We start from the raw sequence: 140,072 nt of genomic DNA, 5'->3' as shown, positions 1-140,072 counted from the left end.
ATATTAATGATTAGAATTAGATCAGCACATTAGTTTACCTGAGAAAACCCTTTTAAAGCACAATAGCCTATCCTCTTTCATTAAAACACACCTACAGACAATCTACAGAGATGTATTTTGCCGTTTGATCTCTCTGCTTCTGAACCACGAGTGTACACAGAACCTGCAAGAGCTGTATGTGTGTGTGTTTGTGTGTGTGCGTGTGTGTGTGTGGCAGATCCCTTTCTTGCGTCACGGCTGTGTTGTGAGTTAGCCGGGGGAGAAGCGCTTCTTTTTCTGGAACTACCTAAAAAGTATTTCCGCCGAGAGTGATGTAAGCTATTTGTCTCAGTGTTTAACAAATGAGTGGGTGTGAACCTATCAGTAAGATAGAGAGAGTTAGAGAGAAAGTGACAGAGAGATAGTGGAGAACAGGCAAAGGGTGAAGACACCTACCAAGCTGCATTTTTATCTTACTGTACACTGTGAAGAAGAAAAAGAAAAGGTGAAAATGTGCAGGTGTTACAATGAGGAGCCGTTTCTACCTGATCTGACTCTTAAATCAGATTTTTTTGTTGTCTACCAAATGGTTGATTCAGTGATACTAGATTATATTTTTTATAAAACCAATTTATCTAGATGTTACCTGACAAACATTTGAACAATGCACTCAGCTGTCTCATATCTGATGTATTCAGTGGTACATTTCAAGGATTTTCATCTTCGATTATTATCAAGTACTTTGTTCTCCCTCTGTCTCCACTCTTTGCCACAGCTTGTCCCTGTTTTGTCAGCCTCCTTCTCTCTTTCTCTCATTCTGGCTGATGGTGTCAGTGCTGCATGTGGATCTGCGTCATCGGTGAGTGGTGTCTGATTGACTGGGTTAAAAATAAAGAGCAGAGAGGGGTGAGTGTGTGTGTGTGTGTGTGTGTGTGTGCGTGTGTGTGTGTGTGTGTGTGTGTGTGTTTGTGTGTGAGTGTGAGTGTGTGTGAGTGCATGAGGCCGAGAGGCCAGAAACTGCGTTGGGATGCTGGGGCAAGTCTGAGGAATCTGGGGGAAGAGCCATATGTGAATACAGGGTATTTTTAGCAGGAAAAAAAATGAGTTAGTGTTAGATAGGTGTAAAAGTGGAAAGAGGAAGAAATATGATATTCAACATCTCTATTTGGAAAAATATTTATAGGAAGCTTTAATTTGTTGGAAATGAAAGCATCAGAAAACGTGGAAGGATAGATGAAATTTGTAAACATGTTGAATATGAGCAAGGTTATCATTTTACTTAGTATTATTAATATAATATTGTAGTTTTATTTTGTATTTTTTTAGTTTGACTTTGCTTGCTTTCTTTACTTTCCCTTTTTTCTTCACATGCAATCAGCGTCTAAGCTAAATAGGCAATCAGCACACTGCCTGAAACCATTTCACCACAAAAGCAAAGCTGACAGACTCTCAACAACAGCCCGGAATTGGCCGATAGCTGACCGTAGGCTTGGTGTGTCACTCACAACCTTTAGCCAGTGACTTCTCAGGCAATAAGTAGTACATTCCCTGCATTTGTACACAAGCTGAATGGCAGCTTTGTTTGAGTTATGCTCAAATGTCATTGAATTGCATTCACAGGACAGTGGATATCATAGGATACCATCTATGCTGCCTTAAAAAAAAAAAAAAGTAAAAAAAAAGAAAAAAAAAGAAACTATTAATAAGCTGCAAGTTAGGAGTTTACTGAGGGAAAACTCTTAGTTAGTGGTGAATATGTGTTCGCTAAACTAAAGTGTTACCGAAAGTATTTTAGGGTACAGGGTGTGAAATAATCATTGGAATTAGATGTGCCTTGCTGCCTTCCTTCTAACTTTTTGACACAGCCTTATACAACAGTCCAATAACCAAGAAGTTAATACCAAGTACCTTTTGTTTCAGATTAAATTTAGTCAATATTTGCATATTTTTTCTCCACCAACACAAATAGCATCAAGGTTTGTATGTCGTTGCACGGGTTTGCCATTTCTCACTTGAAGCAAGAAACAAAAACAGAGAAATTATGACTTTTAAAAAAACCTGCTCCTTTCTTCAGGCAAAACCACGTGACAGTGACAAGTTACAGACAAGGCAGTTTAACAAAACGTTATATCCCTTTATGCCAAGTCAATTGGATGCCATTTTGTTGACACCCCTGGACATCTCAGATACTTAATAATCAGGAGATCCTCAAAGGCTAAGCTTATGTTGCAATAACATATTTAGCTAATAACTGTACCTAAATGTAGCTTCTTTCTTTCAAATCATGGTATTTCCCAGTCGGCCAATCAAATCAGAAGACTGGAACAAACTGTTGTATTAAAAACAGGAAATGACACTCTGTTTGACACTGCTATGATCACATTGTCACATTAACACAGTGTAACAGTTCAAGCTGAGTATCACACAAGCACATTGCACACACAGGGTCAGAGAGCTGTGTCTGTACATGAACACACAAACATTACACGTTTTGCCCTCAGAACACTTGCCCACACGCCGATCACACACACAGAAGGCAGTGAGCAAACTAACACTTGCATCCCTCTCTTTGAGTCTGACAAAGAGTCAGCGCAGAAATGAAGGTGAGGAAGAAAAGAAGTGAGGAGTGTGTGTATGAGAGAGAGAGGAAAACAACATGGTAGAGGAGGAAAGTGAGGATGTCACCAAAAGACAAAAAAAAATAAAACACAAAAAGAGAAAAAGAAAGAGCCAGGAAGAGAGAAAGGCACATGTGAGGGAAAGCCAGAGAGAAGTAATGTGCCAGAGAGCAAAACGGAAAGAGGGAAGGGTAGAGGGGAAGACAGCCTGCTTTGGTAGATCTACTTTGCTTTGAGGGATTTATTCAGAGAAATTAAGATAGACACTCAGCAGTGATCGTGGATCATCAGTGAAAGAGGAAAGAGACAAGTGAGAAAATAACAGAAAAATGGACTGATAGATGTGGGTCAGGGTTTTGCAACAACTGCAAAAAGGAGTGAAGAGTTTACTTACTATGCATGGATGTTAGTGTAGATATAGTTGTACATACAGACGTAGACGTAGATATATATGAGTGCCTATAAATGTACATATAGTGAAATGTAGATGTGTAAATGTAGATATTAGGCGTCCATAGATAGAGTGTAGACAAGTGCACATTAGATGCCTATAGATAGAGAAATAGATGCTGATAGATGTAGATACAGATAGCTGGCTATAGATTTATATAAAGATAGATGTCTGTACAGTAATATGCATTTAGCCTATATGAAGAAGTGGTTCTCAAATGATTGGGTCACAGATGATGAAAAAAACAAAAAAACAAAAACAAAATGCAGCTAACTAAATAATTCATGATTTTTTTAAGGATGGGAAAATATTCAATATTTTAAAACAATTTTAAATATTTATTTCTTCAAAATATTAATGAAGACATTTTTGTATACTTTTCTACCATTTTGCTCCTGGGTTTGGCTGTCATACGATTTACTAGTGCAAAATTCTGGTCGTAAATCAAAACCAGTTTATAGATATAGATGTGGCCAACTGATAGATTTAGATCTAGGTTTAGAAATATAGGTGCCTACAAATATAGATAAAGATTTAAAAACACAAAGATGTCTACAGAGATATAAATAACAGAGAGTTTGAGATGAGGTCACACGATGGTTTCAGATGTCAGTGTAGATATAGATAGAAAGATGTCTGTAGGTGTGCATGTATATATATCTCTAATTCTAATAAAAATAATAATTGAATATATAATTAAATTGCAGTAAAAACACAAAGACAGATAGAACACCTTGAGTATAGAAATTATTTTGCTATGATGAAATACTAAGGATGAAAACCACAGCGCAGTGACGCAGACTTTTTTTTTACAAGAAATGCTTCACAAAAGCATCAGTGACGTTCAGCTTCTTAGAGACACTTTGCACTTTACGATGCATAATTAATAATCCGTGTCGCCCTGTACAAATATCTGAGAGAGTCAGATGAACACTTCATAGCCTCTTTAATCACACTGAATCACATGGATGTCTTTTCATGATTGTATTATTCTCAGCATGGCGTACAATGGTGACACAAACCACAGTATGCTATGTGAAATAAAAGCTTTTACACAAAGCGTCTGAATGCGCCACTGCATTTATTTATTTTTTTATGTTTTTTTTTTTGCTTGGTTGATGTCATCACGCACAACTGAAATACATTTTAGTAAGATTTTATTATTGTGACACATTCAGTGTATTGTTTACAGCCAACTTACTGTATACGTTTTTTGTTTTATTGCAGTTTTAAGGGGATATTCATTCATTCAAACATTCAAAACCCTTTTCAATAGATTAATTTTGTGCATAGTAACAGAAATAGATCAAATCAGTAAATGATGGCCGGTGCAGAGTGCATGACTACTTTTAAAGAGCGTATACATGTATGAGAAACACGGAGAGGAAGTGGGTCTGTAAGTAGGCAGAGGAGGAGAAAAAAACAGCGACTAACCAAATACAATGCTTCTGTCAAGAGACATAGGAAAAGTCTGACATGCTTGTCGTTGTCTTTTTGTCTAAAGCGTGGCTTGAAGTCGCTATCTAATTATAATCTTGTGTTGTCATTGCAGGCAGTGATGTATTAGGCTGAAGAACTTTCCAGATGCAAATAGACGCTTCTATTAAAAAAAAATTTAACTTTATTTAACATTAAAACAGTCGTGTTTTAATAAAAAGTCTTGCTTTAATGAAATCCTATTTGAAATAAAATGTATTGCACGTAGAATCAATATAATATTTACTCATTATAGCATTTATTGTATGAAAATGATTTTTTGCTTTTAGACAAAATATGAATGTCCCTCAGTTCTGGTGTGATATGACCAAGAATTTTGCTACTAATAATGGTTTTATTTGCACTTTGACCAACCAGTGCTGGTGAAGAGCAAGAAAATGATGAAATATGAGACTTGAAGTATGAGAAATATATATATATAAAAAAATTGATCTTTGAAGAGAGGAAAAACCAAGGAAAATATCACTTGGAAATATGTACTTTAAGGTTAGGCCTTAGTTATAATAGCCTTCAAGATAGAGGAGGCTGATATTTTATTCCAAAAATGTCAATGAACATTTGATATTTGATGGTGGAAAAATGTAGTTTGCTCAGGGGGAAAGAATGACAAAATATATATTACAGGACATTTCATTTCAAAGTGTCCACTTGAAGAAATACTCATTTGGGTCTTTCAGTGAATTTACTGAATAAGTGACTCACTCTATTTTAGCCCTATGATCCACCTGCGACTGTTGTAAAGCCCTGGATGACTTCTTTCTTATGCAATCAAGGCTCCATCATCATTATATTTTACAGTCTTAAAGATGAGCCACTTGAGCCGACATGAACGCTTCTAGTCAACAGAAGCATCAATTTCCTGCCAAATCTCTAGTGGACACTCGGTTTTGAGATGCCCAGCGAATGTGTCTAAGATGGATTTCATCTCATCAAAGCAATCAAAGCACATTTTCAGAGGGGCTTTTGGAGCAGATTTTCTGTAGTCATATAAGTGACGTATAATAGAGACAATTATAGAAGAGTACAAGAGACATCTAAGAGACACTTCATCCGTTATATTTGCCGCTACAGACATTCTTAAACATGGACAGCATGTTTAGAAGTTATTTACACCTATAGACTGTAATTATTCATAAATATTAATGGGATTAATTAATGAGTGTAGGTGTGATGACAGTTTATATTAACAGGATCTTGATACTACCACATTAGAATTTTACACAAATTCATATATATATAAATTAATTGAGGTCCTAAACAACACACACACACACACACACACACACACACACACACAGTAGCTGGCAAACATTCATATTCTTTCTGGTGAAGCTGTTCAACCAATCCTGATGGTTAATGTAGTTAGTAAGTCTGGTGGAAAAACTAACACACCAGTGTCTTTGAGTTCTGTCATTAGTTTCTTCTTCATAAAGTCCACTTTACTGATTTAATTTCTTAGCCAATTTCACACTTAACTGTCAAAACAAGCTAGAGTATTATGGTTCACATGAGTTGCTCAACCACCAGTCTTTAGAAAGTTCCCAGTATTATGTTAGAGAGAATATAGTATACCATGTGTCAAAAATTTGATTGATGAGGGTCATAAAAAGCCATCTGTTCTGGACACCTGTTTGTACACCCCCACCCCTCCCCTCCCCTCCCTTCCCTGTACACCCCGGTGATCTAGATATGAACTTACGACCCTAAGAAGGAATTTCGGTGAGGGAGGGTGAAAATGTGTTGGGATCTATGTGCTTTTTTTTTTTAAAACAGTGGAAAGGGTTGAAATCATGAAAATGATGGAAGTTTTTATTAAGGTTTTAAGTACACAGTGCATTTCAAGAAAAAGGTTATAACACAAACAAAATGGGAACGATGTAATGATTGTTTTCGTAGTTGGAAAAGTGTAAACGTTGTTAAAGTTGTAACAAATAAAAAAGAAAAAAAAATAGGTTACTGGTTATTTATCTAAAACAACTAAAAAAGTCAAAACTATCAGCTGTGTTTTCGTTAAGCAACACGTGAAAAAGATGTGAGAGCTTGTAAAAATGTAAAAAGGTGTTTTGTTACCAGCTAGAAAAGAAAGCATTTAGCATTTGTACCTTACCTCAAACTAAAAAAGAAATGAATGTAAAGCGGCGATACAAACCAGAAAACTTTGTGTTTGTCACAATGTTATAAAAAGTTAAAAACAAAAGAAAAAAGATGGTAGGCATTACGCGGATCAAAAATAAAATCCATCAGACAAGATACTTCAAATCAAATCTATGTTGTACTTTACCACTAACTATAACTTTAAAAATCTAGACTATTACTGACAGAGAGTTAGACGAAAGAAAAAAAGATCTCACAGCAAAGTGTCAAGGCATCTCCGTTGAGCGATACTGACATCATCGCTGACACACTTAGAATGAGGCTCGGGGAATGCTCCGGAAAAAAACCACGCCTCCGGCGCTAGAGACTGCCCCGCTGTAGGCGTGATAGCAGCGTCAAATAGATTTAAATGTTAAAATAATTAAACTAAGTATTTCTTAATAAATAGACATCAGTCCTTAATTAGTGAAAACTTTAAATCCGTTTAAACATAAGATCAATTTGTACTTTTTAAATGATGTAGCTTTATGCGATTTTTATTTACTTTTAGTCTTAAAAAAATAAAAAATAAAAAATAATAATAAAAAACAGCACTGAAAAAAAGCATTATTTGTTTTTAATGTGTTAAGTTAATTACTCTAATCTACGACTAGTCTAAATTTAGACTATTGCCGTCGATATATCTTTTATTTTTGTCAAGCTTAATTTCTCAAGCTATGACAATTAACACACACACACACACCCAGCCACCCATCCACACTTTCCTTCTGTCCAATTTGTACGTTTTTGTCGCGTTATCTAGTAAATAAAACAGACATATGTAGTTAAAAGTATCCCCATTTAACAATATGACAGGGAAGAAATATCTCGTCTCAGGTCGTGCAGCGAAACGTGACCGTGCCGTGCATCTGGTGTCTGTGCGATGTCGCCTGCATATCAGTTAGACATCAGCGGGTGTAAAAACATCTAAAGGTTTTTGGGGGTTTGCAACTCGACTGTAATCTAATTAGTTTTCCGGGGGGTTCTGGTGTTGTAGCTAAATGGTGCACTGCAGGACGGCTAAAGTTTAAAAAAAAAATTGTGTGTAATCAAGGATCAAAGGCAATTTCAAATTTATGGCTTAGGCCTGTGATCGTGAGGTTATCTGACAGTTCATTTAGTGGGTCAAATGGGTGTGAAATCTTTTAACAAGTCAGACCATATAGGAATATGTAGTTTAATTCGAGTTAATTTAGTTACATTTATAATTTTTATTAACCCTAGATCTTTCAACCTCAACATAAATGTACCGAGAATGCAAACAAGTACACAAACACTCACACACACACACACACACACACACACACACACAAACACACACACACACACACACATTTTCCTTCTGCCGAGTTTGTGTCGTGTTATCTAGTAATTAAACCATACATATGTAGTTAAAAGTATCACCCATTTAACAATATGACAGGTAAGAAATATCTCGTCTCAGATTGAAACGTGACAAACTTAGTAGTGATTCTTTAAATCCTGTTTATCAACTCTTTGAGATACTTAATCATTGAAACATTTCTATAGTCACATCTTTATTTAACATTTTCTAAAATGAGATCTGGTTTATTTCTATATTAAGTGTAAGTAAGTTGTATTCTTTCGTTGTCATATCTTTTACATTTTATTAAAATAGGTTCAACTGATTCAGGAAGATCACATTTAACACAAAGTCCAGACACATGTTTTTCCTCTTATAAATAATGACTGATTAAGTGCAATGTGTCCAATTCTATGGCGAGAGCTTCCTTTCTATCCCCAAAATTCTCCTTTCATTAAATTTGATGTCTGACATTTTAATGTTTTTATCTGATCCACTACCTTCTATTCCTATATGTGCAGGTATCTATACAAAATAAATATTTGTTTTTGGTTGTATTCTGAACAAACTCTGTAAAATGAATGACAAATTGTCTTGTTGAAAATTCGCCACACTTTAAAATTGGTAGTACTGCAAATGAATCTGAACATATGACTACTTTAGGTATATTAATGTGTTCAACCCACTGAAGAGCCAAAAATATGACAATCATTTCTGTAGTATAAACAGACGGATGATTAGATGTTCTTTCAGGTATTCTATATCTACCCACTTGGAACATATGTGTCCTGTTTCAGGATCTTTAGATACATCTATGTATATGAGTTACTTTAAAACTATATGCTCTTTATTTTTCATCTAAACAAAAGTCCTTGATGTTTTATTTTATTTTAATAAGCCACTCACACTTACTTTAGTAGCCTAAATCATTGAATATGTCTTTTATTTTGTCAATATTAACTTCTGGCACGAAATTCTACATTCATAAATGTATGTTTTTCAAAATCCTTACGTTTAGTGGCATTTAAAGAGGAATTTGTGATGTATTTGGAGACGTTAAAAGAAATGAAAAGTCTCAAAGCAAGATTTTTGTATTCTTCATTGGGGGATTTGGTTTTTCTTAATGTGAAAATCTGTTACTCCCCTACTTTTTCATTCTTTATCTTTTTCTTCAGTGTTGTTTTATTTATTTTACATTTATTTTGTTTTATGATGTACAGAGTGTGAACGAAAATTGAGTGTAATCTCAGACCATATTTGTAAATCTACCAGTAATGTACGCCTTTATATTTTTAATGTTTAAAGCATCGAATAAAAAAGAAAAAAACACCCACTAACACATCCCCCTAACACCTCCCTAATAACGTTGGTCACAAAGGTTTAAATGTATGTTAAAAGAGTTAAACAAAGTAACGTTTTTAATAAAAACACATCAGTTCTTATTTGATGAAAACATTCTACCTGGTTTTAATATTAGACCGATGTTTTTACTTTAAAATTAGGTTAACCTATACCATTTTATTTTCATCTCAACAAAAATTCCTTGTTGTAAAAAATTGTTGTTTTATTTCATTTTAATAAGTCACTCACACATACTTTAGTAGGCTAAATCCTTGAATACGTCTTTTATTTTGTCAGTATTAACTTCTATCATTGCTATATCGTTGCTATATCAATTAAAACATGCGTTTAGGCATACACAAATCTAACTGGAATGAAATGTTTTGGAATGTCTTTGATTTTCTTGCCAAAGAAACTTTAACAACGTTACAGGAGAGGCTAAATATTTCATCTCAAGTAGTGCGTAGAAACGCGTCTGGTGTCTGGAATCTGATGTCTTTGTGTTTACTGTTACGACCATGTCAGCGAAGATTGTAAAACATCTAAAGGTTTTTGGGGTTTGCAACTCAACTGTTATCTAATTAGTTTTCCGGGGGTTCTGGTGTTGTAAATGGTGTGCTGCAGGTAACCATAAAATGTTTATGGTTTAGGCCTGTGATAGCAAGGTTAGCTAAAAGTTCATTTACTGGTCAAAAGGACGTGAAATCTTTTAACAAGTCAGACCATATAGGAAGATGTAGTTTAATTCGAGTTAATTTAGTTTATTTTAGTTACATTTATAATTTTTATTAACCCCTAGATCTTTCAACCTCAACATAAATGTACTGAGAATGCAAACAAGTACACAAACACAACCATACAATCATAAACACACACACACACACACACACACACACAAATGTAAACATTACAGAAAACATGAACATGCAAACTAAATAAATACTAATATACACTCAAACAAGTAAAAAAATACACAAACAAACAAAATAGGTCACAAACACGAACATATCTATATAAGATTGAAAATGAGTTGTCCTAAGTTTTCTTTGAAACCAAAAGTGTTTGTTGGTACAAATGTCTGACAGAAATGTGTACAATAGATTAGACGTCCTTTCTCACTTTCCAAATGGTGTTGTTAACCATGATGTTTAAAATAGTTTTAAAAAAGTATTATTTTTTAGCTTTCATGCAGGATTTATGTCAGCACTCAAGTGTTTCTAGCAAGAGTCCAGAGACAGATGAAAATAGATGTGTGAAGAAAAAAAAAATGTAAGAGGTTTTTAAGGATAGACTAAATGGTTTAGATTGTTTAAAACAATTGAGTTTACGCATTTCTCTTGAATGTGTGTACGGTAACCGTTGCATACATGAAGCAGAACAAATACATAACTCATAAACGCATTGTGGTTAATAAAAAAGACTTATTTATCTAGCATAACTTACTTTCTTTTCATAACAATAAACATTCTTATGACTTTAACAACTGCAAACAGACGGTTTGGTTGAAAAATAAAAAAAAATAAAAAAAAAACATATTGTGTTTTCTTAGTTAGAATGCTTATAGTTTGTAGTAAAATCACATATATAAGCTAAAAAAAAATTTCTTCCAAACCATGCTGCTTTCACACACACACACACACCTCACAAAACTGTCAACAAGGACCTTAAGTTTTTGTTATAACGTTTTGGGGAAGTTACTATGAACGTTGTAATAGTTTATAGATCACAAATTAACCCATTTAAAATCTAAAAGTTTAAAAAGTAATGTAACTGATAACATTTGATTACATGTTTTAAGACTTGTAATGTTTTCAACCGTTAATCTTTTGAAACGTGTAAACAGGACAGGTGTTAACATTAGAGTACTCAACAACTAATGACCGTCAGACTTTTCAAATCCTTCATCATTTAAATTAGGATTGCGATCATTTCATTTTAAAGCACAACCACCACGAAATCAGATTTGCTTGGAGATTAAATACATATTTAAAAACACAACAAGAAAGTTTAACAGCTATGATACTGTTTTTTAAATCAGGTTTTTGCACATCTATGAAGGGAAATGCCATGGCATCTAACAACGGTTGGTAAATCGGTTCAATTTAACAAATAAATATACATAGGCCAAATAGAAAATAAGCATACGTCTTTAACTCATGAAACATCTGACTCATATTTTAGAGTATTTAAGGTGGTTTATGAAATATATCAATGAAATCTGTAATCTGTAAAAATATTCAGATGTAACTTTTCATAATTAACCGCAATTTAATTATTTTTCTCACTGACTGTAACTGATTACATTTATTTTAAATCAAATGATATAATTTAGCTATATGTAACTAGTTGACCCCCCCTAACACTGATTATGCGTTCTAACAACAATAGTTGGTGAAAGACTTCATTACCCTCTTTAACTTTAAAAATGCGTACAGTGTCCACAAACAAGGGTTTGCTCTTAAAACAAGCTCCAGACACCGACTTGGAAGCATCGTAACAAGTTAAACTCTGGATGCACGATTGACCGACTTACGTTTGCCATATTATTACTTTTTCTAAAGATAAAGACAATTATTTGGTTTCAGGACACACGAATCCTAAGGCCCAATGGTTCACAAGATAACATGACAACGGTTGCTCCATTACAGCATAGTCAACCCATTTTAGCCTGTTTTAGCACATGTATATCGTATTATTGTTGAATATAGTCGTTTGCTCTAAATATGTGTTAACAGTTATTTTATTGTTGTTATATGTATTATATGTTTTTGTTTTACAAATGTAATATGTTTACCTAATACCTCATTCAAGCTATGTAGATCTTCAGGTCAGGGAACTACAATACCCATCACACACCTCAGGCTTCAAACATGCCTGTCGTGAATACATACTCATATTGTATGTGGCAACGCTCTAAATCATTGGACATCTGATTAAACGCATACGCAGATAACCTAAATAAAAAGACTCATATTCTTTTCTGTGATCTGTTTTAGTGATGCAAAGTTCGATTCACTTCTGAAAAATTATTTATTTGGACAGTTTGGTTCAATGAACCGATTCATAGGATCCTTAAGTCATTTTCGCAGTTACGTAGTACACTTTTTTTTTCTTCTAACAACTGAAGAGTCATTTTTATTTCTGTGAATCATCTAAATAAATGTAATTGTGTGAACACACATTAGCGGTTATTGTCTTTTGTTCATTTAAGTTAATTCTGAATCATCTAAATAAAGTTAACTGTGTGAACACATATTAGCGGTTATTGTCTTTTGTTCATTTAAGTTAATTCTGAATCATCTAAAAAAAAAAAAAAAAAGTTAATTGTGTGAACACATATTGGTGGTTATTATCTTTTGTTCATTTAAGTTAGTGATGTTTGTGTTTGCAGTTTTATGCACAGTCTCTCTGTCGTTGTTTAGCTTAAACATCAGTTTTTAGTCAGTTACAAAAGTGTCAGGCATTAAGTTTTTGTATTTTTAATTCACCTAATTATGACAGAGTTACAGGTTTCGGGTGTTTTTGAAAGTGTAAGCGGTGAAAACTTAAATGTGACCGTCGAGTAAAGTTGGCTACTCAAACGAAGACAAATTGTGTAAGTGCTCATTAAGATGCAGAAATGAAAATAAGCGTACAAATATTCATAATGACAAGTACAATATAACCTACAAACACTATAGACCCCTGCTAAGTATACCTAAAATTTTCTAGAGCGGTGAGATATTTACATTTACTGTACATTTATTCATTTAGCAGACGCTTTTATCCAAAGTGACTTACAGATGCGGACGGTGGAAGCAATCAAAAACAACAAAAAGAACAATGATATATAAATGTTTTAACAAGTCTCAGTTAGGTTAACACAGTACACGTACCATGGGATTTTAAATAATATCATAAATAAAAAGAAAACAGATTGAATAAAAAAAGAATAGAGCAAGCTAGTGTTAGAGGTCTTTACACATACACACACACATGCACACACACACGCATAAATAGATATAAACCGCAATGTTTTTCATAGCGTTACACTTTGAACGATATGTTTCCATGACATTGTTAGCTCTTTCTGTTTGAATCTATTTACAGCAGTTTTCACCATCCTAATTGTAATGGTTTGGTCTTATGCTTAGGGCCTTATACGTTGTATTTTCTAGTTTTTGCTCTCGTGTTAGTGGGTCTCTTTGTTCATACAAATCAATATTTCTGTGGATTTGGGTATTAAAATATTGCTTTAAACATCGTCTTCATTCGAGACGTTTACTTAACATCATTATATCGTCCTAGTTTATATCAGATATAAGATATGTTGATTATTAATTATTATTGTTAATTGTTAACAAACAAAAAAGTTGCTGAACTCAGAGAACAGAATAGCGAGTGAAGTGGATCAATCTTTTATTTCAACACTATATTGTTGAATATACATTGATGTAGTGAAGAAAATTATCAAATTGTCATTAAAAACAAATAGTACTCATGACATTACAGGCAATCTAACCAGAATATAAAATCTCTGCAGATTAACATGTTTTGGTCCAATATAAAATCAACCAACGATGCAACAATTTCACAGGTCATAGAATCATAATTTTTGGCAGCCAACAGCACACATTGATCTGTTATAGATGTACACAGATAGAGAACGTCATTAACGTCCATCTCATCTTCACATTCAGACATCACTTCCAGAATTTTACGTGCAGAAACATGCACCGGGTCCCTCCCGGTTAAAAATATGCTCGTCAAATCAGGCCATGTATATTTCAGTCTTCTTACAAGTTTCATTTGGTTACTGAGATTTGTTTCCCGCTTGCTATCGCCCGTACAATCGTGATTTGGGTCGCATTCCTTCTTGAGGATCTTTTGCATCAGTCCGATCATCTGTCCTCTGCAGTGTAGTTTAAAATCAGGGTCGATAATGTCTTTGACAAAACTGGTGTTTGCCGCAGCGCACTCCAGTTTTTCGACCTCATCAGCGCCGCTCCATTTACCCTCCATGGGTCAGTTGTGCAGCGTCAGACGACTTTTTCAGAATTAGATTCTTTCCTAGGCGTAAACTTTGCCCCTAATCGATATAGAACTGTCGCCGAATGCGGTAGTCCTGTTTTAATTCACGATAAATTTCCGGTTTATTGATTTATTGTATTGTTTGTTGTTCACAGCAGGCAACTGTATCATTTATCAGCCGGCCTTTGTTGGTTTTAGTGAGCCACCCTCAACCCTTGTATGATGTACACGATGGGGGTTTGTCATCAGGAAGTCATAAACATCGGTCACGCCCAAGATGGCTCCGCCCAAGATGATCACTCAAGTCAGTCGTGATATTTTGATGATTAAAAGGTTGGATAATAATTAATAATCAACATATCTTATATCTGATATAAACTATGATGATATAATGATGTTAAGTAAACGTCTCGAATGAAGACGATGTTTAAAGCAATATTTTAAAACCCAAATCCACAGAAATATTGATTTGTATGAACAAAGAGACCCACTAACACGAGAGCAAAAACTAGAAAATACAACGTATAAGGCCCTAAGCATAAGACCAAACCATTACAATTAGGATGGTGAAAACTGCTGTAAATAGATTCAAACAGAAAGAGTTAACAATGTCATGGAAACATATCGTTCAAAGTGTAACGCTATGAAAAACATTGCGGTTTATATCTATTTATGCATGTGTGTGTGCATGTGTGTGTGTATGTGTAAAGAACTCTAACACTAGCTTGCTCTATTCTTTTTTTATTCAATCTGTTTTCTTTTTATTTATGATATTATTTAAAATCCCATGGTACGTGTACTGTGTTAACCTAACTGAGACTTGTTAAAACATTTATATATCATTGTTCTTTTTGTTGTTTTTGATTGCTTCCACCGTCCGCATCTGTAAGTCACTTTGGATAAAAGCGTCTGCTAAATGAATAAATGTACAGTAAATGTAAATATCTCACCGCTCTAGAAAATTTTAGGTATACTTAGCAGGGTTCTATAGTGTTTTTAGGTTATATTGTACTTGTAATTATGAATATTTGTACGCTTATTTTCATTTCTGCATCTTAATGAACACTTACACAATTTGTCTTCGTTTGAGTAGCCAACTTTACTCGATGGTCACATTTAAGTTTTCACCGCTTACACTTTCAAAAACACCCGAAACCTGTAACTCTGTCATAATTAGGTGAATTAAAAATACAAAAACTTAATGCCTGACACTTTTGTAACTGACTAAAAACTGATGTTTAAGCTAAACAACGACAGAGAGACTGTGCATAAAACTGCAAACACAAACATCACTAACTTAAATGAACAAAAGATAATAACCACCAATATGTGTTCACACAATTAACTTTTTTTTTTTTTTTTAGATGATTCAGAATTAACTTAAATGAACAAAAGACAATAACCGCTAATATGTGTTCACACAGTTAACTTTATTTAGATGATTCAGAATTAACTTAAATGAACAAAAGACAATAACCGCTAATGTGTGTTCACACAATTACATTTATTTAGATGATTCACAGAAATAAAAATAACTCTTCAGTTGTTAGAAGAAAAAAAAAGTGTACTACGTAACTGCGAAAATGACTTAAGGATCCTATGAATCGGTTCATTGAACCAAACTGTCCAAATAAATAATTTTTCAGAAGTGAATCGAACTTTGCATCACTAAAACAGATCACAGAAAAGAATATGAGTCTTTTTATTTAGGTTATCTGCGTATGCGTTTAATCAGATGTCCAATGATTTAGAGCGTTGCCACATACAATATGAGTATGTATTCACGACAGGCATGTTTGAAGCCTGAGGTGTGTGATGGGTATTGTAGTTCCCTGACCTGAAGATCTACATAGCTTGAATGAGGTATTAGGTAAACATATTACATTTGTAAAACAAAAACATATAATACATATAACAACAATAAAATAACTGTTAACACATATTTAGAGCAAACGACTATATTCAACAATAATACGATATACATGTGCTAAAACAGGCTAAAATGGGTTGACTATGCTGTAATGGAGCAACCGTTGTCATGTTATCTTGTGAACCATTGGGCCTTAGGATTCGTGTGTCCTGAAACCAAATAATTGTCTTTATCTTTAGAAAAAGTAATAATATGGCAAACGTAAGTCGGTCAATCGTGCATCCAGAGTTTAACTTGTTACGATGCTTCCAAGTCGGTGTCTGGAGCTTGTTTTAAGAGCAAACCCTTGTTTGTGGACACTGTACGCATTTTTAAAGTTAAAGAGGGTAATGAAGTCTTTCACCAACTATTGTTGTTAGAACGCATAATCAGTGTTAGGGGGGTCAACTAGTTACATATAGCTAAATTATATCATTTGATTTAAAATAAATGTAATCAGTTACAGTCAGTGAGAAAAATAATTAAATTGCGGTTAATTATGAAAAGTTACATCTGAATATTTTTACAGATTACAGATTTCATTGATATATTTCATAAACCACCTTAAATACTCTAAAATATGAGTCAGATGTTTCATGAGTTAAAGACGTATGCTTATTTTCTATTTGGCCTATGTATATTTATTTGTTAAATTGAACCGATTTACCAACCGTTGTTAGATGCCATGGCATTTCCCTTCATAGATGTGCAAAAACCTGATTTAAAAAACAGTATCATAGCTGTTAAACTTTCTTGTTGTGTTTTTAAATATGTATTTAATCTCCAAGCAAATCTGATTTCGTGGTGGTTGTGCTTTAAAATGAAATGATCGCAATCCTAATTTAAATGATGAAGGATTTGAAAAGTCTGACGGTCATTAGTTGTTGAGTACTCTAATGTTAACACCTGTCCTGTTTACACGTTTCAAAAGATTAACGGTTGAAAACATTACAAGTCTTAAAACATGTAATCAAATGTTATCAGTTACATTACTTTTTAAACTTTTAGATTTTAAATGGGTTAATTTGTGATCTATAAACTATTACAACGTTCATAGTAACTTCCCCAAAACGTTATAACAAAAACTTAAGGTCCTTGTTGACAGTTTTGTGAGGTGTGTGTGTGTGTGTGAAAGCAGCATGGTTTGGAAGAAATTTTTTTTTAGCTTATATATGTGATTTTACTACAAACTATAAGCATTCTAACTAAGAAAACACAATATGTTTTTTTTTATTTTTTTTTATTTTCCAACCAAACCGTCTGTTTGCAGTTGTTAAAGTCATAAGAATGTTTATTGTTATGAAAAGAAAGTAAGTTATGCTAGATAAATAAGTCTTTTTTATTAACCACAATGCGTTTATGAGTTATGTATTTGTTCTGCTTCATGTATGCAACGGTTACCGTACACACATTCAAGAGAAATGCGTAAACTCAATTGTTTTAAACAATCTAAACCATTTAGTCTATCCTTAAAAACCTCTTACATTTTTTTTTTCTTCACACATCTATTTTCATCTGTCTCTGGACTCTTGCTAGAAACACTTGAGTGCTGACATAAATCCTGCATGAAAGCTAAAAAATAATACTTTTTTAAAACTATTTTAAACATCATGGTTAACAACACCATTTGGAAAGTGAGAAAGGACGTCTAATCTATTGTACACATTTCTGTCAGACATTTGTACCAACAAACACTTTTGGTTTCAAAGAAAACTTAGGACAACTCATTTTCAATCTTATATAGATATGTTCGTGTTTGTGACCTATTTTGTTTGTTTGTGTATTTTTTTACTTGTTTGAGTGTATATTAGTATTTATTTAGTTTGCATGTTCATGTTTTCTGTAATGTTTACATTTGTGTGTGTGTGTGTGTGTGTGTGTGTGTGTGTGTTTATGATTGTATGGTTGTGTTTGTGTACTTGTTTGCATTCTCAGTACATTTATGTTGAGGTTGAAAGATCTAGGGGTTAATAAAAATTATAAATGTAACTAAAATAAACTAAATTAACTCGAATTAAACTACATCTTCCTATATGGTCTGACTTGTTAAAAGATTTCACGTCCTTTTGACCAGTAAATGAACTTTTAGCTAACCTTGCTATCACAGGCCTAAACCATAAACATTTTATGGTTACCTGCAGCACACCATTTACAACACCAGAACCCCCGGAAAACTAATTAGATAACAGTTGAGTTGCAAACCCCAAAAACCTTTAGATGTTTTACAATCTTCGCTGACATGGTCGTAACAGTAAACACAAAGACATCAGATTCCAGACACCAGACGCGTTTCTACGCACTACTTGAGATGAAATATTTAGCCTCTCCTGTAACGTTGTTAAAGTTTCTTTGGCAAGAAAATCAAAGACATTCCAAAACATTTCATTCCAGTTAGATTTGTGTATGCCTAAACGCATGTTTTAATTGATATAGCAACGATATAGCAATGATAGAAGTTAATACTGACAAAATAAAAGACGTATTCAAGGATTTAGCCTACTAAAGTATGTGTGAGTGACTTATTAAAATGAAATAAAACAACAATTTTTTACAACAAGGAATTTTTGTTGAGATGAAAATAAAATGGTATAGGTTAACCTAATTTTAAAGTAAAAACATCGGTCTAATATTAAAACCAGGTAGAATGTTTTCATCAAATAAGAACTGATGTGTTTTTATTAAAAACGTTACTTTGTTTAACTCTTTTAACATACATTTAAACCTTTGTGACCAACGTTATTAGGGAGGTGTTAGGGGGATGTGTTAGTGGGTGTTTTTTTCTTTTTTATTCGATGCTTTAAACATTAAAAATATAAAGGCGTACATTACTGGTAGATTTACAAATATGGTCTGAGATTACACTCAATTTTCGTTCACACTCTGTACATCATAAAACAAAATAAATGTAAAATAAATAAAACAACACTGAAGAAAAAGATAAAGAATGAAAAAGTAGGGGAGTAACAGATTTTCACATTAAGAAAAACCAAATCCCCCAATGAAGAATACAAAAATCTTGCTTTGAGACTTTTCATTTCTTTTAACGTCTCCAAATACATCACAAATTCCTCTTTAAATGCCACTAAACGTAAGGATTTTGAAAAACATACATTTATGAATGTAGGATTTCGTGCCAGAAGTTAATATTGACAAAATAAAAGACATATTCAATGATTTAGGCTACTAAAGTAAGTGTGAGTGGCTTATTAAAATAAAATAAAACATCAAGGACTTTTGTTTAGATGAAAAATAAAGAGCATATAGTTTTAAAGTAACTCATATACATAGATGTATCTAAAGATCCTGAAACAGGACACATATGTTCCAAGTGGGTAGATATAGAATACCTGAAAGAACATCTAATCATCCGTCTGTTTATACTACAGAAATGATTGTCATATTTTTGGCTCTTCAGTGGGTTGAACACATTAATATACCTAAAGTAGTCATATGTTCAGATTCATTTGCAGTACTACCAATTTTAAAGTGTGGCGAATTTTCAACAAGACAATTTGTCATTCATTTTACAGAGTTTGTTCAGAATACAACCAAAAACAAATATTTATTTTGTATAGATACCTGCACATATAGGAATAGAAGGTAGTGGATCAGATAAAAACATTAAAATGTCAGACATCAAATTTAATGAAAGGAGAATTTTGGGGATAGAAAGGAAGCTCTCGCCATAGAATTGGACACATTGCACTTAATCAGTCATTATTTATAAGAGGAAAAACATGTGTCTGGACTTTGTGTTAAATGTGATCTTCCTGAATCAGTTGAACCTATTTTAATAAAATGTAAAAGATATGACAACGAAAGAATACAACTTACTTACACTTAATATAGAAATAAACCAGATCTCATTTTAGAAAATGTTAAATAAAGATGTGACTATAGAAATGTTTCAATGATTAAGTATCTCAAAGAGTTGATAAACAGGATTTAAAGAATCACTACTAAGTTTGTCACGTTTCAATCTGAGACGAGATATTTCTTACCTGTCATATTGTTAAATGGGTGATACTTTTAACTACATATGTATGGTTTAATTACTAGATAACACGACACAAACTCGGCAGAAGGAAAATGTGTGTGTGTGTGTGTGTGTGTTGTGTGTGTGTGTGTGTGTGTGTGTGTGTGTGTGTGTGTGTGTGTGTGTGTGAGTGTTTGTGTACTTGTTTGCATTCTCGGTACATTTATGTTGAGGTTGAAAGATCTAGGGTTAATAAAAATTATAAATGTAACTAAAATAAACTAAATTAACTCGAATTAAACTACATATTCCTATATGGTCTGACTTGTTAAAAGATTTCACACCCATTTGACCCACTAAATGAACTGTCAGATAACCTCACGATCACAGGCCTAAGCCATAAATTTGAAATTGCCTTTGATCCTTGATTACACACAATTTTTTTTTTAAACTTTAGCCGTCCTGCAGTGCACCATTTAGCTACAACACCAGAACCCCCCGGAAAACTAATTAGATTACAGTCGAGTTGCAAACCCCCAAAAACCTTTAGATGTTTTTACACCCGCTGATGTCTAACTGATATGCAGGCGACATCACACAGACACCAGATGCACGGCACGGTCACGTTTCGCTGCACGACCTGAGACGAGATATTTCTTCCCTGTCATATTGTTAAATGGGGATGCTTTTAACTACATATGTCTGTTTTATTTACTAGATAACGCGACAAAAACTTACAAATAGGACAGAAGGAAAGTGTGGATGGGTGGCTGGGTGTGTGTGTGTGTGTGTTAATTGTCATAGCTTGAGAAATTAAGCTTGACAAAAATAAAAGATATATCGACGGCAATAGTCTAAATTTAGACTAGTCGTAGATTAGAGTAATTAACTTAACACATTAAAAACAAATAATGCTTTTTTTCAGTGCTGTTTTTTATTATTATTTTTTATTTTTTAAGACTAAAAGTAAATAAAAATCGCATAAAGCTACATCATTTAAAAAGTACAAATTGATCTTATGTTTAAACGGATTTAAAGTTTTCACTAATTAAGGACTGATGTCTATTTATTAAGAAATACTTAGTTTAATTATTTTAACATTTAAATCTATTTGACGCTGCTATCACGCCTACAGCGGGGCAGTCTCTAGCGCCGGAGGCGTGGTTTTTTTTCCGGAGCATTCCCCGAGCCTCATTCTAAGTGTGTCAGCGATGATGTCAGTATCGCTCAACGGAGATGCCTTGACACTTTGCTGTGAGATCTTTTTTTCTTTCGTCTAACTCTCTGTCAGTAACACTCTCGATTTTTAAAGTTGTAGTTAGTGGTAAAGTACAACATAGATTTGATTTGAAGTATCTTGTCTGATGGATTTTATTTTTGATCCGCGTAATGCCTACCATATTTTTTCTTTTGTTTTTAACTTTTTATAACATCGTGACAAACACCAAGTTTTCTGGTTTGTATCGCCGCTTTACATTCATTTCTTTTTTAGTTTGAGGTAAGGTACAAATGCTAAATGCTTTCTTTTCTAACTGGTAACAAAACACCTTTTTAAATTTTTACAAGCTCTCACATCTTTTTCACGTGTTGCTTAACGAAAACACATCTGATAGTTTTGACTTGTTTAGTTGTTTTAGATAAATAACCAGTAACCTATTTTTTTTTCTTTTTTATTTGTTACAACTTTAACAACGTTTTACACTTTTCCAACTACGAAAACAATCATTACATCGTCCCCATTTTGTTTGTGTTATAACCTTTTTTTCTTGAAATGCACTGTGTACTTAAAACCTTAATAAAAACTTCCCTTATACCATTTTCATGATTTCATCCCTTTCCACTGTTTTAAAAAAAAAGCACATAGATTCCAACACATTTTCACCCTCCCTCACCGAAATTCCTTCTTAGGGTCGTAAGTTCATATCTAGATCACCGGGGTGTACAGGGAAGGGAGGGGAGGGGAGGGGTGGGGGTGTACAAACAGGTGTCCAGAACAGATGGCTTTTATGACCCTCATCAATCAAATTTTTGACACATGGTATACTATATTCTCTCTTATGTTTAAGAAATATTCTGGATTTTACAAAATTTCCAAAGAACAGCAATTTAGCATTTTATTACTTATGTTCTAATTCTAAGTTCTAAGTTCTAATTAAAGCTGCAGTAGGTAACTTTTGTAAAAATATATTTTTTTACATATTTGTTAAACCTGTCATTATGTCCTGACAGTGGAATATGAGACAGATAATCTGTGAAAAAAATCAAGCTCCTCGGTCTCCTCCCAGTGGTCCTTTTGCCATTTGCAGAAATTCATCCGCTCCCGGTAAAAAATCAACCAATCAGAGCTGCGGTCCGTAACTTTGTTTGTGTTCAAAATGTAGAAAAATGAACATAATAAGCGAGTACACCATGAATCCATTTTCCAAACCGTGTTTTTGGCTTGTCCTGAATCACTAGGGTGCACCTATAATAAGTGTTTATATTCGGACTATTTTAGATTGCTTCGGGGATACCGCGGCGGAGTAACCCAGTACCTTTGTGATTCTTCATAGACATAAACAGAGAGAAGTAGTTCCGGCTACGATGTTCTTCCGCAAGACGCAAGCAGTTCTGTTTATTAACCGCTAGAGCATCAAAAGTTCCCTACCGCAGCTTTAATTCATTTTCAGGCCGTTTTTTTTATTCACCACAAAACTACCAAGTGTGATTAGTTTTTTTTTTACAAATTTGAAAAGTTCCACATTTTCAGTGTCTCACACGACGCCCTCTGTTTTATACGTCAAATTTTGTCAAATGTAGTCACTCATTAGGATAATCTGTGCAGACACAAAATGTCACATAATGCGTCAATTCAGATCACCTCTATTTTTATAGCGTTTTATACAGTAGAGATTGTTTCAAAGCAGCTTTAGTAACTGAATCAAATTGATGCAAACTTCAAACATGAGGCAAATCCAATCCAATTCGAAATAATAATGTCATTATTCAGTTCCAGTCAGTCCAGTGTTGGATCAGTTCAGTTCAACAACTGTATAAAGTCTGTTCTTTATTAAAAAAGTTCAGTTAAGCAATAAGCTGACCTAATGAAGATGGTAGTATCATTAATCAGCCCACACAGCTACATATATCTGAACAAAGCTACAGTATAGTGTTGATCCAGAACACCCCCCCCCCCATACACACACATTACTGGCCCTTGTGACAGAAGCAGAAAGACATAAAGAGTTTAAGAACAAAGAAATAATGAGCAAGCAGGGGAAACAGAGTAATAGAGAAAGAGAGAGAGAAAGTAAAGGGGGTCTGTGAAGATACCACAGGGGTTTTTAAGGTTTGATTGTGGTAGTGCATCATTCGATTCTCCTGAAACCTGATTAAAGCACTCTGGGCTTCGTTGTAACTATTCTTGTATCCAGACAAGCAGAGCTAAGGAAATTACTACACAGGAAGAGACCAGTGATAGCCTCAGTATATTAGCTTAGTCCAAAATGTACATAAATACAGCATTCCTCAATGCACTTCCTGATATAAACAATAAATAGCTTTATTATTTATAGACTATTTTAGGGCATGATCCATTTATGTTATCTAAATTGTATCTAAATTGTGTTTTGGCAGTTCACTGTGTCTAGAGAAATACAACAAGCTGCCAAAAATACAATTTGGGTGTGAGAGATAACCTAAACCGATAGTCAATTAATTATGTTGCATACATTTTTATTTATTTATTTAAAGTAGCCAAATTCCAAATATAACCAAATATTCTTGTAAATATGTAAACGCAAATTAAATTTCAGTCTTATTTTGTGTTCCACAGCCATACAGTTTCAAAACAACATCAGGTTGAGTAATGATGTCATCATTTTCACTTTGGGGTAAACTGTGCCTTAAATTTGGGGATCATACTCTTCCAAACCTCCCTTCTGCCCTCCATTATTTCTCCAACGCACAGCAAACTATTGCGGTTCATGACGCAGGACTCTAAAGTTATCAGAGCTGATTTTATTCTGCTATCTCTATGCAACAAGGCAAAGCAAATCTGTCATTATATGTGGGTTGCCACTGTAGAGCACTCCCTTAGGGCACTACAAAGCCACTCTTGGAACACTACAGGGATACAGCTTTAATGCATTAGGCTGCTGGCCCGCACATTAATCAAGCCTTATGCGCACCATCCCTCTGTGCAGTCCCATATCCCTCTCGTTCCACTATCTATGCGTCATGTGTAACTTCTTTGCCTTGCTTTTAACTCCACAAACCCGCCTTCCAACCATACTTTGTACTTCCTCCTAGTGTTTTTCTTCCTCCGTCATAGTCTTTTTGTTGTTGCATTGTAATTCATTTTCATACACAACTGTACCACAACCCAGAGGCTGTCAGTCATGGCATTCATTCGGCGATAAGGGAATATACATGATACATGAAAACCCTCACACACTCACACGTCCAGCTAGTAGGTGTAGGTGGAGCGGGGAAAGCCTGTTCGTCCAGTCATCTTGTGTTTTTGTGGAGGTGGAGAGGGAGGGAGGAAAAGAAAGAGGTGTCCAGAATATGCGCGAATAGAGGAGGTGCTTAATAACAACATGGACATCCTCGGATCTACTGTTGTCTTTCAGTTTGTCTGTCTGTTTAATACAAAGATCTCTGGAATACTTGATTCTGACTTGTCAGTGATGAAAGATAATGAATGGCTGACTTTACATTATCTCTTATATGGATGTTATAAAGGAAATGCGCTGTATGAGCATAGGAAGCATTTTTCACATTAACACTAAAGCAATGAATATATTTTTTTTACAATATATGTAATTAATGATTGTTTTAATGAGTCTGTGTGAACCTTATGAACTATGTTGTGAATTCAGCCTAGACCTTTAATTTTGGAGTAAATAACATACTCAAAAGAAAATATATATAGCTTATAATGGCTGATTAAATGACTGATTCCAGGAGGCTGCCCATATAGGAGATGATGAAACCAAATGTGGTATTGGTTTGTCTTTCCTTCCAGTAAGTGCCAGTTATTGCATTCTTTAGTCACCCATTATCAAACCCCTTAACGATTAACTCAGTGTTAAAGTTTCATAATTATATAGGTCATGACCTGTGTCCCTAGAGCTTAAAGTATCTCCTACAAACAATGCGTTCGTTTCATTCAAATTTCTCAATGATGATGCGGAGGACAACATAACCCAAAGGGACGCATATGCAAAGCTAAGAAACGAGCTGTGTGCCTCTTTCATGTGCCTCGTGCGCTCCTCCTCGCATGCTCTCAGCTCAGTCATTACCGGGCGCCGTGCCTGCGCTCCCCCGCCCTTTTCAACTACGTCTTCACAATCGTAACTCTGAGATAAGACGTCTGACTTCCCTCTGTCCAAACTAGTACGCGAGAGCCCTCCCCTCCTCTCTCCGTTCCGCCTTTTCCGTTTGCCACCCTCGCTTGGGCTTGACCCGACTGGTGACGTAGGAGAGAATCCGTGGTGCCCACAGCCGTAGGCACGCGCTGCGCTCGGGTATAAATTGAGCCCGGGACCCATCATTCGGCACTCTCTCAGTCGCTCCGACTCAGGAACCAGAGCATCAGCGGAGATAGCAGGGAATCAGTCGCTAAACTCCTCAGGCTAACTCGCTCTCAGCTTTGGTTCGGAATGGAAACGTCAACTTTTACGCGGAGCCAAGGCTCCTTTGCGCACAGCTTTAAGAGTGAGTTTCTGCTTCTTCTCTGTTCAACTTTATTGTGAATATGCTTTTAAAATGCTGAACTTTCTTAAATATTATATGTAATGGAAATTAATTCATTGGAAATAATTTAAGGACATAGAATATGATCGAACTGGCTTTCGAGAATGCTTGGTTTTATGCAGCTCCAGATGGTTAGAATATATTTTGTGTTTGATGCGTAAAATGTTTTGCATTTGTGTGTCAGTGCTTTAAATGATATTTTATTCAAAGTCTTACCAAATGTATGCATAAATGTAGCATTTTAAAGTTAAACTTGGAATTACATTTAGATACAGGGAGATGGAGACAATAATGTTCGGAGGGTGGATTGTAAAAATGTTAGATTATAAAAACTGCTACATTTAATTTGTAAGTAAAAGCAAAGTACAACCTGCAATGATAAGTTAAATTGCACGTTTTCGACCACTTCAAACTGAATTACTTATGAGCTGAAGATCCGAAAACTTCTAAAATCATCTGTTAATGAGAGAAGTTATTGTCTCAACGTAAATGGATGGAAACCAAAATGAGGAAAACATTTTATTGCATTTGTGGAAATTCGTTTGGAAATTTCAAAATCAGATCATTTTATTATCATGAATTAAGGTATATAAGATTTGGAGAGCTCTCCTTTAGACATTGAGCAGGGAACTTGCGTGTTAGTTATCATGACTTTGTGATGTGACGCGCTCCTCTCTTTCCATCAGGCGCGCTCTCGCTCTGGCTGGTTGTCTGGCTGGTCGTGGTAAAACCCGTGCCAGCGCAGAACTGCCCTCACCGGTGCGTGTGTTACCCGACCCCCATGACAGTGAGCTGCCAGGCGCAGAACTTCACTATTGTGCCCCACGGCATGCCCTCCGAATCCCAGCGCGTTTTTCTGCAGAACAACCGCATCACTGAACTGAGAGTGGGGTCTTTTGCATTTGGCACACAGGTAAGGAAGTGTATATAGGCTCTATGTCTGGGATAGAATAGAACATTTAATATTTACATCTGTAAATATACATTTGAGAGTATATTTATGAGATATCTGTACTTTTGACTGTCTTCTTTACTAATTCTGGATTCCTTCTTAATATCTTCACCTCATTACCTTTTCCTCTCTCTACCTTTTCCTATCCTTTCTATCTATCTATCAATTCATCACATACCAGGTTTTGTGGCTGTTCTCCAATAATATCACCTGGATTGAGGCCGGTTCATTCAGCGAGCTGCGTGATCTGGAGGAGCTCGATCTGGGCGACAACCCTCACCTGCACCGACTTGAGGGTGGAGCTTTCCGTGGCCTGGAGAAGCTTCAGAGCCTCCACATGCACCGCTGCCGGCTGGCCGCCCTTCCCCATGACATCTTCCACAAGCTCTACAGCCTGCAGTTCCTCTACCTGCAGGAGAACCAGCTCCACTTCATCCAGGACGATCTCTTCTCTGATCTGATCAACCTCAGCCAGCTCTTCCTGCATGGCAACCGCATCCGCACTCTTTCCGAGAATGTGTTCCGTGGCCTGGTCAACCTTGACCGTCTGCTGCTGCACGACAACAGGGTCCGTCAGGTCAATCGGCGTGCTTTTCGGGACCTGGGCCGACTCACCATGCTCTTCCTCTTCAACAACTCCCTGGCAGAGCTGCCCGGTCAGGCCATGCATGACATCACCTCCATCGAGTTCCTGCGGCTGAACAACAACCCCTGGGCCTGCGGCTGCGAGGCTCGTCCCCTGTGGGAGTTCTTCAGAGGCGCACGTTTGTCCAGCTCCGAGGTTCTTTGTGCTTCACCTGCTTCTCGTCGTGGACAGGACCTGCGCTTCCTGAGGGAGATGGATTTCGCCATGTGCCCACTTCCTGATCCCGGCTCCCTCTCTGGTACCACCACCACCACCTTCAGCACCAAGACCCGCTGGTGGATCTCCAAGCACAAGCCAGTCAGCACTTCCAAGGGCATCTTTGAGAAGAGCTCTGAAACCAAGGCACACCCCTTCAAGTCCCAGCATCCCTCAATCACATCTACATCCACAAAGTATGAGCTTGGGGAGGAAGAGGCTCTTCTTCCCAAGCTTGACCCAGAAGAGTATTGGGCCAACTATGGAAATGAAGATGCGGGCATGACCTCTCTGCGCTGCTTTGACCTTGATTGCCCTCCCGAATTCGACTCTCTGCCACCTTCTTCCTCTTCTTCTCGCTCCTCATCTTCTGTTCTCTTGCTACTCTCCATGTCTGTATTGACTGTCTGCATCCATCTTCTGTTTGGCTGAATCTGTCAATCTCAGAAGAACCCTCACCCCCCTCAGTTTTTCTTCTCTCTGGAGGAGGAAAAAATCCTGTTTGCTCAATTTAACTCTTCAATGCCTTGATTCCTGTTTACTGTTAGCCTCACCTGTATCTTTGTTCTGTTCAGTTTGAGCCTCTAGTTCCTGGTATCTAGAGGGCACTATACTGATTTAGGATACAGTGGGTAAGCAGGGAACGTTGGGCAGTGCAGGCCCTTAATGGAAAGTAATGAAAGCTGTTCAGAGGGCATGGTCAGTTAGGCAGATACTCGGTCCTTCTTTTTTGAGGACAAGTGTATTCTAAGCCATCTCTGTCACAGTCAGTGCAGACAGAGGATAGAAATTTCCATCTTAGGTTTACGTACAATATTTGTATGATTTTAGACTTTTTAAGCCACTCTTAAGTGCTTCTATGATAGTTGTAATTATAGCTTGTGATGTCCCTTCAACACCCTCTTTCCAACAACGCTACAGCTCCATTATTTCAGTAGTTAGTTGGTAACAATAGCGTAGTGAGCAAATCGTTTGATTCTCTTTGGAACGCAGCGATCGAATGTAATATATCATCTATTATAACAGAAGGGTCTCAAAATCATTCAGGGCTCAAAAAGCACAAAAGGAATGGTGTGCAGCAGTGAAGCAAGATAGACAAAGCACAATGAAGTGATGAGTTTAAAGCATTGCAATACAGCTCTAATTTAAGATGCAAAGAGAGCGTGGAAGCATGCACAGGAGAGACGGAGAGCACACACAAGAGAAGGCGAAATAATTCATTACATCACCCACCAGCTATGACAGCAATTATCACTTGTGTAAATATGACATCTTGGCAGAGGGAGCTGTAAATAACGCTATGAAAGGCCTTATGTTTGTCACTGTTCTGAATGGCCAAGAATGTCACTGTGAGTAATATCTGTGATATTAATTCTATGGTCAGTGCATGGAAAGATCAATGACCTGAGAGTGTGTGAATGTTCTTTTTCTTTTTATACTGTATGTCTTTCAAAATACTGTTAATATGTTGAGTCATTGCTGTAAAATACACTACATACATTGTTCCAAGACTTTCCTTTGTTTATTCTTCCTTTCAAAATCGAGTGTAACAGATTGTCTCTGGATATTCTAGCAACTTCCATCCTTTCTCATTTAAAGTATAGATCAACGGCTTGCAGCTATAGTCAAAAACAAAAAACTAAAACAAACCTGATTTGGCAAAATGCTAAAAATAGGACTGAATCCAAGACAAGGCAATATATGAAGGACACTGTGAGAAGACTGTTTCTTGAAACGAATTGACTACTGTGGAAAAGCTGATTGGAAAATCAGAAAAATGCACTTACTGACAGATTGGTCGACATTGAGATTAATGTCTACCATTGGTCATGAACGTGTGTGTGGAGAATGTACAGACTGGGCTGCTCTTGGTGGGCTTGCTGAAGGCAATGGATTTTCTTTGGTGGTCCTTTGCCTATTCCTCCTCTTTGGAATTGCAATAAAGAATCGAAACGCTTTAAGGAAAACAAACAGAGAGGGCAAGGACAAGAGGAGAGAGAAAAGGAAAAGGAGAGAAAAAGAAAAAGAAATACACAGAAAGCCGGGGTGTATGTGGGCGGTAAAGACGAAGAGATGGATGATAAAGGATGTACATGCTGATGAAGAGAATTGCAATCTAAAGTTCCTTAAAACAATAGTTAGAGATAGGAAAGATTTTATGTTGATTTACTGTTAGTTCTAGCAATATCCCGTTTTGTGCTAACCTTGAGACAGTATTGAAACTAATAATACTGATCTTTCTGTCCCAGAGATGTTCTTTGAAATATTTATGTCTTGTAAATGTTTGTATGATGTCTAAATGTATATGTCAGCTGAACGGGTAAGGTCAAACTGCCTTAAGGTGCTCTCGAGTGACCATGTTTGTGAGGTTGCTCACAGATGACCAAAGCATTAGTTATACCTTTTTACCCAGAATGTATGCATCACGTGCGACTGAATGTAAGAATTTGAAAGAATGAGCTGTTTAATCTTTTCACTACACAAAGTGTTGGACAGAAAGCATGACAAACGAATAAATGCTTATCTGTGTATACGAAACATCTCTGGTGTGGGAGTACTTTCTTTATATCTTCATCCAACGGCCACGACTCTACAGTAGAATCTCACATGTGCCTTCTCTCCCTCGCATCTCTCAGTCTGACCTCCCTTGGCACATACATACAGACAGACAGACAGACACACACTCACACATTTACTCCTCACCGCTTGCAAAGTTCTTTGAAGGCAACATCATTCACTACAACATTCAGTTACCATGCAACGCACTAGCTGCCATTCCGAGCTTCAATTCAGAGTTGCAGAGTATGCAAGACTCGTGCACACCGACTAACACAAGTAAACGCACCCCTGAGGCTGACATAAAGATGCAAAATTGGAAAAGGTATTCACAAAGCACTCCAGCTGTGGTATTGGATAAGTTATTGTTAATTCAGATTCAGAAAGCCTTTATCCTTCTGTCTCTCTAAAGCCGTACTGTCTTTTACAGATGGCTCTCGTCGAAAGAGCAGCAAGATGCAGAGAGTTTGCTTCAGTCTCTCACCATGTGCAAAGGCAGGCTGTGCTTAATACAAACGTGTTCTCATACACACACACACAGTCCCGGTGAGAGACTCAAATTCCACAGTAAATCTTCCATGAGAACTAGTGCCAGCAGGCTGCTTCATTTTTCTTCCAATGCTCAATCTTCAGCCTGTTTACGTTATGACTCGCACTGATTGCGGATTAAAGATATCAGTGAATCACGTCTGTGTCAAGATTTTGTAGCTTTTGACAGACTACAATGAATCTATTATTCAACTAGTCAATCAATAAACAAACTGAGTAAACTCTGTATGGCCAATAATGATGCATAAGTCTATTTTTTGAATCAGGCCTTTAGACATTTGCATTTCGATGCCCCCATTGGACAGAGTATAGTTATGCAAATAGTCTCTTCATCATCCCACCATCTGCGTGCCTATTGGCTGTTGGCCACCTGCTCAACAATGAGACACAATAAATTGGATGGCAATTGAGGGGTGGCGACCACGTCAGTATCACTGAATATTAGATGAAGAATGAGTCATTGAATCACATGAATGGGGGATATGTGTGAAGAAGAAAGAAATGGCATGGGCAACGACTTACTTTCTCTTTTGTGTGTGTGTGTGTGTTAGTGAGTTCACCGGAAGTTGCTCATCACAGCAAGAGTTTGGAAGTGTTGATAATCGCCCCCATGAGAAAGAAATGTCAAATAAATATGGTTAGTGGTACAAATCGACACATACACTTGGACACCCCATGCTGTGTTGTGCAGTGCATTTATGCAGAAACATGCAGACATTTGTGAGTTGAAATTGCATTTTCTCTCTATGAAACATGATTACAAACTTATAAGCACAAATATCTCATTTCTAACTGCTGCTGGGGTTTCATTCGGTATAAATTAGCAATAACTTCAATATATTCCCACAACTCGGTCTAGCGAGAAGTTCAGCACAGCTCAAAGCTCTCGTTCTTTGTTATATATTCTGTTTTATTTTTTCACATTCTCTCTTCTTTCAGTCTATCCACTCGGTTTGACGTCATCAGCTCCTCTCTCACCATTCCCTCAAGTCTCCCTCTCTCGTTTTCCAATTCACTTCCTTCTTTTCCTCACTTTCTCCAGCTCTTCTCGATATGAGCATGTCACAATTGTCTACCCATCATTCATCATCCTTGACTTCTCCTCTTTTCTCCATCTTTTAGGCCTAATTAAAGTTGTTCAGAGCCCACTGTGGATGAATAATGAACCCAAGGATCGATTTGTATGTTGGAGGCTCAGCATTTAATGATGTCCTCCTTAATGATTACCAGAAAGATCTGTTGAAGGATGAAAAATTTGATGCGTCAGCTCCCATTCATCTCTTAAACACACTGACAGGTTTTCATCTTATATGTTTTGATGTGCTTTCAAAGTGTAAGGAGAGTGCTGTAAAACTTATATTACTCTGCTAAAAAGGAGGAAAGAGACAGTGGTTGACGTTAAAACTTGAAGAGGAACCAAAATGGTGAGAGAGAAAGACAGACTGCAAGAGACACCAGCAGGGCTGAAATAGTGCGTGAAGCGGTGGATAAAAAATGCAGAGAGGACTGAGAGGAGATGTGAGATATTTGAGTCACATTCTTGGCAGATTCCAGCGCCACAGACATTTCGGAGAGTTTATGAATTGCGTATGCAAAGTCGCACAGTTGCATGGGTGCACAGATAAACACTCATTTAGCCCTAATCACACATTCACCAAACGCTGCACTCTTCCCGCAGTGAGGCAGACGGTTTTCAAATGGAGTGCGTCATCGCTCTCATCAGTGGACCATTGAGCTTTCTTGTCCCTCCACTGCCTGTATTGCAGTCTTACACACATACCTGCAACTCAACTGTTTGATACTACTGTTTTCATGTCAACTTAAAGCAAAGACCTTAGTCCTAAACACCCCGATTCACTGCACCCATACAAGACTAATTAAAGCTGTCAGTTAGGGGGGTAGTTCACCCCAAAATAAATAAATAATAATAAAAAGATGTAATCGTTTACTCGCTCTTAAGCTGCTCCAAACCTGTATAAGTTTCTTTCTTCTGCTGAGTACAAACAAAGATACTTTGAACAATGTTGATAACCAAACAGTTGCTGGTAGCCATTGACTTCTACAATAATTCTTGCTTATTAGCATATAAATTACTAACATATTGACTGTTTATAAACCACATATTAATGACTATTCTGCATGATCATATTTTAGATCCCTTAATCCACCCCATACCTAAATTTAACAACTATCTTATTAACTATTAATTAGCAGCAAATTAGGAGTTTACTGGGGGAAACCTCTTGCTTAATATGTGTTCCCTATTATAAAACTGTTACAATTTTTGCCATACTATGGAAGTCAATGGCTACCAGCAACTGTTTGGTTACCAACAATATCCAAAATATCTTCTTTTGTGCAGTATCTGTTTTTGCAGTATCTGACTGGTTGTGAAAAAAGCAAGCCAACCATGTTTAAGCTTGGGAAAGGTGTATGCGCTTTAGGGATTGGAACCAAGAAACGTGTTCTTTCAGAAAATTGTTTCGCATTGTACAACCGCAGTTATGACACCGTGTTCTCACCTATGACGTGACAATAATTGCAAAAACAATTCACTCCATTAAAACAAAATAATGTATTTACACACAAACACTAAAAAAATTCTAAAAATGCTGACTTTTAAAAACTTTACTATAACATACATAAATTGTGATAATAAATAAATGGAGACGTTGAAGCACCTTCATAGGTATTTTATGAGTGAATCTGTTAAAATAGACATGAGCTACTCCCACAACTATGCCAGAGACAAGTATTTACAACAAAGAGAAATAAGAGCAATATTAAATGCCTAGTCTAACAGACAACAAAGGCAACAAAATAAAAGCTACATTTTGTAATTTTTTTGTAGATGTTAGCTAGCTAGCTAGCTACGGTAGTTAGTCCAATTAGCATATACTGTACCTTTCATTCAATTTTGTCCATGATATAATGGAAAGTGATATACTGAAACTTAATTATTTCATTTTATGAATGCAAGATTAGTCCTAGTCATGGTCTTTTTCAAAAGACATTTAGACACTTTTTGGTGAATTAAAAGAAAGCAGTAATGCAACTGAAACAACATTACAGAAGCTTGTGTTTATTTTAAATAAAATAAAATTAAGTATAATAATAAATAAGCAGTTAACTAAAAAAAAAGGTGTTCCAAGGTGTCAGTGTTGCCAGTTAAGATGTTCTAAAAAGGCTATTTCAAAGTACTACATTAATATCAAGGGCTAATACACAGTTGCTAACATTTTTACCTCTATATTGATATTTTTTGCTCCTCTTCTTTGTGTCGCTTCCTGTCTTGTGCACATGATAATTTACTTTTTTAACAAATTTTGTGGAAATTATACTTTGAGAGCACATAAATGGCAAAGCTATTTTAACTGCGTGCGCCATGTATAATTAATGTGATATTATGATGTTTTATAATTACGTCATAATGCAGAAAGTGTTTAAATTAGTCCAACATGAGATGTTGTCAAATCTTATTTTTTCTTTGATGTCAATTTTATTTTATTCTATGTATTATTTTAATCAGTTCGATGATCGAACAGTACTAAAAATAAGTTAACTGTCAGAAATCATTATGCTTAATATATGGGTGTAGAGCGCACAATGGTCACAAGGGGTCTCACTTCCCAAAAAAAAAAGAAGAAGAGAAAAAAAAACCTTCGTGCAGCGCCCCCTAGTCATTCTGCGGCCCTGCACACTTCGGTCTTGGAATTTTTTAACTATTGCCACTATTGGCACTGAAAATAAAATAAAACTTTTCACACTCATTTATTTAATTTGTCTAATTACCAACATTCAAAAGTGAGATGAATGCATCGAATGAGAATTCTGTTTTTTTTTTTGTTTTGTTTTTAAGAAATTTGAAAAAAAGTGTAATTTTCACCACATCACAGAATATCTATTGTGTTTAACTGATTTCTGTTGTGGAAATGATGGTGGTGGAAATTAAATTTTTAGCATGATTAAAATAAAATGACAGACTGCTTTGCTTTGACATGATAGCATTTCTAGCATGTATCTCAAATACATACAAATAAATAATACATTTTACACTTCTTGCATAATGTAACACAATTAAAGGTTGATTGGAAGTGACCTAAAATAAAATATTCTCTATTTACCTTGATATTTCAGTTTTTTTCCTCAAGCATGCTCTAAATGCTTTTGTTATTGTTTTGTTTTTGCAAAACCTCTCCATATAAAGCATACAGAGTTGTACATATTATGTATTAGGATAAATGCATATTCAGACACAGGGTAGGTGAGGGGATGTGTTTTTTTTTGTGAGTGCACTGTGTAAAATTATTGAGTAGACAGCATGATGTCAATCAGCGACAGCTTATCATGTGTGAATTGTTATGTGAAATGCAGGCTACAATGGATGAACCAAGATGATGTGCCAGCTGCAAGGTGAATACACAGGAGTATCACTATAGGCGTTCGAAAACTGCCAGTCTGCTTGCACTTATTTCTGCAAACCTAGATCACACACTCTTGCTTGCATGAAGACCAAATCAGTATCCAAGTTAGATCTAGCAGCAGAGATGAGATGCACATTTTCACCTAAGGGGCTGTTCATGCAGAAGGTTTTCTTGCATTCAAAACAGCAGAAAGCACGGGGAGACAGTCTCCAGAAGATGTTTATTTATTTATTTATTTTCCAATGCTGAACTATTTTTTAACTAGACATGGCATCTTAATCTTATAAACACATCACTTATGGCAGGCAATGATAAAAGCACATAAATATCATGAGATTCTGACTAGTCCCAGCACCTATAGATCGTAACCAATTTCCATAAGCTTCACGCGCATGCGACGAAGAAATAATGTGCCACGCACACACAAAAATGAGTTGGGGGAAGTCATTTGATTGTATTCTAGTGAAAACGAAAGAATTGCAGTGATCAGGTAAACCGCTATAAAGTTGATTTCGCTGTAGAGTTAAAACCGGTGAATGCAGTTTACAGAAGAATGATGAGTCGCTGTAGAAACCGAATCCTTCAATGAGTGTGGACGAAATAACGAATTCACGTTTTTTTCTTTGAAAATATTTAACTTGCAGATCTCAGTTTAAATGCTTCAGCTTGTTTTCTGTTCTCTTCCATCAGTTTAAATGCTTCACTTTGTTTTGATATGATATGATATTATATTATGTTAGGCCTATATTATAAACCTAATAAATAATTGACCTTGTTTTTTAATGGAGTCACTTATTCCCATCAAGGCTGTATTTATTTGATTAAAATACAGAAAGAAAAAAAATATATATATATTATGAACTATTAATCTATTGCAATTTCTAATATTGGTTTAATATAGCGTAGTTTAAAATATAATGTATTTCTGGTGACACAAAGCAGAATTTTCAGCATCATTACTCCTGTCTTGTGTGTCAACATGATCTTTCAGAAATGATTCTAATTTTCTGATTATCAGTGTTAAAACTGTTGTGCTGCTTAATGATAATAACAATAAAATAATAATAATAATTATTATATATATATATATATATATATATATATATATATATATATATATATATATATATATATATATATATATATATATATATATATATATATATATATATATATATATATATATATATATATATATATATATATAGTGCTGCTTTGATTAGGCTAATAAAAAGTTAAAAGGAACAGCATTTATTAAAAATAGAAATCTTTTCTAGCAATATAAGTCTTTACTATCACTTTTTATCCATTAAACACATCCTTGCTGAATAGAAGTAGAAGTAAAAAAGAAAGAAAAAATGTGCTGACCCCAAACTTTTGAATAGCATATATTGTAACACAAAATTTGTATTTTGAATAAACACTGTTCTTTTAAAACTTTTTATTTATCAAAGAATTCTGAAAAATTTCTCAGGTCCCAAAAAATATTAAGCAGCAGAACTGTTTCCAACATTGATTATAAATTAGCATATTAGAATGATTTCTGATGGATCATGTGACACTGAAAATTCAGCTTTGCTTTAAAGCAATAAATTATATTTTAAAGTATATTAAAATAGAAAACTTTTATTTTAAATCGCAATAATATTAAATAAAGTTATTTTGTGAAATAATAATCAGTATTTGAATAGATATAGCCTTGATTAGCCTAAGAAACTTCTTTCAAAATGTTACTGATCCCAAACTTTTGAACGGCAGTGTATTATATTGTAAATAAAAAAATAATAATAATAATAAAATAAAAATTTCTTGGGTAACCTAAACTGTACATTGTTTAGTTACATCAAGGGTCAAATCACATAGCACTTAAAAGTTACATACTATTTTTGTGTGTCTGCTGTACATGTGTGGTATAAAGATTTTTTTTTGCTCAGGCATCTGAAATGTCTGCCCAATAGAGAAAGTTTTGCTCAGCAAGAAAAAAAAATAGAGGGTACATTGACCGTAACCTATAAAATCTTTATATGAAAAAAAGTTAATTCCCATGTGATTTGTCAGTTACTTGTTTCCTCACTGTCTGCTACTGGAAAACTACCTATTGAGGCTGGATAATTTAAATATACCAGTCTGAGCCTGACTCCTGAGGATGTGTAAATAGAGTTTTCTGATAACTGACAGTGATTCTGACAGTTTGGTGCTGTTTTCTTCTTAAGAGCAACATATTTTTGTCCCACTATATTAGATGAGTCTTGTGAAGGTATAAGTTTTGAAGACTATTTCAGTTCTGCTTCCCATCGACCCACACTACACTATTAATACATTTTTGCCAGACAGTTGATGACGAAACAGATGACCAAATTAAGCATCATCCCTTTTTTCCTTCTCTTGGCAATCCTTTGATTCTGCAACTAGAGTCATAAGCACCCACTAATGCACTCATACGAATACCATGATTATCTGCCCAGATTTGTTTTTGTGAATTGAATGCTCAGAGATTCCCATGATAAAGCTATAGTCACATATTCATTTATTTTGCACTTAGTGCTATGTCCAGCGTTTGAGACGCTTCACAACATTCAATATCATCTGCAGTATTAAAAGTCTACATCAATGACTCACATCACAGTAAACAGTTACAGACAGCAGCTAGACATCTGTCGGCTGTACTTGACATAATAAATATATCTGTCTTCCTCTTTATCTGAATTTTAGACTGTACTGCTCGTGTCCTTACTGTTATTAGATTATTGAGTTAGTTTCATCACAATAAAAGAGCTTTGTGATGTTTTTACAAGTGGGCAAAAACCTATATTTTTTTATTTGCGCTCTGTTATTTATTATACCTAGCACTGTCGTAACTTTTATGTGTCCTTAAAGGTGCAGTAAGTGATTTTTGAGAAAACGCTGTTAATATTTGAAATCACAAAACAAACACACCCTACCCAAAAGGATCACAGCTCTATCTTAACAGCTCCGCCCCCAGGTTCTCAAACATGCTATTCAGCACAGGCCACTCCCCTTTCGTGAGTGGACATGCCCCTTACTGGTGATTGGCTAGAAGTGTGCTTTGATGCACAGTCCGATCAACTTTCAACAGCATTTCTCAGAAATCTCTGCACCTTAAACCTATAAAGTCTACTGTTTCATATTTGACACAAGGCCTTTAAATTATAAATATATAGTTTGCTGAAAAACTTGTTGTACACAATCTTCTACATGATTTCTGTCATCTAATTTATACTGTTTTAATCAAGTAAAAGTCCTTTTAGGATCATTATAAAAAAAAGTCCACCTTCAGGTTATGGTACACATCTTTTTGCCGTGAAATCTTCACAGATTTTTATAAAGTAAACTTAAAAATAAATGTTATATTCTTAGTAATATTTCAAAATGAGTACCAACTGGACTGCGGTAACTTGGGTTTACTTGAGTACAAACATATTTTGTCAAAATGTGAGTATCAAATATGACAAATAAAATCTACAGAGGTATGATCATAAAACTAACCATTTAAATCATCTTACTAAGATAGCCTATAAAGTGTGACAAGTAATTTTTTTTATATTTTATTTATGTAGTCTGCTATACTGTTAAAACATCACTTTGATTTATATTACAAGCTATTCAAATTTAATCCGATCTTTTGGCCATATAAATATCAGAAAATTTCTCAATTTGACTCAGTTTGGACCTCTGAATGAAAAACAATAAACTGTTCCATTTCAAAAAATAGATTTTTTTTCTGTATGCTATATTATATGTCATAAAACTGTTTTAAATGCTTTGATTGAAGCTAAATCTTTTTTATTAATCATATTTCTTTGACCACATTCTTGCTTCCTTCCTGTGTTCTTTATAAGTCTTTTCAATGTTCTCTCCCTCATTTTCCACTTCACGCACACTGTCTTGCTCTGCATCATCTTGTCTGCGTCCTCCCTACTGCTGTTTTCGTCATTCATTTCTCTTTTGTTCAAACTCCTGCCTCTTCTCTTTCTCCACCCTTTCTCATCTCTCCTCTTCAAACTCTTTGGCTCTTTGTTCTACTTCCCGCCTCAGCCTATTTTTTGCTCCTGCTTGTCTAGGCAGTGCGTAGAAGAATCTCAGTGAGTCAAAAATAACCTAGGACAGATGCAGAGTTGTGCCCTGGGACACTCACAGATCCCCATCATCCCTCACAAGATGGCCGACAATAATGAGTCATCCGCTGCCTCTCTCCATTCATCTGCCTCGCAGCCTGTGCTCTATTGAAGAATGAACTCTCTTTTTCCTATACAGACAGACAGATAGAAAACACATATCACTACCCGTATCATATAACTGTGGTTGGGGAGGATTGTTTTTAGGCCGGAGATGAAGGTATCTGGAATGTTCTGTTCTATCTTAAAGACTTTTGCTTCACTATCTGATGCCGATCATAATTTTTAGTGTTTCATGAGCTTCCGTTGCCCTCAAGAGGTGAAAGTTTGCAACAGACTTATCCAATGACCCAGATTCTTCTCTGCTGCTCAGTATGGTTTTTAATCATATTGGAAATTTGGCTGATTAGGTCTATGAGAATGCATTGTTTGTTTATAATCCCTCTGCTCATTCCATAACCTAAAATTGTGCTGCATATTGACTAAAGTGATTTTAAAACAACACCAATGACTACAAATAAAGGCAGTCAAAGTCTGAAGGCATAAAAGTTTTGGTCGATGTGTAAACGCAGTATATTTATACACACCAGTGATTTCAGTGTTGATTTCATTAATAAAAGCATATTTTAATCTTATTAGATGAATAGCATTTTATTTACTTATTTTTTATTACATATTAGAAATACTAGGCTTCTTTCTGCCCACAAGTCTACAAATTTACGCAAATACACATTCTGGCCACGAGGGGGAAGCATTGTACAAATATCATCAAAGTATTCATTCCCAAGTCTTTAAACGATCAAACGCAAGGGGCAGAGTTTATAACATTTAAAACACACTTGTTTCGGCTCTATGTTTATAGCAAATACATTGATTTTTGGAAATTATTTAATTGCCTATGCAGTCAATATCACATTGCATAACAGAAATAAGCTTGTGTAGCCTGAATGACATTTCTGAATTACATTTCTTGTTATGCAAGAGCAAAAAACAAATACAAACAAGAAAATAATACGTATTATTCAGCTGTAACTGCTTAAATTTCAGTTCAGATCAGGTGTGACTGTTATATGTGTGACTGGAATATTTTCATATAAAAACAGTGGAAACATTACCCTACCTTACGGCTTTAGATAGAAAAAAACTCAAATAAATGTAAATGATAATTTGGTTCCAATGTGGTTAACATGTGGTTCCAGCCAAGTGTGATGTTGTTTTGTTTGTGGAACACAAAGTGTGAAATTTGTGACCAAAAGAAAAAAACTGCAACAAATACACATAAAATTGTTTTTTTTTTTTTAATATTTTTTTATATATTTTTTTTTTTTGATGCAATGTTCATATACTAATACAAACAATAGTGTTATAAATGTACATATAAAAATCAAATACAAATATCAAATACTTTCGAGGATTTACAATGTCATCACAGTCTTGAAATAAATCAGACTTGTTAGATTCAGTCTTTAATATTCATCTCTATTTTACTGTGCTCAAATCTTTACAATAGCTCATATCTCATTATAACGGGTATTAAAGGGAGGGTGAAATGCTCGTTTTCACTCAATATCCTGTTAATCTTGAGTACCTATAGAGTAGTACTGCATCCTTCATAACTCCAAAAAGTCTTTAGTTTTATTATATTCATAAGAGAAAGATAGTCTGTACCGATTTTTCCCGGAAAAACACGAGTGGCTGGAGGCGTGACGTGTGGGCGGAGCTAAAGAATCACGAGCGCCAGTAGGCTTTTGCGTTGAGAGCGTTTGGAAGTTGTGACACCGTGAGGAAAAAAACATCATCCCAAACAAACCATGGCTAACAGTCAGATTCAGACGTATATTTATGATCCAGAATCAGATCCAGAGGCTGAAATTTAACAAGAGCAGCATCAGCAATGACATCTCTATGTGGTATGTACTGAAACTGTATATATTTGCTTAGCGGTTTTGGAAAATGACTAAGTTCCACTTTATGTCATTTTTTTTTTAAGCTGTACATGTGGAAAGTGCAGTTTGATGACAACATCGCATGTTGTTTACTTGATGTGCTTACGCGCCGATAGCTAAGTTAACAACACAGAGATATTTGAAGCAGTTTTACTCACCGCCTGTGGTTCCAACACACGATCGTGACCCTTTTTCGTTGGGACTGCATTATCCTTAAGAAATAAACAATGTGCAAATCCGGTGTCAAACTGGGCCTTGTAAATGCAGTGAACAAACAAAAACACTTGCACAACTCCGTTGATGCTCTGTAAAAATAAACTCCATCCACTGGTCCCTTAATGCTTTTTTTTTTTTGGTAATCTGTGCAGGGTTGCCTTGCCCTGGCAACCAAAAACACACTCCTTTTGTGACATTTCGCGACGCTCTCGCTCTGATCAGTGAAGTCTGTTGTGCTCTCAGTGCTCTGCTATACGAGAGCACGCGCTCTTCCTTCTTCCTTTCTCCGGCAGAAGTGCTCTTAGGACCCATATAAGGAAATTCCGCTCCATCTAACGTCACACAGAGCCATACTCGAAAAAAACTTTCCGAAACTTGTGACAAAACGGAAGGAGTATTTTTGGAACAGAAATACTCCTTCAAACGTACAACTTAATTTTTGAAACTTTGTCCATGTTTAGCATGGGAATCCAACTCTTTAACAGTGTAAAAAACTCAGTATGCATGAAATAGCATTTCACCCCCCCCCCCCCCCCCCTTTAAAGCAGGCAATATCTTTTCAAATGACAATAGACTACTATTCCCTTGCTGGTTTTTAAAGTAATAATGAATAAGCCTTTTCTTTTTAGCTGAACATCCAGAATGTGTCAACATTTCTGATTCTGAGAGGTTCCCTATTGTTCCAACTCAAGAACCACAGAATAAAATTGAGTGAGCGGCCAAATTCAGGGTCTGTTTACATGAATACATGGGCATCTACTGATCCTGGATTAACAGTCTGTTATAATGAACTTGTTTAGAAGGTCACACATCATGTAGGATACAGGCCTAATACGCACATCCCACTGCCAGTCACAAATTCTCTATTCTAGCTGGCTACTCTATTTTTACACTCATTGTCATCTATCTAAGCATTTCAATTGAGTATTGATGTTTCCTGTATATTGCACAGGAAATTACAGTCTGGTTTGACCCTAAATCTGTCCGGGTGCTTGTATTTTATGCGTGTTGTACACAGAGCAGTAGATTTGTGTTATTTGGCCTAAAAGAGGTGGTGTGACAGATGTTGATCAGATTTGTGTAGATATTAGGGGGAAAGGGGGGCGCTTATCTGTGAAACTCCTGCTGTCCGTTTAATCCTCAGAGCGTCACAAGCGTCTTGTGTGACTGCCTCCCTCTCAGACACGCGTATTTAATGTCACTGAGTCACTTTTTATCCTTCATTAAGCTGTTTATGTCTGTCAGTTCATTACAGGCTAGAAAGTATTACCATACGAACGATGTGGATTGCAGTCCTTCACATGAGCTTTCAGGTATCCGTCACTCTCTTTCATCAGCACCTGAGACTCGAATTAATTTGACAAGTCGCGTGAAACGTTCTTTTGCGCCCTTTAATTGGTATCGCCGGATGGATTGACAGCAGCTGTCAGCCAATCAGCTCACAGAAGGGTGGAGACGTCAGACCAATCTGGGCGGGTCGTGGATGTGACTGTCTGGAGCTCGTGCCGCTGCTCTGAGCTGGGTGAAAATACGGTAAACCAGTCGTTAGCGTTAAGCTACACGAGATTTAGCAGGTCATATGCGACGGAATATAGATTTAATCGAGTGTCGAGAGGAGCCAAAACCTGACTGACTTTGTATAAGTTCGAGTGAATGCAAAAAATAAGAGGAAAGATTCATATTTTGGACGCAGGCTAACGTTAACTTGCTAAGTGAGCCATCGGCAAGACCCCACAATCCAAAGATTGAAACGGAGATTAAAGTCATCATCTAGCGTTAATCTATTAAAGAGGATAACCAGTGTCTCTCTCTCTCACACACAAACACAAATCCTCTAAAGCAGCGACGCCAGTGAACTAACTGACAGGTAGGTCACCGGTGGGGTTAACGTTACTTTATTTTAACGTAAATACTGTTTTGAAAAAGAGGCGATATATTGCTAGCTGTCATGCTAATAGTCCTGCCAAACTGTGATTATATGTTAGTCAACGCGTTCATATCAAGTCATTTATTGAAATCTTTTTAACATGCGAGTCATTTATTCCAGGCCTATCTCATATAATTTCTCATATAAGTTAGCAGAATAAATCATGTTTTAAGGGGGGTGATCAAACATAGACTTGGCATTAACATGTACTCGCTGCAGTTTTCAGGTAAAAGCCTGAAATACGCGAATGTGATACCGGTTTTTTTTTTCTTTCTTTTTTTGTTGCAGTTTCACTGAGGTAAGTTAGTCAGTTGAGGCCCCGTTATGCTTCGCGCGACACCTCCGCCTCAGTATCGGCGTCGCGCGGAATCACGTCAGGGCCTCAAACCGTGCAGCTGCAGCGAAACACACCCAAAAGATACACCGCGCCTCAGAGAAAGACAACAACACACTGGTTTTCTATTCCTTTTATCCATTTACGTTAATCCTCTCACCTGATCATAACGAGATCGTGTTTGAGTTTACGCACGTTTTGTGTTATAAACGTGTCATTCGTTGTCATCAGATCACCTGCTAAATAATACCCTATTATTAATTAACTTATCAGTGAGTAAAAATAGCAATCATTCTTTTCAAATGAAATCATAGCCAGATTACCTGCAATCAGTGATTCACGAGTGAAAGAAAACGTGCTGAACTTGATTATATGAGCTATGTTGGAGAAAACAAAACGGTTTCTGGCTGTGGTCCAGTGATTTTCTTCGTTTAGGTATTAAGTGTGTAGGTAGCATAACTAGCTGGACCAGGTTAGATCTGGTAGTTTGCTTTTTTTCTTAAGAGGGGCGTGTCTGGAAAATGAGGGTATGTGACAGATCTCTCTCTCTCTCTCTCTCTCTCTCTCTCTCTCTCTCTCTCTCTCTCCTCGGAAAATCAAAGAGACACTTCACTGTCACCATGTAAAATTGGCAGGCATTTAGTGGATTGTGGGAAATGCAGGTTGCCTCAGTTGGCAGGGAGTGTAATGCCACATGGCTTTAGGTTTCAGTCATTCTGTTGTGAAAGGAGGGTGTAGAGTCAAGAGAGAGAATTCACATGAAAGGGATGTATTGAAGTTGAGGAATCATTGCACACTGTGGTGTGTGTGACCTGAAACAAAATACATGATTGCATAGTCCTATATAGAGGAGGACTGGATGACCAAAATTCAGTTTCACAGTATGACCAATTTTATTTCACAATATAGTTATTTATATATGTAGTTATTCTGAAAATGGACAAAAGGGGCTTTATATAATAAATAAACTCAAATACTTTAGAAAGGAACAGTACTTCACCTTGTTGATTTTTCTTTTGTTTGGTAAATTAGTTTCGTTAAAACACACTCATGTTTTAGATTAATTGCCCCTAGCTGACGAATATTAAATGCAACTTGTAGGTGCAGTTAAACTTTAAATAAGGTGTTTCTGGATTAATTTTAAATCTCATGCTATTGTTTTACTTCAGTTTATTATATCAAAATAATTTATATTGAAATTCTATTCATAATAAATTATTTACTTTCTTTGCATTTTGTAGGATATTATTATTTATATTGTTTAAATGCATTTCATATTCACCTCTCATTGCATGTGTGCTTGTGCGACTTCTGCATCTTTAAAATGTGTTCTGTTAATTTGAGCATCAAGTTGAGAGACGTATCAAATCACAGGAGGTTATTATCAGCTGGTTCGGTGGTCCCTGCTCGATAAGACAAAAAACAAAACAAAAAAAAACAACCTTATTAATGAGGAATCTGTTACTTCCAGTGGGGACACTGATTATAAGGATTTGTACTGTCTTTTTACAGTATAACCCCCTAAACATAAATCCATGTCTGCATTTATGATCGGAGAAACGCCAAACAACAAGCACTACTCTACACTGCTCAACTCACGTTTGATTCATTAGTGGCAAATTCTTTAAATATGAAAACCTACAGGCTGTGACTGTGAGTCAGAACAGCCGGGATTGTAGGCTACTCTCCCAGGTTGAGGAAACAGTCCTCAGTAAAATGCACTGTACACATCTGAATATTTGTGTGGAACTGTTCTGGAAGAGTGTTGTGAATACAACTTAACCACTGAATTCTAGTTGTTTCCTCTTTTGGAAGGCCAAAAAAAAAGTATTTTCGCTTTCGCAACAAAACACATAGCATTTATGTGACGTGGCAACAGCGGTAACAAAACTGCAGTGAGCAAGAATCAAAGTTACACATTTTTTCTTTGCGTTAACATTTAGGTGGCGTTATGCAGATCTTCACACACAAGTTTAGGGGTCTTCTTATGTATTCACGAACAGCTTGTAACACTCCAAAGAGAAAGGAACACATTAAATAGCACATCTTATGACCCTTTTAACAACAAGAGGTATAAAGATGCTAATTAATATACATTATTTAATGCTATTTCTATTCGTTATGACATTGGTATATGAACTGTTGTAGTCAGATAAGCTTAATTTATAATGCTTCCTCCGTTATGAGCCTGTTCGCTCCTCTAAACTGTCCGGTTGCTCCACTGTTCTTGTGGTTGACTGCTGCTCGTATCATGTTACTAACAGCCCTTTAGAAATGCAGTCCTTTGTGGATCTTCCTGATCTGTTTCTTCGTCTTTCTCCATATTTCAGATGGCAGTACCTCAGTCTCACGTGCACTGCATGTGAGTTAACCTAGCCCACCTATTTACATGTACAGAACACATGGGATTTTTTTTTTTATGGTTGACAATTTATTCTGCAGAAATGATATATACCGTCAAATTGCTCAGACCTTCTCCTATAGCTACACAAGCATGATTTTGTATTGTGTTTTGAAATGTGCTGGTCAACAATTCCTAAAGCAACCTGAGTTTTAGGTTGTGTTCACACTTGGCAAGTTTGGTTTGATTAAAATAAATTCTGGTTTAATTGCTCTGTTAGTGCAGTTAATTTTGGTAAATGTGAATTCTAGGGTTGTTGTGGTGAAGGAATTGTATTATCTCAATATATGTGTGCGTCAGTGATGCGCGGGTCAATGTATTAATAACCCGCACCCGACCGACATTTTCAACTAACCCGCCCGCAACTCGGACCGCAAAAAAAGTAAAAGAAAATATTGTACCCGACCCGCTTCCTGACCCGCATTTTTAAAATGTAGTAAATGCTCATCATATCGTCATTGGGCCATAGACGTAGGAACTAGGCAAAAAAAAAAAAGGAAAACCCATAATATATTCTATTTTTGTCAAGAATTATTTAAAAAATCATCAATAAGCTCATAATTTGTTCTAAAATTGTCTAGTCTGGCTATGTCTATTTTTATGTTTCTGTTCAGCAGACATGAGGTTTGGGTTTGCGCATTTCTCCATATATTACGCTCCGTTCGCTCATTCCGTTGGGTCTCGCTCGACCCAGAATAGCCTGCTGGTTCCAAAATATGGTAAAGGTAAAGGTAAAGGTAAAGGATTTTATTGTCATTCCAAAGCATGTACATGAGCTGGAACGAAATTAGACACTGAGGCCCGGTTAAAACCATTCACAATAAATAACTAACTACTCACTCATCAATAAATACAATAGATAAAATAACAAATAATACAAGCCCATATTAATATATGGGTACAGTCTCTCCACACACTAAAAACCCTTAAAAATTAGCAGCATAGTAATAAAGTTAGTGCAATCTAATTTAGGACAGCAAGTTCAGTTCATCAATTCTGTAGTTTGTCAATATTAAAAAGTCTCACGGCTTCTGGATAGAAACTGTTTTTTAACCTTGATGTCCTAGCTCTGATGCTGCGCAGCCTCCTACCTGAAGGAAGAGGGTCAAATAGTCTATTGGCAGGGTGAAAGAAGTCTTTCATGATACTTGCAGCCCTAGTCTTGCATCTGTTGATGTATATATCTCCAATTGCAGGGAGACTACAACCGATGACTTTCTCTGCCGTCTTAACCACACGCTGTAGGGCCTTCCTCTCTGTTACAGAGCAGTTTCCATACCACACATATGCAAGGAGACATTTAATTGTTTAGTAATAAACTGGTGTTTTCTGTGTCGCTGCAAAGATTAAGTTGACGATGCAGACTAACGCCAGAGAGAAATGCACATTATGGATTACATAATCAGAGAGTAGCCTATTTATTTTGGTTTTAATATTTTCGTTTAAAAGTAGACATTTCAAGCTTTCTGTAATAGATAGCCTTATATTTCTCAAATCTGTGAGGCACACGCTGAGTTTCGGCGCCCTCCAGGTCACATGCAAGTGATCCTGCCGGCGCCTCATTACATTGTCTGTTATATATTTGCTTCTTATTTATAAAATACGGGCAATTGATTGATAAAACATTGATCGAAATTAAGATACAATTTTTAGAAAACGAAAATCTTTATCTTAACAATCTGATTTTCTACAAAAAAAACAAACATTTATTGTTATTATTATCATCATTATTATTATTATTATAATGTTGAAAAGAGCTGAGAATATTTTTTCAGGTTTACTAGGGGGGATAAATTGAAAGAACAGCAATATTACATTTGTTACAGTCACATTTATTTGTTACATTTATATTATTTACATCAAGCTTTTAAGTATTGTATATTGTTACTGAAACTTCATAATGTTTCACTTGATTATACATTTAGTCAGGAATTATATTTTGGAAAAAGTCTAACTAGTAAAATGTTTACAGGTTATGTGAAAACTAGTAGCTACTACAAGTATATACATAAATAAAAAGAGACTTACTCATGTTTATGATCTCTGCTGAATAAAGCACTTCATCCTTTTTTTCTGAGGAAATCCATTTCTCAAATCCTCAACCACATCACATCTTTTTGGGGTTCATTATGTCTTATTGCTCTCATCGCGAAGCAAACAGTAAAATAAAAAAACTTGAACAGTCTCGCTGCTTTTTCTTCTATTATTGGCGTATTCAAGCCGCGCGCTTCAGTTTGAATCTGAATAGAGCGTTCAGCGCGGGGGCGTGGTCACAGTAAATATAATGAAGGGAGACGTGAAAAACTAGACATCGCGTTGTTTTCATATGGATTACTTTATCACAGAATATCTGTTTTGGCAGCACTTGTTTAGTTTAAAAGCAGACATGTCAAGCTTTCTATAGATATCTCTCTCATGTCTCTTCGTTGAGTATTCACGGAGTTACACTTCATTTTAATGACGTGTTTGTACATTACGATCAGCGCAGACAGCACACCTTGTTTGTTATCTTTATTTTATAAGTGCACAAAGTTCTGTTGTTATTATGTCTGTATTCAAAAAAAGTAGATTACAGATTCGATTGATGTATTACTCTTATCTGTACGATCAAAACCGAAAGTGTAATTTAAGTTCTTTTCGTGATTATCAGGAGAAAATGACTCATAACGCGTATATGCGTTAATCGACTCCAGAGGGTTAAAAAGAGTTTTCTATAAAACAAAACTTAATGAAGTCGTTAAAATCATGTTTTACCAAAAACAGGTCTTCACCTTTTCTCGTGCCGCTTTCATCTCTACGTGCAGACTGAGCGCCAGTTATTCAGCCAATAAAGGCCTATGTATTTCAAAATTGTGTCTAGTACTATATTAATTACAAAGGTTTAATTGGCATCTATATTTCAAACGACCCGACTGACCGCGACCCGAATATCATTAAAAATATTTTTGATGACTCGTAACCGCGGGCAACCGCGGGTGACCGCAGGCACCCGCTCATTTTGGATCAACCCGCGCATCACTGGTGTGCGTGTCTGTTTAAATGTGTTACAGTATAACGAGGTCATATTCAGTAACCAATGAAACTGTCTTTTACACTTTCAATCTTTTTTTGTTAATTAGTAAAATGCAATTTTATAGGAGGAGTTGAATCATGTAAACGACAGGTTAAGTAAAAATATTAATATGCAATAGCGCTTAAATATAGCAAAATGCTCCTCTTTATAGTTATTGTTCTAGCTGACTAATGAGCTTATGGAAACTGAATGGTTATTCTTTGGCAAATGTATATTATGTTGCAATGTTTTAAAAGTCTTTACATGTTTTCCGCAGTTTGAAACACTGAATGAGCCTTTAGACAAGACATTTCAGTACATTGTACTGTAGGGTCTCTTATAAAAAATAAAAAAAAAGCCTACCTTTTGATGTTAACTCATGCTCATTATGTTCTATAGAAGTAAAGAGAAAGATTAAATTGTTTCACTCGTTGCTTGAACTGAGGCACTAAAACAATCACGCCTGCCACATTAAAGAGCGCCAAAACTGTATTTATTGTTTGCATTTCGTTATGAATATTGAATAATTTTAGAGCTGATATTTTGTTTTATTAAAAAGTAACAAAGCTTTATGTGGTTACTGGATGGCAAGTGTGCTTCAAATAATGAAGTTCATGCATTAACAGAACACAGCATAGACCGTATTATTAATGATAATAATTTCAGCCTCTCACGCTGCACAACCGAGTTGTGTTTAGCAGGTGTGCATCAGCACTGCTGCACAGCAGACTGAAATTCTTTTTTTTCCACTAAAACTTTAATGCGCATCATCTCAATTAATACGTGAACCTAGCAAATGATCTAATCATAAAACTATCAGGCAAAAAGGCATTACATGCACATTTTTTTATAACGTCAATGCATAGGCCTAGTCGCCAGTGGTAGAGCATTGTGTTAGCAGCGCAAAAGGTTGTGGGTTCAATTCCCAGCGAGCACACATACTGGTAAAAATAAAACAAATATTCTAGCCTGAATGCACTGTAAGTTGCTTTGGATAAAAACATCTGCTAAATGCATAAATGTTAATGTGTTTTAGTCGCAGTTTGGAGCCCTGACCAAACAAGTGGACCAAGATCCACCTTTTCAGGGAGTATTTGTTTTTCAGATCATCAGCGGCAGGGATTCCGCAATGAAGAGCGAGTGTTTGCGTGCGCATGGTTGCCAGATTGCTTAAAATAAGCAAAACACCAGGAAGAAAATGTATCTATATAAGCGGGGATTTGAACTCTGGCAACCGCACTCATGAGAGTTTGTGTAGTAGAGCAGTGTAGAGCAGTCCGCAATAACATGTTCCCTTTTTTGGTGCGTTCTTTCGAGAAAGTATGCTTGAATTTGAAATATTCGATATTCACAATATTTTCGAATTTGACATCGTTGTCACAATTATTCTGATATTAATCGCTAATATTCGATATATCGCCCAGCCCTAGTGATAAGGATGTTTTATTTGTGGATAAAATATTTTACTACAATGTAATCTCTCTTAAAATACATTATACGGTTATGCTAATCAAAACAGTCCTGAACTAGACCAAATCAAACTAAAACCTTAATAAAAAAAACTAAATTCCCACTAAATTTATTATTAGATAACTCCACATGGAAGAGCTGCTTTATAACATAAAAACAAGTTATAATTCTGACTGAAAGCGACTCATTTTCATGTTTAATACTGTAAAGCTGCATCACTTAAGGCTATCTTTTGTACTGTATAAAGTACTGTTATGTAAATAAACGTGACGTGACTGGACTTTGACTGGCTGTAATCAAATGCGTTCTTAAGTGCAGCTTTCACACCACGTTCAGTTTTTGTTGTGTTTATTTTGTTATTGAGAGTAAATTGTGCAGCATATATCAACATATTCATCCAAACACAGCTCAGCAGCTTCAGGTTCAGCTATCACGGTCTTCTTCTCTTGAATTTTATCTAGGAGAGCTGAATTACAGTGTTGTGCTACAGCACCAAACATTATTGAAGGCTCTAACATTACGTCATGTGACATCAAACATTTACTCAACAACAAAAAAAATTTGACAATTATTTTTTATTATTGACATTGTCGATAATGTTGACTAATTTTTTCAGCCCTTACACAGCATTGTTTTGGTTGTTTGATAAGTTTGCAAAATATGTCATAAAAGCTGCCTGTCTGAACACTGTATGTGAACCAAGACTAAATCTGTCATTTTCCTTTTTGGTCCGGACCAAAGGGCCAAGAAAATTAATTAACGCATAGTCAGGAGACTGAATTCTGAGCATTTTTTCCTCTTATTCTTTCATTCATTTACTAAAATCAGTTTATTCTTAAAAAAATAAGAATAAAAAAAAGGACAATGCAACACTATTTATAACTTTTATGAGTTGACAAACATACACAAATTGAATAAGTGACCGAAGATGCCTGTAACAGTCATAACCAAATGTGGCACTTAAAGGGTTACTCCCCCAAAATAAAAATGTTGGGATTAAACACTTACCCCCATGTCGTTCCAAACGCGTAAAAGCTCTGTTCGTCTTCGGAACATAATTTAAGATATTTTGGATGGAAACCTGGAGGCTTGAGATTGTCCCATAAACTGCCAAGTAAATAACAGTGTCAAGGTCCATAAAAGGTATAAAAAGTCGTCGTCAGAATACGTGCAATCTGTGTTATATGAAGTGACGGCAACACTTTTTGTAAGCGAAGAAAGCAACAATAACAACTTTATTCAATAATTCCTTTGTCAACGGTGTCCTCTGCGTCACTCCATATCACCATATCATCATAAAATATCTTAAATTGTCTTCCGAAGATGAACAGAGCTTTTACAGGTTTGGAATGACACGGGGGTAAGTGATTTAATGACAACATTTTAATTTTAGGGTGGTGTATCCCTTTAATAAGGTATCTTTTCTAGGGGTGTAATAACACTTGGAAATGTATCAATGCATCAAAAATAATACAAGATTCATGCCAGTTGTTTCATTTTGAATTCATATCCTGACCGCTAGATAGCGGTCTTCAACTCTTTGACAGGAAATAGTATCATTAAAGGCACACCACTATCATTAGCGTTAAGATAAATTGCTGCCAGTAATGGAGGATGAAAGAATGGTTCCAGTTCCCATTTTCAATGTACAAAGCTGAAGTGACGGTCACAAGACTCCAGGTTTTTATCCAAAATATCTTAAACTATGTTCCGAAGACGAGCAAAATATTTTCCAGATTTCGGACGACATGGGGGGGGGGTGCTCACAGTTGCTGTGGGAACCTGGGGGTAAGGACAGACAGACAAGGCAAGAAAAAGGAGATGGAAGGATGAGGAGCGACAGAGTCGAGAGAGAGAGGGGAGAGGAGAAAAAAAAATAAATTGTTCCGGTTCTCCTCCGTGGGACTCGAGACCGGTCAGTGGTGCAGGTGTCGCTCATTTCCAAATCACTCCACCGGCCTCGCTCCATTCCCGTGGCTCTCGGCCCTGCCCCACTCGTCACAATGAACTAAGATTAATAAATGCTGAAGAACTATTATTCATTCTTAGTTTATCTAAAGTTGTTAACTAAGGTTAACTAATGAACTTTATTGTAAAGTGTTACCAATATTAATATAAATTCTGTCCAGTTTTCTTGTTAGTTTCAGTCAATGTGTGGTTATTTTATTGGCTTGTTCTTTTATATTTATTGTTTTTTATTGTATTGTAAGACTACATGTTTTGTTTTAATTCATTTAATTAAAATTTAATGGTAATTTACTTTCAAATGCTCCCATTTCATGAAGGGTCTGCACAACTTTTGTGTATAAAATCAAGATGTGCTGTTATATCGCAATATATTTAAAATCGCAATAATATTTTTTCGTGATAAATATCGTGATAATACCATATTGTGAGGCCTCCGGTGATTCCCACCCCTTATATATATATATATATATATATATATATTATACCTGTTTTGAACCCTCGATAGATGACTAATATGGTTCATTGCAATAAAAGGTGGAAACCAACACAAAATTTGGGTTTAAGCAGGTTAAGATTTCATGACATTTATGATGTCTACTGTACTGTAGATGAAGATTTACTACTGATTACAGAACTGGCTTTACTGACAAGATGCACATTTGATTAATCATGCAGCCCTAATTATAATGAGTCATAAAAACTGCAAAATGTAGGTTTGTGCATAATACCAGTTCAGTAATCACATTGAAAGATCAAGTGATGTTATTTAGTTGTTTTCCAGTTGTTTGCTTCAGCTTTTCAAGTTTATTAGTCTGTCTGCTTTCATGGTCATGGCATTCTAAAAAAAAAAAAAAAAAGAGCACTTTAACCTAAAAATAAAAATGACCTTACATGATATTTTAGAAGTATTGATGACGGATTATATTTTTTCTTAGCTCTCTTTTTTATATCAGAAAAAGTAATTGTAGACTCCTTCTGCATGAGTTATTTCATATTTATTTGCTACTGTGAATTGCACATTCACCCCTTTATTCATTAATTGATGAGAACATCTAACAACTGTCACCTACCAGCTGTTACTTTAAGATCCTTTTCCTTTATTTTCAGCTGTTTCCACCTGCAGTATCAACTGTCTGTTATGATTGTGTGTGTTTTTCTTTTATACATAATTTAGACTGGTTAAAGGGTAACTAAACCCCTGGTCAGAGCCTGACTCCATCCACTGACAATATTTGAAAAATGCTGTAAAGTGGGCAGATCACAGCGGAGATAGAGGGGATGAGCGAGTGCGGCGTGAACCTGATTGAACGGATTGATTGACAGCTGCTGTCAGAATCGCTAAAATGGAGAGTGACTGTAATGACGCAAGTAGCTTTGCAACAGAGCGATCATTTGAAGTAGAGGACTTTTCTCCCCCACCTTCACCTGAAGTGGAGGATGTCGAGGTGTCAGTTCATATCAGTTCGAGCAACTGGCTCAAACTGCGGTTTTAACTCCTGCATCGCGTCGCTTTTCAGCGCAAGCTGTGTAGAGAAGATGATTTCCACCTCCATTGCGTTGGAGAAGCAATCCCTCGTAAAATCAGTTTGCACACTCCTGCTCTAGGTGGGAACTCACGGTCTTCCAGGCCAAGTGAATGCAACCACTGGCGCCTAATTTTAAAGTCTGCTGGAAAACTATGCAGTCCAGCACTGCTGTCACAACCAGCAACACACCTACGTACCATCCTGACCACTGTACTAAATACAGATAAATCTACGCTAACTTGAAGATCTAAATAACTCTATAATCGATATGCTAAATAGATGCTATAATAGTCTATCCTGATCGTTTCAATACTCGCAATTCCAACTCCTGACTCACTACAGTGATTTTGACGGAACAAAATGTTTTTATACTGCCAAGGGCATGGTAGCTCGTACCAAGGGGCGTGGTGAGCTGGAAACTGCTTACGTCACCTGCCACCGCTTACGTCACTTGCCACCGCAACATCCAATAGGAAAAATCAACTGCAGTAGCCACCGTTCAACCTGAAGAGGGCAGCACTCAGATGTTTTTACACCATATATTGTAAAATTAAAACACTTTATACTCAAACTAAATTCCATGCAACGTAAATGGATTTTTTTTATTTTTGTTTTTAGTGACCCGCCCCAACCCACCCCGCGGGTTATGAGACAACCCTGCACATCAGTAGTCCATACACTAAAATGCCAGTCAAACAGCACCAGATTATTTATATTAGTTGTCCTCTAATTGTGCTAAAACTATTTTTTTAATGTTTATAAAATGAAACGCATCAAGAAAAATAACTCTTGATTTGTGAACATTAATACAGTTGCTAAAGTTCAGCAGTAATAAAATATCTTGAAATTTTCAACTGCTTTTCACTTCATATCTTTTTGCACAAAATAGTATTGATAACAGTATCGATATCGGTATCTGTAAAGTGTAAACGATGCCCATCCCTAGTCATGATAGTATTGCTGTACACATGCTTGTTTCATGATGTGTGTGTGGTTTCATGATGTAGTTGGCAATACCCAGCCCTAATGTGTGTGCGCACTTTCAGAAAGCCTTGAGGCTTTGCAAACATCCAGACATTACCTTAGTTTGCATAACATTTGATAGTGAAAGCTTATGTGATGTCATTTCAGTGTGTTTTTGGTTAACTAAGAGAAATTGGTTAGAGATTGCCCTACAGATGTCTCTGTAATTAAGGTCAGGGTCCCCCCCTCACCCCTATTGTTTAGTGTCAATAAAAGAGCTTATTCTTCAGGCTGGCCTGTGTGATGTCTCTCCTTTCGATGTTTGAGCATTCATTTGAATGTGGCTTGATGGTGTATATAATTGGGCTGCAACAACTCATTGATAAAATCAATAATGAAAACATAAGCAAATAATCTAAGTTTAGTTTATGTAATGTCACTGTGGATGCTTCGAACACATCACTATGTAGCACTTTATGCTTAAACAAATGTATGCTTGTACATAAAATACATCGGAGAGAGAAAGCAAAGTCATTTTGATAAGAATATATATATATATATATTTCACTGAAATAATCTGGACTCTAGAATTTTTACAACAAAATGATGTAAAAAAAAATGATCTTGAAAAAAAGTGTAGCCTAAACAATGCCATGTAACAATACGTTTACCTCAGAATAACTATTCGGTGTCCATAAGCTCATCAGCCAACCATAAAAGAATAACTATAAATAGGAGCATTTTGCGTTATATTGCATATTCATATTTTTACTTAACCTGTTGACCTAAGAATGCAAGGAGCTAAAGGTTAAACTACACTCAGTGGCCAAATTTTGAAGAACTTCTACGACTAGTTATGTTTCTCAACCCTTTTGCTTTTTGCCTCTAAGAAACTCATTTGTCACCAGATAGTCCTTTGTCTTGAAAAAGTTTGTTAGCTTTAATGCATATGGTCCAAACATACATCGACCTTCTGGTGGCTCAACGATATTAGTTCAATTTTAAATCAAGACATGATCTAGTTGTCTTTACTAGGTGTAGACTGGGGCATTCAAGACTTACCCATGGGTTTTATTAATAGGCGAAGTTCCTCCTTTATGTCTTTCATGTAAAGTTCCTTTGACTATCAAGCATATTTTGTTGAATTGTAATTTTTATGATGCTGCTAAAAAATGCTTTTATTCAGAAACATGCTTGCATGGAATATTTGGAAATGTACCACCTAAATGTATTTTAGATTTTCTATCTTATGTTAAGTTGAAATGTTTTATATAATTTAAATCTTATGGATGATACTGAACCTGTTTGCCATGTAAATAGCCATGATGCTAACATGGCGTAAAAAACTTAATAAACAAACAAACAAACAGTCAGTGGCCAAGTGATGCTGACATTATGGTCCGTGATATTGGCACAGATACAGATACAGATACAGTGTAATAAAAAATTCATGGTGATTGTATATAATTCTGTTGGAAAAGACATTTACTTCCTAATTTTAGTGACCCTTAGTTTCCAGGACATCTACAAGATGGATTAAAATGCTGATAAAGACAAGAAAAGATTAGACCGAAACACATGACAGTATGTGTAAAAAAAAAAATAGAACACATTTATTCTGTTGCACCTAAAAAAATAAAAATTATAATTTGCAGCCTAATTTTTTTTTCTTATAGGAGCCAGTGTCTCTTTAATTGGAGCCCTGTAATAGACAATTTAATTGCCAAATTTGTTGTTTTGTGTCAGCCCTACCATTTAAAATTTTCTGCTCAAGCCATTTTTGGCTCAGAATTCTAATTTTTTTTTTTTCTCTCTTTTGTTCTTTTCAGGTGGAGTTTATTTCCATTCTCCCCGGCACACCCACTCAAAGACCCCATCATTGGATGAGTGCATGCTTACTCTGTGTGTGTGAATGTGCGCATGGTCAGCTGAAAGAGGAGATAACTCCACGGAGTCAGAGAAGAAAGCGTAGGCATGGCTCAAGGCACTCCCTTGAGGCTGCGTCCCCCTGAGGTCCTTATGTAATGCTGCATCATCTTCTAATGGATGGCAGCAGGACCTGATACACCCACACGTACACATTTAAAGAAGTCTCTGAAATGTCCCAAGGGAGAAGTTGAACTCTTGTTTATTGTTTTCTCTTTGACTCAATCTTCACATACTCACCTGTGGATCCCAGGATTCAAAAGCTCCAAATTCTTTTTTTTCTGAATCGCTCCACTGACCTGGATCAATTCCCAGTAGTGTTGAGATGTGTGCTAGCTAAGCGCTGCTCTTCTCACCTGTTTTTTGTCTCTGTGCAAGCTCCATCAAGAGAGGTGTTTTAGCTGGAGCATTTCTCTCATTTCGTGCCTCTTGCCTCAAAAAGCAAGAATTTTGATCTGATCAGCCATGCAGGGGTAAGCCTGTTTACTTGTAAAGATACTGGCCTGTCCTTCGAAACTAACCTGTGGATCAGCAATGCATCGACTCTGGAGAGAGACACTAGAGATTCCATTTGTTAAGGTGCAGTGTAGCGCACTGGTTGGTTGAAATGAAGGAGAGACATTTTTATATTTTCTGATGGTGTGGATGGTGGGGGGAAACTGTTAACGGTTGATTCCGTCTGATTCCTTGGCTGTCATTTCTCCCTTAAGAAGTGAACTACACCAAAACTGAGAAAAATCCTCCACTCTTTGTGTCTTTCGCGGTTTCATTTATTTATTTTTTTTAAATCCAATTTCACAGCAGAAGGTAACTCCAGGGCATTAATTGACTTCAGGCCTGCTTATCAAAACATCAAATCCAAATAAAAATTTTTTTTCACAATTTCATAGCATCCAAAAAAAGAAAAAACTTGTTGCCCTCCTCTACCTCTTATTTTATACAGTAACACCAAATCTTTTTCATAAGAAAAACTTTTATAAAAAAAAAAAAAAAAAAACTTTTAAAGCATCAATAACTATTTAGGAGTTGGACCCTATTTTTTTTTTTTAAAGCAGTTCCCATATTTATAAACTTTTTCCTAAATAGTCAGAAAATATTTAGACAGTAAAGGTTTTGAGCACTTTTTGTTAAATGATTCAATAATTTATAAGCCAGAGTGTTTAAATATCAGAAACTTTAAATCGGTTTGTTAAAAGCCCTAATTTATTCAGTTTAACACTTTTTCTTATTTTATTTTATTTATTTTTTTATCCTTTTTTATCCATTTAAATTTGTTTTGTACTGTTGAAACCATGCTCATCATGTGGCCTTTTTCTATAATGCTAAAAGAGCAACGGCTTCTCCCCTAGCCTTTCTTTTCGTTTGTGCTGTCTCGACAACACAAACACTCTTACACATATATTATTTTCTGGGGTGCGCTGCCATCCTGCCCCCTGGGTGATGCCGAGTGGCAGCATGAGTGGGGGTCTGTCTGGACCCACTTCCCCACCCCACCCCACTGTCCCATCCAGACGTCTCCGGCCTAGTCGCTACGTGCCGGTCTCTGCGGCCACGGCCTTCTTGGTTGGATCAACCACCCTCTTCTTCTGCTTCACGTGAGTACACAGACATGTTTACCAACACTGATTGCTGCAATCATTTATGATGGATGAGTCAACATGTACCAATAAATAACTGATCAAAAAGTGTATTGCATTCTTTTACGAATTAACAGGCAACTTTTATCACCACTTTAACCAACAATTACATTTTAAAGGTTAATTTCTTAAAAATACCTTTTAAAACTCTCCAAACACACTGGATTCCAGTATTTTACATTACAAAATAGCTTGTCTGATGATGATCATATGGCAGCAGTTGCTAAGTAGGACAGTATAGTTAACATCATTTCAGTCAATGCAGTCAACCTTTTTATCATTAAATGAGCCACATCTAAGATTGTTATAGTCTTCAAATAACTGGAATTGTCTTTTTGTATTGTCTTTTTTTTGTTGTTGTTGACATTTTTGACTGCTTACATCTAAGGAATTCACTTCTAATAATAATCCTCAGTTCTTAAGTTAATGTTCAATATGGCAGGCTCTTAAATATCAGAAAGGTTTTTCACACAGCTTCGAAAATCAGAATTGACCTCGCCTGTGCCGTATGGGTCTCTTTGCTTATTAATCATTTTTATTAACGTTTTGAATGACAACAAGTTCAATCCTCTACAGATTTTTCTTGATTTAGATTTTCAAAAGACTCACAACTTTCAACAATTCTGATCTAACTTAAATTAGCCTCTGTGTCCTATTTAATTTCTCAGATGAGGCAGTATAAAAGATTTTTCTAGTCAGGAATGCATTATGCATTTTGACAAAGTAACCCTAACTCTAACATTGATGTAATTCCGTACAGCATTTCTGGTCTCAGGAGACACTTTTCTGCCAATGTTACAGTACAAATAAAGTTACATAAAAAGAAAATACCAGGGCAGACATGCATAGGAATTTGTTATTTACAGCACCTTTGTCAAAGTCCTCTGTGAAGTAAATAGTTAGACCTATTAACATTGAAATGGACATGATGTTTGTATGAAATACATGTTTACATAAACAAAAGGTCTTAATGCTAAGCTCTTTAATGACATACTTAATGGCTTGTGCACACACAGACTGATAATGCAGTATCAGCATTAAAAGTGCAATCAGAGCTCTTTAGATGAGAAATCATGTCAACTTCCTATTGACTTCTTGTGCCCTGGATTCTGTAAGTCGTGACCTGTAAATATAGCAGGAACCTGAAAAAGTCATCATGCCAAAAAAATAAACGAACAGCCCTTCCAGTTGGCACAGAAGAGGAAATCTGGGGGGTTTAAGTCAGATGCCATGTCACGTCTGTTCATTCTTGCCCCCTCTGATCCCTCTCTTCTCCCCAACCCATCAGATTAATCACTGAAGGCCAATGAAAATTAGGACAGCATCTGTCATAAAGTGCCACTTTCCTCTCTCTTTTTTTTCTTTTTATTCCTCCCTTCTTCCTGTTTTTGTGTTCTCACACATTGTATGTTTTGTGGTACCCTCTGTTTCCCAGGAGGAATTGTGTGGTTATCTGTACGTCTGTATCGCTTACACTAAGGAAGTGGCTAAAACATTATCAGTCAGTGTGTTCCCTTGACAACCAGTTCTTTTCCCTAAATTAAGATGGTTAAGCAGACTAGCACACTTGAGAAAGATTACATAAAACATACATGTGATTTCAGTCCCATTCTGTCTCTTACAGGTGCCCTTGGCTTTCGGAGCAGTTTTCCGCCGCTGTGCCGATATACAATGGCATTATGTTTCTGTTTGTTCTGGCCAACTTCTGTATGGCCACCTTTATGGATCCTGGCATCTTCCCTAGAGGTAGTGAAGCCATCTTTGATATGATGCTTCTGTGTGTGAGAGTATACAAATTCAGCTAAATCAACCTTAAAGCAGTGTTCTTGTTGTAAACTAACAAAAATGATTTTTAATGTTTTTAATTGAAATAAACTAAAATTTACATTTAAGATAAAACTTGTTACATAAAACTAAACAAAGATTAGAAATGTTGCCTGAGCTGAAAAATAAGTTGAAGTACTCAATTTATTACAAATAAAACAAAAAATAAAATCTAATATTAAATGTTAATTAATACTATAATAGTATATACTAACATAACACTTCATTTAAAGTCCATTTTACATCTCTAATGTTCCTGAGGGGAATGGAATAATCAATCTACAAAAAAAAAAAAATCTGATGTATATTAATTGGCTGTTAGTTGTGTCACTTGAATGTGTTTATTTATTTTATTAATTTTATGGAAAAACTATGAAGACCGTTTTTATTTATTTGGAGTAGCGTGCACTGATGAATTGTGCAGAAGATGTGTGCTAAGAATCACAAAGGTCATAAAGTAAACAGGGTTTGGATTCCATGTTGATTTTTTAGCAGGAGGTTAATGAAATACAAGTGTAATTTGATATACTGAGGAAGGCATGTTAAACTGCTTGTGTGTGTGTGTGTTGCAGCTGAGGAAGATGAGGATAAAGAGGATGATTTCCGTGCTCCTCTTTACAAGACTGTGGAGATTAGAGGCATTCAAGTCCGGATGAAGTGGTGCTCCACCTGCCGTTTCTATAGACCTCCGCGTTGCTCACACTGCTCAGTGTGTGACAACTGTGTGGAGGTAAACACATACACACACCTTATTCCAGTGATTATGTTCAGCAGTGACCCTAGTATGTGCCTTAAAAAAAACATGACGTTACAGTACATAACAATTATCATAATAACATTTGTATTTATTTCTACTATCTTGTCTATGTAAGGGTTAATCTTTGTCGTTAATCAGTCTGTCCACTCTTGCTCTGACTAATGGTTTGCAGACTAAATGATCGATTTGTGTTAATTAGAGAAGTGTGTTTGCTTTGAACAGCCTTTTTCTCTCTCTCTTTCACTATTATGATTCCCATACACTCAACTTGCTTCTTCTCTCCTTACAGGATTTTGATCATCACTGTCCGTGGGTCAACAACTGTATCGGCCGGAGGAACTACCGCTACTTCTTCCTGTTCCTGGTCTCTTTGACGGCTCACATAATGGGAGTGTTTGGCTTCGGCCTGCTTTATATTCTCTACCACACCCAGCAGCTGGACAGAGTGCATTCGGCTGTCACGTATCCTCAAACAATTGTTACATTTTATGTGTGCTCAAACCAAGAAATATTTGTCCAAAATTCAGAGTGCGACTGTGCAACAGTCTCTGCAGTGTCTTTGAGTGAAAGCTGAACTTGACTGACTTGTATTAAGATGTGCTGTCTCTTCCTTGACCCTTGACCTTATCAGTATGGCTGTCATGTGTGTCGCTGGGCTTTTTTTCATCCCAGTAGCAGGTCTAACTGGTTTCCATGTCGTTTTGGTGGCAAGAGGCAGGACCACCAATGAGCAGGTTGTTATATGCGCAACCATAATCTTCTGTTGTGGTGTTTGTGGTCTTGTCAATAACCATGTTGTTGTTGGTGGTGGTGAACTGGGATTAAAATCCCTATCAAGCAGTTTTATAATCCTACAAAATATGACCTTCTCTCAGCCCTCCTTCTTTAGATTGTAATCTCATCTTAATCCTCTTCCCAAACCAGTTTCCTGCTTTCTTTCTATCCATCTCTCCTCTTTATGTGTTAACCACATGTGCACACTTTTGTATCTTATTGTCTCACTAGTTTTCTCTACTGCCTCTTTTCATCCTTTTTTTATATTTAAATGTTTACTTTTCACTTTTATTTTTTACTGTTAAAAAAAATAAATATATTTAAATTGACAAATAACTAAAAAAAGTAGATAATAAGGTTATTGCTTAATGGTCAACTCTGTTTGTAGGTAACAGGGAAGTTCAGGGGAGGCGTGAACCCCTTCACAAACGGCTGCTTGAGGAACGTCTCACACGTTCTGTGTAGCTCACAGGCACCCAGGTATGTTTACTCCTGCATTTATAACTTTGATCTAATGTTTTATTTTCTCATTGAGGTTTTAACTCGGTGTTGTATTCTGATCTCTTAGGTATCTGGGTAGAAAGAGGAAGGCTCAGACAGTGTCTATTCAGCCTCCCTTCCTCCGACCGCAGTTTACTGAGGCTCAGCTGGCAGCCAAGGTCCTCGACAACGGAATCCAAGGAGACCTTCACCGGGTAAGGAAATAATGTCTTCGTACTTATTTGCTTCAATGCTCTCATGGCTTCTGTCCAGCCATCTGCTTTTGGACAAGCAGTCTCTCAATTGGTATGAAATATCAGCAATTATTTAAATTGTATTTTCTAGACCCCAGAAAGCCATAGAAATGAATGAAATTGTAGATATTGCTCTTTTTTTGTGTGTGTGTGAGCAAGTTGTACCGTTAAAGTCTGGTCTTTTTTAATAAATTGTTCTAAGTGATTCACAAATCACTAATTGTTCTAAACGATTCATTAGGACATATGAATTTTGAAATTATCAGTCATTTAGATGCCCATGGACATGTATAACTTATGTTTGAATGTGGCCATGAATGTTACCTCTGCCACTTGATGCAGATGTACCTGCTGAAGCCAAAATCCCTTGGTCAGAGAGTGCATTAAGACTACTTTTACAAGCAAGCTCCAATTCCCCTCTCTGGCAGATGAAGCTCAGAAAATATTTGTTTGTGCCATTTACCATCAGATTGAGGACAGCTGACACAAAAAAAGGCATGCATTAAAGGGTTAGTTCACCCAAAAATGAAAATTATGTAGTTAATAACTCAGCCTCATGTTGTTCCAAACATGTAAGACCTCCGTTTATCTTCGGAACACAGTTTAAGATATTTTAGATTTAGTCCGAGAGCTCTCAGTCCCTCCATTGAAACTGTGTGTACAGTATACTGTCCATGTCCAGAAAGTAAGAAAAACATCATCAAAGTAGTCCTTGTGACATCAGAGGGTCAGTTAGAATTTGTTGAAGCATCGAAAATACATTTTGGTCCAAAAATTCGACTTTATTCAGCATTGTCTTCTCTTCCGGGTCTGTTGTGAGCGTTGCACTGCAGTAACACTATTGAGCGCACCAGAAAATACGTCAGTAGTGTTGTGAATGCACTTACAAAAGGTTTGGAATGACAGGAGGGTGAGTCATTAATGACAAAAATTTTGGTTGAACTAACCCTTTAATATGGCTGAAATGTAGACAGGTTTTTAAACTGTTAAACAATCTTTCTTATTCCATAATGAAAGGTTATGTTCTGAAATGTCACTTCTTTAAGAATACAGGAACTTTCTATTAATTTGGAGCACTTCAATAAATGTTTGACATTTTTCAACATTGCAGCCTGGAGTTATGCTTTTTGGGAAGGCATGGATTTTTGTATTAATGGTTTATAAAATGAAAGGCTCGGTCAGCTTGTAGTTTGCTTAGTTGTTAGCGCGGATAGCAAGAGGGAGGAAAGAGGTAGAGCCCGACCGATATGGATTTTTGGGGGCCGATGCCGATATTAACTTGAAAAGAGCCGATTTATAAGCCGATATTTTGATTTTGAAAATAAACTGGATATTAGACCCATTTCCTATAAGCTGCACTTACATAACATTCAATGGCAAAATATCTGCCTGTTCTATGTATGTGGGCTGTATAAACCATTTTCCAGAAGGGATTTATGTAAAAAAAGCCTTAGATTACGGTCTCAATCACTAAACAATTGCACATCAAAAGTATATATTTTTTAACGATCAAAAAACAGTCTGATTTTAAACATTTAACACTTTTACTTTCTTCCAGTTGAAGCTGATTTTAACAGTCTGTGTGTGTACTGTAAATAAATTATAATACTAAAGTTAAAGTTAAAGTATTTGCAGAAGTAGTCCCACACTTTTGCTGCTACATCATTCACCTTTTTCAGCCATCTGTAGGGCAGAAAGAGAGACATAGAAAGAATAAGCATGTGTATTAATAATATCACCATGTATCATTACTCATGTCATCATTAGAATTATAATAATAATAAACAGGGATCTCCTACATAGGCAAAAATGAGAAATATATATATATTTTTTTATTTGTCAAGCAATAGGTATTAACCTCCTTATATTTAACAATATTATTTCAACATTTTCCTGTTATGTCTGTAAAGCTGCTTTGAAACAATATGTAAGAAAAAAAAAGAAAAGAAAAAAGCGCTTGTTCAGCTCACATTTATTTACATGTCCCCTCTGATTTAATCATTTCTGACGCACCTACTGTAGTTACTGTAACTACACTATATTTGCTCTCACAGACACATTCACAACGGACCCGTATATCTTCTCCTCTTCTCTTTGTGCAGTCTGAATCAAAATGGTTAACGTTAGTGCCATGAACACACCGCTGTCAATTTTGAGAAGAACCACCTTCAAACAAGTTAATAGCAAGCATTTAAGGGGCCTGCTAAAAAGGAAGCTATATTAGCGTTAGAGTAACGTAACCAGCCTGAATTCACCAAATTGTTCCCTGGGCCTGAGGGTAGCCTCTTCTTCCTTGCTTCTCTCTTAATTCTCATCAGCAGGACTAGCGCTATCGCTCGCTTCTTACAACGGGACAGATACATGTTTGCTGCTGACCGAAAAGAGGAACAACAGACTATGAAAGAGCTCCCGCTAAAAGTTTTTAAAACTCCGCCTACGCCATAGCGCAGAGCAGGGCAAATCGCGTTGTATCTGAAGGGCAACGCTAAACCCAGCGGCCAAGCGCTGTGCATACCGCGTCCTGTGTGAAAGGCCCATTACGCGGTCATTATGTGGGAAACACAACGCAATAGAATAAGCACTAAACGCTAACTTTATAGTTCGACCTCTTATTAACGTTCGCGCTCTTCCACTGATAAACATGGTATTAGCTTTGTGGCTAATCTAATATAGCAATGCATTAGCGGCTGATGTTACAGAATATTTAGAAGTGATAATGATAGGACCGTTAACTAGAACTACCACACCGTTTTTATATACAGTGTATGAACTAAATCTACAATCATTTCACATGACGAACGACAGACTCACCTGGGTGGCTTGGCTGATCGCTTTCTTCTTTGTGGATTTCTGGCGCTGTTGCAACTCTGGAGCTGCAGACCGCCCTCTGGTGGGCAAACTATGCAACACTCATAACATGAGTGAAGAATATGAGACTGTTTCTCATGTTTCATCGGCCGTTATAAACGCCGATGCCGATTTAAATGCAATTAGCTCATATCGGCCGATAATATCGGCCGGCCGATATATCGGTCGGGCTCTAGAAAGAGGTGCAGAATGCCAGAGAGAGCTTCTTGATAAATGTGCACCACTGTGCAGAAATGGAAGGAACTGATTATAGGAAATGTTCATACACTTTTCCTCCATTAGCTTCAGAATTCCCGGTCTTATCGCTCTAATAAGGTTGCTGAATCTTTTGGCATCCTCTTAACGTAATACCATTGCACTAAATAGGCTTGCATGGTATTGGGCTTCCACGATGATGGTTAAACTGGTAATTACAATTTCTTTGCTCAAATCATAATCACGGTTATTAATTAATGCTAATAAAGTATTCATTACAAGTGACCAATCAAGAGAATGCCAATTCGCAAGGTTTATTTTATCTTATATGGATTCCTGATGTGTTCTATAAAAAATATAATTAAAAACAATACATGAAAACTGCTACAAACACACACACACACACACAATCACACACATCAGAGTCCTGCACGCGGGAGCTTACCTGATGGGTAAACTGATAATATTTGATGTAACCGAGGGAAAAAAAACTTGTCGAGCGGGTACAGGTTGGATGGGCGACAGGCACGGGCAGGGTGTGGGTCCAAAAGCCAAGACTATTTTGACTCACTCCAGTGCAAACTGATAGACAGCTGCTTTCAAACACATGCTTGTGTTCACGCTCTGTTTGAAGACTGTTAAAACTATTCACAAAGTGAATAATGGGAAGTCTTGGCCTAATGGTTATAGTGTCAGACTTGTAACCCAAAGGTTGCGGGTTCGAGTCTGTATGATGGGGGTAGTGTATGTACAGCGCTTTCTCCCACCTTCAATACTACAATTGACATGCTCAAGGCACCGAACCCCCAACTGCTCCCCGGGCACCGCAGCATAAATGGCTGCCCACTGCTCCGGGTGTGTGTTAACGCTGTGTGTGTATTCACTGCTGTGTGTGTGTTTGTGTGTGCACTTAAAGTTGCAGTAGGGAACTTTTGTAAAAAAAAAATGTTTTACATATTTGTTAAACCTGTCATTATGTCCTGACAGTAGAATATGAGACGGATAATCTGTGAAAAAATCAAGCTCCTCTGGCTCCTCCCAGTGGTTCTTTTGCCATTTGCGACTCCATCGCTCCTGGTAAAAAAATAACCAATCAGAGCTGCGGTCCGTAACTTTGTTTGTGTTCAAAATGTAGAAAAATTTATATAATAAGCGAGTACACCATGAATCCATTTTCCAAACCGTGTTTTTAGCTTGTCCTGAATCACTAGGGTGCACCTATAATAACTGTTTATATTCGGACTATTTTAGATTGCTTCGGGGGTACCGCGGCGGAGTAACCCAGTACCTTTGTGATTCTTCATAGACATAAACAGAGAGAAGTAGTTCCGGCTACAATGTTCTTCCGCAAGACGCAAGCAGTTCTGTTTATTAACCACTAGAGCGTCAAAAGTTCCCTACCGCAGCTTTAAGGAGGGTTAAATGCAGAGCACAAATTCTGTCTAAATAGACACTCTGTATTTTTATACAGGATGTCGGACGGATGTTTTTTTGTTGTTGTTGTTAACAGTTTGGGCTGCGTGTCTGTTATTTTCTTCTTGCATTAACTCAGAATGCCTAATGGTTTATTGCTTATGTTTTATGAGGAAATAAATGAGTTTTGTTTACATCATGTAGGAGATTTAATGCGGGTGCATTTCGGGTCATAGTTTTTATGTGAAACGGGTCAGGTACTAAATGAAATTAGTGTTGCTGTCGGATAACGGGTTGGGCGTTCTTTTAATTCCTGCTGGTGTGGGTTTATCAAACAGGACCCTTGCAGGACTCTCGTATACACACACACACGCCTTTTTTTCTGTGACTTTGGCATTGGGGAAAAAGGAGTCATGCTTTGAATGGTTTTTTCAATCTTGACACTCTGGAAAATACCTCTATTCAGCTGTTGTGTCTGTTCCTTTATTTAATATACCTTCTGTTTTATCCTCTTTTTTTTGTGCTATATTTCAGTCTAAGAGCAGTTTGATGGAGAGTCAGTCTGCGGACGCCGAGCCTCCGCCTCCACCCAAACCAGAGCTCAGATACCCTGGGCTGTCCCGAGGACCTGCCGGACACTCTGAGGGTTAGAGCAAACAAACATGACAAATTACACCAGCATTTTGATTGATTAATATCTCTCAAATGTTCATAGATCATTATTGCCTTTTTTTTTTTTTTTTTTGCAGTTTTTTTTTTTTTTTAAGATTTACTTTACATTTTAAGATATGAGTTGCATTGAATAGTGTTGAGACAAGCTCAAAATGTAACCGCAGTAATGTCACATGATGCTTGGATTCGTTTTTGATTACTCTTGTCTTTCTTGCATATATTTAGCCATTTATGAATCTAATATTAATATTTGGAGTGGAGTAGGATTGGAATTAGAGTACTCGATTTAAAGAAATCTTCCACTGCATTTTCCAGGTGTCGAGTAACCGGCAAAATGTTGGAAATATCACATTCTACGGACAAGAATCCATGAAACGCATTATTAGACTAGAGTATACAATCAAGGGGGAATACATCAATATCTATCTCAATATGTTAACTGTTCATTGCGTTTTCTAAATACAAGTTTAAACCCTCGCTCTGAGTTTTTGATGTCAACATATTCAAGAAATTACAGTAGCTGTAGCATTTCTGTCGTAAAGAAATATTAAAGATTAAGTGGTTATTTGAAAGAATTATTTAATCAGTGTTAAACAAGGATTAGATCACGCTGTAAAGTGAAAAAAATTATTGTTAGGCCGTTGTTTTGTTTGTTATAATGCGTAATGTACATTTAGCTCGGTTAAATTATGAATTTAATTCCAGTTTTGTTCCGTAAAACCATATGATTACCTGCCTTCGATACTTAATTTGAGCGAATTATTATTGCCTCATTGCTATTATACAGTATATGTATTTAAGTTACTTTAAATGCAATTGTTTTCTTTGGTCTATTTTTATCACCACAGAAAATTAATTATAATTATATTAATCATCGGAATAATCAGCTGATTACTCAATTACAGAAATAATCATTAAAGACAGCCCGTAGAATGAAGTATAAAGGCCTGATCATACCAAGAATAACTATAAATGAACAACTAAATAATAACTATATTAGCGGTCACACTTGTAATTACCTGTTGCAAGGCTGTGTCAATGTAATTCACTTAACAAGTTAATAAAATGTGTTTAGAGCTCTAAATCTGATCTTTCATTGTTTGATTGCAGAGAGTAGTCTGTTGAATAAAGCCCCGCCCACCCCCACCATGTTCAAGTACAGGCCCACATACAGCAGTCCGGCCAAGAACCACACTGCCCTCACACATGCCTACGCCAACCAGGTAACTTTTCTCTGTCGATCTACAGTATGTGTTGCCTATCCACAGTAAAGAGGTGTGTGTGTTCATTCATCATCTATGGTGATAATTCACTACATTTAATTTGACGTCCATTATGTTCTTTTGCATGACTGTAATTATTATTTCCTTTGTACCACACATTTTTTAGTCTTTTTTTTTTTCTCTAACATTTTGTTCTATCCATTCAATTGTTTTTCCCCCTCCAATTTGATTGACTCAGTGGCTTTCAGTTGAACAGTATCAGTAAGTTTACACTGTACTACTTTTTCTGTGTGTCTGTGTGCGTTATTGTTTAATTATGTGCCAATGGTCCTCTCTTTACACTAATATCTTTATGCATATGCATTTATTTTTAATGCAGCTAATGCTACTGAGTTTCTATTATATTGTCATTTGTTTTATGAATTTCCCACTATTTAGTTTTCCACTATAGTAGTTATTTTGTATCTTTATCTTAAGTAAAGGTTATTATATAAAGATGTTGTCTCTGATGCTTTCTTAAAAGGACAGCCGCTTATACAAAGGAAAAAATTGGTTGTTCTGAAACAAAAGCATAAATAAAATGTCTTCCATTTGTTTAATTATACTCTAGTAGTGTTAATAAAGTCTACAGGTTGACAACAGTTGGCCACAATCAAATCTAAAATTTTAGGCTAACTGGATAAATGTCAAGCTTGCTTGTAACTTACTGTTTATACATGAGGTACCAGGGCTTTTTACCTCCTGCCAAAAAAGACCACAAGACAAGAAAAGTGAGTTGATGTGGTCTTTGATTTTTAACGTCGCTCATGCGTCGCTCATTTGTTCCCTGCCTTTCCAAGCTTAGCCTCTCTGTCTGTCATAATGCTGTCTCTTTATCATAGCTAGAGAAAATGCTTTCCTAAATCCTGTGTCCCCAGTGGCCCACACGATCAGTACCCAGGGGTTTGTCCTTGACCTCCCTTTGAATTTAGCTTTCAGATTTCCTTTGTAACTTTATAAACTCTTCTGCTTGCTGTCTCTCTCTCGCTCTCTCTCTCTCTGTAGATGAGTCGTGGGGAGAGTCTTAAAGAGTCCTCTTCCTCTCTCCTCCAGTCCAGTCAGCAGCCAGGCTATCGCTCTGAGCCCAGTCTGGATGGGCACGAGGGGGGTGGAGTTGAACGAAGCGGGCCAGAGCGAACAGGTGGGGGTCCCGGAGGACCTCCAGGCTCAGGGATCACAGGATACTCTCTAGGAGGGCGTTCATATCCCTCCTTCTCTGATCCCCCAGTTCTTGCCGGAGGGGCCTCGCGGTCCTCTAGTGTTCGCTCTTCTCACAATGCCCCACCATCTGAAGCTACCACCTCCACCAGCTACAAGAGCTTAGCCAATCAGACGCCACCACCGGCTCCTAGGAACGGCAGTCTGTCATACGATAGTCTACTCACCCCTTCCGAAAGCCCAGATTTTGAGTCGGCAGTGCCAGAGGTGTCACTAGGGCGTCCGCGCACACCTGTTGGATACAGTTCGCCTTTCCTGTCGGCACAGATCGCCCAGCAGCGAGAGGCGGAGCTCCACCAGCCGTGTGCCTCCAGCACCGCCCTCCTTGCCTCCCCACAACACGCCGGCTATCTACGTGGCTTCACCTCCTCGCCTCCCGCTCCACCTGAACGAGAGCGGGAACGCCAGCTGCACGACTCTCAACCACCCCACCACCATCATCATCACCACCACCATCATCACCATCACCATCGGCCGCCCCGCTTCTCTCGACCCCCTCTGCTCTCTGACTCGGGCCCATCTCAGCCCTCATATCCGTACCGCACTCGCTCCACTGACACGCCTCTGCCGAACACCACCCACCCTCCACACTCGCCCCACCCCCCGCCGCTGGGGAAGTCTCTGTCTTACTCTAGCGCTGCTGCTGCAGAGATGCAGTACCGCCTGGTCCGCAAAGCCTCGGCCTCGGTCGGGGGAGGGGGCATACAGGCGCCAAAGTGAGTAACTCCCCATCAACCTTACGATGCTCTGCGCAGCCTGCTGCCTCCTTCCTTCTACTCTTCCTCCTCCTCCTCCTCCCAGACTCCTGTGAGTGTATCTCTTTCACTTCTTCCTGCTGCTTTGTCCATACCAGTCTTAACTCATTCTGTCTGGGCAACTCTCCAGTAATTTTACACTTTCAGTAGTGATCATCTGTTGCTTTCTGCTACTTGGTGTCATCGTGTTGAACTTTTGTTTATCATTCTTACAAATTTAAAATGGCATAAAATCAGTTCTCTTGTTGATTAATTGTGGATTAAAAGACGTTGTAAATTAAATTCCACTTTTTCTAATTAAAACAAATTGCCTAGACATAAAAAAAATAATAATAATAATGAAATTTAATTGATACATACATTCATTAACCATTGAATTTAAAATGTCCAGTTATAATTATTTAGATAAGTTTCATTATGGTTGTTGTTGTTGTTACTATTGTTACTTTATTAGTTTAAAAGTTCTATAAATCTCTATATAAGATTGTTAAAGGCATTACTAATTCAACTGAAAACATAATCTTTTCAACATCACAACCTTTTTAATATTAAATATATGGTCAACCGTTACAGATTTTAAAGACAGGTTCACACAAGCACCATATTTTCATTTAATTATGTACATTATAGTAATGCCTCTTATGTCTCATGTGCCTTAGTTGTCTCAGTGCCATATCATGATGTCATAGTAAACATGAATAGAATTAAATAGGCAAGGTGGAAAAATAGATTTTTAAAGTCTTTTGACATCATGCTGCCGCTTAAGTTTTTACCATGGTTAGCTATGTAAACTGGATATTGTCTAATCTAGAATAAACAGATCCAGTTTAATCACTGGCAGAATGGCTTAATGGGTAGATCTGAGACAGACAGAAAGCTTCATCACTGTTCTCATTCAGAAGTCTGGAAAGAGTTATTAGTCAGCATTTTAAAAGCAACAAAATCAACCTGGTGTCTACCAAGAAGCAGAGAATAAATCTTTTCTTTACCGGAAACATTGTTATTTGGAAGCAAACCAAGGACCAAACAATGATCTCTCATCATTAACAGTCATTTCAGTTGCATGCTGATAGCAGAGCTGATGGTTGTAATAAACCTGTCATGCTTCAGTGTTTAAGAGAATGTTTTCTTTCCAAATTGTGTGGCAGAGAAATGAAATTGACTAGCAGCCCAGGCTGAATATGCCACTGTGGCTTAACTCTTTTCATTGCCTTCATGCACGTTGTTTTCTGAACTGATATCCGCTCTGGAAGGCTTTTTAACTAACACCTATACCATGCATTTTTGTCATAGCAACAGGAATTTGAAATAATATGTATCATGTGATGTGTTTCATTGTTGGTTATCAGATCGTAATTCCTTCTTCTTTGTTGTGATGTACTTTTGGTTACATTGTGATGCTTTAATCTGTTTTTGGCTGACAGTTAAACTTTCACATGACATTCCTCTAAAATAGCACATTTCATGTAGACCTTTGTGCTTTATTTAAATGCATTCTACAGGTTCATACTAGATCTGTAATCGGCCCATAAAAGTTAGGCCCGACAGGACCCGAACCCGACAAGTACATTTTGATTGACAGCTTTTTAAAAGCCCGAACCCGTTTACAGCCCGACATTATTCATATGTGGGCACACAGTTATTTTGCCTTTTGTCAAGAAGGAGTCATTTATACATGTTTTAACATAATATGATTGAATCCACTGAAGATTCCTGCGCTCACTGATGGTGCGTCATTATTCACTCATTATACTCATTATAAGCATGGTCAAAACTTTTCCACACCTCAGAGTTTGCTTTAGTTGCTGGTGCAACCAAAACGTAATCGCCAGAGGCAAGCCTCCGTTTCAACTACTCCGCATACATTTTCGCATCTTTCTCGCGTTAATCGAAACACATCACATGACCGCTCGTTTACCTCTCAAACCGGAGCGCAAGCCAGAGCCTGAACCCGTCGGGTCCCATCGGGTTCGGTCAAAGATCTTCAGCTCTAGATCATACCTTTACTCTCACACACTGCTGTTTTAAAGTTTGGGGTGTTTTTTTTTTTTTTTTTGTCTGTCTGCATTTATTTAACTAATAGTAATTCATCTAATAACTAGTTTTCGATTTTAATATCCCTGTGATGGCAAAGCTAAATTTTCATATGCCATTACTCCAGTTTTCTGTGTCACATGATTCTTAAAAAGTCATTTTAAAATGCAGATTTGGTGCTCAAGAAACATTTTCTTATTAACAGTCGCCGATTCATATTTTTGTGGGAACCATTATGCATTTTTTTCAGGATTCTTTTAATGTATTTTTGTTTAATGTCTTTTAGTGCAGTTAAAAAAGAAAAAAAATATATTTGAAATATAAATCATAGCATTGTCTTTACTTTTACTTTTGATCAATTAAACGCATCCTTTTAATAATATTAGTGTTATTTTAAAAAATAATAATATTACACTTTGACCCTATTCTTTTGAACAGTATTGTAAGTACTGTACAAGTGTTTATACTAATGTAAATCTTTCTCTCTGTTTTTCTGGTTTAGGGACGAGATTCAGATGAAGTCGTATAGTCGGACAAATGGGCAGCCAAAACCTTTTTCCACCCCCTTGTCCCCCTCTAATCCTGTCAGCGTGTCCACTCGGCCAGGACAGGCGTATTCCAGTGCTGGCTCTTCTCAGAGCCCCGCCCACAAGCCTGGAGGCGGAGTGAAGAAGGTGACGGGTGTTGGTGGGACCACTTACGAGATATCGGTGTGAGATCTCGAGTCACTGTCCTGAGCCGTGGAATTATTTTCTTCACTCTGTTGGGCGGACATTTATTGGTGCCTACTGGAAAGATCTGAAAACCTCTCTTCAAAATTGAAGCAGACCTCTGCTGTTATCTTTTAAAACGGATGTAATGATGACCAGCAGTTTTTGGAGGAGGAGGAGGAGCAGTTCAAGCCCTGACATAGTGAACTTCAGGACTCCTCACCAGTAAGGAGCTGGAACACAGAATCGGTGTAAAGGACCAGTTTGCCTTCCAAACATTTCAGTACATAACAAAAAAAGATTTTTATCCAACATAAAGGTGTAAATTGTCCTGTATAGAGAAAACGGTAATTGTTTGCTTGTTTTTTCATTGGGTGGAATTAAATTTTACAATAGGGGACCTGTGGTATTCAGTATCCATTTCAGACCACTGTGATTGGCATGCGACAACGTTGTGTCGGTATCCAATCAGCACCAGGGAAGCAATATGCTAGAAAAGATTAAAAAAAGGACTAATGCATTATTTAAATGACAGCAGCCTTTCAAGTGCTTTTCAGTAATGTTTTCTGAGCAATGGCCTTGGAAAATCAAGGATGTTTTTATTTAATTTTTAAAGTCTTATTTTGTATGACTATTGATAAGATCAAATTTTTTTTTTCTACAAAGGCTGATATTTGTTCTCTGTGGACTTTTATCTAATCGGAGGGATAAAGAGCTAATGGCCACTCTAGCCAGAGAGATCAGCCGGTAATCAAAGGGTTAACCGTAGCATAAAAATGCATCTCAAGCTGGGACGTTTTTCAATTTTTATACAGTAAACATTGATTGGCTGCCTCTTGGATGTTGTTGTTGTTGTTGTTGTTTTTATGAATATGTGAGAGCCAATTCTCACCGGTGGCCTTGACTAGCCAGCCATATAGGATTTGAAGCTTCCTGTTCACAATGCCACAGAATGCTGGGTAACCAATTCAGTGCCCTCTGATTGGACAGCAGTTGAACCAATCAATGGAAGTTAGCTGTCATTATGAATCCGTGAAAGCCTTTTATTTTTAATTATTCAGTTCCTACCTATTGCATTCGAGAAAATTGTGACTCATTTCAGTCATCGTCTGTCTTGTCAGGGGTATTGATCAATATTTAGATCCGAGCTGGCCAATCAGGGGACAGAATGTATTTGCTGACTGATACAAAAGCCAATGAGTACACTTAAATGGAATATTTTGGATCAAAAGATGGACTGCGGAGAGGGAAAGAACGAAAAGAATGTGTACTGTATAGTTCAGTGTGAGTGAACATGGTTGTGAATATGTGTATGCGTGCGTGAGTGTTTGAGCATTGGTAATAAACTCTTTATAAATCAGTTGTGCTTTTAAGGCTTTATTTGTCTCTTTATGCATTGCTCCTGTTTTAATGGACAAAATCTTCAGAAAACTACACACACCCAAAAAAAAAAATCTGTCCAAAAACAAATCTGTGAATCCCTGTTGTGAGTGTAGACAAAACATTCATTAATTTGTTGCAGCATTGGAAAATAACCTGGTGTACCTAGAAATACTGAAAATGTTAGATGTGCTCCCTTGTTTGTTTCATGAATCTCAGCTCAGAGAATTTTTTGATGCTAAGACAATATATAACTTTTTTTTTTTTGTTGTTTTTACATTTGAATACTTTTATGTAAGCTTGTCATTTTTATATATATATATATAGAGAGAGAGAGAGAGAGAGAGATAGATGGATAGATAGATAGATCTAAATAGTCTTAAAATTAAGCTTTTCATTTTTAGATTTATATAAATGTATATAAATAATTTCATGTTTATGAAAGAATGTATTTGGTACTTGGTCCATTTATGGTTTTGAAACGGCCTATTAATGTGACGAACCTGTGGTTACTATTGAATTAGTATAGATTGTTCTGAAAGGTCTACCAAGAAAAGGTTTTTTTGGTAGCCACTGCACATGGTATGTCATTGTGAAGAATATGTGTAGATTGTTTAAGTGCAAATTTCAAATGCTAATTGAATAATGCTTTAATGAGTGATTTAGATCAGCTGAAATTAGCACAATAATTTGTCAAACATCTGCTTGGTTACTCTAAATTTGGAGCAAACCGATAAAATGCACAACTTCAACAAAACAGGAGGTGAAGAACAAAGTGTTTTATTGAAATGGCAAAAAAACACTCAAAGCACTTAGCACATCTTTCAGACATCAATTCATCAAATATTAGTGAAAAATCAAGAATTGTTTACTCGATAGGGAACTAAAACAATATTGTTTTTTTTGTGGGGGAATTAATGACAGTTTTCTACATGAACAAATTGACAATAAAAGCTTCCAACTGTCAATTTAATGACTAGAAAAGGTTAAATCGTGAAGACTGCCTGCAGCTTTCTTCCGTGCCTGTCAGTTTAACATAAAAAATAAATGTTAAAAGCTTATATCATTCGGCATAAAGTAAATTAAAATAATACATTTAATATACAAAACATTTAAGACTTTAGTATACTGCAGTATATTCTCTCTAAAAATGAAATGTGTAACTGGGTCTCAATGTCCAAGGTAACTGAATCTGAACTTTTGGCATAAAAGACCCTCTCTTTTTGGACCACTGAATTCAGTCTAGTAGTCGGTACCATTACCCAACCAAGCTACATTTCACAAATATCAAAAAAAAAATCCTAGGAGTGACGATGGAATGGGAAGATTAACAGTAGAACAGAAAAAGAACTGATAAAATGTTTGTTCCCCAATAGTGATGCATATGCATCACAAAATATCCCCTTACTAATGATCACTTCACAATGATCAACCATATTCGAGGTAGATGTCCAATGTTTCATGGTTTAACTTGTTTAAATTAAAACAGAGATTGAATATCAATGTCCCAAATACCAGTTTTGCCTGTGCATACTGTGTCCAGCATATCAATGATTATCAAATCTAAATATGTATTAATAGAAGGATTTACTATATTATTGGACTGATTTTGCACTTAACTAATACATTATACAAAAAGAAACAATAACACAATCATTCCGTTGATTCTTTCTCTGCATACTCCGCTCCAGTCCCATAGTGATCCCCAGTGCTCTTTCTATTTGTCCTTCTTGCTCTCTGTGTCCATCGCAGCGATGGTCTCGGCCTCCGGTTCCTCCTCTTCAGGCACAGGGGCAAACACAGATTCAGCGGGCCTCTCGAACTTCTCTCCTTTAGTCTTGTCAAGCTTTTTCGATTTCTGATACAATTCGTTGAGGTTAAACTCGCGGATGATGTTTTCCTGGAAACAAAAATAATAATCACACCACATTTATCTGTATAGTACAGAAACGTATACAAAGAGTAAAAACCGCTGAAGTTTTTGAAGGATGTTTCTGACAAAGTTTGTCACTCTGAATGTCTGATTAAAGGGATAATTATAATTATATTCTCATAGCTTCATTAAATTAAGGTTGAACCACCAATTTGTCATATTTGATGTAACTTTTTTGGGCCATAAAATAAAACGTTTCAGTTACGTTGCCGTCTATGCAGAAAAAAAAAAAAAAAGAAAGCTCTTGAATTAAATTAAAAATAACTTCATGTGTGGTTTGAAGATGAATGACGGCTTTACAGGTTTGGAATGACATAAGGGTGAGTAATTAATGGTCATTTTTGGGTGAAGTATCCCTTTAAGCCATACCTCTGTGAAGGTCCAGGACACTGCCCGTCCCTTTTTGTCCACCTGAGGGCGCCTCATAACTTCCTTTCCTCCCTGGAAGAGCACCAGAGAGGGCAGCTGCTTCGAGAGCGGAGAAGTGCTGACCCTGTACCTGAAGGGAAACAAAAAACAAATGAACACAACGTTGCATATTGTCCCAGTCAGATGGAATTAGCTCAGAGAAACAGTGAGACACAGCAGAGCTGAATTTACTTTTTGGATACTTCGCTGTAACGACCGATGTCCACCTTGCCGAATTTCAGCCCTGCACAGTTGTACCTGCGTGAGAGAGAAGTGAATTGTTTCTATTCAGAATATTTCTATTCACAGAAACTGATGAGCAGCTGAATGTAACACTCGAAAGATCGAGGTCGGTAAGATATATGAAACGGAAATATTTAGACAAATTATTGTTTTACTGTCGCTTTTGATCAACTGAATGTGTCTGCTGAATTTTTATTTTTATTTTTACTTTTAAACCACAGTGAAGAGCAGTGTACTTACTTCAAGGACAGATCAGCGTAAACCGAGGCGAAAGACTGACACTCTGGTGACCAGTTAGCAAAAAACTCCACGATCCAGGTCACTCTGTTATCCTTCTCCAACTCGTCCTAAAGAGAAAAGAAAAGTGATCATCTGCACTCACTAGAATAAACCGAACAGTTTCAAACATATCCCTGAATACGATCTTCCCCTCAGGCTGCTGAAGTTAAAGTTCAACTATGAATGTGGCTGAAGTTTGAGCATATATTACCATTGGTTTAAAACTCTCTTTGAATGAATGATTGTTTTTAAACACCCAAAGGCTTATTTGCAAAGAATATTGGGCAGCAATAGGGATAAGCATTTATGGCCTTTGAATTGCTGTTACTAATAAGCCAAGCACACTCAGGCAAGTTCCCTTTGATGTTTTAAGTCAGCCATTAGTATGCCATGAGACGCCCCATCACTGGTGCTCTTCTACTATACATCTCCCCAATCATTCTCTTCATATCGTTCCGCTCTTCTTTTTCCATTCTGTGCAAATCATCAAGTGCTTGTTTCTAAAGCAGACTGGCTAACATGAGCTCATACTCACATCAATGGTTTTATCACTGAAGTACTTGATGTATTCAGGGCCCATGTAGAGAGGGGGTTTGCAGGTCATCAGGAAAACTGCATCAATGAGAAGAGAAAACATCAGTGTCATTTAAGGATCAGTTATATACTATTATAGTTTGTGTTCATATTTTAATTAGACTTTATTGATATATTTTCAGTTTTCGTTTTAATTTTAGTTCAACTTTTTGTATTTTTTATAGTCATGTTTTTCTATGTGTCTTAGTTTTATTATTATTATTATTATTATTACTACTATTATTTATTTTAGTATTTTAGTTTAACAGAAATGAGAAGTGCTGCCTTGACAACTAGCTGAAATAAAATTATTTTAAAGTTTTTGCTTTTTTTTTTCAGATAATGTTTATTTTTTTTTTTATTTAGTTAACAATAATAAACCTTTACTACATTTCCTTAATATCTGGTTGTAGTCTATAGAGTTCTTCCGAAGGAAGAGGACTCCAGTTACATGTTTCCATTGAATCACTGTTTGCAATCTTGTGAAAAGATAAAAAAAACATACTGACCAATACACAATGTCAAGTAGAGAAGCCCCAAACGTATGTCCAGTCTGAAGAACAGAATCACATTGGCTACTTTACTAAAGAGGATGATGTTCCCCAAGTGCTGCTCAATGGTAACTGGGGAGCAAAGATATAAAAAAAGAACATATTTTCATATTGCACTGTTTTGTGATTCAAAAAACCACACGCAAAGGGGTCGAGTTGAACCGCAAAGCTGGAGGAGGGGGACAGAGGGTAACAGAAACACTGAATGACAAGAGAAACTGATTCAACAACAAACACAACATCAACCGTCACTGAGAGCACAAAGACTCACAGGTGCCCCAACGTTTAGTGTATAAACAAAACCTTCAAATCCAACCTTAGCATCATCAGATTCAGTACACATGAGGATTATCTGCTGAAGTTTCAATGTTAATAACGAATGCTGTAAAGAAAATTATGCATATGAAGAAAAAGAGTATTTTAAGAGGGCGAAACTCTTACTTGCTCTTCTGTTCTTCATCATGACTATGGCGCTTAAGAACATCAGTATCTCCACCTCTCTCTGAAAAAAAAGTGAATGAACAAAGGCTATCATTCATTTAAATGTTAGTGCATAGTAAAGACACTTAATAATATAAAACGAAAATCATATAGTGTTATATTGATATTATATATATATATATATAGAGAGAGAGAGAGAGAGAGAAAGAGAGAGAAGTTTTAATATACTTTTTTTACACATTATTGTGTATTTAACAGTGCCCGTTTTTGCTGTATTGTTCAGGCTGTTGGACCAAACTGTGTGCCATGTTTATATATATATATATATAACCGTGAATGACACAGATGCACCATACGTGGGACCATTGCCAATTCTTATTTCCACATGCATCATTTATATGCATGGTAGTCCAAATTATTGCCAGCTAAATAGCGACCCCCAAATTCTGCTGGCCACTGACCAGTCTCCGTTAACTGTATCCGTTATCATTCAGCAAACATTTGTTAAACCCCCCAAAGGTCTGCTTTATACATACCCAGTCAAAATCGCATGAATTGCCGTCCTCGCGCTGCGTCGAAAGGTGTTCGCAGATCCCAGGTGTTTTGCGGACAAGCAGGAACGCGACAGACATAAATAACGAGGCGATGTAGTACGGCTTTAGGAGCCATTTGTAAACCTGCGGCAAATGATACAGAAACGCGAAGAGAGGTGTTAATAAAGCCATTCTTTGTTTTTATTTTATTTCTTTTAGAGAATGAGTGCTGAGGTGATCCGAGACAGCAGGGTCTGCATCAGTGCGAGACAATATTCGTCGGCAAATGAATTAAAGGATTTAAAGGGACAGAGGTCACCGCGGACGAAGGAAAAATTCGCCCCGCCTCTTTGAAACACGCCCGTTGATTGGTCACTTCTCTGAAACGACGTCGCTTATTGGTCATGATGTCACATAAAGAGAAGGACGAGAGGAAGTATGTCATTTTTTTCATTTACCGTAATAAATAAACTTCCGTCGACGATTTTAACATGAATTTGTGATAAACAAACATTACATATTTGTCTCATCTTATATAATTATTTATGTAAATAAATTACAGTGTTACACCATATGATGCATTTTTAGAACCCATAATGTACGTCTCATGTTTGGTCAAATTTAGAAACTGTGCAAAATACGACCAAGTACTTGATAAATTACGGTAAATTTCTTCAAACAACCGGAAGCAATTGTCAACATCGTCAGGGAAGTCGTGCGGTAGTAAAGCGAAGACAACCGTCCACACAATAAGATCGTAGTGTAAATTTGTCGTCATGACAGAGATATTGTCCTCGCTGTATGGTCAGCCTGACTCACAGGGTCCAGCAGGGCCATCTGCGCTCGGCTGTGTATCTGGGAAGTCTCGGGTAACGTTATCCCAAAACATGGGTCCGATGTGTTTCCCTCATCAGATGGTGGATGAAGGGGGTCCGATCAGAAAACCCGCCGCGATGAACGAGCCCTTCTACATGCTGCAAGAACTGCCCAGTGAGCTCCTCTTTTGTATCTAATATTAAGGATATTATTGATTTTGTCGTAATAATGTATAATAAAGCGCTGCGTCAGAGTCGGTGTCATTCTTGAGTGCTTGTATAGTATGTACCCAGGAATTTACATGAGAATACCATGGTACTATGTCCAAATAACCATGGTACTTTACTTTATCCTGGTGACCACAAAACCAGACCATGGCATACAATATATGTCACATCATGTAAGACATTACTAAGATTACCCAATTACAGCATCACAGTTATTCAAAAACTAAAAATAAATAAATACAGGTTGTTTTTATTAACAATATGCATTGTATTTTGTGCTGTGATTGTTAACCTGGTCACTTGGCATAATTTAATAAATATTAATGAAAGTCTTACAATTATTTGACCATTTGTATATTAAATATGCATTACACACCGTTCCTATGTATTGATTGAAAAGAGTGAGATCCGTAAAGAAAATGTTACATTTATAACTAAATAAAATATATAATTAATTAAAATTTTTGTTTGATACTTGTAATCTGTGATAAACTTTTGAAAACAAAACATTGTCATTCATTACAGCAGATGTACCAGAGGAAACATTAGCCTTGGAGTCAAAAAGATTGAGAAACTATAGTTACCGTGTTAAATTTTGGAAGAGGGTTATTTTAGAGTTAAAAGAGCTGTTTTGGTCACCTTCGTGGACCTGTTAACCCTCTCATGTCTTCTTCACAGTGGAGAATGAGCTGACGGGAGACACAAATCTCATCACACACTACAACCTGGAGCACGCTTATAACAAGTTCTGTGGGAAGAAGGTGAAGGAGAAACTCAGCAACTTCCTCCCTGAGCTTCCTGGTGTGTATGCATACTTTTACCTTTCACTGCCGATTTGACAGCGGTTCTAGAATCTTAAATGTGTAGTAAACCTAAAAATGAAAATTCTGTCATTTTTTACGCACCCTTTACTTGTTTCTTTGTTCTTTTGAATACAAAAGAAGATATTTTGAAGAATGTGGGTAACCAAGTTGACGGTAGCAATTGGCTTCTATAGTATAATAATATTCTGGAAGTCAATTTTGATTACAAACATTCTTTAATTTCCTTTTTTGGTGATTTATCCCTTTAAGCCTTGTGCACACAAAAAAAAAATGTGCCCATTATACCTGTATTGAAAGTACACTGTGTTTGATCCTTCTGTACTCCAGGAATGATCGACAGCCCAAGCATTCAGGACAACAGCTCTATGCGATCTCTCATTGAGAAGCCACCAGTGTGCAACAACTCATTCAGTCCTCTCTCTGGGGCTATGCTGACTGGCTTCAGGCTACACACTGGCCCTGTAAGTGTGTGTGTGTGTGTGTGTGTGTGTGTGCGCGCATGAGAGAGACAAAAGAAGGATCGCCTTTTAGGGAGGCAAGTGTAACTGATGCTGCCCCTGCTTTGTCAGATGTTTGTTGTTGTTTTGCATGCATGATTTATGTGACTATCTCTGTCCTGACAAAGTTACCAGAGCAGTACAGACTGATGCATATTCAACCACAGAAGAAGAAGAACAAGCACAAGCATAAACATCATCGGCCTCAGGATCCATTACCACCAGGTGACGGTCAAACACAAGCACGCAAAGAAATCAACGTATGCTTTAAATCTTAACTCTCAATCTCACATCTTCACCACAGAAACGCCGTCAGATTCAGACCATAAGAAGAAGAAGAAAAAGAAGGACGACGACCCGGACAGAAAGAAAAAGAAGAAAGATAAGAAGAAGAAGAAGGTAAATTGGAGTTATTACCGATTACACATTAATTCTTCTACGCTATCGTTTAAAAGTTTGGGGTCAGTAGGTTTCTATGTTTCTTATGCTCACAGGCTGCAATTATTTGATCAAAATACAGTAAAAACATTGTGAAATATTATTACAATTTAAAGTAAATATTTTCTATTTTAAAATATGTTGTTTATATGTATGATGGCACAGCTGCATTTTCAGCATCATTACTTCAGTCTTCAGTGTCACGTGATCCTTCAGAAATCATTCTAATAATATGCTGAACTGCTGTCTTTACTGTCACTTTTGACTGTAAATAAAAAGTATTCTTTTAAAGTCACACTGACTGTAAAGCTTTTCACTGTAGAGTATTTATTTTTCATTTGTTTTATACATTATCATAGATTTAGAAAAACAAATTTCCGGTAAATAGTACACCTGATATCACTGATACAAATACAGTAAAATGTATACAGTTATTGTTATTTCTACATTTGCAGAATCGCCGTAGCCCTGATCAGCCAGGCATGACTGGGGCTCAGCCCAGCAGCAGCAGCTTGAGATGAGAACTGCCTCGGTGGCAGGAAAAACTCGATGAAAACACAAGCTGGATAATTGGGCCTTTTCTGGGACGTCACAGATTTAATGTTACAGTGATTCAGATGGCAGATGTGTGTATATATGTGTGAGAGTATATCATTATGTAATGTACCAGAACACCTGGTAAACATCACATCTGTTGTATTTGTAAGTGTCTAAGTGCCTCTATGTCTATTTATGAGTGTGATGAATGATCATGAACTTTTTTTAGACTCGTATTTCTTTTTTTTACAAATAAATAATCAGCTAAGAAATGGCTGATTTGTGAGAAAATCTTTGAATTTATTAGATTTTATTCCTTCAAGCATGTTTACAGACATGAGCTCAGTACAAGCACCATTATGTTGAAAAATCAGTTCTGTAACATACAGAACAGCACTTCTGAAAGCAAGAATAAAGTGTAAAACTGGCTTCTGCAATACCGTTTGTAATATAAAGCTGCATTTACCGTATTCTTCGGACTATAAGTCGCACCTGAGTATAAGTCGCTTTAGTCCAATAATACGTCATGACGAGGAAAAAAAGATAAGTCGCACTGGACTATAAGTCGCATTTATTTAGAACCAAGAACCAAGAGAAAACATCACCGTCTCCAGCCGTGAGAGCGCGCTCTGTGTTTTCAGTGTAGACTACAGGAGCAGTGAGCAGCATAGAGCGCCCTCTGGCGGCTGTAGACGGTAATGTTTACTCTTGGTTCTTGTCTCTTAGTTCATTTCTCTTGGTTCATGTCAAATTAATTTTGATAAATAAGTCGCACCTGACTATAAGTCGCAGGATCAGCCAAACTATGAAAAAAAGTATGACTTATAGCCCGGAAAATACGGTACATCAAATTTTGTGAGAGAGGGATGACAAAACAATCTTAAAGTTAAGGTTTTAAAATTCAAATGGCAAGGAAAAGTGAGCATTTCACGCTGCCCTGAGTCTTGGGATTGGGTTTACCTGTACATAAAAATGTTGCATTCTCTGCATTCCATAAATTGTGAGCATTACTGAAAAATGTTTTGGCTATGCATACTAATGAATTTGAACGTGTCTGTGTCCCGCACATACACAATGAAGATCATAACATTGTAGAATCAGAGTTCTCAGTTAATCGTGAGCTACTCTCCTGAAACCTCCGGCACAGAGCCTTAGTATCTCAGCAAGTTAGATCAACATTTGATAAATGATTATGAACACAAAATGATTGTCTTTGGTATAATGTGCAATGATAAATTGTGCACAATAACACTTTTTTTTTTTTTTTAAAGAAAGTAAATAAAGCACATTTTGATTTCATACTGATTTTAACAAAAGTGACGAGACAGGAGGTGCTTGACGAGAAAAAGTTTGGTCATATTTAACTACCATTATAATGGACATTTCAAATTGTCAATGCAATAACAACGAAGAAAACTCCAAACTATATATTGTAGGTCATTGCATAATGTTTTTCTGGTTGTTAAGAAAAGCCATGAAAATAGATCCTGCCCAATCACGCAGTCTAAGTCTTGACTGATGCTTCAAATTGCACATTTGCTTGTTTTTTAACACTGTTTTATATTCGTCAAGTCTTTACAGTGACTGAACATGAAGCCGAGTTTATGAAGTGCCATGATACCATAATTCATAAATCTGGTCTATTATTAACATTCATCTCAATACTAAATGTATTGGCCCCTCTGCCAAAGTGATTAGTTGGATAGCTAAATATACAAATAAATAGTTTAAGGATAGAATGAAAAGCAAATATTACACACAGCCAACTTTTTATTTAAAAATATACAAATAAATTGACTTAATTTAGATTTTTGGGTGAACTATCCCTTTATGTCATTAATAACTTACCCTCATGTTGTTCCAAACCCGTGAGACCTCCATTTATCTTCGGAACCATTCACTATTCCAGCACTTTCCAGAATCATGTTGCCATTTAATCTTGATATCGTACTGATACACACTATTAGACATCAACATATTAAACATAATAATCCTTGGTTTGACATTTTGTCATCTAATGCAATGTCACATGATATACTGAAAGGGTAGTTCACCCAAAAACAAAAGCGTAATCATTCACTCACCCTCCAATTGTTCTGTTGAACACACAATTGGATATTTTGAAGAACGTTTGTAACCAAAAAGTGGACGGTAGCCACTGTCTTCCATATATATTTTTTTCTTTCTCCATACTATGTAAGTCAATAGCTACCGTCAACTGTTTGGTTACCAGCATTCTCCAAAATGGAGAAAAACGGTTTGTGTTCAATAGAAGAAAGTTGTTCAGGATTGGAACAACTTGAGGGTGAGCAAATAATGACAGAATATTAGGGAGAACTTTCCCTTTAAGTGTGTTATAAGTGTCCAAATAATTTTTAAGGCCACTGGTTGTTACAAAACCAAAATCGGTGTATATTGGTTTCGTGAAAATAACATGACTCTCTTACCTTTCTCTTCTGCCGCCTTCACTAACTCCTCTGAGACTAAAACAGACACAAACCGGTGGTGAAAATAATGCAATATAAAGCCAATTTAAGGGAGCATCTTTACTACCCACCTACAAACACCCACCACAAACACATGCTTCTGCAAAACTACAGCAAACGCCTGTAAGCTTGTGCTGATTACATTTACCCATCTGTTCTGGAGCAAAGTTACCAAAACACATTTAAAAGAGCATATGTTTCTTTTCACATGTTTCAATTTCATTAAAAACAAATGAAAGATTGAAAGGTTTGGCTGATGCTCACGATTAGGGTCACCATGGGTAACCAGGAACTTAGGATCTTATTCATGGCACCCATGAAAAAAATGAGACGGAGCTGGGTCATCGCCATGCTGATGATGCTCCACAGGAAAATAGGTGAGCACACAGAACTGTAGAAGGGACGGGATCCTGCTAACCCGAAAACATTGATAATATCAATAGTTATTTATGATCAGATTCACAATCGTTCAAGACAGTGTGATTGTGACAGCTGCCCTGGCTCTGTGCAGCTGCTCCATCACTGGAGGCTGGGTTTTTGGTCACCTCTTGCTCTTTAGGAGTGTCCTGAGTGAATGAACTTTCTTCAGTCATCTTATGGTCCATCGCTTCACCTCTCCACTTCACAACTATACTATGAAATAAAGAGAAACAAAAAATTCATGTACAGTTTTACAATAATAGACACAGCTATTTGTGTATATATTGTGTAACACTGTCTATTTGTATTGTTATGTTCTTCTGATATTGCTGTTAAAAAAGTTTGGGCTTTGTTAGATTTTTTATTATTTAAAAAGTCTCCTACACTCACCAAGACTGCATTTATTTGATAAAAAAATGCAGTAAATATTGTGAAATATGAGAATTTAACTGTAACTGTTTTCTTTACTCCTGTCTTCAGTATCACATGATCCTACAGAAATCACTCTAACTGTATGCTGATGTGCAACTCAAGAAACATTTCATATTGTTATCAATGTCGAAAACAGTTGTGCTGCATAATATTTTTGGGATATTCTCATGGATTGAACGTTCAAAAGAACAGCTTTTGTTTGAAATAGAAATCTTTTGTGATATTATAAAAGTCTTTACTTGTCAAATTTGCTTAACTTAATCCGCCCTTGCTAAATAAGTATTATTTTATTACATATCGTTTTGAAATTAAATGTTAAAAATAATAAGTACAGTGCATGTTGTGATATTTTTGGACTTATAGTGTATTTAGCATTTACGTGTATCTGACATCCTCAGGGTCAGGAAAAGATTCTCCTGTCCTATTAATAAAGCAGCTGAGGAAGACGCTGCCCATAACCAGAATATAACAGAAAAAGAGACGCCCACATCGTAGATCAGCTAGAGGACAAGACAGAAAGAGTCATGTTCATTTGCCGCACTGTAAGACAAAAGCATTTGTCCGAATACTTTGCATCGGTGTTGATCACAGTGTTTGTTGTATGTTTTTAAATAAATCTCTACCTTGTCTCCTGGGAAAGTGACAGCCGAGGAGGAAAGAATCGTAGACCGCACATCTCCAAACATATTTGGCAACTGAGAAAATCAATCATGGAGAAAAGAATCATAAATTAACATACTAATGTATTCAAACTGTAACGTTTGTCTATTGCCACTAGAGAGCAGTATGAGCTTAAAGTTGGAAACAACCCTCAGCCACACAACATCAGCGATGTGGGTGCGTGCTACTGATTCAAAAGTACGTCAATAAATAAATGCATCATTTTATGATATTATTTTATTTCATCATAATTATTATACATAACCGTTTTCATGTAGTTTATCAAATAAATTATATACAAAAACAAATAAATAAATTAATTAATTGATTTATATTATTTTATTTATTTGTTTTATATATAATTATATATGTATCACATGAAATAAAGACATAAATGTTATAGGATTTATTTTTAGTTTTTAATTTTAGTTTAATATGTAATTATATTTATTATGTGATATATAATTTACATTTACATTTAATCATTAATCATTTAGCAGACGCTTTTATCCAAAGTGGCTTACAAGTGAGAACAATAGAAGCAATCAAACCAACAAGAGAACAACAGCAGTATACAAGTGACATGACAAGTCTCAGTTAGTATAGTACAGAACACATAGCCAGAGGTTTTTTTTTTTTTTTTCTTTTTTTTTTTTATATATGAAAGACGAAAAGTCCTAGTATTTGTTGGTTAAGTGCTGGCAAAAAAGATGAGTCTTAAGATGTTTCTTGAACATGAGTAAATTATATATAATTATACATATAATTATATTTCAATGCATAAATACACACACACACACACACACATAGGCTGAGTGATACTAGAGAGATTAAGCAAAAAAAAAAACAGGCATATAACCCTGCAAGTGTAGCACTCGGGTTAATTATCAACCATTCTGCCCATCTTTTTTTTCTCTGAATTCAAACCAAATTTTCCATGCACTCTTTAGAAAAAGAAGTACAAACATGTCATTGGGTCAGTAATCCAAGATACAAATGCTAAAAGGTGCATCTTTGTACCTTATTTAACCATTAATGGTACATATTAGTACTTTAAAAATACATATAGTACCTTTTGAAAGCGAGCTGCACCAGTGGCACTTTCATACTTTTTTCTGAGTGTATAATTGCCTCTGATTTACTTGAAACATTTAGCATAGAATAATATATTTGTGGGTATGATAAAATGCTGAGCTAGGCATGTGCTGCTGTGCCAACAATGCTCAATGCTCTACCATTCCAAGCAAATAAACACACACACACACACACACATGCCAAACAGAACTCAAAAAACACACAGAGACACAGATATCCTGACGCAAACACAAACAGTTCATTTCAAGCTCTTCTACTTTGTTCAAACCTACTATTTTAGTATATAAATAGGCTGCTGAAATGAAATACTTTCAGGAAGCTGAAATGTCCTTCAGTGTGACATGCGATACTCCATTTAGAAAGTTTTAAAGAGCAGTTTGTCAATTTGTTTATATTATATACATGCAGTTCATACAGTATGCATGCGAAACTAATATAAAAACAGGTTTTTATCTTAGTTCAACTCAGAGCATGTGTGTGTTTGTGTGTGTGTGTGTGTGTGTGTGTGTGTGTGTGTGTGTGTGTGTGTGCTAGTCTGGAACTATTAAATTTGACTGTCAGGACAGTAAACACACAGATCACAGACACAAAGAAAAGAAATGGGACAGAAAGAGGAGGGTGGAATAGTTCAGTGCGGTTGGTAAACTAAAAAGGGAACATTGTGGCAATGTTTGCATGTCTTTAAGACAAAATTATCTAACTACCAAATAATGTATCACATCTTCAAGTTTCATAACATCCACATTTTCCTTGTTGAATATGGATTAAAGTAAAATTGTAATTGTAAAAGTAAAATCAAAAGTAAAATGGGTTGTGGACTTTGTGACGGCACAAATACCCACATGCATAAATGAAGTGAATTACAAAATATAATCCCCATTTAAATTCATCCTAATAATACATTTATGGTTGTGTAAAAACAGGAGCATGTGAGGGAAAGCCAGGAAAGTGCATGTTAATGTGCGCTGTGTTGGAGACGGTGGGCTTGGTGGAGTAGAGGGCGTGAAGACTGATCTGTGCTGTGATTGGCTGAGATCAGCATGCCAAATTGTAGAGTGAGGGGATGGAAAACGTACAAGTGATCAGCAACAGACAAAAGCAGTAGCTCTCATGCAAGTACAGACATTTGCATCTTATGCATAGAAAGAAATGCAACAATCACGTGTTTTGATATTACATAATGAGGAGCAGTATTCAAATAGCAATTAAGGAAAAATAAGCATAGCCTAAAGGCACCTTGCATTTCACTTTACACATGTCCTCAATAGGAACTCAGAATATAGAATAGGTCAAATGGCAACGTTGCAAAGTTATAATTTTTATACAAACCCAATTTCAAAAAAGTTGGGACACTGTACAAAATGTAAGAAAGGAATGGAATAATTTACAAATCTCATAAAATTATATTTTATTCACAATAGAATATAGATAATATATCAAATGTTGAAAGTGATTTGGATTCCATGAGAGCTACACATTCCAAAAAAGTTGGGACAGGTAGCAATAAGAGGCAGGAAAAGTTAAATGTACATATAAGGATCAGCTGGAGGACCAATGTGCAACTTATTAGGTAAATTGGCAACATGATTGGGTATAAAAAGAGCCTCTCAGAGTGGCAGTGTCTCTCAGAAGTCAAGATGGGCAGTGGATCACCAATTCCCCCAATGTTGCGGCAAAAAAATAGTGGAGCAATATCAGAAAGGAGTTTATCAGTGAAAATTTGCAAAGAGTTTGAAGTTGTCATCATCTACACTGCATTATATCATCCAAAGATTCAGAGAATCTGGAACAATCTCTGTGCGTAAGGGTCAAGGTCAGAAGGTCAATTATTACAACATCATGGCTGTGTAGAAGGATCCAGGTACTGAAATGGCCAGCCTGCAGTCCAGATCTTTCACCCATAGATAACATTTGGTGCATCATAAAGAGGAAGATGCGACAAAGAAGACCGAAGACAGTTGAGCAACTATAAGCCTGTATTAGACAAGAATCGGACATCATTCCTATTCCTAAACTTGAGCAACTTGTCTCCTCAGTCCCCAGACGTTTGCAGAATGTTTTTGAGATGAGTTGATCCCATGAAATTTAAAGGGGGGGTGAAATGCTATTTCATGCATACTGAGTTTTTTACACTGTTAAAGAGTTGGATTCCCATGCTAAACATGGACAAAGTTTCAAAAATTAAGTTGTACGTTTTAAGGAGAATTTTTGTTCCCAAAATACTCCTTCCGGTTTGTCACAAGTTTCAGAAAGTTTTTTTCGAGTATGGCTCTGTGTGACGTTAGATGGAGTGGAATTTCCTTATATGGGTCCTAAGCATAGACAGTAAAAGAAATGGACACAGCGACCCCACTGGAACTCAATTGAGACAAATGAAGCCCAGTTTTAGCGTTTTTTAGCACTTCCGTTTCTGACGCGCAGACTCAAACGAAGCTTGACGACGTCAGCAACCTGTCTGACAGAAGTAAATCTTCTAATAGCTGTGCGTGCAAACTGCCATCGTTAATCTTGCAGAGACGGCGAGCTTGAGCGGGGAGTTCTTTGTCGTGAGTGAGCAGGAGTAAGTATTCTGATTAATTATTTTGTATAGTATTTTAAAATGTAACGCCAGTACGCCATATTAAGTTAATTTGCTGCGAGCTTCTCCACCTGTCTGTACGGTAATGCGACAGAGAGCCGAGTGGTTATGACGAAATCATTAGCCTATTTTTTACAGAAACTGTTTATACCGGGCCATAATGTAACATAGAAGGTAATGGAGCCCTTTATACATTGTCGTGTATCTTTAGAAATAAATAATGGACAAACAGAGTCTTTAAACGCCTCAGATGTAAAGTTATTCGCTGTCATAGTGACGTCAAAATGCAAGGGGCAAGGAACTCGACCGGAAGTTGAAGTCGGGTGGGGGCTGCCATCTTTTAGCAGAACTTCACTTGCGTTAGCATTCCCATTGACTCCCATTCATTTTGGCGTCACTTTGACAGCGAATAACTTTACATCTGAGGCGTTTAAAGACTCTGTTTGTCCATTATTTATTTCTAAAGATACACGACAATGTATAAAGGGCTCCATTACCTTCTATGTTACATTATGGCCCCGTATAAACACTTTTTGTAAAAAATAGGCTAACGATTGCGTCATGACCACTCGGCTCTCTGTCGCATTACCGTACAGACAGGTGGAGAAGCTCGCAGGCAATTAACTTAATATGGCGTACTGGCGTTACATTTTAAAATACTATACAAAATAATTAATCCGAATACTTACTCCTGCTCACTCACGACAAAGAACTCCGCGCTCAAGCTCGCCGTCTCTACAAGATTAACGATGGCAGTTTGCACGCACAGCCACTTAGAAGATTTATCAAGCTTCGTTTGAGTCTGCTCGTCAGAAACGGAAGTGCTAAAAAACGCTAAAACTGGGCTTCATTTGTCTCAATTGAGTTCCAATGGGGTCGCTGTGTCCATTTCTTTTACTGTCTATGGTCCTAAGGCACTTCTCCCGGAAGAGCGCGTGCTCCCATAGACCAGAGCACTGAGAGCACAACAGACGTAAACTGATCAGAGCGAGAGCGTCATGAAATGTCACAAAAGAAGTGTGTTTTTGGTTGCCAGGGCAAGACAACCCTGCACAGATTACCAAAAAAAAAAAAAACAGCATTAAGGGACCAGTGGATGGAGTTTATTTTTACAGAGCATCAACGGAGTTGTGCAAGTGTTTTTGTTTGTTTCCTGCATTTCGAAAATGCTTGTTTTACAAACAAGGCCCAGTTTGACGACGGAATTTGCGTATCGTTTATTTCTTAAGGATGATACAGTCCCAACGAAAAAGGGTCACGATCGTGTGTTGGAACCGCAGGCGGTGAGTAAAACTGCTTCAAATATCTCTGCCTCCTTGTTAGTGCGTCCGCCTCCCATGTCTGAGACCCGGGTTCGAGCCCCGCTCGGAGCGAGTTGTTGCTGCTGCTGCTCTCGTTCAGTTTCAGCCTCGAGATCTGATTCTGGATCATAAATAAACTGCTGAATCTGACTGTAAGCCATGGTTGGTTTTGGATGTTTTTTTCCTCACGGTAATGTCCCAGGTTCCACATGCTCTCAACGCAAAAGCCTATAGAGGTCGGGATCGTTGCGTCACGTCGCAATGCATTGTGGGAATCGCGGTACAGAAGTAGATGTACTGTATAGTAGGCATTAGGTAACGTTGGTCATTTGGTCATTAATTTTGATTATTTTTTGGAAAATGGTTCAGTATTGCTGTATTGTGAACTGCTGTAATCGGTTTCATGATCGACAGGGCAAACGCCTCGTGAATCATATTAGTTTTCAACATTTTCCTACTTGGAAAAAAAACACAAGGTGTCTGAAATCACCAAGAGGCGTCAGATGGCTTGGGTCGCCGCTGTACGGAGGGAAACCATCACCTTCGATAATATTATAATACATAGTTATGGTGAGACATGTTGTGTATGGTCTCTCTCTCTCTCTCACATACACACACACAAACACATTACGTTTTCTCTAGTTTTTGGCCAGTAAGGGAGTCAGTTTAGTGTCTGTATTTTTTGTTTAAACATTTTCTTTTGACCCAATCCTGAACTTAATTTGCTTTTTGATATTTTTGTGCTGACTGTATTTAACAAATTTGAACAACTTGTTTAAAAAAAAATAAAATAAACTGGAACGAACTTCAAAATAGGAAGTTAAGCGTCTTGTTTTGGTGAATGGTGGGTTGTGTCTGAGGTGAATGTTCGTCAATATTATACCGGATTACAGAACTACCGGAGGAAAACAGTGGATTTTTGCAAGTATGATAGGTGAGTAATTACTCCTGAAGTGTAACAAACCCGCATAGACAAGCTTCATAGCTCGCAGAATCTGATAAGTGTGTGTGTGTGTGTGTGTGTCACCACTGATGCTTGGTTAATGTTAACATTTCCTTAGTGAGAAAGATTGTTTTCTCCACGTTTAATTTGCAGATCCATTTATGATCTGCAGGTGAGCCTCCAGTGACTTTTTAAAAAGTGAAAGTGACATTTTTAAATTGATCGGAGGTGTAAGCGCTCACTCCACAGACCCGGTAGGAGAAATGATCAGGGAAACTGAGGCTTGGTAAACTTTCATGTGTTCATAGGGATCGATTCCGCCTACAACCTCTTTTTTTTTTTTAAGTAGCGTTGTTTGGCTTCATTATTAAGTTTGTCCGTATAGGTATAGGCAACTTTTTTTTGTCACGTTCTATAACTTTTTCTGGAGACTGGCTATTATCTTATTACAAACCTGCTTTGCGATGCCTCTAAAATGGCCGCCGTTACCCACAATGCACCATTCCATGACGTCTACGCCCGAGCTCTATTCGCGCTCGTGATTCTTTAGCTCCACCCACACGTCACGCCTCCAGCCGGTCGTGTTTTTCCGGGAAAAATCTGTACAGACTATCTTTCTCTTATGAATATAATAAAACTAAAGACTTTTTGGCGTTATGAAGGATGCAGTACTACTCTATAGGTACTCAAGATTAACAGGATATTGAGTGAAAACGAGCATTTCACCCCCCCCTTTAAAATCAACTCTTTCCCCCTTAAAATGATACATTTACTCAGCTTAAACATTTGATATCTCATCTTTGTTGTATTCTGAGTAAAATATTGAAATTCGAAAATTCCACACCATTGCATTCTGTTTTTATTCACAATTTGTACAGTGTCCCAACTTTTTGGGAAACAGGTTTGTAGTTATCTTGGATAAATATAAGAAGAGTTGAAATAAGCACCATATATCTAAGGAAAATGCTGATGCAAGTCAGTCTACTTTTAATGTGTTTTTTATATTTGTGTGTACGTGTTTGAGTACACATGTCTTACTGAAGTGAAGCTTAGTGAAGTGAAGGTTAGACATATTCCTCAAAACCCATTCATGAACACAGAAATAAATATGAGAGCTGATACTTGTTACATGCTAGCTTTATTATCTTTAAGCTCATCTAGGGGAACTAGGCATAGCAGTAACAAAGTTTTGGAGAGAGAGAAAGAGCACAGGTCCTTCTTATCTCTAGTCCCAGTAACACATCCCAAAACTAGTAAACTTAGAAAAGTATTTATTGAATCTAAAGAAAAAGGAGAAGAGGAAACAAACTTCAGGAGGGGGCAAAGGCCAACAAAACAAACAAAAAGGTTTCTAACTCAGTTTTAACCATAACTTACCTAAACATTAAAACAAAGAGTAAATAAATAACAAATAAATTTCCCTTTCTCCCTAACTACCCATAACCAGGAGAAAAGCAGATTCAAACAAAAATGGCACCCACCTCCCTACAGGTTTCCTTAAAAGAAAACCTTAAGTTCTAAACAAAACCATACATCTCAAACTAGATCTACAATTGCTCCAATAGTTAACAGATTTCCACAACATAAGATGACGCTATCTGGAACAAGGAGAAAAGAAGTCCATGTGGCAAGTTGGCATCTGCAACCCTCTCTCTCCCTCTCTCCTTGTTGTGAGATGGTGCTGGCTTTATATGCTGACATTCTCCCGACTGCAGCCAATCAATGGAGCTGAGGTTAATGGGCAGCAAATCAACGACAGGTGATCCCAATCACCAGCATGAGCATGGTGGCAGTAGACATGAGGAGAGACAAAAACAGACCACAAAGCACATTAAATGATTACAAATAAAATAAGTCTTAGGACGCAACACCCCCAACATTAAATTTTTACAACCCACAGATTGTAAAATAAACTACTCCTAGAACACCCATAGGAGTGCAATTCAAACCTGACTTGGTTAACCAACCCACTTAAGTCTCCACATCTGCAGTTCTAGAAAGTGCATCCGCCACCACATTGTCTTTTCCACGGATGTGTTGGAGGTTAAGGTTATACTCCTGGATAATTAAGGCCCAGCGCATCAAACGCTGATTGGAGTTGGACATGCGGGAGAGAAAAGTCAGTGGGTTATGGTCAGTGTACACGTCAATAGGTATGGCACTACTTCCCAAATAAACCTCGAAATGCTGAAGAGCTAGAAGCAAAGCAAGGGCCTCTTTTTCAATTGTACTATAGCGTTGCTGGCATTTCGAGAACTTTTTGGAGAAGTAGCAGATAGGGTGGTCAATTCCATGGGAGTCCTCCTGCAGCAGAACTCCCCCAGCACCAGTACCACTGGCATCCACTTGGAGTTTGAAAGGCAGATCAAAGTTAGGGGCAGACAACACTGGAGCATAACAAAGAAGATCTTTTGCGGCCTTAAAAGCATGATCACACTCAGGGTTCCACTTAAAACTCTTTGTAGTACTGAGAAGGTCTGTGAGGGGTGACACGACAGTGGAGAAATTACAACAAAATCCCAGATAGTACCGACTCATACCCAAGAACCGGCGTAACTCACGCTTGTTACGGGGTGTAGGAAACTCAAGTATGGCAGCAACCTTGGCCTCAACAGGCTTGACACAACCCTGGCCAACTTGTTTCCCCAGATAGGTTACCACAGCTTTTCCGATCTCACATTTGGCAAGATTCAAGGTTAAGGAGGCAGCCGCCAGGCGACTGAATACTAACTTCAAAGTTTTGACGTGATCTTCCCAAGTTTTTGAATAGATGACCAAGTCATCTAAGTACGCATCGCAATTTGGCACTCCTGTCAAAACCACCTGCATAAGGCGCTGGAAGGTGGCAGGAGCATTTCTCATACCGAAAGCTAACACCTCATATTGCAGGAAGTGTTCAGGCGTGACAAATGCAGAGATCTCAGATGCCCTTGAAGTTAGGGGGACTTGCCAATAACCCTTTAACAGGTCTAGTTTAGTGACAAACCTAGCAGAGCCTACCCGGTCAACACAGTCTTCCAGTCTAGGCAGAGGGAAAGAATCAGGTTTCGTTAAGGAATTAACCTTACGATAGTCGGTACAGAAACGATAAGAGCCGTCAGATTTGGGCACTAACAAACAGGGCGAACTCCATGGACTTTGACTGTGCACTGCTATTCCATGCTGCAGCATGTACTCCACCTCAGATCTCATTATGTCACGCTTTTTAGGGTTTACTCTATAAGGATGTTGCTTAACTGGAAGAGATTCACACACAATATTATGTTTTAGCATGGTTGTTCTACCGGGCACGTCAGAAAAGATTGAAGGATAGTCCTGAACCATTCGAATAATCTGCTCACTCTGTTCTTTTGTCAGGTGTACAAGAAAGCTCTGCAGGTCACTCAATATGGCAGAGTTTTGAAGCCGTTTAGCTACAACTTGCACAGCCTTCCCAACAGGTTCATCCTCTGGAATCACACCAGCAGAAGCAACAGCCACAGATGGAACAAGGGAAAAAACACATTTCTCACCACGCACAATAAACTGCTTCAACATATTTATATGGCATACACGGGTCTTTCGCCTGCGGTCAGGAGTGTGAATGACATAATTGGTGTCACTGAGCTTCTCTTTGACTTCATAAGGACCCGAGAATTTAGCTTGGAACACAGAACCCGGATCAGGCAAGAGAACAAGAACACTATCACCCGGTTGAAAACTACGACTCATGCTTCTCTTATCATAGCGGGTCTTCATTTTTGACTGGGCTATAACCAAGTGTTCTCGAGCAAGTTCGCAGGCCTTATGCAATCGCTCACAAACAGTGCTGACATAGTCAAGTACAGTCACAGGAGATGAAGCTTTAGCTAATAATTGCTCACTTAGCAACTTCAAAGGACCACGCACAGTGTGCCCAAAAACAAGGTCAGCGGGGCTAAACCCAATACTCTCTTGCTCTGCTTCACGAACAGCAAACAGAAGGTATGGAAGACCCTCAGCCCAATCCTTCCCACTGGCTAAGCAATAAGAGCGCAACATGGATTTAAGGGTTTGATGAAATCTTTCAAGTGCGCCCTGCGACTCAGGGTGGTACGCACTTGAGAGCTGATGTTTAATCCCCAATTCAGCAAGGGTCTGAGTGAATGCCTTTGATGTAAAGTTAGACCCTTGATCAGTTTGCACAACACGAGGCAAACCAAAGGTAGTGCAGAACTTCACCAACTCTTTAATTACCACTTGGGCTCTAATTGAACGTAAAGGTATCGCTTCTGGGAAACGTGTCGCGGTACACATGATGGTCAAAATGTATTCATGTCCTGACTTGGATTTTGGTACAGGACCAACACAATCGACAAGGAGTCGCTCAAAAGGTTCTCTCATAACTGGTATCGGCTGCAAAGGGGCAACTGGTATATTTATATTGGGCTTCCCAGCCAATTGGCATACAGGACACGATCTACAAAACTTAGACACATCTGATTTTAATCCAGGCCAATAAAAGTACCGGGAAACTCGACGAAAGGTTTTTGTGACACCCAAATGCCCTGATAGCACATGTTCATGACCCAGTTTTAACACCTGCTCTCGATAATCAGCTGGCAATACAATTTGGTTCGATTCATGTGAATCCTTGTGAGTTTCATGCCTCCACTTACGCATGAGCACTGTATCTTCAAAGAAATAAGCTACCTTAGCATTAGCCACTTGGCTCAGGGGGACAGCAGCTTCAATGCATTTCACTAATGAAAGGTCTAACTTCTGTGCAACAGCCAATTGTTCCCTACCAACTTTTAAAGGAACTGTAACTGCGTTCTCGGAAATAGGGCAAACTTCTGCCTCTACTACCTTGTTATCCTCCACAAGTTCATCATGCGACACCAAAAACGATTCAGAGAGATCCACCATGTCTCTGAATTTAACCGACTGGGCACGTGTCACAGCGCATGCAGGGAAAGCTGCAGGAAATTGACGGGCTAGGTCAGGTTGATCACACATTTTAGGGGTATGGACCACAATTGGTCGGGGAAAAACTTCGCCGCCAGCTAAGTCATTTCCTAGAATCACACCCACTCCCTCGACAGGTAACTGAGAACGTACACCAAGTTTTACAGTACCGGTTACAAGGTCTGATTTCAAGTAGACATTGTGAAGAGGAACATTTATACACTGCATTCCAATTCCACGTATAAGCACGTCTGAACCAGAATAAGTCTCGGTAGACCGGGGCAATAATTCTTCTAAGATAAATGACTGAACTGACCCAGTGTCTCGCAAAATGGTGACGGGTTTACACTCAGAGTCAACTAAGACAGACACTGAACCAGTCAGTAAGAAAGGTTGATAGAACAGAGCGGTCATATGGCTTTCCTCACATATGGGGTGTACGAGTGCAACACTTTTAGATTTGGAAGCGGAGTTCTTTTGCTTCCACGCCTTACAGTCAGAAATTAAATGACTGCTGTCGAGACAGTAAAAACAAACTCGTTTATCATTTGAAGGATTCCTACGGCGCGCACTTGATTGAGTCTCACCTTTGCCAATGCGTGAGAAAACACGTGTTGCTTCCCTATCAGATACTTCATAAGTGGATGGGGGCACATTAACACGACGTGCGGGGGAAAACACAGTCCGATGGGTCAACACAAACTCATCGGCAAAAACCGGGGCATCGAAAAGGTTTGCAACTTTCTGCTCATTTAAATGGACAACAACATTCTCTGGAATAGAACGTTTGAAGTCCTCCAGCAAGAGCAGCTCTTGAAGCTGATCAAGAGTCATGATCCCACTGGAAAGACACCATTTCTCGAAAAGGGTTTTCTTCTCCCTTGCGAACTCAACAAACGTCTGTTTGGCTGTTTTCAAATGTGACCTAAATTTTTGACGGTATGCCTCAGGCACTAACTCGAACGCTCGTAGAACGGCAGATTTCACTATATCATAATCAAGGGACTGATCTATTGGTAAAGCAGAGCAAACCTCTTGCGCTTTACCAGAAAGACTGCACTGCAATAGCAGAGCCCACACATCTTTCGGCCACCGCAATTTTGTAGCAATCCGTTCAAAAGCAACAAAATACGAATCAACTTCCGCTTCTCTAAATGGTGGTACAAGTTTAAGATACCTGCCAACATCAAAATCTGTCTCAGAAGTCGCATTATCCGTAACTTGAGGTACAAAAACAGCAGGTGAAGCGACAGGCGATACAGCAGAAGGGAGTCTAGAGCGAGGCATAGGAATGGGTTTTTGATTTAACTCCTGAGCACGCAAATCTAATTGACGCATCTTAATGTCCCTTTCTGCTTGTGCCTCTATAGTACGAAGCCTGATCTTTTGCTCTTCACAATCCTGCCTTTTTATCTCAAGATCTAACTCCTTCAACTTGACAGCTAACATAGCTTCACTCAGAGACTCAGCTGCCAGCTGAGGAAAAACCTCACCTGACACAGCCTCTGCAGTGTTCCCAGGTTGTTCCTCAGTACTGACAGCAGAGTAATCTGGTAAAACTCCATCATCAACCAACTTTGCCCGCAAGCAATCTTTAATTACTTTTTTTGTACCCTGCCTTGGAACCTCAACATTAAAGAAGTCTGCAATCAACAGCAAATCTGCCCTTCTGCAGCCCTCAAAAACTTCTATGGTAGGAGAAAGAGTAAATGACAACAAATCAAATTCCATAATTCTCACTACCACAGGAGCCTTTCCTCACCAAAAAGAAAACAGCCAAACAGAAGGGGGAGAAAAAAAAAAAAACGAGCAGATACTTACAGTACAACGCGGTACTCTCACATGAAAGGACGAGCCCCCACTTGTTACATGCTAGCTTTATTATCTTTAAGCTCATCTAGGGGAACTAGGCATAGCAGTAACAAAGTTTTGGAGAGAGAGAAAGAGCACAGGTCCTTCTTATCTCTAGTCCCAGTAACACATCCCAAAACTAGTAAACTTAGAAAAAGTATTTATTGAATCTAAAGAAAAAGGAGAAGAGGAAACAAACTTCAGGAGGGGGCAAAGGCCAACAAAACAAACAAAAAGGTTTCTAACTCAGTTTTAACCATAACTTACCTAAACATTAAAACAAAGAGTAAATAAATAACAAATAAATTTCCCTTTCTCCCTAACTACCCATAACCAGGAGAAAAGCAGATTCAAACAAAAATGGCACCCACCTCCCTACAGGTTTCCTTAAAAGAAAACCTTAAGTTCTAAACAAAACCATACATCTCAAACTAGATCTACAATTGCCCCAATAGTTAACAGATTTCCACAACATAAGATGACGCTATCTGGAACAAGGAGAAAAGAAGTCCATGTGGCAAGTTGGCATCTGCAACCCTCTCTCTCCCTCTCTCCTTGTTGTGAGATGGTGCTGGCTTTATATGCTGACATTCTCCCGACTGCAGCCAATCAATGGAGCTGAGGTTAATGGGCAGCAAATCAACGACAGGTGATCCCAATCACCAGCATGAGCATGGTGGCAGTAGACATGAGGAGAGACAAAAACAGACCACAAAGCACATTAAATGATTACAAATAAAATAAGTCTTAGGACGCAACATAATACTGTAAAAGAAAAGAAGAAAAAATGCCTTCATTTCTTTAAAAAAACTATGGCTGACCTATCAAATTATTTAGCAGTATATAATAATACTGACCTTTTGGATCATAAGATGCTACTGCAATCAAAACCATGGAGAATGCAAAGCATGAACTACGAAATTCATAAAACAGAGAGTTGCTGGAAGTGACCAAGATGTGGGTTGCAAGTAGATCGTATTGAAAACTTTCAGGCAAGACTTTGTCAAGCCAACATGCAACATCGAATTGAGCTTGTCTAATTTTATACAGATATCTGTGTGTTTCTCACCTGCCAAACAATCTGATTGTGGACGTGGACCAAACTTTTCCATCAGGACACCTAGCGGCAGAGGTGGCTGCGCTGATGATGAACGAGCCAATCGTGAAGCCCAGATTCAGAACCTCCTCCTGCTCAATACAGCTCGGCCAAACCGTCTGTTTCCGTTAAACTCACATTAGTGTCAGCCTCTGTGACATTCTTTATATCACACAACACAAAATTATATCAGAAGAGGAAGGGACATCTTTCTTTGTTTGATTTGTTAAAATACAATGCAACACATAAAACATTTGAACAGTTAATTCAATTTTAACGAAAAATATAAAATTTGACGCTCTTGTCCATCAAGTCTTTGGTGGTCTACTTTCAGACTACTTGCCCAAAGTTTTATACACACACAAAAAAAAAAAAATTACAAAAACTCATTCATGCTTGAATGTGTACTGAAAACCACAAATGTGACGGTGAGCAGGTATGAATAGACACCTTCTTTTCATACTATTAACCTGCACTCATTTAGGACACCAAGGTTCATTCATCTATTGTGTGCGAGTATCCAGGAAGAAATGCAGGAAAGAAGTCTGTTACAAATTTGCCAAAACTTGTCCTCTTTGTTCAGCACATTTTTGACTTGAACATCATGTCTATGTTGCAAAATTAAAAGGGAGATTAATGTGAATTATGACAGAGTGAAAGCGTCATCTCCTAAATGATTGCTCAAGTATGTTTCTTCAAAAAAGAGTTTGTATGTTAATATACATGTTCATGTTCTGAACGCAGCTTGTGTCCTCATCACATAATTCATGCCGAAGTATTTTTATTACACGGAGAGCACATGTCCACACACCCTCTAACCTGCTGACACCAGAAATAGTCACAGACCCTCATGACACACCATGAGCATCCCTGGTTTTCTGTTTTTTATTATATAAAAATAATAATAATAAAAACTTGCTACGTGTACTGCGTTAAGCTAACTGAGACTTGTTATAACACTTGCATATCATTGCTCTTGACTTCTAATTTTAATTACTTCCATTGCCCTCATTTGTAAGTTGATTTGGATAAAAGCGCCTGCTTAATGACTACATGTATATTGAAGAATAGAAGAAAGGCAATTTATTAACCGTATCTGCAAGAAAAGTTTATACAGTATACTGAGAGTTTTTCCTATTCAACCAGAAAAATAGAGTTCCATTCAAAGAGTTTCCTGTTGGTTTACACCTTTTTAAGCAAGCATTAACTTTTTTTTTACTGATATACAGAAGATCCGCAACAGGCAGCCATTTTTAACTGCTTTAGTTAAAAGCACATTAAGCTTTTGAATGATGTAACTTATATTTACATATTTCTGATGAATCTTTTACTGAAGGATACTCATTGAATTTATCAGAGATTCTTTTCTTACACCAATACTGTCCATCACTTACTGAACTGCCACCATTGACCATTAGACACACAGAAAAGCTACTTAAAAGCCATTACGCAAATTATTTTTCATAACTTACACACATAAGTGTTGATGAGAAGAACAACTTCTGTATTTTTTGTTGAAATTTTATTTCCCCCTGCAACTTTGTAATACACCATATTTCCTCACTGTAGCACTGCAAGTGTTTATCAGATATCTCTTGCTTCCTCTGAGATTGATAAAAATACAAAAAACATTCTTTTAACACAACATTTTGTACAGGACTGTTATATAAGAGAAGCTTGGCATTTGACCGCCAAAAAAAACAAACAAACCAAAAAATGCTTGAGAGGGAATGAAAGCATATCAGGGAACGCAGGGGAATGCAAAAGGTTGAGATTTCCCCACCCAACTCATATTTTCTTTCATCACTGTTTCCCTTTATGGGCTCTGTACAAACGTTTACCTATTTAAGAATTATTATTTTTCTAACTAATTAGGCAATGACTTGTAGGCTACTGTTGAAATGGTGCTTCCACTCAAGATTAGACTAACTGAATTTAAAAGGTCAAAAGCCTCCACACACACACACACACACACACATTTATCTTAATGGGGACATTACATAGACTTCTATAGTTTTTATATGCAGATAGTTATACATTTTATAAGCTAATCCTAACCCACACCCTACCCCTTAAATAATAATATTCTGCATTATACCAGTTCAACAAATGAAGATGTACCCAAACAAAGAGTGTCTTTTGGAGATTTTGTCAGGTTTTGTCAGTAGGTAGCCTACACACACACACAGCTGTTTCCTTCACACTGACTGCAGCTGCTACCGTGTTCTCATCGGCTCAGTGGAAATGCCTCGTGCGCAGCAGACCGTATAAAAACAGGTGCACTCCAGTTTCACTCCGCCCGCGCATAACACCATTGCATCAGTTGTAAGGTAATTTACTGAATACTACAGTAATGTTTGTAGTTGCATTGGAAGTTGGAAACTGACATGTCATTGTAAATGAATGTCACAAATGAGAAAGTTCTAAAACGCACGCGCCAAGCACAATCTGATTATAAAAATAAAATTTCAAACGTATAATTCAAGCTCAAAAACCTAACGCAGTCACAGCTTTTACTTCGTCATTTACAAAATATGTTTCCTTATGCCACAAAAGTGCATTCGTTGTAATAAATAAATAAATAAATATGATATGTTACGTTTAGTATGCTCTGGCTCTCTCCCTGCTCGTTTTGTCTATAAATGGCTCTCGGCACTGACACACCTCTCCACCTCTCCAAACCAAACTCAATTTATGGACGTCTCCCAAAGACCACACGCGACTGTAGAGGCCTGTAAGATCATTCACAGTGTCAGCGGCGCCCTCGTGTGGCCATAACCGCCACAACCTACTTGGGAACTTAGGTTACCTGGCTGTAATGAGATTTGTTTATTTTTCTTTTCTCCTAAATGAGATTTTTATAGGCCTACTGCAAAATAGGCATGTAATAAATGCTGTACTACAAATGGCTAGCCTGTAGAAATCACCAAGTGGATGGACCTGAGTGAATAGGCTGGACATGTCTCTTTTTAAAGCTACATGTAGGCCTACTTTGAAAATGTTGTCAAACTACATTTTTTTTTTTAAAAAACAACAGCGAAAATTGCACTTCATTATTAATGTTTGGAAAAAGTAGGCTTAGATTTTACTGGAAAACCTCTTTTTTTCCCCAAGCAGGCGAGTTTCTGTGTTGGATGTGTCAACAGTTTCATTTCTTTCACTGTGTTTTCTAGTAATCACTTTAAAAGTGAGACTAAACTGCAAAACTGCTGATTATCAAAAACGGTGCCAAACCTGCAGAATTCATAGATGCAAAGTTGGTTAATAACATAACTGCATTAAAATAAATAGCTTAGTTAGGACCTAAAAACTCTGCATGTAATAACCTAGAACATTGTCTAAGATTTGATGGTTGCTCTGCCAAAATGTTAATCAATGCATTTATGACCTCAAGGTTAGATTATTGTAATGCTTTATTGGGTGGTTGTTCTGCATGCTTAGTAAACAAACTACAGCTAGTCCAAAATGCAGCAGCAAGAGTTCTTACTAGAACCAGGAAGTATGACCATATTAGCCCGGTCCTGTCCACACTGCACTGGCTCCCTATCAAACATCGTATAGATTTTAAAATATTGCTTATTACTTATAAAGCCCTGAATGGTTTAGCACCTCAGTATTTGAACAAGCCCTTGTTACATTATACTCCTCTACGTCTGCTACGTTCTCAAAACTCAGGCCAGTTGGTAATACCTAGAATATCCAAATCAACTGCGGGTGGCAGATCCTTTTCCTATTTGGCGCCTAAACTCTGGAATAACCTACCTAACATTGTTCGGGAGGCAGACACACTCTTAAATCTTGATTAAAGAACCGTCTCTTTAACCTGGCATACACATAACATACTAATATGATTTTAATATCCAAATTCATTAAAGGATTTTTAGGCTTTTAGGTAAACCGGAACTGGGAACAGTTCCCAAAACACATGATGTACTTGCTACATCATTAGAAGAATGGCATCTACGCTAACATTAGTCTGTTTCTCTCTAATTCCGAGGTCATCGTGGCCACCAGATCCAGTCTGTGTCCAGATCAGAGGGTCACTGCAGTCACCCGGATCCAGTACGTATCCAGACCAGATGGTGGATCAGCACCTAGAAAGGACCTCTACTGCCCTGAAAGACAGCGGAGACCAGGACAACTAGAGCCCCAGATACAGATCCCCTGTAAAGACCTTGTCTCAGACGACCACCAGGACAAGACCACAGGAAACAGATGATTCTTCTGCACAATCTGACTTTGCTGCAGCCTGGAATTGAACTACTGGTTTCGTCTGGTCAGAGGAGAACTGGCCCCCCAACTGAGCCTGGTTTCTCCCAAGGTTTTTTTCTCCATTCTCTCACCGATGGAGTTTCGGTTCCTTGCCGCTGTCGCCTCTGGCTTGCTTAGTTGGGGTCACTTCATCTACAGCGATATCACTGACTTGATTGCAAATAAACGCACAGACACTATTTAAACTGAACAGAGCTGACATCACTGTATTCAATGATGAACTGCCTTTAACTATCATTTTGCATTATTGAGACACTGTTTTCCTAATGAATGTTGTTCAGTTGCTTTGACGCAATTTATTTTGTTTAAAGCGCTATATAAATAAAGGTGACTTGACTTGACTTAGTTAACAATTACTTGTTTACATAGGATAAGTGATGTAGCTTATTTTATATGATTTAGGCACTCATAGGCTATAGACTGACAGACTGTTCTAATTCAACATGCCATTGGAAGTCAATCCAACAGTAAAATAACATTTTCTTATATTTCTTATATTAATATTGTTTATTTCGTACTCTTTCATTAGCAGACCAATAATGACTTTATTTTTATTAATCTATGTATAATTTGTTATAGAAAAAACTGTTACAACATGCCACAGTTGTAATATAAATCTATAAAGGAAAATATATTCCCCTAACAGATTATCTATTAGAAATTCTACATCGAGAATGACCCAGATAATAGAAGTATAAGCATTTAGGCTATATTTTCAAAATATATTTTAAAAACACTTCACAAAACTTTGATGGGGTGGACTATACAACAAAAATGAAACAAAAACCTTTCTCACCAGCAGTGACATCATTCATTAGGACAGGACAATGCTGCTTTAAACGAGTTCATTGGAGAATATCTTTTAATTAAGGCTCATGCTAATGGTAAGGTAATATAAGATAAGATAATCATAATAAGATAAGATAATATTAAATGCACATGAGACATGAGAGCATGGGAGTCTGAAAAAGCCTGCGTGATGTGCTAGTGGAATATGTGACAGTTGGCAGCGCTGTACTTTCCATGTGACACAGCCACTGATTGACATCATTTAAAGGAAGAAACAGATGAACTCAGTCACATTTGAAAAAGAAAAACGAGTTAGCTGGTTAGTGTGAAGTACAGGGAAAACTATAAAATAAAATATTAATTGTATTTAATGTTTGTTGTTCAACAGTGTTTAAGTTTTTTTTGCGGTTAAATGTAAAAAACAAACAAAAAAAAACATTATTTTCCACATAATGTACATTATTGTTTCTCCTCTATTTACTTCCTTCTTGTCACATGAAGCTGTCAAGTTCCTACCCCTACTTCCTGGAAACATGGCGAAGGCAAACCCTCCCAAAGAAATGTAATTCACACTGAAGGCATCAAAACTATGAATTAATACATGTGGAAGTATATATGGAATTATATACATAACAAAACAGTGTGAAACAACTGAAAATATGTCATATTCTAGGTTCTTCAAAGTAGCCACCTTTTGCTTTGATTACTGCTTTGCACACTCTTGGGATTCTCTTGATGAGCTTCAAGAGGTAGTCACCTGAAATGGTCTTCCAACAGTCTTGAAGGAGTTCCCCGAGAGATGCTTAGCACTTGTTGGCCCTTTTGCCTTCTGTCTGCTGTCCAGCTCACCACTAAACCATCTGGATTGGGTTCAGGTCCGGTGACTGTGGAGGCCAGGTCATCTGGTGCAGCACCCCATCACTCTCCTTCTTGGTCAAATAGCCCTTGATGCCTTCAGTGTGACTCTACAATTTTCAGAGTCATGGAAATAAAGAAAACTCTTTGAATGAGAAGGTGCGTTCAAACTTTTGGACTGTACTGTATATATATATATATATATATATTAGTGCTGTCAATCGATTAAAAAAAATTAACTAATTAATCGCACAATTTTTTAAAATTAATCGCGATTAATCGCGATTAATCGCAATTAAAAGACTGAAACTTTTTGGATATGTAAATGTAAAATGTAAATAATTAATGTAAACTCAAGACAAAGAAACTATTTAAATTCAAAATATGATTGTTTATTGGAATTTTTGTTTAACTTGTAACACAGATTTTCTCATGTAAACAGCATACCTGCAATAAATCATCAATATCCTCCAAATTAACTGTTGGCTTGAAAGCCATATTTATTACAGAAATAAAAACACAGGCATGTAAGTACCATTTGAATTTCAAAACAATCAATGCCAATAAAAACAAAAATGATTTCCATGTTGAATTCTAAGTGGACTGCAAAAAAATTCCAAAGTATAGTCATTGCCAGTGCTTTAAGTGAGCCGGTACGCTCATTTGGACATCTGTTTTAATAGAGGTTTTAATCTTTTACCTGCACTGCCGATTTTCAGAGCGCCCTTCACAATGCAAGCTTCCTAATTCATCCCACCCAGAGCAGAAACTACATTACCCATTCACCCTTAAGTTATACAAGTGAATAGCGCATGTGTCGCTTTTCCCACTGTTAAGTGTCAACAACTCATCGTGGCCGGAGAAGGTGTGTGAAACTCGTTGTGAGTTATACTAAAGCAAAATCTTGAGTATTTATTGTCTGATAAACATTAAAAACTGTCTGCGGAGGTTGAGTCGTCCTGCAGCCCCCGCTGGCTGCTCATTGGCTGCAGCATCTTTTTTCTAAGTTCTAAAAAAATACCGTAGACGGCAAGGCACAAATTTAGATATTCATTTATCTAATTAATCTATAGCCTATGCACAAAGACAATATGATCTTTTCGTCCCCTTTTTGTTTTAAAGCTTGATGAAGAGAGAGAGCGCAAGTTGCTGCAGCTGAGGAGAACAGTGATGCACGCGCACAGGAGTGATTGACAGTTCGCGGCACTGTGTACAAAAAATACTCCGCTACACAATTATTTCGTTATTTTCATTTAAGCTTATTAACGTTAGCGTTACAGAAAGGTCTGATTTACGCACTGTCACAGTCATTGTTTTTTTTTTTTTTTTTTTTTATATGACATTTGAGTTCATGATTTTAATGTTGCTGTTTCTTGTGGCAGACTAAATGAAGAGTAATGTTTCTTGTGGCAGACTGAAGAGTAATCCGGCAGAGTTTTATACTGAAACTTTCCGTCTAAAAGTCCTTCCTTGGTCTTATCCATATTTCTTTGCACGTTGAACACACATAGGCCACAACTGGAAATAAAAAAAAACTGCAACCGCGTTAATTGCGTTATTTTTTTTTAACGCGTTAAATATTTCAAATTAATCGAATGCGTTAACGCGCTAATTTTGACAGCACTAATATATATATATATATATATATATATATATATATATATATATATATATATATATATATATATATATATATATATATCTACATAATCATGAAGGTCTTCTCTCGAATCATCCAAACAAAACAAATGTTCCAGGAGATCTTTCGTTTTCTGTACACTTAGTCAAATGTCCAAGCGACAACTATAGTTGCCGGTGGGCAAATAACTTGCAAGTACATATCATGGCGAAATGGGGTATACTGTGTTAACAGGTTAATAAATCAAGAATATTGGTCTTGTTTTCTGCCTTTTGCTTTCAGTGTACAGTATAGGCTAATTTCTCCCCTACATGGAAATATGAAAAGTAAAAAACACACAAGCATAATGTCTGTAAAGTATGTTCAGATACTGAACTGAGCAAAGAGCATTATACAAAAGTACAATGACAAATATTTAGTTCATTGCTGTACAACAATTGATATAGTGCTGTGGCAGAAATCCATTGGGCTGCATCCTGATGCCACATTTCTTGAAGGGCAGGAGAAAAATCTGAAAGGAACCTGATGTAGAATGTAAAAATTTATCAAGAAATCTTAGAAATACAGTCCAATTTCCTGATTTATTGGGAAGAATCTGAACAAAGCTGACTAACCATCTAAATGTTCTTCCACAATACGCAGTGTCAGAGATATGGTGTCATCCACTAACCTGTTTGAGCAGTTTCATGTCAAACTGAAACAGGTACCGTTTCAGGGAAAACTATTCCAGAATTTCAACACTACTGAAGGTTTCCCTAAAGGAAGTGACAAGCAGTGAGCATTACAGCAGAGCTTAGTTTGAAGGAAATTCTAACGAAGTAACAGCGTTGAGACATGTCCGATCTCACACACCCACAAATTCAGATACTCTGACGGCTAATGACTTCAGAAGTTTTCTATGAAACTTTTGAGGCCCCTGCTGGAGGTTCATGTTGAAAGGGGACAGGACCTCATGATATATAAGATGGAGAATCAGGAACATTTGCAGAAGTTGTGGCACAGAGGAAGACCAAGAGTACTTGACTCTAAAACACTGCCGAAGAAGACCTTAGGCACAAACCAACAGAGATACAAGTAAGTCTTCATAAGATTAAGTACATGACTGAATTACAATTTGTTTGGTGTTTCTTTGGTTTGCCAGGAAATTAGCTTCCCTTTGATCAACATGCATGATACATTTTGCTTTGCAGTGATTTCTATGATCCTCGTCTTCCTCCTGATGCTGTGTGGGAGAACTGGAAGATGTGCACCCATTGGGCCCCACAGTTCAGAGACATGCCAAAATATAAGGATACAGGCTGACAGGATAATAGAAATGCTTAATAATGAAAATGTAGGTGCATGTTTGTTATTAATATTAGTCTGTTTTTGGTTGGTTTCTAATCTAATGCCAATTCCAATTGTATTTTTAGTTCACACCTTCTCAAAGCAGTACCATCTCTTCTGAAAACAACTGTGGAGCGGTAAGTTACTTGTTGACATTTTACTTTTTACAGTTCCTTTTAGGTACTTCATAGACTGGCTTATTGGAAATGCTTAGTTACTGTACTGTATCTAATATGTATTTATTCTCTTCTCAGGCAAAGTGTGCAGTTTTACAGAAACTTCGTGATTATCATCACTGTAACATGACATTCCCTAACGGTGGCAATAAACCCATGCAGGAAATTCAGGGCCTAATTCATAACTTACAGGTAATGAAAAGTGTTATAGATGGATGCCGTACGTTTGCAAATAGTACACATGATGAGTTACAATGTTTCTTTGTATTTGCAGATGCTCAAGTGCTCAGATGAAGAAAAAGCATGCAACTCCTCAAATCCCTCGTGCCCCTTGGAAATTAAACATTCTGTTTGGAACAAAACTGAAACATTTGTGGAGCAGGTCATTGGAGCGTGTTTACATGCAATGCAACATTTGTGTCCTAAATTGTCTTAAAAGAGCTAAAAAGTAATGCATGGGAACATCCTGACATTTTTATATTTATTTATTTCTATTTATCATTTAATGTATTTTTTTTTATATTATCTGATATGCTTTAGACCTTGTTTTGTGCATCTGACATTTCCTCCGGTATCATTTGGAAATATGCTTTTTTTATTGTGATAAATATATTTTTCAATAAAGAAAAAGAAAAAAAAAAAAGAAAAAAAATCTGTTTTTTTTTGTTTCAAAATAACAAAACAAAACACACAGGTAATGACTTTCAAATCAAGAGTTTATTTTCCATTTCATAAAGCGGTTTCCATTTCCCTGTTAATGAAACAGCGATCAACTGTGTGAATGACAAAATACTACAAATATTCAAAATGTATTCTTTTTTCAAGAAATAGGAAATAAATAGAATCTAAAAAGACACAAATAGAAAGAACAGGGCTTTCACTATATTATAAAGCTTGTTTCTGTGGAATGGTTTCCAATGAAAAAACAATCAATGAAATAAGACTCAGAAATCTATGGGGAAAACAATGGCATTAAATAAACAGATTACAGACATGAATATTTACCTTTTTCCCCTGGAGCTTAACACCTTAAAGAATTCACCTTAAGAGGCTCCCTGTTTTCCTCTGTTCTTAGCAACAATTAATTGTCTGGAACTCAAAAAATCATTTTTAGGTCTCTGATCAAGTACAGATGCTATTGCCAAAAGTTCAGTTTCAGCATCCATCTGATGATCAGAATTTAATGAATGGACACCTGACACCCGATCTTAATAAATATTAATTTGACCTTGTCAAACGAGGATCCTTTTATAAGAGAAAAGGCAGGCAAAACAACTTCCCTCACCATACAGGCACAGCAATAAAACTAAAACAGTCACATTGGTAATATTTCAGAAAATCCCATTTTCATTTCCAAAGTAATAATTCAACGCGAGCATGGGGGTCCCAAAACAGGGGATGAGAGATGTGACAGCACATGCATCGTGACTTGAATGACCAGCTCTAATGAAGCACAGTATCACTGGCATATCCAAATAAAAGAGCACAAGCTACAGGGTTGAAGAATGTAAATAGTATTTCATAATTTACAATTTGAAGCATTGCGGAGTAGTAGGCATATAAGAGAGTGACCGTTTTCAGAAATGTAACACAATTACAAGGAAGCATTCCAGGTAAGACGCCGAAATGTTTTGTTTTTTGTACTGTCACATAGACTGTGGGCATTTGAGGAAATTAAAATGACGGGTATGACAAAATAAAGATGACTGACATTGTGACTCGATTAAAAAAGAAAAAACAATTGCTTTGGGAACGTAGCAAAAAAAGTTTATAGAAAACCTCAAAAAACAAGAGTACTGAATGCTGCTGCTGCTAAAAAAAAAAGATGTGCGTTTTATCCCAAGCACTGAGTGAAACGTCTAAATAATGGAAATTGGTATTATGCCTTAAGGGGTTAATTTTTTTTTTTTTTACTCTCTTCATGGTGCATTTACTTTTTGAACTCGCTTTGGCTTAAAAACAACATCCTTAAACATTTCATTAAAATGTTTTAGGCCCCAACAAAATTTGTCTTAAGTACAACGAAGACATGTATGTGAAAAAAGAATGCAATTAGGGATATGTGATAGACAATTGCAATGCTTTTGGGGTGTTACAGCGACAATGCCTAAAAGGGAAGTGTGTCATTTCTGTGCCAACAGCAGTACCAAGCGGTCCCACGCTCATTCATAGGTCTGTTAAAATGATAGTCCTGCTAAATTCATGCCAACGTTGTTAACGTCTCATCTGGTCCTTAAACAAATATAAGGCATTTGGTGTTGCTAGTAATACAGAAATTACACACATAGCCTTTGAAAAAAAACTCGTAGTTAAGCTGAAGAAGATGGTCATGAGCACAAAACTTGTCCTTTTATAAGACTGAATTCAATTTCCCTTCCTTTGTCTGTCCCTAGCATTCCTTTATCTGTGATTGTCCTAGTCCTGCTCTACATCTCATTCATACTGCTCTGTTTCTTCAAACGGAGCACCAAATTCGTTCTACACTGCTTTTGTATGTCAGCCACTTTTCTGTCTGCCTCTCTCTCTTCTCTGACTCAGACATACTCTCACACACACACACACACACACACACTTTCACACTCACACACACTCCTCCTTTCTAATCCCAGAAGATATTGGTAATGTCTGAGTCTAGGCTGAAGATCCAGACCAGCAATGGGCCAGAGATGAGCACAAATGACCAGGACACACCGTTAAACACCCGTTGCAGCTTCCCCATCACCCCTCTGGCTGCATTTCCATCCTCCTCCAGCAGCAGATCGCTGCCAGGCTCAATGTAGTTTCTGGCCAAGAACTTCAGGGCTTCGTCCATCAAAATAACAGGCAGAGACAGCTTGAGAACAGTGACCCACTGGGGCCAAGACAACGGCCGGATCTGAAATACGACCTGCAGAGGGAAAACAGTAACAGACACAGCTGTGATTTACTGGAATAATTCACTTAAAAATAAAAGTGCCGTCATCATTTACTCACACTCAGATCATTCCAAACTCTCTGAATGACTTTCTTCCACAGAACATAAAGCAGTTAAATGTGCCAGCACATTTTTTTCTGTGCAACTGAAAGCTACTAAAGTGAAACAATAGCTTTGTGTAAGTCACTTTTTGACTAATTCCCGATTCTCTCTGTTCTTCACATAGCAGGGATCGACATAGTGATAATGGAGGGAACGAAATTAAACCAGGCCTGGTTTATCCGCTTTTATTGTAGTATATATAGAAAACTGTATAGAAAAACAACAAACGCACTAAAATATATTTGTTTTACGTATATACACAATTAAATAAGTATTAAATAATAAACAATAATAAATAACTAGAGAGAGCAGAGTATTATCAGTTTTCCTTGGGATTAAGCCTGTTCTTGAATTAAAAAAGCTCTTCTGGTCTTCAATGATGCAAGGACAATTTTGAGCGTCCACAAACAATATCTGAGCGAGAGCAGAGCCGATTCATTAGAGAGCACTTTCTATTTACATGTGCATGTCCAGTTTTGTGTTATAACGAAAGAAAATCCGTTTGCGAGTGACATTTGCCATTAAGATAACTCTATAGAAATCACCTAAAGATAAGTATAGAAGAAAGGATGAAAATATTGAATTTTTTATAGAAATTCAATAGAAACAAGCGAATCGCAAGACATCAGCACTATAAATATTGGCAACATTTTTAATTCTTAAAGATTACATAATTTCCTTAGCATCACACAATTTTATTGATAAAGTCAGAAATTCTACATAAGTTATGAGGGGGTTTTGATTTCCTGTATTACCTTATTTCCTTCGTTTTTTTCAGGAATCCTTTCATCATCAGTGATGAAATTAATATCAGATAATTTCCTAGCTTTATTAGGCAACCGCTTTAAGTACGGTTTAAAACAGACAGGCATGCACAAGTCTTGCCTATTAAACACTAAGGCTTGCATAGACTAGTGGAATAGTCGAGTGATTGACTACTTCAACCACTAGTGGGCGCTGACGGAAACAATCGACTACTCCAGCATGCATTAACCAGCATGTGTACAAAGAGTTCGCAAGTACGGCGTGAATTTTAGGATTACAATATTGCGTGTAGCTGTTACTTTCTATGACCTTACCTATTTTGCATGTAAAATTAAAATATGTAATGTAATAATTAGGGCTGTGCCTGAAGCCGAATACCTTATTCGGAATGGCTCGGATAATAGCTTCAAAAACTAATAAAGGACAAGAAATAATTCTGCCTGAATACTCGACTGAAGCTGACACAGTCTGGTGTTTGCTAGAGAACTGTTGGGCCAGGGGATCAGCGCAATATTATACAGAGACCGCTAAAGTTACGAGTGTGAAGTGGATGAATGTAAACTTTATGAGTGAAAAGAGCACAAATCAAACACTGCATTGCTGTTGCCTCTCCGTGTGTCTCTCAGTAATCAGAGCTTTGCGAGAGTAATATCACTTTTAATAATACATCATACACCTAATATTATTTGTAAACATTTAAAAGGCAATGATTTAAAACTTAGGCTACTATACGATAAGAATGAATGGAATAAGCACAGCACGCTCACCAATCAAACACCAATTATGCATCTCAGTCTCTCAAAAACCAAACCAGTTCTCTCTCTCTCTGAGAGCAGGCTAATAATCAACTTTTGATACAGATATATTTTCTATTTGGCCTACATGTTTGCATCTTTATCATTTGCTGGTTTGCGCGGCACACAAACATTAAGACTTGCTTAAAGAGTTAATGTAATGAAAATGTGCGCATTGAATTGATTCAGTTGTGTTCGAATGACCACTAAACGTTTGTCATGACATCTCTCTGCTTGCATGATAAATATTATTTTAGAAATGAATAATTATTTTTGTTTAACACGACATACTTGTTCAGTGATAACTATGAAAAAAAAAATATAGTCATAACGGTCTTATCAAGTACTGTACAACGTTGTATCCGAATGCACATACGAAACATTTTGTGATCATTACAGATAAAAATACAGATAGAAATATTGGCTGTTACATGAACATTTAAATATGCAATGTCATAATTATAAAGTTTTGACAATTTAAATATGTAATGTTTGCATAAGGCTATGAATCAATAACCATTTATTGATAAAAAAAAAAAAAAACTATGAAATGTCTTGTAGAATGAACCACTAGTAGTATAGTAACTCGAGTATTTTTTTAATAAAAAATATCAACTAGTGGAAATCAGTAGTCGTCCAACCCTATTAAAACACACATTTCTTACATTCCTCATAATGCCCAAGCATCTGTCTGAGATTGTCCTGCTTCATCTCTCCTAATTCTCAGGCACACACATGCATACTTACTGGAAGAGGGTCCACATATAAGATGATGAAGTGTAGGGTCATGGAGAGACAGATGGCTCCCACCAGCCACGGGTTTGACCACGGTGGCATTTTGAGTAGAGACTGATTTTCTGACAAACTGAAGCATAAATACACCAAGAGAATAAGAGCAGTTCACTGTTCAGACAATGTATCACGGTTTCAACAAAAATAATAAGCAGCACTGTATTCACCATTGCTGATGATATAAAATGTTTCTTGAGCAGTAAATCAGCCTATTAAAATGATTTCTGAAAAATCATGTGACACTGAAGACTGGAGTAATGATGCCGAAAATGCAGCTTAGCATCACAGGAATGAATTGCATTTTAAAATATATTCAAATAGAGAGCTACTTTTTTCTTTTTTTATATTCAGCAGTGACTTTCTTTCATTTACAGGATAAAACAAAAATCACATACCTGTTGAGAGCATTGCACATCTCTATAGTGACCAACACAGACAGCGCCATAGTCATGGGGTATGGAGACTCGAAGACTGAGCACTGCACTCCTGCAAACTCAGCATGACCTTCACTGCACTGCAGATAGTGAGACTATAGAAGAAACAACCGAGAAAAATGATATTTAACACAAATATCAAGGTTTTATCAAGGTTTAAGACCAAACAAGACTCAAAACTGTACTCTTTGAAACTGCAGAAAATTATTTTGTCTTTGTTTTTATTACCAGCTGGTAGAAAGTTAGCTTTGGTCCATCATGAGCTGCCATGAACCACCAGGCAGCAGCTCCAACTGTTGCTGCCCCTACATAACCTACAAAACAGAGAGAGAAAGAGAAAGAAATGCAACTGATCAAATCAACATTTTCAGAGCGAGTTCACTGGCTCTTTAAATTGAATCTGTGCTCTGAATGAAAGTGTATGAAAGTTCAGCTTGTTGAATGCTCTCTTGTGTTTACTAGCGATGGGTTGATAATAATGATTAACTGATTATAATCGATCTTCATTGTAATGAACCAACATCGATTTTGGAAATCCAAGATCAATCTTTTAGTCCATGCTGTTTTCTGCTGACGCATGAAAAACAATTTCCCTATTACTTGAAAACCGCTTCTCCCATCCAAAAGTGGGAATAAGCTTGTTTTTTTTATTACTTTTGACATGAAACAAAGTCTCAAATTCTGTCCAATTGAAATACAAACGCTAAATAGCCGCTCTTTAATATGGTGTGACGGATACGCATTATATTACATATTCATTATGTTCTTACTTAAAATGTTAGCGATGTCTCATTTATTGTTTGTTTGAATAAATCACAAGTTAAAATTAAAACAAATTTTTATGACAGTTTATATTTCAATACTTAATTGGAGTGCAAACATTTTGTGGATAGAATGGATCTATTTCAAATTTATACCACATTTTAAATTTAAGAAAAAAACAAAACATGCTTTTTAGTGGATACTCAAATATTATGGCTAAGAAGAGTTGTTGTTTTTTTTTTGCATCATTACGTGAATTGAAAACAACGTCTACACTTGTGTATTATATAATCTGATCTTACCTTATCAATGACATTATTCTTTCTATATGCAGTAATGAAAGGTTTTAATATTAATAACAAGGAGTGGCATGTGTAAATGACTCACAGCCAATGATGAGGTATCTGCAAAAGAGCCATCCCGAAATGAGTGGTTCTTTAGGTGAACGTGGGGGTCTGGACATGATGTCCAGGTCTGGGGGGTTGAATCCAAGAGCAGTAGCTGGGAAACCATCCGTCACTAGATTGACCCACAGCAACTGGACTGGGATCAGAGCCTCAGGCATCCCCAAAGCAGCGGTGAGAAAAATACTGAGAGACAGAAAGAGACATGCAATGCTTAAAATGTGTAACATTTTTGCAGGTGAAATCCAGTCATTGCACTGGGAATCTATGTAATTGGGAAGGGGACATGGTGATGGAAAAAATATGAAGAAAATATGAGAAAAATGTTTTTGTGTTCTCTTACAAAAGTAATGAAATCCCCCAAGAAACGTTCGATTATTCACCATCCCTTTTAGGGCCTTTACAGGAATTTCACGTGAGGGTAAACAATTTCCTTTACACATATTTTGGAGGCATTTCATTTCCTTCTAGATAGATTTTTTGAAAAGATGCCACACAGTGTCATTGTCATATTTCAACTGTTAGTGAAAGTAAAAGTGACATGACGTGCAGTCAAGTACTGTGTCCCATACTAGGAATTTGTGCTTTGAATTAGGGCTGTCAAAATTGCTCAAAAATGACGTCCAAATATTCCCTCTAAAAAATACACGAATATTCGAACATCTGGTTCCGCATGTTGTCAATGACGCGCATTACATCAATAACAGGCCAAAATAATAAATTATGATATAACTACTTGTACAGATAGTCTATTTAGTTTAAACATATATGACAACGTATTACCTAGACAAAAACAAGGAAATCAACTAATGGCCAAGACTGCAGACCTCAAGCTCTCTCACCCTCACGTTCTCTGCGCATAATGGTTTAAATGAACAAACACATTTTTGTGCAAGCAATTTAAAGTCGCGACTGTTGTGCCAAATATAGCAGGCTTCATTCAGTGATTGAAACAAATATTTTTAATATTAATTGAAGTTTTACAGCATAAAGAACTGACATTGAATGCTCCGAGCGAGCTTTGCTGTGGTAAACATGGACCTTTTCCTTGACATGAAACGATAAATAATCAAACCTTGGATCCATTGCTTTTTCAGAACTCCCCGAAGCCTGCCGCATCCGCGATACTGATCGGTCTCATGTCCTTACAAATGAACGAAATTATTTTATCCGTTATGGCCTCTTGTCGTGTTGCAGACAAAGAGCTTGCGGCGGGCGATGCAAAGTAACGTTAAATGTCAAGACGTGACTGTTTAGCTGGAGTTCCACACATTATGCCATGCTCATTTAGGTGCACATTTTTGAGATGTGACCTCATGTGGCTAGTGGTCGAATGGTATGCTAACTGTTTCTTAAATTACTTGCATACAACTTTATCTCGCAGGTCAACAATTTTACCTCATTTTCTATGCTGCGGTCAAGTTGGGCTCTGCACTTGCTGGCATCTTCCATGAAGACGCGTCAACTTTCAGCATCGATGCTGACAGTGCGACTCCTGTGACTTGTCCCTGAACCCTCAGGCATGCTAGTGCGCCCACTCGCAATACAGACAACCACGCCTCTACTACCACGGGCCTTTTTTCCACATTTTTTATTTATTCGAATATAAATTTTCACCTTCGAAATTCTTTTTTTTTTTACTATTCGATTACATATTCGAATTTAGAATATTCGTTGAAAGCCCTACTTTGAATTGAACCCATCCAAGTGCACACACAGCAGTGAGTAGTGAACACACACAAATACACAGTGATTTCTGTCTGTACTTACCAGACTACCTCTCCAATGTTAGAAGAAATGAGGTAACGAATGAACTGTTTCATGTTGTTGTAAATCGCTCGCCCCTCCTCCACTGCAGCAACGATGGTTGAAAAGTTATCGTCTGCCAAAATCATCTCTGAAGCAGATTTAGCCACAGCCGTGCCCGAGCCCATAGCAATGCCAATCTCAGCCTTCTTCAAAGCAGGGGCATCATTCACACCATCGCCCGTCTGGAAAGAGACCGCAAGTGTTGGTTTTCATTAGATCAAGTTTTCTGCACTTTTGCACCCTCATGGGTCTAGTTACACTTACCATCGCTGTGATATCACTGAGGCTTTGCAAATATTCTACAATGCGGCTCTTGTGCGTTGGCTCGACGCGGGCGAAACAGCGGGTGGTGCGACAGGCCTGGCGCTGCAGGTGGGGAGGCAGCTCATCAAACTCCCGTCCTGTGAGGCCGCTGCCAAACGGCCCACCTTCAGCCTCCTCTTCCTCCTGCTCAGTGATGATGCCCACTCGACGACAGATAGACAGGGCAGTGGCCTTATTGTCACCTACACAAACCAACACAGGAAGAAGACCTTAGATTGAAATTGACAGGCATATTAGTTTGTGTTTACTATGCCTAGGATTTAGACTTAAATTTGTCACTTAGGTTGCGCTTTTTGATTTAAAATGAATGAATGAATTCAGATATTGTTAATACATTAAAAGTCCAAGTAATCAGAACTCAGAACAGAAGATCCAAAAGGTCAGAATTAACCAAACTCATATGGGTTTGGAACAACATAAGGGTCAGTAAATGATGGGTGAACTATCCCTATAAAATCATCTCTGTGTGTTAGTTTAACCCACCTGTGATCATAATGACCCGTATACCAGCCTGTCTGCACATGCGCACTGCACTCAGAACTTCTTTCCTGGGTGGATCTAACATTCCCACACAACCTATGAATGTCAAATCCGACTGAGAGAAGTAGAAAAAAAAAAAGTTTGAACGTTACATTGTATTGCAGTACTTTCAATTTAAATTTCAAATGAATTTGTCCTCATTTTTTTCTCTTGATTTCAAATCATTTATCCCATCTAATTTGCTGACCTCATATTCTGTGAAGGCCGCAGAGTTCTCTAAGTTCAGGGTTCGAGGGTCAGGGGGTGAATCCCTGGTTGCCATGGAGAGGCAGCGCAGTGTGTCACGTCCTGAGCCCCACTCTCTTACTGTGCTTAAGAGCTGCTCCTTTAGGTCAGAGGTCAGAGGCACTCGTGTACCACCTCGGACCCGTATCCATCTGCAGCGCTCCAGCACACTCTCTGGCGCCCCCTGTAGAGTCGGGATTAAGAGATGAAATGCATGCAGAATTGTGAGGAAGGTGAGGACAAGAGTCAAGAACCAATTAATATTAAGAAGGGAATTAAATAAATAAATGCATATCAAGAGAAAAAATGCATGTAGAATTGTAGATGGTTGGACAATGAAACAATTTCATGAAAAAATGAACCAATTAAAGGTGCAATAGGTGATTGTCTTCAGATTTTTTTTTTTTTTGTTATACTGGTTGAAAGTCTGTTGACATCCCGAGAGCAATCATTAGGTTAAGCTCGGTCTGGGTGTTTTAAATAGCTTTCCTACACGCCTGTCAACGTATGATTCTGCATAACTTTGTGCACCCTGTTCCGACAAAAATGCTAAATTACAAGAATGGAAAAAGACAGCCCTTCAAAGAAAGAAGAAAACCAGACCTTGACAAACATCTTGGCACCTGAAGCAGAGCGAGTGAGCTTGTTTGGAGAGCAGAAAACAGACATGGACTTCCTGTCTCGAGAAAACTCCAGAGTCAGCTCTTTCCTCATTAACTGCTTTATAACCTGAGAGAATAAGGTTTTACCAACATTAAAAAAATATATCTAATCACACAAAAATGTGTGTTCATCTACTCTTGCCAAATAAATACAGAATAAAGAGTTGCTGACAAATAACATATGATGAAAAACACATAAAATATTCATATATTTATTTAATAAAAATGATGTATAATCATCATAAAGATTCTATAAACAATATAGAATTAGAAAAAGTATGTTTATGATAGTTTTACATGTAATATACCATATCATACTGCTGATTCTATGCGGGCCAACATATACAGTAATAATCTGAGCACTCACTGAACAGCAGGCAGTGGCTCTTTCAACAGGTGAGAGGCCTCTCAGGTCTGTGTCAAACACGTTCATCTTCTCCACCAGACAACAGAGAGCGGTCTCAGTTGCTTCTCCCACTTTCTCAAACACACCTTTACTCTGGGATTTTTGGAGAGAAAATAAAGAGAAAATGAGGTCTCTACAGCTTCATGATAACAGAGAGAGTATGAAGATGTGCACACGCACCTCACTGTAATCCAGCGAAGAGTCGTTACACAGCGCACAGATTGAGGCCATTTCCACCAGCCCTTCATACTGACTGCAGCGTATCGGTACACCATCCTTATACCTGAACAGAGACCAAAAAAAGGATTGGAGGAGGACTGCAATTAGAGAATTGAGGACTGAAAATAGAAAGAATAATGGTAAGAGAGAAAAAGGGATCGATTAGGAAAAGAGAGCAAGTGTTGTGAAAGACATCACATACATACGCAAACCACAAGTTAGTTCAGAAGAGAAGTGTGTGTGTGTGTGTGAGAGTGTTGTTAGATGTGAAATAAACTCACACTTCTCCTTCAGGGGCATAAGTAGATCCAGTTACTGTAAATTCGTTCAGTAAACATCTCTCACTTGCGACGCTGTCCACAATAAACAACTGCACCAAGACAAACACACATGCACAGCCATGCATGCACAACACACACACATACACATACATGATTAGTAAGTTTGACCTGTGGTTTTCGAGCATCATTCCATGTTATACATTTTTAAGATACCATAGAATAATACAATCCCTCAATGCATCTGTTATTAGAATTATTATTCAGTATTAGATATTTTTTATTATTACTTCTACATAATCCACCATTTCTTAAGTATTGGAGTAAAACTGTTGCACTGGACACAAGTCTCTCTCACCCTGCAGACAGACATCTGGTTGGTGGTCAGAGTGCCTGTTTTGTCAGAGCAGATGACGGAGGTACAGCCAAGTGTCTCTACAGATGGGAGAGAACGGACTATAGCATTTTTGCGGGCCATGCGGCGTGTGCCAAGCGCCAGGCATGTGGTGATGACAGCAGGAAGACCTGGGAGAAAGAACAAAGACATCAGTGAGTAAGTACCGAGAAAAGGAAGAGGAGTGTACCATTTTACAATGAGATATTAAACAATATTTCTCTAAATCCTTTCTAAATTCTTTAGGAAAATCAACACTTGCAGATTTAAATGCTGTGAATTTAAAATATATCGCCATTTCAAAAAGCTTTATAACACTTTCTATTGGGTGGTTTTCTATTGTGCACATTTTTCCTAATGTTTAAATACAAGATATTCTATCAGCAAACACGAACACAAAATTTTGTAATTTTTTTTTTTTGGCTTTGATTAAAGTAGCACTCAAGCTGCAAGTAAAACCTGATGTTTGTGTTCGCAAGAATGATTTCAAAATGTCTAATAAAAGGTCAGATGCATTTTCTTTCAGAGCTCACATGATCATGTCACAGATTTGATTAATCAACCCTTTTCACAGATATGATGTGTTTCCACAGTTATTCCACGGAGAAATTGTTAATGCTTTGCCTGGGTTATTATAGTTAAGACTAAACCACTGATCTACATAGATCAGTGGACTAAACCCATAAAAAAATATATTGTTATTTAAAGTAAAAACAAAACTAAAAAACAACAAAAAAACAATATGAACTAAAATAAAAAAAATATATATTTTATATTTAATATATATTTTACTTTAGCAAGTTAGTAATGCAACATTTCCCGTTTTCATTTAGTTCGACTATGTACTGAAGTAACTAAAAACTAAAATAAAAATTAATAAAACTAATATAGACATTTGAAAAAATATATATTAAAAACTTAATCAAAAAATGTTTTCCTCTTTTGTAAAGTCATAAAATGTTGTTGTTGTTACAGTATCCATTCACTACTATAGGAGTATTCTAAACTATCACAAGTTCCAATTCTGAGAACCTGGGAGTGTGAAAAGGTCAAAAAAATTCAAAATCCTTATGTTCACTTTGTAATTTACTTTACATTTTTCCTTATGTTTTAAATTTTTCTAAATCCTAAAAACATTCTGTTAATTTCCCACCATATACAGTAGTTGGATGTCAAGTGTTCCTGAGAAAAGGAAATTTTGATAATTTGGCTATGGCAGAGAGAAAGAAATCGGTTAGGATTTGCGCACCCTCAGGGATGGCGGCTACAGCCAGAGCCACAGCGATCTTAAAATAGTACACAGCTCCACGCAGCCAGCTTCCTCCATGCACTGGGTCATTGAAGTGACCGATGTTAATACCCCAAACCGCCACACAGATCACGGTGATCACCTTCAGACAGAGAAAGAGAGAGAGTGAATGGCTGACATTCAAACAGCTACTTCCTACTCAACTTCTGGAGCTCGATAATGCTGACAAATTGCTACGGAATGAATGCAAACTTTTATGTAGAAAATGACAGGATCTGTCAATTAAATACTGCTGGAAATATTTTTTGGGTTCTTTTAACATGCAGGCTTTTACTGAAATGGAACACTAGATCAGATTACATTAGATTACATTCAATTTCATTGGGCAAAGTATAAGTACACAGCCAATAAAATACAGTTTAAATATTATTCAAATAATAGTGCAAGTGCAAATGTTACGAGGTATAGATGACAAGAGTTAAGTTAAATGCAAATGACAAAGTATAAAAATAAGCGAGGGTGCAGGAACAGTGATACTGACGTATAAATGGCAGATGACAGTTATAGTCTAAATGGCAATGTGTATAAATAAAAAAAGGTGCAGTGAGTCCATGAATAGTAAAAATGGGCAAAAAGGACTGAAATAGTAAACATAATGAGGTACAATAATGAGGAACAAAAATGGCAAATTACCATCGTAGTGCAAATGATGTACGCTAAAAAAAAACTCAAGGTGCATTGAGTTCAAGCATACCAGGAAATAGCAAGATTATGCAAAACAGCAGAATATGAAATATGCAACAGATTTTCGTGTTATTTTTTTCATTTGGGTTTATAGTTTAGTAGACTGAGAGCTGAAAAGCCAACTAGTTTTTAAAAAGATGCATGTAAGAATAAATATATGCTAAATTGTTGACCTTATTATGTTGACCAAAATGTGAATATTTTGATTTTTAAATCACATGTAGCTTGGCAATTCATTCCACTAATTAATCAAGAAAAAAATGCTTTTTTAAATCACACTTTCAGTTCATTCGTCAAACTGGAAATGGAGAATCACATTGACTGCCTTACAATGCGACAAATGTAGTAGGGAAATATAAACAAAAAAAAAATTACATAACATGCACAGAAAACATAGACATAGCATAGTTACGCAACAAATGGAGTGAAGGTAAAAATAAAAAAGAGAGAGCACAGAAAATGGAGTTTCCTACCTTAGAGAGCTGCTCTCCAAACTGGTCTAGTTTCTGCTGTAGAGGGGTTCTCTCTGGATCGGTGGCTGCCATCTCATCTCTGATCTTCCCGATCTCGGTGTACACACCTGTGGCCACCACAACACCGATCGCACGCCCTGCTGCAATGTTCGTTCCCTACATAAACACACATTTACATCTGTGAAGGGGAGAAGAACTGTCCCATAGCTTCATTACCATGAGCATAATTGAATTCCAGTATGGATTAATATCACCTACAGTACTTTTAACAAGCGTAGAAATGACCCAGGGTACAAAATTAGTACTTGAATAACATAAATTAATAAAACGGTTACTGGCCAGGAATTTTGACATAATACATTATCTACATTCTAATAAATAAATGATGTCATTAAAATAATTTCATGTCTGTTTAAAATAATTAGAAGCTTATCCATTTTGAATTGTTTATGTTCCTGTCATGGCTAGATGTCCATTAGACTTTCTCAGTTGGACAGAAGTAATGGAGGCTTTAGTGTGTGTGTGTGTGTGTGTGTGTGTGTGTGTGTGTGTGTGTGTGTGTGTGTGTGTGTGTGTGTGTGTGTGTGTGTGGAGTCTTTGAGGCTGGTACTCTCTGGTCATTATCCATCTGAGAGCTCAAAGCCTGTGTGATGTGTTGAGTCAGTCTATAGCCATGTGGGAGCAAACAATATGAGTGATGTTTTATTCAACACACAGACTCGACTGCCGGACATAATCCACTACAGTACACAAACAATAATACACATCCGCATCTGGCCACGCTTAATCCAATACCTAATTACCACAGGCAACAAAAACAAAACTCAAACTTCATAAAGATAGCGCTGCAGATAGACAGGTAACTAACATAATCGCTCCAGAAAATCTTACAGAAAAGAGCATGTTTTTCTTATCCTGGTTGACGGCACGAGGGTCAGGCACTGGGTCTGTGTGTTTTATGATGGATACAGACTCCCCCGTCAGGATGGACTGGTCCACTCTCAAAGTAGTGGAGCGTATGGAGGTCAGTCGGATGTCTGCTGGGACTTTATCACCAACTGGAGAAAAGCAGGTGTAAAAAAAAAAAGAGACTTGTGTCATTTTTTTATGAGGCACATTATACGATAAGAACAGCTTACACAGTAAAGACATCAAATACGTAAATGATGTACTGTGCCCTGATGTGTTAATTACATACAAAAGGAACTGTAGCATTTCTGAGCTTTTGGGGTTTATGTTGGGATGTTTTTCTATCACTTAATGTTGGGAATATAGACAAAAAGTATTATTTAATTGCTTTAAATAATTAATGTCATTTTGCTACAGTGGGACTCTGATATTTAAACTACAATACTGCTGATTAGCACCCCATACTTTACGCTCTATGTTTAGAAACCAATTTCAGTCAAGATTCAGATTGATACAAAAAAGACATCAACCTTATTTTTGTTCATTCACTTTGGGATTCTAAGAATAGAACTTTGAGTGACGGGCCAAGAAAATTCTGAGACTGGGTCTTAACCCTTTCTGGCAAATCTCATTATAAAAAACACACACACACACACATCAAATACAAATACATCATGTATTATCAGCATAATAATTTGAGTAAATGACTAAACTAAAAAGGAGTTCACATTGTCAATGTTGCTTGGTGATTAGTGACATAATTACATTTATTTTAAACTGTTTAAAATCCTCCCTGTGACCCTCATAGGAGAAGAATGGATAGATGGATGGATGAATTATTAAAATATGATAACAATCTTTTTTTTTTAAGTTTAAATTCGATTTTGAATACTCAAATTAGTTGCAGGTGCGTCAGCTACACAGAATGCGGCAATATTTAATGCACCCAGGGAAATAGTAACTCAAAAACAACATACTGAAAAACTTCACTGATGCAAAAGGAACTGTGGCTGCAATTCACAGCTCAGCAACAATAATGATAGAACAATTAACTGCATAACTGGCCTGAAGCACAAACATAATTAAAAAAAATGTAAACAGTATTTAAAATAAACTTCATAAAACTGGCATTTCTGGCAATGTTTTCAAAATGGAAGCGTTTTATTGATGCACAAAGGATACAGAGGGTTAAAGAGACCTGGTTAAAGAGGCTGAATCCCTAATCAATGAAAAAGTTAAATGGACTGATGAGTAATTTTTAATAAAGTTTGGAGAAACCCGCATATTCTTGCCAAATTTTAAATATGGTGGGGAGCTTTGATGTTTTGGGCAGCAGTCTCACGGGAGTCATTGCATTGGATAATCAATGTGCATGGTATTTGGAATGTATCAAACTCTGCCAAACATGCATTTAACAAATACTTTGCTTAACTGTGGGAACAGCTGGCTATTTTGTTGAGAAACATCCTTAATACATCTGAGACAGATCGTGCTAGGCGGTTTTTGTTGGCTTCTACAAACAATCAGATCATAGCCATCTCTATTCAGCAATGTCCTAAAATTATCTCCAGACATGTCCTTTGAGAGTAATTTTAAAATTGAAAAAAGAGATGAAGAAATCTAGTTCTCATTCTTACCAGCCACCTCCACAATGTCTCCGGGCACAATCTCCCTGGCTCTGATCCTCTGTACACTCTTCCGGTCATGTCTGTAGACCTTCCCCATTTCAGGCTCATATTCTTTTAGGGCTTCGATGGCATTTTCTGCATTTCGCTCCTACAGAAAAATACACACATTGAGCTGCAATTTCTAGTAAAACTAGTATTCTAGCATCTAGTAAAATCCAGCATTGCATTAATGTCTAATCCACAGGCTTGAAATATTTTATATTAACTTATTTAAGATGTATTTAATAATTTAAACAGGCTGTACCTGCCACACTCCAACAATGGCATTGGCAATAAGAATGAGGAGGATGACAAATGGCTCTACGAAAGCTGTGATGGTTCCTTCACCTTCCTCGAACCAGGCCAGAGTCTGAAAGAGAGAGAGAATATGTAATGCAAAGCATGGGCAGTGCAAATTTGGTCAAAGCTATGGTAGAAAAAAGGTTAAAAAAAAAGGCTGCAAAGACAGTCACACTGGTTTTTGTTTCTAGTTTAGGTTTTTCTTTTCTTTTCTTTTGTATTTTCTTGTCTTGGTTCCTTGTCATATGTTTCCCTGACCCTGTCATGTGTCGTGTTCTCATTAGGTGCGTTCGACTTGAAGCACTGCTACAGATGGCGATCGGCGAGAGTTGAAAACGGAACCACCAAGCCGGACACTTTCTGCTCCCGTTAGTGACCCTCACACGGTGTTTGCACACTTAATCACAGATGAAGTGAATTAAATGCAACATTTGTCAAATACACAGATATTTCTGAAACATTTTCATGAGCAACAGAAACACTTTTTATATACTGCTTAATACAGCTCCATCTTTTCAAGAATAAAGTTCAACATAATCAAATACTATTTAAATACTAATAAAGTGGGCGCATATATGCTTTTATCAGTCAGTTTTATCAGTGAAAATGTTCAAATAACCTGAAACAAATGTGATCGTTGTCATTTGGTGAATCTGGCCACTTGTGAAACAGCTGTGTCGTCATCAATGCTCCTGCAGTCGCTCTGGAGAAACTGCGGCGGCTGAGTCGGCCGGCTGCTCTCGAAACGCTCTCACTGTATTTTGATGCCACATGTGACAATCATGTGGTGTTGGCGCAGTCTCAAGTCAGAAAAAAATTCTAACCAGCACTGCTTCAAGTCAGATTATGAACGGTTTGCGCGGCGCTGCATGAAATCGAACACACCTACTGTATATATATCCCTCATGTTGCCATTGTCCCCTGTGTAGCTTTGTTTCCTGTAAGCGCTGTTGGTGAGTGTCATGTTTTATGTTCAGGTTCAAGTTCTAGTTCATTTCATGTTTCCTCGTCAAGCCAAGTATGATCAACTCAAGTCTGTACACTTCTGGAAATCAATAAACTAAGCCTGGGTATCATCACAACTCGCCTACAGTGGACTGTAATGTTATAGACACATACATTTCCATTTAAAGATCAAAATTATTCTAAATTAAACTTTGACTTGGTTCTAAACTTTATCTTAAATTTAGTGCAAACATAATTTTTGTCTGAACATTTGTATATGCAAAGCTTGTGCCTGCAAACCATTTGTGTGTGTGTGTGCAAAGATTAAGCTAAACTAATGATTAAACACAAATATCTTTATTGAACTCAAAAAAATAAACAAAGATATGCTTAAAAAGGAATGGGCATTAAGGAGTTCCTTTGAAGTTTATATGAATTTCGTTTTTCACCCAAGTAACTGATTAATTAGATAAAGTATTAAATTAGCTACAGTGTGGCCATAACATTGTTTCTGAGTCAAGTGAGTCATTCAATGATTCATTCAACCACTTCATTCAAATGACTGATTTATTCATTATTATATATGATTGGCTCGCTGAATTATCAGCTCACTCAGTTTGTTTAAAATATTAATTGATAAAATAATGAAACACCTCTGTTTTGCTCGGAAGCAGTGTGTTGTGGCGTATTTTGGGAAAACAGAAGATAATGACAATATTGTGTCTAAAATGTAGCACCATATTAAAGTTGCACTAAGCAATATGTGAAAAATGTTTTTCAGCAGTGAAGAGAGCTCAAAGAGCGGGAAGGCCTGGAATCCGATGCGGAGGTTGCTTTGATTGTTTCTTGATAGGTGAGTCACATTCATTTTGATTTTGTTTCACACAACTAATATGTGTCGGCTTTTCTTGAATATGCAAACGGCCGGCAGGCATAGCAGATTCTCTTATCGTCGCTGCCATGGTTGTGTACGTACATGTGGGGCGGAGTTAGCATAATAGGGGCGAGGTTCTGTTGGGGTATGGGCGTGTTTGTTGTTTTTTTCAAAAATCAACACTGTTTGGCAAAATTCGCTTACTGCACCTTTAACTTATTGTTTATTGAACTGTTCACTAAAATCAATATTATATTTGCAATCATGCAGATATTCGAGAAAAGAAACACACTCTTGCTCATGTGATATGCTTAACTATATCATAGGATATAAATAGGAAATATAAATATCTCGAATTTTAGGGGCATGTAACACTGAATTCTAATAGGCTACATCAGGGATAGGCAATGTCGGTCCTAGATTGCCAGTGTCCTGCAGACTTTAGCTCCAACCCTGAAAAAAAACTCACCTACCTGCAGCCATATTAATCTTGAAGACATTGATTAGCTTGTTCAGGTGTGTTTGATTAGGGCTGGAGCTACACTTTGCAGGGCAGCGGACAGATGTTGCTTATCCCTGGTCTACATCATGGAGTCAGTCATCGTCCTGCATCATGTTCATCAACAACTGTTGTGAGCAATGTAAAATCACGTACAACTCTGGGCCGGGCCAAGGTGCGTTAATACGTTAAGAATTTTAACATTATTTTTTATATAATTAATTGTCCCCGATTTATCAATATATCCATCTATACATTTGGCAGTAGTATTTGTGGATAGATGAAGATTGCTAGAGTTTTGTAGAATTAATGCATTTGTGTTTGGTATCTATGAATGTGAATAGCTTGTGCTATTGTTCTGTGCCAGCGCCACTGATCTATATATATATATGACTAAATATGTTCTATATTATAGATCATTGGCCAGCGCTACTCTTACTTAACATTGTGAGAGTAAAATCAGTCTTTGATTGATACTTACAAAGGAAATACAGGCAGCAAGGAGGAGAATCCGAACTAGCAGATCCTCAAACTGCTCCAGAACAAGTTCCCATAGTGACTTACCTGTAAACACAACAAAGATTATAAAGACCTACAGTGGTCACAAAGTTTGACAAAGATGACTTTCCGTCAAGTGAAAAAGAGCTTTCAGAACACTAAAACCTGAGACATGTAAAAAATGAAAAACCTTGACAAATAAGTCGTTAAGAAACAATCAATCAAGATCTATTCGGCTACAAACAGAATGCAAACCTTATACAGTCTCCTCAAGGGAATCCAATAATAACTAATTATCTTCACAACCAGCATCTCCCAAGCCACAAAGGTAAGATCAGGGAGACTTTTAGCTTAGAGTACATGATGAAAGATCTGCTAATAATTACACAAACCCAAGGGAGCAGCTCACCTTCTTCTGCAGGTAACTCTGTGGCACAGGTTATAGCAAAATAAAAGAAAAATGGGCAGAAAAAAAAGTTAATAATCTCATTATGACTTTTTTTTATTGTTTTTGCACAAAACACATTGTATTTAAAAAAAAGCTTTTTTTTTTGCAAAATATGTAGTACCATTGGGACCCCATCTTTCTCTGCTCTTTCTTAATTGTTCAGAGCTCAGTCCTGTTGTCTCATTGACACCGAAATGTCCCAGGACCTCCTCAACCGTCTTTGTATGGGCATTGTCCATCCCTGCAAGAGAAGAATGCATGTATCTTTAAGGAACACCATCCCAAAATATAATTCTGTCATCATTTACTCAACCTCATCCTCATCTGTTACCATATAAAATAGTCTCTGGTCAAAAAAAAAAAAATCACAAATGTCAGTCACAGTCACTGTCCACTTTGACTGTATGAACAAAAGAAACAATGAAAGCGAATGGTAACCAAGTCTCTCTGTTCTAACATCTTCAGGTTTGGACCAACATGAGAAATAAATGATGAAAGATTTTTCATTTTCATGACGATTATATATATTTACTTTTCAAAGGGATATATATTATCCTAACGTAAGCGACACTAAACACCTTCACGAGTTCTGTATCTACCTAAAAGACCCAGGATATTATATTTTCATTTGACTCTATGAAGACGCGAAACTGCTGCGCACCTGTTACTGTAACTGCAGCTTCAGTTATTATGGCGATTTTTCAAGATAGTATTCATAACTATAAGTTTCACACAAAAATATCCGAGACTAAATGTTTCGGTGCATTCTTTGGCCTAAGTCAAATGACGATGCAATAATTTACAAGCTGTGAATTGTTTATCTTCTTGTCAAGTTTGGCCTTCAGCTGACTGAGCATAATAAAAGCACACACTCTGCTGATCAGATTCCCTTTAAATGACTGATCCTGCAGACACTGTGATCGACATCCCTCCCAATCTAACGTTACTGTATTATCAGGCACAGCATGATGCCGACAACACCTTAACGCTACTCACCAGTTTAACTGTAATTCAGTCCTCTGCGAACCAATAACTTCCGTCCTACCAAACCTTTACACTAAACCGCGACAGAAGAGAATATACCAGTGATAAGTCAATGCGGTGTGGTTTTGTAGATCGATGTGCTCCTGAAATCCTTCAGGACAGAGAAGGCAGAGATCGCACTGCAGCGCTGCTCAAGGTAAACGATGGTTTTAAGCAATGCGTTCCAGCATGATCCGGAAAATTATACAAAAACAAAATCGCATCGGGATGAATTATTTCCTTTTTTAGTAGATTTTCGACGCTGTCAAGTCTTCCTGAATGTACGGGTAGTATTCAAAATGTCCAAGCCGATGCTGTAATCCACCGCTACATAACCGTCGCTTTATTTAATACTAGGTCACTAGGCGACATTATTACCGAAAGCGCTTCAGTCGCAGCATCGATGGGGAGAGCTGCAACCAATGAGCTGTCAAAACATCAACTTGACGGATGGACTGGACAAATCACCTTCACTCCTCCTCTGATAGTCCCGCCTACTCGTTCTTGCTGCAGGAGGGCGGGGCTTCCACACGCACCGTGCCTCTCGATTTAACCAGTGACCGATGTGTGCGACAGTATACGTCATAAAATTTACATTTAAAATAACACGCAGGATACGTAAATGTTGAGTGACGCTATTATGAACCAATGAGAAACAACTCTGACCGAAGAGGCGGGACAACTTCGTGTGCGTCAATAATTCAGCCCCTCCCCCGAATCCATCTGTCGCTCAAGGAAGGTATATTGCTATTGGAGCTAATGACGGTGTTCTGTCTATTATTCCTACCCTGACAGTGGGAAGTACAATTCGACTACATAAAAAATACTACCTGTAAATGTATGGTTTATTAACGTCTACACCTACCACAACCATAAACCTACCCTTACAGTAATACAAGTGCAGTAATTACGTGTTGTATACGCGGTTGCAACAAGAAGAGATACAGCCACAGGAAACTAACAATAAATAATGTTTTCTACCTGTTAGATTGTGTTTTATTGAAGTCTACATCTACACCAACCGTAAATCTACCCTTAACAGTAATGAAGACATATTAAATGTTGTTCAGCATGAGAAAAAAGACGCAATTTTGCGCATGCGCAGTGAACCCTGGTAATAAAATCTGACGGGTAGGGTAAAATGTCAGGACAACGTCCATGAGTGTTCAAGGTCATTGTGCCGAACCAGCAAATGCGTTCAAAACCATAATCTACGTCGACGTGAAGATATTATACTGAATTCCAGTCAAACATGCAGGTTGATGGGGTGGAAAGGGATCTGACCTATTTCAGCTGTTGCCATAATTATCTGCCCCTAATTAATATCATTCTCGAGAGGGGCTGCTGTAATTCATGAAACGTTATGTGTTACATGTACTGTGCTTATGATTTACTTTAAAAGCTACCTTAACAGCTATAGATGCAAAATAAATTTTACATTTACATTTAATCATTTAGCAGACACTTTTATCCAAAGCGACTTACAAATGAGAACAATAGAAGCAGTCAGGTCAACAAGAGAACAACAACAGTATACAAGTGCCATGACAAGTCTCAGTTAGTCTAGTATAGAACGCATAGCCAGTTTTTTTTTTTTTTTATTAAATGAAAAGACAAGAAAAGGAAAAGTGCTGTTGTTAGTTGGTTAAGTGCAGGCGAAAAAGATGAGTCAGTGAAGTGACATCAAAGTGGATTATATACGGGGATCTTTAGTCATAAAACACGCACTACGTGGCTGTGCATTACACAAACAAGTGGACGTATGTAGTATTATAATATAGAATAAAACTGCATTTCTGTGTAGCAAATCCATTTTCAATTTCAAATAATTAGTATTAAAATCACCAGTAAAGGTGGTCACTATCAATCGATTGGTTTAACAACAATGCCTCCAACTCAGTGAATACCTGAGTAAATACTGAATGCTGCTAAAATGTTCTCAGATCATGACTTATTTGTGCATGTTGTTCAAAATAGGCCCTTTAATGTTTTCTTTGTGGTTTAAGTTTACAAAGTACTTATAAAATGACAGAATAGTCAACGTGACAGAATATACTAATAAGATGGGGGAAAAAAGCATATAAGGATCTGTGTTACTGATATAGTTATGCATATGGAGCAGGTCCACAGAGAGTAAATCCTGATTTATAAATACCTGAGACTCAACAATAGCTTTTGTGTATAAAATGTTTAATAAAATGTAGTGAAATAAACAACAAAGCAAACATAGTAGAACATATCAAACACTACAAAATTTCTCATCTTTCTGTCTTTTCTCCATCAGTTTTTCAGAGGGGATAGTCACACCAGAGACTGAAACGGAGCAAGAAAGTGAGCATTATAGTGACAGGCATCGGCTGGTTTTTATTGTATCTGCATGTGGGAGAGAGGGAATATGTGAGTGTATGTTTGTAATACCTCTGTGTGTACTCTTGGTCAGTGCTCTGCTTCAGTAAAATGTCTTTAATCTCCTGCGGGGGATTCAGCCCATGCAGTGCTGCCCTCTCCCATCTCTGCAGTCGACTGATCCCTAACACACACACACACACACAAACACTATTATTATTATATAATATTTGTATCTTTAAAAAAATTCAAGACCTCGAAGTGAGGCAGATGATATTTTCATGGTTTCATTATTTTATAGACAGAGAGATCGGTTAACAATGGAAAGAGATTGGTTAATACAATTAATGACGCACCTGTGCATGGTCCAAATTTCCACTCCAGATCAAACTTCTTAAGTCCTTGAAGATCTATGTCTCTTTCACTCAGTTGTGGGGGCTCAGGCTCTGATAAGTTATAACATTGTTATAAATGCTGCTGAATCACCTTTGAATAATTTGCACCGTTTAGGAATAAAATGACTCTGATTTCAATGAAATATGCACATACTCAAAGACAAACGTACTATCCCACCTGCGATTGGCGGTGAAGGACACTTGTCTCTCTTGCCCCCTCTCCTTGCCTTATTTACAACCTTGAAGGTGTCGGTTATGAGGCCACGCTTTTGTGTCATATCTAAAATTAAAGGACAGTGAGCAACAATTTATTTATTTTTTCATTGTTAGCTCATGTTAACAAACGTAGCTAACAAGTCATACAGGTTTCCAACAAGAGGATAAGTCAATGACTCGTCATCATTAAGTTTATAATGTTCACATATACATATTAATCACACTCGTGTTTTATACATTCTGTCAATAGGACATATCACAGCATCGCATAGTAAAGAACATTTTTGGTCAAAGATGCTATCCAAACATTAGAAAAGAAGCTCACGTATGTAACAAAGGAAAAACCATTCGTTTTTGTGTAGAGTTAAAAATAAATTGAGTTAAACCGACCAGTTATGGCAATCTTTATTTATCAATCGATCGATTGTACATCACTGCTTCCGACCAACGTTAAACCGTTTGTAAAATTGCACGTGAATCCCCTTAGAAATATATGAAATTCACGGCATACCTGAATGCTGCTAGAATGTTGTCGGACGATAAATTATTTACGAACGATGACAGCAGTCTTCATCAATAAAACTTTTCAACTTTCGATTTGAGTTTCGATCGTTTACAAAACATACGTACATTCGATATGAAGGGCGGGGCTACGCACAGAGCGTGATGGCGTCATGACGAACGCGTTACAAACCACTGCGCTGAGCACCGGCCGCAAATCTACGCAGTACGCACACGGGACTCGGCCTTTATACTCTCGATGAATAACTGTAATACTGATTCAGACATCTCACGTATTTCATTTTCTATGCAATAAAAGTGTTCGAAGTAAACTAGTCCTGTTGGAAATTTCAAAATCAGTTGACAGTTCAAAATGTGTAGTTCGTCACAAAAATAGAAAAACAATAGCCGAATACGGTAGCTTTGCTTGTTCCATGTATTTGTTTAGATTTAGAAAAAGCATTTAAAGTGCCTATGCAAGATATTAAGATTCGCAAAGACTTATTTTATAGCGCAAAGCTAAATGACATCACACATCAACCTGCAACAAAGTGTGCCACCTCAATGGCAATTTGGAGATTTCTACCAATACTCTTGAAATATAACGGATTTCATTTCAAAAATCTATTTGAATACTGTTTTATGTAATTTTTATGATTTTACCTCTGCAGTCTCAGCTTTTGAACATCACAGGTCCACTCTTGTTTAAGCTGGAGTGGCTGAAATGAACAACACACTGGAATGCAGGGATATTTATCAGGAGCTCAAGGGCACCTGGGTGAGTAGATGCTGCAAGTCTGGTGTCTGAGATGTTATTATAAAATGTCTGACTGATCTCTCTCTACAGAATGATGGGCGTCTTCGCTTCAGTAAGCAGACAGTGGTGTATAAAAACAGTAAGACTGGGAAGGTGGACAGCATTCTGGTGCCTGAGCTCATTCAAGCCCTGTGGAGAAGAGTCTGTCTGGGTCACGGCATCAAACTGTGCACCAGCACCGGAAACATCTACAAATATGATGGCTTCAAAGACACTGTGTGTCAGAGAAACAACATTCATTCATTCAATAAAATAGATCAATTTGCTCCACCCTCCACAGTTTCGTTCCATGTTTTACATTTTCCCCCATCTCTTTATGCACAGGACCTTGAGAAGATCTCAGAGTACTTCAAAGACAACTACAAAGTGGAGCTGATTGAGAAAGATGAGTGTGAAGGGCTGGAACTGGGGCACTGCTAAATTTAATGGTCAGTGCATTCATGATACAACACCATGTCTGAGATATGTACAGTATAACATTTTTATAGTGCCCTTATTTTAAGTTTATATGGTCTGTAGGATGAGTAGTTCAATATTAGAAGAGGACTTTTGACACTGTATCAGTAATAGTAGAAATAATCAGTTGTTGAGCAAAATATTGCTATGGTTGATGTGTCTGCAAATATTTGGCATTTTTAATTATCAACATTACTGTAATATGTCATATTTACCTACTGTACTGTATGTAGTGTTAGAACAACCAGGTTTTTATTTGGAAAATGAGTATTTACTTCCCTTTTTATTCATATTCATATTGTTGAATTTATATATTCAACAATTTATTTACTTGTGAAAAAATACTATAGTCGGATTACAGAATCAAGCACAGCTACTTAAATGTTTAAGATTTGATATTAATTTCAAATATTTTCTTTCATACTGATTCATTTCCATTTTTTATCTAATTTAGTAAATATGTAAAATAAAAAAATGTACTTACAGCAATTGTTATAACTGTGTTATTTACAATCTTTAAATAAATACTATGATATCACAAATTAGCTTTAGATAGGTTATCAGCCTAATACATCGCCAGCTGCCATTAATAAACTATATTAGTCGACCACTAGAAATAAATCCATGCATGATATTTATTAGAAATAATAGGAGACTGTTAATAACTAACCAGCTGTGCATTTTGATAAACTTAGCCTAAAATGTATTTTCACAGCTATATCCAAGTAGTAAACATGTTGCCCTTCTGTGGCTTTTCAGGGCCATTGCTTTCATTTGAGGTGAATGACAGTTTGAGACTCCACTCGCCAGTGTATCCCAGTGTGCAACTGGAAAGAAAGAGGTCTCTGTGGAGTTTCATCAGAATGATGACACAGAGGTGTTCCTCATGGAGGTGCGCTTCTATGTCCCAGCCACCACAGGAGACCAAGGGGGAAAGTGTGTGTGCGCCACTACCTGACAGTGACCAACAGATGGCAGAGTTTACAAAGTAATTATAATTATATGCTTAATTGCCTATAAAGCGTGGGCTTTAAATCTTTTAGATGACCCCAAATATGATCATCCTCATGCAAGGGACACCCATCCTGATATTAAGCTATCAAATTTAATTTAAAAAGCCAATGTACCTGACTTTAATTTGAACAATTAATATTATAAATGTGTAAAACATTATTTAAAAAATACTTTTTTGTCACATTGATTTTTATAGTACTGTACTGTTAGATGTATCATTTATTAAAATACTTATTTATAATATTATTTTAATCAGCTTATTTTTTATTTGGTTGTTCAGTTTAATCTTATTTTTGAATTTTACTGATTTTGTTTAATTTTTTTTACAGACACCAGTTCAAGCCGAAAGTAAAATCTTTGGATCCGTAAAGCCCACTTAAATTGGAAAATAATGAGCTCCCAGTACTATCCTCTGCGGTTTCAGACATTTGCTCAGAACATTCTGTCAAAGGTGAGATGTCATCCAGGCTACAGGAGATGCTGTGTGTATCTTCAGAGAGTTCCAGTGCCTCACACCTAGGGGCAGGTACACATATAGACAGATAACATCACACCTTTTTGTTTTCTCCTTAGAATATGGTGTCAACTAGCCATGTTTAATGTTTTATGCTCTCTGTAGGTACGATATTCATATTTATCTGACTATTTTCCTTCTGCATGGTGAGACGTAAGACAAACACCACAGTGCTCCACCTTTTCCTGTTGTCTCATAAGGACCGGTGGCAGATGTTCTTTGTGGTGAGAATGGCATCAGTCTGTGAAGTTATCTATTCTCTCTATCTGGATCCATCTTTAGGGCTAGTATTAATGGCCTTTGTCTATTTCATTGATCTACTTTTGCTGTGTACTAAATTTGCGAATTGTGCTGAAATAAGACATCTATGTTAATGTTAATATTTGTGACCTCTTGTCTGTTTCGGATCAGTCTGGACCCACCAGTTAAACAAGGTCAAACCCGCTATCATTTTCTGATTCTTCTGTTTTCCAAGGAAGAGGATATCAGCCTCACTCTCAACATGAATGAGTGAGTTAAAGCGAGAGAGACAGAGAATGAGGTACACCGGTGAAGGATGAGATGGATGTCAAAAATAAACTGTCTACATTTGCTGCCAAGAATAAAGGCAACTTCAAAGATCTCAAGCATTTAAGATGACAAAACCACAGCACACACTAATAATCAGAACCGAGTGTCAAATGCGTTCTCTTTTATCTTTGATGGCTTCAGGCAGATGTCTCATCCACAAAAAGGTGGTAAAAGGTGGCTCACTGCTGGTTATGATTTGAGCAGCTTAACGCTGTGTTCAGATCACACAGACTTTCATTAAGACCACAACAGTATTTTGTTACTGTACGAGAAAACCTTTTGTATGCTAGATATTTCTGAGTGCTATAAAGACAGCGTTGCACAAGGGAGTGCTTTTGAATGAGTTAACACTGATTGCTTATATGAATGTGTGTGTGTGTGTGTGTGAGAGAGAGAGAGAGAGAGAGAGAGAAAGGCTGGTATGAGGGTTTAAAATCTTTTGCTTGGAAAACGCTTTCCTCTGTCTGCTTTTTTTTACAAATACTAACTTTGCAATGGCATTTTGATATTGCATTAATATCATTTTAATTTGTACTCTGTCAGGGCATGAAAGGTAATGATAACATGTACATTGACTCAGACGATGACCAGCATGATGCATACCTGGAGCGCATGAAAGAAGAGGGCAAGATACGTGAGAAGGCCAATGACAGTGACGACCCAGAGGGTGAAAGTGGTGAGTGGCAACCATAGACTGAATAAAAACATGGACGTAGTGTCCGTGACGTCACCCATAGGTCTCTGAAGAGCGTTCATGAAGCTCAAAGTTGGCAGAGCCAGCCATCACCATCTTGGTAGCATGTCACTCCCGGATAATCATAAATGGGCAAAGATGAGGGAAGTGGGATGAGCTGGTTGCTAAAACAACGCCCACCTAGCTTGACAGTGGGCTTGACAGAAGGCAATCCAGATGTCACTCAAGTGGTCACACCCTTAAAAATTCTCAACTTAAGGCTTAAAATAATTGTAACGGATGAGTATTAAAAATCATTCACCCCCTCACAGTTGTCATGAAGAGAGAAATCAGCAATATAAACCAAAACCACTTTTTGTACCATGCTGTAAACTTTTTTTTTTCTTCTTATTTTTAACATGTGGGAGTCAAGGGGCCGACTCCCTTTTGGAGCCAGCCTCTGGCGGCCAGGCAATGAATTGCAGTTTTAGTCACTTTGGTGTTGGTTTCACAAGTTAGAAGGTTGCTGCTTGGTGTCAACTCTCTGAGCCAATCTGTCAGAACGCTAAATATGA

General features: G+C 37.1%; 7 protein-coding genes and 1 pseudogene across 12 annotated transcripts in view; 5 read left to right on the top strand and 3 right to left on the bottom strand.

The window, feature by feature from the left end:
* The first annotated feature begins 25,708 nt into the window (after positions 1 to 25,708).
* Positions 25,709 to 30,308, top strand: LOC128017160 (reticulon-4 receptor-like 2). Its single transcript, XM_052602404.1, has 3 exons — positions 25,709 to 25,938; positions 26,664 to 26,890; positions 27,111 to 30,308. The coding sequence occupies exons 1-3, from the start codon at positions 25,884 to 25,886 to the stop codon at positions 28,200 to 28,202; spliced, it is 1,374 nt and encodes a 457-aa protein (XP_052458364.1). The 5' UTR covers positions 25,709 to 25,883; the 3' UTR covers positions 28,203 to 30,308.
* A 12,710-nt stretch (positions 30,309 to 43,018) lies between these two features.
* LOC128017122 (palmitoyltransferase ZDHHC5-A) lies at positions 43,019 to 75,377 on the top strand. 4 transcript variants are annotated; one of them, XM_052602354.1, is made up of 12 exons: positions 43,019 to 43,130; positions 57,068 to 58,759; positions 60,426 to 60,547; positions 61,198 to 61,355; positions 61,672 to 61,844; positions 62,014 to 62,116; positions 62,545 to 62,636; positions 62,725 to 62,851; positions 67,901 to 68,012; positions 69,149 to 69,261; positions 70,306 to 71,234; positions 73,810 to 75,377. In XM_052602354.1, exons 2-12 carry the CDS (start codon positions 58,605 to 58,607, stop codon positions 74,021 to 74,023), a joined length of 2,298 nt encoding a protein of 765 aa, XP_052458314.1. In that variant the 5' UTR covers positions 43,019 to 43,130; positions 57,068 to 58,604; the 3' UTR covers positions 74,024 to 75,377. The 4 variants fall into 4 exon arrangements, 3 of the variants coding, with proteins under 3 accessions (XP_052458314.1, XP_052458322.1, XP_052458305.1); XR_008184371.1 differs by having other exon boundaries at positions 43,073 to 43,464; positions 70,306 to 71,325; positions 73,810 to 73,955; XM_052602362.1 differs by having other exon boundaries at positions 43,073 to 43,464; positions 70,354 to 71,234.
* Positions 75,378 to 76,161: 784 nt separating this feature from the next.
* Positions 76,162 to 80,661, bottom strand: LOC128017166 (thioredoxin-related transmembrane protein 2-B). The gene is made up of 8 exons (XM_052602418.1): positions 80,362 to 80,661; positions 79,826 to 79,886; positions 79,343 to 79,456; positions 78,796 to 78,872; positions 78,222 to 78,328; positions 77,931 to 77,996; positions 77,700 to 77,829; positions 76,162 to 77,297 (listed from the first exon to the last, which is right to left on the bottom strand). Exons 1-8 carry the CDS (start codon positions 80,548 to 80,550, stop codon positions 77,115 to 77,117), a joined length of 927 nt encoding a protein of 308 aa, XP_052458378.1. The 5' UTR covers positions 80,551 to 80,661; the 3' UTR covers positions 76,162 to 77,114.
* Positions 80,662 to 81,034: 373 nt separating this feature from the next.
* LOC128017174 (mediator of RNA polymerase II transcription subunit 19-B) lies at positions 81,035 to 83,988 on the top strand. 2 transcript variants are annotated; one of them, XM_052602437.1, is made up of 6 exons: positions 81,035 to 81,348; positions 82,080 to 82,202; positions 82,553 to 82,686; positions 82,851 to 82,947; positions 83,039 to 83,121; positions 83,616 to 83,988. In XM_052602437.1, exons 1-6 carry the CDS (start codon positions 81,135 to 81,137, stop codon positions 83,679 to 83,681), a joined length of 717 nt encoding a protein of 238 aa, XP_052458397.1. In that variant the 5' UTR covers positions 81,035 to 81,134; the 3' UTR covers positions 83,682 to 83,988. The 2 variants fall into 2 exon arrangements, with proteins under 2 accessions (XP_052458397.1, XP_052458388.1); XM_052602428.1 differs by having other exon boundaries at positions 81,036 to 81,348; positions 83,027 to 83,121.
* Positions 83,989 to 111,240: 27,252 nt separating this feature from the next.
* On the bottom strand, positions 111,241 to 134,029 carry LOC128017069 (sarcoplasmic/endoplasmic reticulum calcium ATPase 2). Its single transcript, XM_052602212.1, has 23 exons — positions 131,969 to 134,029; positions 131,094 to 131,213; positions 130,934 to 130,951; positions 130,508 to 130,590; positions 127,674 to 127,778; positions 127,379 to 127,517; positions 125,724 to 125,890; positions 124,833 to 124,988; positions 123,616 to 123,757; positions 122,331 to 122,497; positions 121,976 to 122,064; positions 121,656 to 121,758; positions 121,437 to 121,568; positions 121,011 to 121,136; positions 120,370 to 120,591; positions 120,126 to 120,237; positions 119,583 to 119,824; positions 119,280 to 119,500; positions 117,493 to 117,695; positions 116,572 to 116,657; positions 116,305 to 116,438; positions 115,865 to 115,982; positions 111,241 to 113,429 (listed from the first exon to the last, which is right to left on the bottom strand). The coding sequence occupies exons 2-23, from the start codon at positions 131,209 to 131,211 to the stop codon at positions 113,142 to 113,144; spliced, it is 3,171 nt and encodes a 1,056-aa protein (XP_052458172.1). The 5' UTR covers positions 131,212 to 131,213; positions 131,969 to 134,029; the 3' UTR covers positions 111,241 to 113,141.
* Positions 134,030 to 134,168: 139 nt separating this feature from the next.
* LOC128017220 (DNA polymerase delta subunit 4) lies at positions 134,169 to 135,611 on the bottom strand. Of its 2 annotated transcripts, none has more exons than XM_052602494.1 (5): positions 135,464 to 135,611; positions 134,891 to 135,016; positions 134,698 to 134,787; positions 134,414 to 134,525; positions 134,169 to 134,308 (listed from the first exon to the last, which is right to left on the bottom strand). In XM_052602494.1, the coding sequence occupies exons 2-5, from the start codon at positions 135,012 to 135,014 to the stop codon at positions 134,284 to 134,286; spliced, it is 351 nt and encodes a 116-aa protein (XP_052458454.1). In that variant the 5' UTR covers positions 135,015 to 135,016; positions 135,464 to 135,611; the 3' UTR covers positions 134,169 to 134,283. The 2 variants fall into 2 exon arrangements, with proteins under 2 accessions (XP_052458454.1, XP_052458464.1); XM_052602504.1 differs by having other exon boundaries at positions 134,915 to 135,016.
* A 50-nt stretch (positions 135,612 to 135,661) lies between these two features.
* Positions 135,662 to 138,258, top strand: LOC128017211 (FACT complex subunit SSRP1-like; annotated as a pseudogene).
* A 1,130-nt stretch (positions 138,259 to 139,388) lies between these two features.
* Positions 139,389 to 140,072, top strand: part of LOC128015258 (FACT complex subunit SSRP1-like) — a 2,991-nt gene continuing 2,307 nt past the window's right edge. Inside the window, exon 1 of the mRNA XM_052599350.1 lies at positions 139,389 to 139,500. Within this exon, the coding sequence (XP_052455310.1) occupies positions 139,389 to 139,500 (112 nt within the window). The remainder of the gene's footprint in view (positions 139,501 to 140,072) is intronic.

This window comes from Carassius gibelio, chromosome A1 (assembly GCF_023724105.1).
Source record: "Carassius gibelio isolate Cgi1373 ecotype wild population from Czech Republic chromosome A1, carGib1.2-hapl.c, whole genome shotgun sequence".
NCBI lineage: Eukaryota > Metazoa > Chordata > Actinopteri > Cypriniformes > Cyprinidae > Carassius > Carassius gibelio.
This window is presented reverse-complemented; position numbering and strand designations above follow the sequence as displayed.

Coding starts and splice junctions, on each gene's coding strand:
- LOC128017166 (XM_052602418.1), bottom strand. CDS start 80,550: ATGGCTTTATTAACACCTCTCTTCGCGTTTCTGTATCATTTGCCGCAG. Junction 79,887..80,361: donor ATTCATGCGATTTTGACTGG/GTATGTATAAAG, acceptor CTTTTTTTTCAG/AGAGAGGTGGAGATACTGAT. Junction 78,329..78,795: donor TCAGTGATAAAACCATTGAT/GTGAGTATGAGC, acceptor TTTTCTCTTTAG/GACGAGTTGGAGAAGGATAA.
- LOC128017174 (XM_052602428.1), top strand. CDS start 81,135: ATGACAGAGATATTGTCCTCGCTGTATGGTCAGCCTGACTCACAGGGT. Junction 82,203..82,552: donor CTTCCTCCCTGAGCTTCCTG/GTGTGTATGCAT, acceptor TCTGTACTCCAG/GAATGATCGACAGCCCAAGC. Junction 82,948..83,026: donor TCAGGATCCATTACCACCAG/GTGACGGTCAAA, acceptor TCTTCACCACAG/AAACGCCGTCAGATTCAGAC.
- LOC128017069 (XM_052602212.1), bottom strand. CDS start 131,211: ATGGACAATGCCCATACAAAGACGGTTGAGGAGGTCCTGGGACATTTC. Junction 122,065..122,330: donor ACCAGATGTCTGTCTGCAGG/GTGAGAGAGACT, acceptor GTCTTGGTGCAG/TTGTTTATTGTGGACAGCGT. Junction 120,592..121,010: donor GTGCCAAGATGTTTGTCAAG/GTCTGGTTTTCT, acceptor CCGACTCTACAG/GGGGCGCCAGAGAGTGTGCT.
- LOC128017122 (XM_052602354.1), top strand. CDS start 58,605: ATGCCGAGTGGCAGCATGAGTGGGGGTCTGTCTGGACCCACTTCCCCA. Junction 61,356..61,671: donor TGTGTGACAACTGTGTGGAG/GTAAACACATAC, acceptor CTCTCCTTACAG/GATTTTGATCATCACTGTCC. Junction 71,235..73,809: donor GGGGGCATACAGGCGCCAAA/GTGAGTAACTCC, acceptor TTTCTGGTTTAG/GGACGAGATTCAGATGAAGT.
- LOC128017160 (XM_052602404.1), top strand. CDS start 25,884: ATGGAAACGTCAACTTTTACGCGGAGCCAAGGCTCCTTTGCGCACAGC. Junction 25,939..26,663: donor CTTTGCGCACAGCTTTAAGA/GTGAGTTTCTGC, acceptor TCTTTCCATCAG/GCGCGCTCTCGCTCTGGCTG. Junction 26,891..27,110: donor CTTTTGCATTTGGCACACAG/GTAAGGAAGTGT, acceptor ATCACATACCAG/GTTTTGTGGCTGTTCTCCAA.
- LOC128017220 (XM_052602494.1), bottom strand. CDS start 135,014: ATGACACAAAAGCGTGGCCTCATAACCGACACCTTCAAGGTTGTAAAT. Junction 134,788..134,890: donor GATAGTACGTTTGTCTTTGA/GTATGTGCATAT, acceptor ATAACTTATCAG/AGCCTGAGCCCCCACAACTG. Junction 134,526..134,697: donor GAAATTTGGACCATGCACAG/GTGCGTCATTAA, acceptor TGTGTGTGTTAG/GGATCAGTCGACTGCAGAGA.